Source organism: Saccopteryx leptura, chromosome 12 (genome assembly GCF_036850995.1).
Source record: "Saccopteryx leptura isolate mSacLep1 chromosome 12, mSacLep1_pri_phased_curated, whole genome shotgun sequence".
Taxonomy (NCBI): Eukaryota; Metazoa; Chordata; class Mammalia; order Chiroptera; family Emballonuridae; genus Saccopteryx; species Saccopteryx leptura.
The window spans coordinates 40925389-41069567 of record NC_089514.1 but is presented as its reverse complement, the minus strand read 5'-3'; the positions used below and the strand labels follow the sequence as shown (position 1 = coordinate 41069567).

General features: G+C 43.9%; 3 protein-coding genes and 1 pseudogene across 5 annotated transcripts in view; 1 reads left to right on the top strand and 3 right to left on the bottom strand.

The window, feature by feature from the left end:
* Positions 1-19071: 19071 nt before the first annotated feature.
* Positions 19072-19880, bottom strand: LOC136383989 (large ribosomal subunit protein P2-like). Its single transcript, XM_066353995.1, has 2 exons — positions 19642-19880; positions 19072-19296 (listed from the first exon to the last, which is right to left on the bottom strand). Exons 1-2 carry the CDS (start codon positions 19823-19825, stop codon positions 19109-19111), a joined length of 372 nt encoding a protein of 123 aa, XP_066210092.1. The 5' UTR covers positions 19826-19880; the 3' UTR covers positions 19072-19108.
* A 12798-nt stretch (positions 19881-32678) lies between these two features.
* PUS7 (pseudouridine synthase 7) lies at positions 32679-115639 on the bottom strand. Of its 2 annotated transcripts, XM_066354342.1 has the most exons (16): positions 115392-115638; positions 86892-87324; positions 82486-82570; positions 82250-82351; positions 77447-77591; positions 69566-69677; positions 67360-67437; positions 50896-51024; positions 50110-50235; positions 47783-47844; positions 46830-46990; positions 45420-45546; positions 39037-39138; positions 35190-35319; positions 34369-34460; positions 32679-33751 (listed from the first exon to the last, which is right to left on the bottom strand). In XM_066354342.1, the coding sequence occupies exons 1-16, from the start codon at positions 115516-115518 to the stop codon at positions 33615-33617; spliced, it is 2148 nt and encodes a 715-aa protein (XP_066210439.1). In that variant the 5' UTR covers positions 115519-115638; the 3' UTR covers positions 32679-33614. The 2 variants fall into 2 exon arrangements, with proteins under 2 accessions (XP_066210439.1, XP_066210440.1); XM_066354343.1 differs by lacking the exon at positions 39037-39138 and having other exon boundaries at positions 115392-115639.
* LOC136384160 (52 kDa repressor of the inhibitor of the protein kinase pseudogene) lies at positions 42010-44236 on the bottom strand (annotated as a pseudogene).
* A 6000-nt stretch (positions 115640-121639) lies between the features above and the next one.
* Positions 121640-144179, top strand: part of LOC136384201 (RAD50-interacting protein 1-like) — a 42169-nt gene continuing 19629 nt past the window's right edge. Inside the window, exons 1-9 of one of the 2 annotated variants that reach the window (XM_066354331.1) lie at positions 121640-121809; positions 123081-123129; positions 130197-130378; positions 134492-134733; positions 140146-140319; positions 140417-140566; positions 141742-141895; positions 143841-143951; positions 144040-144179. The exon at positions 144040-144179 is cut by the window's right edge and continues 86 nt beyond it. In XM_066354331.1, coding sequence (XP_066210428.1) covers positions 121768-121809; positions 123081-123129; positions 130197-130378; positions 134492-134733; positions 140146-140319; positions 140417-140566; positions 141742-141895; positions 143841-143951; positions 144040-144179 — 1244 coding nt within the window. In that variant the 5' untranslated portion in view covers positions 121640-121767. The remainder of the gene's footprint in view (positions 121810-123080; positions 123130-130196; positions 130379-134491; positions 134734-140145; positions 140320-140416; positions 140567-141741; positions 141896-143840; positions 143952-144039) is intronic. The other variant, XM_066354332.1, reaches the window with a different exon arrangement.

Sequence of the window (144179 nt, the reverse complement as noted above, 5' to 3'; positions counted from 1 at the left end):
AACCTACCAGGGGCTTAGTAGGTACTCTTTGCTGCTGAGTTTTTACCTTCTGGAGTCTGTGGACAGCGGTTTCAGCCCAAGTCTCCTCATCCTTAGAAGAGGAGCTGGAAATGCCTGCTCCTGCCCACTCAGAGCCACTCCACTGGCATGGCTCCATCTTAGGCTCCTGCAGCTGCCAGCTCCCATGAAGCTGAACCCACAGTTGTTCCTCCAACAATTGCTTCTGCCAAAGTTCAACTTCCAGGGAAAACTGCAACTCATGAACCCATGCGGCCTCCTTCTCCAGTGCTCGCTCCAGTTCCAGGATCTGCATCTCTTTCTCCCAAGGACATTCCAACTCCTTCCACTACTCAGTTTGCAGGCCTCAAGCAGTCTCTTCCATAGCCCTCTCAGTTTCCTCTTTCAGGGCTGTAAAAGTCAGCCAGCCCACGGTCCCCAAAAGGACAGCCATGGGAACCATAACAACAACCAATCCTCTACCCCACCCCTCAAGGGTGGTGGCAGCTTCATACCGATCCGATCCTAATCCTGCTGCAAACAACACCAGGTGTAAGGCCCGCAGTTACTGTTGTCGCTGCCATTCACATGCAGGTTCTCACTGGATTTGGGCAGACAGTAAAGAAATAGTAGAGCCAAAAAAAAGGTGGGCCATTCCTTTTTTAAAGTCTCACAACAGCCAATGAGCAAATACACAGGGCTCCCAAAGCAACTGACACATTCTCCAGTTCCACACCACGAGAATCTTCTCCAGTTTCTCCTAGAATCAAAGGCCCCACCAGTCTCAGTGGAGCTCACAAAAGTCCCTCAGTTCTGGTTCCCCATCTGTACACCTTCATTCTTCGTTCTCCCTGCAAAACATGGCTTCTCTCCTTGCCCCTTCACTTTCTTCTCTCTCTTTTTTAAAACTTTCTGGCGTGAAAACTTCTCCTCCAGCAAACATTAGCCAGACAATGGCTCTTCCCAAGCAGGAAGGTCATTTGCAATTTCACAGACATATACGAGCCTGGCGCTGCCCAAAGCCATTTTGTAACAATAAAAGTGAGCAAACTTAAAATCAAATTTTACAAACTCATTTGCCCAACATTGATCATTTTAGATTTATAGCATATTTTGGTTAATATATTAGATTCAACCTATTAAAGTGCCTTAATAGCCTGGAATGTGGTGGTGCAGTGGATAGATTGTTGACCTGGAACTCTGAGACCCCAGGTTCCAAACCCCGGACTTGACCAGTCAAGGCACATATGACAATGAACAACTAAAGTGAAGGAACTATGAGCTGATACTTTTTGTTCTTCCCCACCCCTCTCCTCTCTGTAAAATCAATAAAGAAAATCTTTAAAATAAATCTGTTATTTAAAATATAATGCCTTTATATTGGAGCAGTCAGACTGTGATTTATAAACTTGCGGGGCATTCAAACATTCCTTACCGTCAAGTCTTGCTCAATTTTCTACAGGGGGTTCTGTCAACTCAGAATTAAAATCATAAAAACTGAACTGAAGAAAATATTTTTATTTTAAAGTAATGTGCTTTTAAATTTAAATATTTCTTGCTTAAACAAAACTGAGCCATACTTAAACCTGAAATATCTGTATCTCGACACACATATTTTAATTAAAAAAAATCAGCATTGGGCTATTGATGTCCTTTAAGGGTTAAAATGAGATCTAAATTGGGTTTTGCATTATTATCGTGCTCATGTTCATACACGAAGGTTAAAAGAAAAGGGGCAACATCTAGGCATGACCAATAGGTAGTATGTGACATGACAGCTGACCAGTAACAGCTCTCCACAAGTCCTTCTCTGGGTTCAAAATCAATTCTGTGATACAACCTTAAGAAAATATCATCTCTATTCTGCATTACATTTTCCAGAAAAAGTTGTGGAAGATTCAAGAACAACTGAAGTCTTAAATACACAGACTCAAGAAAGCCAGAACTGCTGCATGGAAGGATCTCTGTTGCCACAGTATTACTAATAGGCAACTGGCTTCTTCTCATCTCCTATTGAGTCTTTTGATGTCTCAAATGGCTGTGATGTAGATGAATGTTCTAATCTTGAGAACAACCTTCCTCCAAATCTCTTTCCAATGCTAGAAGCCCCTAATGTGCTTGCTTTACCTATAGTTGTTATAGATTCTCCATTCTCCATAGCATCAGTGGGACAAGACTGGTGAGGTCATAGGGCTTGGTATTGTTGAAATACCTTCATTCTTTTCATGTGAAATAGGTCCTTTTGCTTGGTGGACAAAGCTTTATATGCGCATAAAATAGAGAACCAGTGGATCTGGACAGATGAAATATTGCTGGAGAGTTTCAGTATTAATGGTTCTAGCCCAGTGGTTCTCAGAGTGTGTGCCAGGGCGCACTGGTGTGCCATAGAAGATTTCCAGGTGCATCCTATGGTATTCCAGAGATATATGTGCCTGTTGGGGACCAAAAAACCAACAGGGTTTTTGGAGTTTAGATTTTTGGGGGACAGAAGTGTGGGGAATTGGCTGTAAGCTGACAGTCTGCCCAACCCCCCACCTCACTTGCCTGACTAGGTTGCAAAAGGCTGTTAAACTGTGGTGCTGGCTTGTTTACATTACCCCTCTCCACCCCACCGCCCCTGTATTCCCCGGAAAGACTGGAGGCAATTTTCTTCTATCCTTTGTTTGGTGTAAAGTTAAGATGATATGTATGATGGGGGTTTTGGATTGATGATTAAACATAAGGAATTGTCTCTTGAAGCCTTTTGGATTTCTATAAAAGAAGAATATATTGCAATATCTAAAAAAGCTTGAACATTCTACTACAATTTTCAAATGTGAATTAGAATTTTTCTACCCTCAACACAATTCAGAGTAAAAAGAGAGGAATTCTTCAATGTATTGATGAGGAAATGAGGTTTGCCTTTCAAATACATGTCCAAACATTGAAGAAATCACTAGGACACATCAGGCTCATGTTTCTCATAAACACAAGAATGAAAAAACTTAACACATTCGTGCCGGGACCTGCCGAATTTACTAAATTTTACTAAGAATGTATCTATATATATAAAAAGATAACTTTTTGTCATTTTTTAATTTTTTAACCCCTCTTCTTTATGAATTCTAAAAAGCATAACTCAAAAAATCTAACATAAAAATGTTTTTTAATGTCAGAATAAATTTAACTTTGTCGCATTTATTTCATTTAATTACCATAAAAGCACGCTTGACTTTATATTTTTATCTTTAATATTTGTCTTAATTATTATAACACATTTCTCAGAAATTTGTATATAGTGCACCTACAATTATTTGTGGGATTTTAAATGCACCTCAACTCCAAAAAGTTTGAGAACCACTGTTCTAACCTATAAGCCACTGGATATGTTGGGTGAAAAATACTTAGTAACCAGTTACAAATCTCTTTGGGCAAAATACTTTTTTTTCTTTTTTCTTTTTCTTTTTTCTTAAGTGAGAAGTGAGGAGGCAGAGGGACAGACTCCTGCATGTGCCCCAACCAGGATCCACCCGGCAAGCCCACTAGAGGGCAATGCTCCGCCTATCTGGGGTAATTGCTCCATTACTACACAACAGAGTTATTTTAGTTCCTGAGGTGGGGCGGTGTAGCCATCCTCAGCAACCAGGGCCAGCTTGCTCCAATCGAGCCATGGCTCCAGGAGGGGAAGAGAGAGAAAGAGAGAAGGGAAAGTGTGGGCGCACCGGGCACATGCCCTGGGCTCTGACTTCTGAAGGGCCCTGCAAAACCCCAACTTTACACTTTTTTTCTAATGACAGCAAGTTTGGTTTCATATGTGCAATTTTAATATTAATAGTACATAATACTTTTTATTTATTTAAAAATATGGTTAACATGTATTTTATTTTTCCTGTCTCTCTCTCTTTTTTTAAAGGGCCCAATATTTTCTTCTGCGCCAGGAGCCTCAACCAACCTTAATCCACCTCTGTCACTTCTCCTGTGTGCCCTGAATGGGAATCAAACCTGAGACATCCACATGCTGGGTTGATGCTCTACCACTGAGCCAACTGGCCAGTGCCAGTTTAAAAAAAAATGGTCCTGATTTCCAATGTTCCCTGGGCAAATGACATGCAATACCAAAAACAAAAACAAACCAAAAAAATCCCAAAACAAAACAAACTAAAACACCCCTACTAGTGGGGATCTCGTGCAGAAGAAATTCTCAACCTTAAATTTTAAGGCAGGTGTTTGTGTGATAGATGAAGCCTTCAATCCATGTAGCTGTCCTATTTCTCTCAGCCATCATTTTGTTATATAGAGTAGTTCATCAAGAAGATGTCATTCTTAATAGCTGTGGAGGAACAATACATATATGAATTTGAACTTAATTGAACATGAACAATAAGGGTTACAAGAATGGTTACAAGTATGACTGAGTCATTTACTCAGAGTGCAGTAAGATGTTCTGCTTTACCCAAGGTTCTGCCTTGACCAAGGCTGCTCAGGTGTGCAATTTTCCTGAAACCAGGGAGGTAGGGGCAAGATGTTCTTATTGCTTGACTGCTGGCCCAGTTAACTACTCATGGTGCCAGAATGTGGTGACATTTCTTTGTTCCTAGAGGCTATACATGAAGGCCCTCATGTAATGGCCTCCAGCCCAAATTTTCCCATAAAATGGGTAGGGTCCCAGACCGCTCTGGAATCTCTAGAACTCCTCGTCAATTTTGGAGCCACCCCTTTTTATTTTGCCTTGATTATTTTTATTATTGTCATTAATCATAACAAATTTCTCCCTAAAGTCCGTCTGTGAGTAATGGCATCTCTGTACTGCGTCTCCTGCACAGCACAGTAACTCATCCACCATTCTTCAGGCAACTCTTCTTTCTTCTGCAGCAACTGTTCCTCAAGTAGACGGGATTCCAGCCAGTCACTATGTCATAAGTGATTACACATCCCAGTGACTGTGACATTTACTGAGACTTTATCTCCTTTTCTCCCAAGTCTAGATTCCAAAAACAGAAAAGGGAATTTAACTGATTTAGCTCTTGCTGAAAGACTTCAGTTCATCTCTACAAACTGGGCTAGTATAAAATATTATGTCCACTGCACTACTGTTCAACATATCCCTTAAATCCATATTTTGTCAGGAGTACTGGAATCAACAGTGTCTCTATCAAGAATAAGTTTTGACTGCCACTTAACAGGCAGAAATTCAACGTGTTGATTGCATGGTAGGAAAAATGCCTTTCTTCTTTCTGGTATTCTAGCAGTCTCTCTCATCATGGTTGTATTTTTAATGATTCTTCCTTGGTTCATCTTCTGTCCAATGCCATGCACGACAAATACAATATGGATAGTATGTGACAGATTGTCTTCAATGTGCTGTCTTCTATATAAACTTTATGAAGTTTGGTTCCACTATTTGATGTTTTAGAAAATCCCAGTTTTTGAGTAACTGTTCTTGCAATTTTTTTTTTGAGAGAGAGACAGACAGGGACAAACAGGAAGGGAGAGAGGTGAGAAGCTTCAACTCCTAGTTGAGGCACTTTAGTTGTTCACTGATTTCTCATACATGACTTAAGGGTGGGGGGGGGCTCCAACCAACCCAGTGACCCCTTGCTCAAGCCAGCGACCTTCAGCTCAAGCCAGCAACCATGGGGTCATGTCTATGATCCCAAGCTCAAGCCATGACCTCGGGGGGTTTGGAACCTGGGTTCTCAGCATTCCAGGTCCATGCTGTATCTACTGCGCCACCACCTGGCCAAGCTGTTCTTGCAATTTTAGATGTTGCATTACTATAAAAATATACTTCAGCCCTGGCCGGTTGGCTCAGTGGTAGAGCATCAGCCTGGCGTGCGGGAGTCCCGGGTTCAGTTCTCAGCCAGGGCACACAGGAGACGTGCCCATCTGCTTCTCCACTACTCCCCCTCTCCTTCCTCTCTGTCTCTCTCTTCCCCTCCCGCAGCCAAGAGTCCATTGGAGCAAAGTTTGCCCAGGCACTGAGGATGGCTCTGTGGCCTCTGCCTCAGGTGCTAGAATGGCTCTGATTGCAGCAGAGCAACGCCCCAGATGGGCAAAGCATTGCCCCCTATTGGGCATGCCGGGTGGATCCCGGTCGGGCGCATGTGGGAGTCTGTCTGACTGCCTCCCCATTTCCAACCTCAGAAAAATTAAAAAAAAAAACAATATATATATATATATATATATATATATGCACTTCATCCACACTGTGCCAGTCCATAGTGGTTTCTGCTCAACTTGAAACTTTGAATAGCCTCTTTTCTTATTTTATTTTAGTGAGAGGAGAGGAGGCAGAGAAACAGACTCCTGTATGGCTCTGACAGGCATCCACCCTGCAAGCCCACTGGGGCCGTTGCTCCATTGAAACCGGAACCATTTCTTAGCGCCTGAGGTAGAGGCCATGGAGTCATCCTCAGCACCTAAGGCCAACTCACTGGAGCCAATCATGCCATGGCTGCGGGAGGGGAAGAGAGAAAGAGAGAGAAGGGAGAGGGGTAGAGAAGCAGATAGTCACTTCTCCTGTGTGCTCTGACCGGTAATCAAACCCAGGACATCCACATGCTGGGCCAACTGGCCACTGCTCTACCACTGAGCCAACTGGCCAGGGCTGAATAGTCTCTCTTCCATCAATGGATATTTTTTGTGTGTGTGTGTGACAGACACAGAGAGAGGGACAGATAGGAACAGACAGGCAGGGAGAGAGAGAGATGGGAAGCATCAATTCTTCATTGCGACACCTTATTTGTTCACTGATTGCAGCACCTTAGTTATTCACTGATTGCTTTCTCATTTGTGCCTTGACCAGGAGGCTACAGCAGACAGAGTGACCCCTTGCTCAAGCCAGCGACCTTGGGCTCAAGCTGGTGAGCCTTGCTCAAACCAGATGAGCCCGTGCTCCTGCTGGTGACCTTGAAGTTTTGAACCTGGGTCCCCCGCGTTCCAGTCCAATGCTCTATCCACTGTGCCACTGCCTGGTCAGGCCCAGCAATGGATTTTGACACTTCAATATCAAATTTTTCTTACATTTGCTAGCCTCTAAAACTGCTTAAGATGTTCTTGCTCAACTTAGTTGCTTTCTTCTTCTTCTAAGGCTGCCAAGTACCATCAATAAATCACATTTTACCAGTATTTTGTTGGCTTGGTTCCAGTACACCGAGTAGCATTCTCTTTAGGTCACATCTATCTCATAGATGCCGTCCTGCACACAGACACACACACACACACACACACACACACACACACACACACACACAGTACACCGAGTAGCATTCTCTTTAGGTCACATCTATCTCATAGATGCCGTCCTGCACACAGACACACCCACACACACCCACTAGATGCTCACCAGCTGCTTCATCTCGGGATCCAGCTTTGCTGGTGCTCAGACAAAGCGGCAGACCCAGACCTCTTCGTCCTGAAATTTGGAAGCTGGGCCATACACATGGTCACAGTCTGATCTGCGGCCTGGGCTAGGCCCTGTACTGCAGCAGAGTCCGGAAGGCGAGCTCCATGCACAGCGAGTATTAGCTGATGAAGGCCTTCCAGGTCTCCTTGGCCTCATTTCAGAACTAATGCATCTCCTCCAGACCCCGCTCCGTCACCACCTGGCAGAGGTACCGGGAACCCCGCTCCTCCACGCGTGCAGCTCCCAGAGATCGCAGCTGTCTGTGACATGAGCCGCCAGGATGTAGCTGGGGGCTGACGTCCGGTCCAGAGGTGGACCTGGCCCACCCGCCCCCTGGGACAGAGCCACGGCGAGCACCGCTGGGTTCCTGGCTGCAGCAATGCTCGGCGAGGCTGCGACTGCAACTTGGCGTGGTCGTCCCTAACGTAGCGCTCGGCATTCTTAGGACAGGGCACCCCCGATGCCTTAGGACAGGACCCCACTCGTTCGCCCCCCACTCCCGCCGTCATGCGCGGGCCCCGGGGGACGCGGGTACCCGGAGCCCCGTGCAGGCACCGAGAGGCACGCGGTCCCCGCCCGGGGGCAGTGGGTGCGGACGCGGTACCCGGAGCCCGGTGCAGGCACCGAGAGGCACGCGGTCCCCGCCCGGGGGCAGTGGGTGCGGACGCGGGTACCCGGAGCCCAGTGCAGGCACCGAGAGGCACGCGGTCCCCGCCCGTGGCCGCCTCTCCGGGGGCAGTGGGTGCGGACGCGGTACCCGGAGCCCGGTGCAGGCACTGAGAGGCACGCGGTCCCCGCCCGGGGGCAGTGGGTGCGGACGCGGGTACCCGGAGCCCAGTGCAGGCACCGAGAGGCACGCGGTCCCCGCCCGGGGGCAGTGGGTGCGGACGCGGGTACCCGGAGCCCGGTGCAGGCACTGAGAGGCACGCGGTCCCCGCCCGTGGCCGCCTCTCCGGGGGCAGTGGGTGCGGACGCGCGCTGACGACTCGCAGAGTCACCTATGTGAACCGCTTCGCCTTCGTGCCTCATGTCCATGTAGAGCTCCGCGGTCGTGCACTGGACACCGGAGGGCCGGGAGCCTGGACCCGAGGGCGCAGCCGCCAGGTTGCCCCGCCTCGAGGAGCGCCGCGCTGGCGAGGACCGCGTCTGGCTCTCGGTGGTGACTTGGGTCCTGGCGCGCCTCCACCAGCAAGACCGCCCCGCCCGGGCGGAGTGCAAAGGGGGAGCCGCGTCCTCGCGGCCCCGGTGCCTGCCTTTCTCAGTGGCAGAGGCGCCAGCTGCGCCCCTCAGCTCCGCCTAGAGCAAGCCCGAGGAGGGGTTGGAGCCTGAGCAGGAGCCAGGACGTCGGCGAGCCCGCCTTCTGACAAAGGGGCTGGCGGCAGGTGTCAGCTAGCCTGGAGTCCCCACAGAGAAAGCCCAAGTGCCACCACCCGGGCTGGGCCACAAGAAACTTTACGGGAAACCCTTGTTGTAAAGTAGCATACCTTAATTCCATGGGTTATGTAGGGACACCAAGGCAGGATACAGAATAATTTTTAGGAGGAGATTTATTAATAAGCTGGCTGCATATGACTTACATGGGGTATAGCTAACCCAAATCATGTAGCCTCGAATATAGCTCTGAGGCTAGTTATATACACTTGATCACATACAGGTTTGGGGGAGGGAAGGAAGGGGAAACATGACACAATAATCAATCATTAACAAGCTTATAACATTTGTCTATAGGATCTAAAAAACATTCCTACATATTAAAACTTAAAAGGTAACACAATAATGATGTTGTTTTACATATCAAAGACATCCACAAATCTTTTAGTGTCTACCTCCGTTCCTTTGTTTAGAGGTATGTGTTACTCTCAGGATTCCAGGAAGGGAGGAAGAGTTAAAATCAGTGTAGGATATGTAAATACTGTCTCTTATTGAAAGGGAAAGGAAGTTCTTCAGATTTATTCTTTCAATGCCTGACTTTTCCTCTTTAAAATGGCGTTGCCAATACTAAGTTTTACAGTTCTTTGGTACCTTACCACATTCCCCACTGGTGTTTTGTGGGGTTTTTTTGTTTGTTTGTTTGTTTGTTTGGGTTTTTTTTTTTTACAAGGACAGAGAGTCAGAAAGAGAGGGATAGATAAGGACAGACAGACAGGAACGGAGAGAGAGATGAGAAGCATCAATCATCAGTTTTTCATTGTGACACCTTAGTTGTTCATTGATTGCTTTCTCATATGTGCTTTGACTGCAGGCTTTTAGCAGACTGAGTAACCCCTTGCTCGAGTCAGCGACCTTGGATCCAAGCTGGTGAGCTTTTTGCTCAAGCCAGATGAGCCCGCACTCAAATTGGCGACCTCAGGGGTCTCAAACCTGGGTCCTCCCCATCCCAGTCCAACACACTATCCACTGTGTCACCACCTGGTCAGGCTCCCCACTGGTTTTATATCCTGAGTCAAATCCTTGACTCAATTTAATGAGGTGTATGAGGCTGTTGAGTAGGAATATCAGCCTATAACATGCAACAGATAAACTTTCTTAACTATTCAGAAATAACTGGCTTTTATAACAACTTACTTTCTTCCTTTCTCTTTCAAAAGTATTTCTATATCTACACCTTTAGTGACAACCAAGCTGGCTACTGGAGAACAGCAGGCTGGCAAAGGCATGCTGGGAGCAGAAGTCTTGGGTGCCCACGCACCCACTGGCGCTCCTGCGTAGTTCTTGGTGAGCAGTGTGCAGAGAAAGGGGTTGATGCAGCAGCTGTTGCCATAGGGGAGGCAAGTGGTCAGGTAGTTGACGATGCGTGAGCTGTGGGGTGTGAGCAGCTGGATGCCAAGATACTAGGCCAGCAGCTGCTATATCCAGAAGGGCATGAAGCATGCCCAGAAGAGCAGCACAATGCCCAGGATGAGGTGCAGCACTCTGGGGTTGGGCAGCTGCCAAGTCTGTGGGAAGGAGGCCTGCTGTGATAGCCAGTAGGCCCAGGCCAGGTGCATGTAGAGCAGCCCAATGACCACGCCATACCCCACAATTCTGGTCCCAAAGAGCAGTGTCAGGTAGGCACAGTAGGTGCTCTGGCCCTAGGCTGGCAGGCAGAGGCTCTTGTGTTCCCTGTGGACCAGCCGGATATCCAGCATCATGGGTAGCACCAGCTGCAGCGCCAGCAGCCACATACCAAGCACCAGGTTGACAACATAAACGTACATGGAAGCCGAGGTTCGCAGGAAGCGGCACAAGACTACCAGCGTGTCCACATTGCTCGCCACTCTCACCACGCCCGTGACCAAGAGCACTGTTCCAATGGCACCCGTGGCCACCAGGTCCTCCAGGGAGCTGGGTTCCATCAGGCTGGCCCACGAGCTGTTGAGGGATGTGTTGAGGTAGCTGGATGGTTTGGGCACAGAGCTGCCTGTCATAGCTAGCACGGGGAATCTGCTTGCAGGCTCTGGGCTCAGGGCCATCTCTGCTGTCTCATGCTGGACTTGAGGCTGGGGTATGCTGTGACAAGGGGCATCTGTGGGTGACAAACTTGTCCTCAGTCACTGTGCAGCAGGTCAAACTCCCGCAACTACACTTCTGCAAAAGCTTCGCCTTGCTCTGTACTGAGCAAACAAAAGATGGCTGAGCTCTGTATGACTGGGTCCTGGTCGTCACTGCCGCCCGCCCAGCTGCTGGTTAGGAATGCACTGAGAACCCGTGCCCACGCCGGATCGAAGGAAAGACAGTGCTGTCATTGCTGGAGGGGCAAGAGGGGGTGCACCTCACCCTAGGCAGGGCCACTTGCTCACTGGTTTCAAAACCAATTTGGTTCAAGTTTCCTTTACAATTCGATTCATATATTCTACCTGCCCTGAACTTTGGGGCCTGTAGGCAAAATGTAATTTCCAATTAATTTCCAATTAATATTGAGTGCCTTTCCTGCTAGCTGTGAGATCTTGGATACAAATTCAGGCCCATCATTAGAATGGGCAAGCTAAATCTGGAAAGAATTTCGTATAGCAATTTCTTAACAACTATTATTGAGTTTCATTTCTAGCAGGAAAAGCTTCTACCTAATTGTCAATTACTTTAGTAAAATCTATTTCTAAATTTTCACCTGGGAAAGTTCCTCTCTCTCTGTTTCTCTTTATAATTTCTTTCCTTTGCTTAGTATTTATTTGGGCACAGACTAAACACTCGGACATTATGCCTTCTGCAATTGATTCTAAGTCTGGCTTTTCTAGTTATTTCTTATTCTTAATTATTCCTTTCCTGCTAGCAAAATCATCAGCTGCTTGGTTTTTCTTGAGTTTCTAGGGAGTCCTCCTCTTTTGGTGCCCTGGACAGTGGATGAAGGCCACTATTTCAGGGGAGCAGGATCCCGCATTATTGGGGTGAGGGTTTGAGCCTTACCTTTGTTAGTTCTTAAACTTTCTTCTGATGGCCCCTCTTCAAATGTGCCTGTCTTAGATTGTTCCTGCCTTCAGGAATCTTACCCGTCTTTGGCTAACCAGCCATCTTAGGGGCCAAACAGAGTTATGTGATTGAGGGAGGAGCAATGTCCCTTCCAAAATGCTTAGTTTTACTTATTTATTTTTTTAGCCGCTGATGATGCCATCTTTTTAAAAACTTATAATACATTTTCTTTTTAATTTCTAGAGCTGAATGCTATGTAAAGGCAAAGTTGACTGCCTTAGTATCTTCTTGGATCCTGGTTAACAGAATCTGGTGGAAAGTGTCCAAAATTTATTCACTTTTTTGGGTGCTAGAATTCCACTTAAGCTAGGCAACCAGAAACATTTTCTTGAGGTGGTTTCAATTGTCTTAAGTGGAGCAGCGTATGTACAGTACAGATTCTAACAGTCCTGTTAGGGCTCGAGGCTTCCCTGTTAAAGGGAATTCTGAACTACCTTATGACCCAGCAATCCCTCTACTGGGTATATACCCCAAAACCTCAGAATCATTGATACGTAAAGACACATGTAGCCCCATGTTCATAGCAGCACTGTTCACAGTGGCCAAGACATGGAAACAACCAAAAAGCCCTTCAATAGAACATTGGATAAAGAAAATGTGGCACATATACATTATGGAATACTACTCAGCCATAAGAAATGATGACATTAGATCATTTATAGCAAAATGGTGGGATCTTGATAACATTATACGGAGTGAAATAAGTAAATCAGAAAAAAACAAGAACTACATGATTCCATACATTGGTGGAACATAAAAACGAGACTAAGAGACATGGACAAGAGTGTGGTGGTTACCAGGGGTGGGGGGAGGGAGGACGCAGGAGGGAGGGAGGGAGAGAGTTAGGTGGAGGGGGAGGGGCACAGAGAAAACTAGATAGAGGGTGACGGAGGACAATCTGACTCTGGGCGAGGGGTATGCAACATAATTTAATGACAAGATAACCTAGACATGTTTTCTTTGAATATATGTACCCTGAATTATTAATGTCATCCCATTAACATTAATAAAAATTTATAAAAAAAAAAAAAAAAAAAAAGGGAATTCTGAGCGTTCTAATTCTATAGGTCACTTGGGAAAAAAGGATTTAAACTATTTCCCATTACATCTATGTCTCAAATTCTAAAGATCTAGTTAAAAGCACCAAATGAAATGACCAATATTTCATAAAATAAACCTTATATTTTACTTAATCATAAATTCCTTTTACATTCCAAGAAAACATACCTTATTTATGTTGTAATTTTATGCACCCTAACAGATAATGTCTAAAAAGTTCAAGAGAAACAGATTTTTGTTCACATTCTTTAGCCTTTTAATCTGGGCTTAAAACTTAAATGTTTCCTACTACCACAAATAGTTATTTATTTTCTATTTTCTCCTTTCTACCTATTATGTTGAGAATTCTACTGTAAGCCAATCAATAGTACAATAATATTTGTCACTCTGAGTTCGGTGACCTAACATTGAACAATACTGCTTCAAAAATGATAATAAGCTAAACATTTATACACTACATAAAATATCATTAATAATTAGTACATTAATGATCATTACATATCCTCTAATATTTAAACCAAGATTTCAACATCACAGGGCTATGAAATATCAAATAAAAGAGAGAATTAACAAAAGACTCTTGAAATAACATATACATTTTTAACATAGAATATAATTTTTTTTTGCAAACATGGCTTCTTTCTCTACAAAACTGGCTTCTCCTTCAGCACTTTGCACTCTCTCTGCTCTCCCTGCAAAACATTAGCAAGACAATAGCCCTTCCCTCATAATCCCATCACTCATTCTCCTCCGTGGAGCTGTAATTCATTTCAAGAAACTGATAATCAACAAGGTCCACACCATGGTTTGTTATTTTCCAAACATTTCCATCTGGCCGTGTTCCCTTTTCTTTCTCTAAGATTCTTCTAAAGAAAACTTCTTATCTTTTTCTTTTTCTTGTGGGAGAGACAGAGAGAGTCAGAGAGAGGAACAGATAGGGACAGACAGACAGGAAGGGAAAGAGATGAGAAACATCAATTCTTCGTTGCAGTTCCTTAGTTGTTCATTGATTGATTTCTCATATGTGCCTTGACCCGGGGGCTACAGCAGACCAAGTGACCCCTTGCTCGAGCCAGCGATCCTAGGTTCAAGCTGGTGAGCCTTGCTCAAACCAGATGAGCTCGCACACAAGCTGGCAACCTCAGGGTGTCAAACCTGCGTCTTCCACACCCCAGTCCAATGCTTTATCCACTGCACCAGCACCTGGTCAGGCAGTTCTAATCTTTTTAATACTATTTCTACCCTGTATCTTCCAAATGTGTAAGACTTCTTTTGGTCAGTAGGTGGATATCTGAATATCTGAAACTACAGTGGTACCTTAAGATTCGAATTTAATTCATTCTGTAACCAAGCTGGTAAGTCAGTCAACTTGTATATCAAACTGCCGATAGTGGACCCATGCACCAACGTGCCAACTAGCAGCAGCTTCCCAAATCACGACTCATATCTCAGAATTTCACTCGGATCTTGAATAAAAATACGGACCAAGTCACAGCTCGTATCTTAAAAAGAAAAAAATTTGTATGTTGGTTTGTTTGTATCTCAAGGTACCACTGTAGTTTCTACTCTATACTTCCTCCAGTCACCCCAACTTTAGTCGTTCCCGCCACCTTACTCTAGCACCCTCCCCTGCCATTCGCACACAGCACGTCCTGACCTGGCCTCCCACTCTTCCCTCACCCAAACTGCTCACTTGCCAGCCCTTCATCCCCAGAGGCTGAAGAAACACTTCCCAGAGCGCATTCCTCAGTCCTCTCCTCTTTGCAATATGTGCACTGATTCTTTCCTAGCAGAGCCCTAGTCCTTTTTCTTGAATCTCCTTTTTGTCCTAGATGTAAATCTGGCCAGGCTAGGAGGATGTGGCACCCTCCTTATATCAAGTATGCTTTTAGCCATTGATCAATGTAGGGGAACTGGGCAGGGTAGCTGCCTGGATCCTCAGTCACAATATTCCAGACTGCCCCTACCACCTGGGGATTAAAAGTCCTGGTCCCTGGCCATCCAACCCTGAAGGTGGGCCATTCTGATTTACAGAGAATGCGAAATCTTCCTTTTGAATATTTAATTCTGTACCCACGGTTGTCTCCATAGGCTTCATGAAAGTGCTTTAGGAGACAACCTAAGGGGGTCTTCTGTGTACTGGGCCCTCCTCCCATATTTAATGTCTGGGGCACTGATCTACAAAATTGAAACTATCCAGGAGAATGCAGGAATTAGCACACCACTAAAAAGGCAAGAAAGATAAGACAGATAATAACTAGCACTCAGAATAAAGGATATTTGACTATTGAGATGTCAATCATCACACAAGAACAGAGGCAGGAGCCAGCCGAAGAGATAAATTTCTTCAGGGGAGAAGTCAGACAGAGTGCCCTGAAGCCAGAGGTCTTGGATTCAAGAAAACAGATTTTAGAGGGTCCTGGAAAGAGGCCCATACCACAAAATGTCACGAGAAATTTTTTGGATAAACAAAGAGAATCTACAGTACAGACAATTCACCATTGAAGAATTTTTAATACTTCTATGAATTTTGCTAGTTTTATAATTTGCGGGCTCTGGTGGACAGCCACTAACTCATATGAAGTTTAAAAATTTCCCTTTTCTTTTGTCCTCTGGGTTTTTTTTGTTTGTTTGTTTGTTTGTTTGTTTTGTATTTTTCTGAAGCTGGAAACGGAGAGAGACAGTCGACAGACTCCCGCATGCGCCCGACCGGGATCCACCCGGCACGCCCACCAGGGGCGACGCTCTGCCCACCAGGGGGCGATGCTCTGCCCCTCTGGGGCGTCGCTCTGCTGCGACCAGAGCCACTCTAGCGCCTGGGGCAGAGGCCAAGGAGCCATCCCCAGTGCCCGGGCCATCTTTGCTCCAATGGAGCCTTGGCTGCGGGAGGGGAAGAGAGAGACAGAGAGGAAGGAGGGGGGGTGGAGAAGCAAATGGGCGCTTCTCCTATGTGCCCTGGCCAGGAATCAAACCCGGGTCCCCCGCACGCCAGGCTGATGCTCTTACCACTGAGCCAACCGGCCAGGGCTTTTGTCCTCTGGTTTTAAGCCAGAAATTTCCAATTGAAATCACACCAGAGACTTTCCTGACAAAGAGAACTGACAAAACAATTTACTATTTACATTTACACTTGACTTTTAGGCACACAATTCAACAGACAAAAGAAGGGGTTCCTTATCAGGGTCCTCTCAGGTGCTTGCCTGGATGTGTTCCTTATGGGAGCGTAGGCTCAGGCACAGAAATCCCCACTCACACACCAATCACTCAGGGGTTTTAGACAGAAACATTAAAAGCAAAAAATGAAATCAGACAGCACAAAGGTTTAACTCAGTCCCCACTAATTGTCTTCCTAGAGCACCACCAAATGTCTCCACTAATGTCTTTTCCTGAGAGCACAAACAAATGTGTCCCAGAAAAGCCTAAGGCAGGACCAAAAACTCTCCACCGATGTCTCAGTCTTGGAGAGCCTATTGCGCAAGTTAGATCACCTCCGATCCACAAGCAATAGTTCCAAATTAACTAGTCACAAACAGAAAAGCTAGAATTCAGAACAAACAGAAAGCTAGAATTTAGTAAAGCACAAGATTTGCTTTACTTACCTCCAGAGGTCAGAATTCTACACTCCTTGATTTCTCTGCTGAATTGTCGAATTTGGGGACCAGGGGTGTCTGCCGAGGAGTTGTCCAAGCCCCACAGGAAAATGGGAGCCCTGAAATGTCTCAGGTGGCACCTCCCCTCAAGATCCAGCGGGGTCAGTCAAGCCTCTGGAGAGACCAGCTGGTCCAGGTGTTTCTACCTGGTGATGTGGAACACCGGCATCCCAGACGAGCCCCCAAATGTTGTAAAGTAGCGTACCTTAATTCCACTGGTTATGTAGAGACACCAAGGTAGGATACATAAGAATTTTTAGGAGGAGATTTATTTATTTATTTTACAGGGACAGAGAGAGAGTCAGAGAGAGGGACAGACAGACAGGAACGGAGAGAGATGAGAAACATCAATTATCAGCCTTTCATTGTGACATGTTAGCTGCTCATTGATTGCCCTCTCATGTGCCTCAAACGCGGGCCTTCAGTAGACCAAGCAACCCCTTGCTGGAGCCAGCAACTTTGGGTCCAAGCTGGTGAGCTTTTTTTATTTTGCTCAACCTGGCAACCTTGGGGTCTCGAACCTGGGTCCTCAGCATCCCAGTCCAACACTCCATCCACTGTGCCACCGCCTGGTCAGGCAGGAGGAGATTTATTAATAAGCCAGCTGCATATGACTTACATGGAGTATAGCTAACCCAAATCATGTAGCCTCGAATATAGCTCTGAGGCTAGTTATATACACTTACTCACATACAGGTTGGGGAGGGGGGGGGGAAGGAAGGGGAAACATGACACAATAATCAATCATTAACAAGCTTATAACATTTGTCTATAGGATCTAAAAAACATTCCTACATATTAAAACTTACAAGGTAACACAATAGTGATGTCGTTTTACATATCAACGACATTCACAAATCTTTTAGTGTCTACCTCCGTTCCTTTGTTTAGAGGTATGTGTTACTCTCAGGATTCCAGGAAGGGAGGAAGAGTTAAAATCAGTGTAGGATATGTAAAAATTATCTCTTATTGAAAGGGAAAGGAAATTCTTCAGATAACCTTTATTCTTTCAATGCCTGACTTTTCCTCTTTAAAATGGTGTTGCCAATACTAAGTTTTACAGTTCTTTGGTACCTTACCACACCCTCACACCTCAAGACACTCCTGAGAACTCACACAGGTCAGAGGGGCGGCCAGGGTCCCGAGCCCGAGGATGTGGGCCAGTGCCACCCTCCAGGGCATGCCCAGAGAGGCAAGAGAGACCTGGGGGCACTGGGGCCGGGAATGGTTGGGTTCTCGCTCCTTTCGTGGCTATTAGGTCCTACTGTGGGCCCCATGCGTGGCGCGAGGTGGGTTCCAGCGCTTCCAGCCAGCACCCACCAGGAGCTCTGGGACTCGGCCAGGGGGCGGATGAGAGATGAGACCAGGTTGCTTTTCCCCGGAGCTCTGAGACTGTGGCATGGTAAAGAGAACCTTGGGATACACTAAGCTGGTGGCAAAGGTAGATTCATAATAGAAGTTGGCAAAAGGGGGAAAGAGAGCTCTAAATTAGGAGTAGGTCCCAGCCTGAAATATGAGTGGGGCACTGAGGTAGGAGGGATAAAGGAAGCACTATATATTAAGCAAAGCAGCAGAAAATAGGACTATCAACACCCACAACAGAGATCTTTGAGGGAAGAATAAAAAACCTGACTATTCAGGCAAAACATAGTTAAGTGGCCCTTGTGCAAATGAGATCAGTTTACCTGCTTCTTGGAAGAAATACCCTAGGCTCGTCCACAGTGTCATAGATGGGGCCGACGGCCCTGGGCACCTTCAGCCTTCAGTGGCAAACCCCAGCTTTCTGGGCAAGGTTAGGTCATAGGTGGCTGGAGCAGGGCTGGAAGAGACTGAACCCTCCCTTAGAGGAGCGAGGGGGAAGCCTACCTTCCAGTGTCCCTGTTTCCTCACAGCAGAGGCATGTAAGCCTGGCAGGCTTTAGCTCAATGACCTTCCTTTCCACTATTGAAGCAGGACCCAGATGGCATCCTATGAGACCCCTTTGGGGTGTTGGAGCCTTTAAGGGTGTATCCTAAAAGCTGGTAGTTCCCCTGATCTCTATTGGGCTTTTTCTGCCTCTAGGTATCTTAAAAGCCATGCTCAGAAGATCTCGCTGAGGGGTTTGAGGATCCTCATCCGCCTATATAAATCTTTTCCATATATCTGGAGCTATTTGGAAAAAGACAAAACAGTGTTATTAGCTGGCAGTAGTTTGCAGGGGAAAAAGATTTGGTGTCTCCTGTTCATCAGCATTCAAAAGAAATGTAAATTTTTTTTTTAAAATAAAAAGTATGATATGGTAGACCTGTAGGAGTTCCAGGATATGACTACCCCTTTAAAATTTTTTTTTTTAACTGACCTTAAAATGTTTGCTGAGTACACTTTAATAATACCTTAACTTTAAAGATTGTAAGCATGACAAAATACAGTAAATGCTTTTGCTCCATATGCAGGAGCATTTTCAGTTTAGCCAGTTTAGGAAATCCAATAATAGAACAATGCATACAGACAATGAGCTATAACATGCTTTTTTTTTTTTTTTTTTTTTTTAAGAGATACATAAAAAGGGTTTTATTTGCAGGGGAACGGGACTCTAATCGAACAAGCCAAATCCCATGTCATCATCTGACTCCTCCTTCTTCTCATCTTTCTTCTCCTCTGCTGCAGCTGGGGCAGAGCCAGCAGCAGGTGCTGCAGACCCCGGGGCAGCGGAGACGGCCACAGCCCTGCCAGCAGGAACGCTGGCCAGCTTGCCAATACCCAGGGTCAGGGGTCCCCAAACTACAGCCCGCGGGCCACATGCAGCCCCCTGAGGCCATTTATCCGGCCCCCGCTGCACTTCCGGAAGGGGCACCTCTTTCATTGGTGGTCAATGAAAGGAGCACATTGACCATCTCATTAGCCAAAAGCAGGCCCATGGTTCCCATTGAAATACTGGTCAGTTTCTTGATTTAAATTTACTTGTTTTTTATTTTAAATATTGTATTTGTTCCCGTTTTGTTTTTTTACTTTAAAATAAGATGTGTGCAGTGTGCATAGGGATTTGTTCATAGTTGTTTTTATAGTCCAGCCCTCCAGCGGTCTGAGGGACAGTGAACTGGCCCCCTGTGTAAAAAGTTTGGGGACCCCTGCCCTGGGCGATAACATCTCCGATGTTTTTTCCGTTCAGCTCACTGATGACCTTGTTGAGCCGGTCGTCGTCCGCCTCGATGCCCACGCTGTCTAGGATCTTCTTGATGTCCTTGGCGCTGGGGGAGGCATTGCCCCTGAGGCTGAGGCCGGCCAGCACGTAGGAGGCGACGTAGCACATCTCGGCAGCGGCGGCGAGGAGGCCCGGCGCGTGCGACCTCGGTGGCGTCAGACAGGGAAAGCTTGTAGTATTTTATATTGTAATTATGTTTACATGCCTATTAATTTTTAATAATAGTTGTAAGAAAAAAGTACTCATTTAGATACAAATATGTTACATCACATGCGATGGATCAACTCTGCATCAATCAAATACAGACATTTACAGATTAGTCTTCCAATATCAAAAAGGAGGACATGTAGGAGGACACTTTTCAAGGGAGGACAGAACATACAAAAGAAGGACTGTCCTCCTTAAAGGAGGACAATTGGTCACCTTATTGGGGATGCAAAAGATAACAGATTAGCTCGATTAAGGTAAACATGGACCTTTGTTAGAGAAAAATACTGCCCTAGACCATGACTAACAACCATGAAAGGCTTTTAGTTAGAAAGTTTTAATTTCAGACCATCCTGTATTGTTACTTTAGGTCTCTGAGTTTGCAAGGCCACCATGCATGCCTCCTCCGAGCTTGTCAGGTTCAGCATGTGGCCCTTTTTTGTCTATAGTAGTAACAACAACGTGTACCCCATTGGGTTATCACAAGGGATAAACACATGTAAAGTCATCAGCACAGTGACTGGCAATTGTCAAATGTCACCACTGTTACTTAAGGTGCCCCATCTTAATTTTCTCCCTATGCTTTATTTAGCAGTATCTCCATTCAGCATCTTTCTTTCCCCTTCTTTTTACAAGGGAGAGGATGTGAGATAGACTACCACATGTGCCCCAAATCCACCTGGCAACCCTCATCTGGGGCCGGTGCTCTGCCCATCTGGGGCCATGCTCACAAGCCAGGTATTTTCAGGGCCTGAGGTGGAGGCTTCATGGAGCCATCCTCAGTGCCAGGGGCCAACATGCTTGAATCATGTCATGGCTTCAGAAGGGAAAAAGAGAGAGAGAGAGAAGAGGGAGATGGGGAGGGGGAGAAGCAGATGGTCACTTCTCTGTGTGCCCTTTGTGCCCTGACCGGAAACTGAACCCCGGACATCCACACGCCAAGCCAAAGCCCTCTACCACTGAGCCAACAGGCCAGGGCCAAATCAGCATCTTTGTCATCTTTGGGGTTCTACTCAAAATCCCACAGAATATAAGTTTCATGAGGAACTTTATTGGTCTTATTCAAAGCTCACTTCTATCATCACCTCCTAAGAAAGGCATGTAATACTGTTGAATACATGCAGAAATAAATCGTATCTAGCATTCCTTTAAAATAATGTCTTGATTCAAAGAATTAAGTTAAAAATAACATTGATTTAATCAGTCCTGTAGTTAGGCTGATCTCCTCTTGCTAATTAACTGCTCTGCAGATGAATCAGTTCTTTTAGGTGCTAGCTGGGATTTTTCCCTTCAAATCTTATCAAATAAATACAAGACACTGGAAGAAATTAACTGATTAATCTGTGGGAGTAAAAGTAATTTATTGCCTGACCTGTGGTGGCGCAGTGGATAAAGCATTGACCTGGAACACTGAGGTCACTGGTTAGAAACCCTGGGCTTGCCTGGTGAAGGCACATATAGGAGTTGATGCTTCCTGCTCCTCCCCCTACCTCTCACTCCCCTCTCTAAAAATGAATAAATTTAAAAAAAAAAAAAGTAATTTATTGTGGATATACTCTAATTCTTTATAAACATACCATAAATTTCAACTGCAGCACACTAAAAACATCTCTTGGCCATCAGAAAGTATATGAAATACATGTCAACTTACTTAACAAGCTGCTTTTTTACATGTATGCATATATATATATGGGACCTTGTTCGTGTCTTCAATGTTTCGGGTCCCTCCGGATTGGGCTTAACAGGACTACAAGGCTAGGCCTCCTCACTGACTCCTCCCCCACCATCCTCTTCTGTAGCACCCCAGCCACCTGGGAAATATATATATATATATATATGCACATGTGTGCATTATATATATATATATATATAATGCACACATGTTACTTACACACACACACACACACACAGCATTCCCCAAACCCAGGGCATACTTTTAAAACTCCTTTTCAGGTTTCTGAAGAAAATGGGCTATGGAGAAATAGAAATTGTGATTAAAACCCAGTACTAAGGATCCTAAACATTACAGTTCATACTTGGCTAAACTTTTCATCGTTCACCAAAGGAAATATTAAATGTGAGGTTTTGATTGACTTGAAGGCTAGCACTAATTTTTCTAAACCATATAAAACTACCAAATATTCCATTGTTTTATTCCCATACTGTGGGGGGTTTGTTTTTTGAGAGAGTCAGGGAGAGAGGGAGACAGGAACATTGAGCTGCTCCTGTATGTGCCCTGACCAGGGAATTGAACTCGCAACCTCCTTGCTCTGGAAGGACTCTCCAACCAACCTGGCTATCCGCCCGGGCCCCATACTATTGTTTTAAAGGAAGGCAGTACGTCAAAATCTACATTCTGTGATATCCTGGACGTACTTACAAATTATACTCCATTCTGAATGAACAAAATGCTGTCATGCTACACCACATTAGTAATAACTTCGGCAGTTTTCATAGATGCCACCAGTGGGTATGAAGTTCCCTAGACAGAGACCACGGTGAAGAGACGGAAGGCAGCCTGGAAACGCTGCCGGGTAGCCCCCAAAGGAAACAACGTGCTTTTATTTAAAGATGATCATGGACTGCCATTCCCCATAGCACCACAGTATTTCTTACTCAAAAGGAAGAGCAGAACCGTTAATCTGTGAGAAGGAGTAAAGGTGATGAATGCTGGCAGATTTTTAAAATTAAGAGAAAAAAAGGGAAAAGCGAGAGGTGGCGGCGCTCTGCGGTCTCCGAGCAGCTCTCCAGGCAAGGCTTCGTGGGCGCCCGCCGCTCCCACTCCGGTCCGTGACCAGCGAGGAGGTGGCCAGCAGATGGCACGTTTTAAGTATCACCCGTATTCACCAACTCTGGGCATAATGAGGGGCCGGGAAGCCGCACTGGGGACCCGCAACGCAAGAGGAGAAAGTTTCTTTCTTTTTTAATATTTTATTTATTTATTTTAGAGAGGAGAGCGAGAGAAAGGCGAGGGGTGGGCGGGAAGCTTCAACTGTAGTCGCTTCTTGTAGGTGCCTTGACCGGTCAAGCCTGGGGTTTTGAACCCGCAACCTCAGCCTTCCAGCCCAGGCTTTAGGCCCTAACGCAGGGTCTCGGCGCCGAACTCGCGCCAGGCACACGCCCCAGGCGACCCTCTAGACACGGGCTCTGTCTTCAGCAGAAAGGCCGAGAGGCAGGAGCCAGAGAGGATGGCGGGGCGACACGGACACGCGCAGACACTCGGCCCCTCACCCTCGGTCCCCGTGCCCAGGTGGGCGCGGCGAGGCAGCCTCACGCCACGCACGGAGTGCGGGCCCAGCGCCACGGTCCCTCCCGGGTGCGTTCGCGCCCCCAGAGCAGCTCTGCGTGCAGGCGGCCGTGCGCACACCCCGCGCCACCCGCGCCACCCGCACGCCCGCCCCCGCCCACCCCGCCGGCCACCGAGTCTGGGCCCGGGGCTGCGGGGCCCGGGGCTGCGGGGCCCGGGGCTGCTCCCCTGGCTCGCGCCTCCTGCGGTGCAGGCAGCAAGCTCTAAAGACACTTGGGATCCAGAAAACTTCCCCGACGTGGTCGCGGGCTGCCCGCGATCAGACAAAAGAACCAGGGTCGAGCGCCACGTGGATTCATTTTTTAGGGTGTTTCTTTTCAGCCTCCGCTTTCGGGCCTGAATGGCTAGGACTAGAGAAAGGAGACACAATTAACGGTCGGGGCCGCGCGGCAGGGAGGACGTATCGCTGCGGGCCACTCACCTTTTTGGGAGCTAATCCACATGCAGCAGAAGCGGGGTGAGGGTCTTAGTGAGGACGGCGGTGGCGACGCGGGGTTCGAGCTGGCTGCAGCCTCCACTCACTCCGTCATCCAGCGGGGAGAAGGGAATACCAGCTCCGTAGCAGCTCCCGCGGGGGTCCCAGCAAGACTCGCCTCCTGCCGGCCCCGTCCCCACCATCCCACCTATTGGGGTCCGGATCCGGCATCCGGGACACACACACCCGCCGCCCTCACCTGTGCAAAAACGACCCACCCACGACCACCGTGGTGCTTCGGCCCTCGGCCTCCACACCCTAGCCCGCGCGCCCCTTCCCTTCCTCCGAGCCACAGCCTGTCTTCTGCGCACCCCAGCAGTGGCTGTTGGCGACGACTGTCCTGCGGCGGGTGGGGGAGGAGTCGGCTCGCTGCCTCTCTGCTCGCGGGAGAGACTGAGGGGACCCTATCTCGGGTACTGCCACTAGGTCCATTAATAGCTAGTGGCTCGGGGTGTGGCGATGCACAGCCCCCAAGGTGCCCGCGAGATGGGAGTGTACGGCAAAGGGAGGAAAGCTCCTGGGCTCTCCGAGAAGCCAAAGGGGTGGAGCGAGAGGACAGCCACTGGCGGAGGTTAGCAAAAGGCAAGGGGCGGTTTAGGAAGCGCAGGGACAGCTCCTCGTAGTGTGGGGTGCGGGCGGCCGGAGGTATAAAGGAAGGGGAGGGGCAATTTTTTTTTAATAAAAAAATATTATGTAAAAAAAAAATGCCAGGAAGGTATGGCGCAGGGTGTGGCACCCGCTTTGGTCAGGGTTCCATATCTATTCCTCAAAAACCTTCACTCTGGGCTGGTGACGCTGATGGCCAGGGCAGCCATGGAGAAGGACGCCTGGCTCCAAGCCCCACAGAGAAGCTGGGGAGGTCTTGGAGGAGGTGGGCCACATCCAGGCAGGCTCTGTGTGGCTCCAGCACTGGGCTGTGGGCAGGCTCTAGCCCTTGGGACCCAGGGAAGCTGCCAACCCACGGGCCTGCAGAGCTGGTGTCCAGGCAGTATGGACCATGGCTGTTGGACCTCTGGGGTCATGAATAGTCCTCATATGGTGGCCCCTCTGGTGCCAAACACCTGCAACCCACCGTAGAAAGTCACAGGTGCTAAGATGTCCAGAAGGGGTGAGCTGGCCAGGAGGCCTCACCTTTGCTCCTTGATCCTTTGCCATTCTCTCTTCAGGAGCTTTGGACTGGGTGTATGTGTGTGTGTGTGTGTGGGGGGGGGTACAGGCCATTTCCCCCCCAACCCCGACACTACCCTACCCAACCCTTTCACACAGGACATGGGCCCAGCTCCCACTTATCTCTATGTCATCACAAAGTGCCTGTCTGGTTAGCTCATTGTGTCGTATTTTTTTTTTTTTAAGGGAAAGGAGGGGAGATAAGAGACAGACTCCCTCCTGTGCCCTAACAGGGATCTACCTCGCAACCCAACCACCCTCTCCCCCAACACTCCTCTTGGGCCATTGCTTGAATAGACCCAGCTCTCTTCAGCGCCTGGAGCCACTAGCAAGTGAGCAAGAGGGGGGAGTGGGAGGGGAAGAGAAGTAGATGGTTGCTTCTCCTCTGTGCCCTGACCCAGGGATTGAACCCCGGACTTCTGCATGCAGGGCTGACGCTCTACTCACAGAGCCAACCAGCCGGAGCCTTACTTGATCTTGAAAGGCAACAGAAGCGCCTGACCACGCGGTGGCGCAGTGGATAGAGCATCAGACTGGGATGCAGAGGACCCAGGTACGAAACCCCGAGGTCGCCAGCTTGAGCACGGGCTCATCTGGTTTGAGCAAAAGCTCACCAGCTTGGACCCAAGGTTGCTGGCTCCAACAAGGGGTTACTCGGTCTGCTGAAGGCCCGCGGTCACAATGCTCAACGAAAAACTAATGATTGATGCTTCTCATCTCTCTGTTCCTGTCTGTCTCTGTAAAAAAAAAGGGGGGGGGCAAAGGAAGCTAAGGGTAAACTCTTCTAGTTTCTAATATATTCTTAAATTCATTTATTGCACAACCGACTCCAGATGGGAAATTTCTCAGGTTCTTCTGTATTACCAACTCAGTCTCTTGCAGGTGGCTGTTGCCTGGTGAATTTACCTGTCTGCCTAAATAATAAACCACCCGGTCAAGACCATGCTGCTGCTCCAGGACTCCCAGTCTGCCATGGCCATCACTCAGTGGTTTCCTCTATACCTCACAAAGACGTTCTGCCTGACTGGGACCACCCCCACTGCTTCAGCACCTGTGGTCAACACTGGTCACTATGCGATGGTTTTCTGTTTACCCTGGCCTGAACCATGCCACGGCTCCAGCACCTGTGGTCAACCTCGGCCCTCACCCAGTGGTTTTATCTGTCTGCCGTGATGACGTTCTGCCTTGCCAAAACCACGCTGCTCCAGCACCCCAAGGCCCTGACAATTACCAGGTAGATTTCTGGTCTTACCTAATGATGCCCAACCTAATCAAGACCACACTGTTGCAGCACCCGCCGTGGGCCATGGCCGTCACCAGGTGGTTTCCCTGTCAATTGTGATGATGCCTGGCCTGGCTGGGACCATCCCTGCTTTGGCACCTGACCTCTGTTCTGGTCACACGCTGTTCCTCTGGGTTTCTATGTCTTTATCATCTGGCTTTGACGCGGTGCCAAGGAGTCGCTATCCTCATACAGGCTACGTGCTCTCCTCTGTGGTTCCTTCCCTTGGTGAACTGCTAAAATAGTAAATCATACGAGTTTAAATTGGGCCCCCGTTCTAGACTACCCCACAGTTCTGTAAGGTCTCCACTAGATATAAGAAATGCAAAATTCTTGACTTTGTACAGCCTACATTCTGGTTGAAGAGAAAAAAAGAAACAACAAACACATGTAAATTACTAGGTTAGCCAGTAACACAAGCTCTGGAGAACCAAGCAGTACACGGAGGACTGAGACTGTGGGGAGAGAACCGGTGCACAGGCTCAGAATCACTGGGAAGGGGGATTCAGACAGTTTACAGTGTTTTTCAACCTCAGGACCACAAATAAGTGCCAGTCCATCAGAAATTTGGAGCTGGTCTGCGAAAGTTAAACACCTTGATGTTGTTTGAAGATTAGAGACCCAATGATCTTGGTCAAATCTGCTTATTTGACTAAGCAATTTCTGCCTTTGTGGTCCCTGAAATCATTCTCCAATTTTCACCAGTTCCCAAGTGTAAAAAGGTTGAAAATCAATGGTTTAAAAAGAGGCTGTTGAGGCAGACATGTGAGGGGAAAGCATTCCGGGTAAAGGGAGGAATCACGGCAAAGGCCCCGAGGAAGAATGACTCCACTAAGGGATCAGTTAGTAAAGCAACGTGGCTGGAAGTCAGGTGGGAGGGAGGAGCGGACAGAGAAGTATAAAATCTAAGGGGGAAAAAGTTTCATTCTATAAACAACTATTTCATGAAATGTTGCCTTTCTTTTCCAATGATTAAAATATTGGGATTAACCATTTGAGAGTTGATTGAGAAAAAATGTACTTTAAACACACCTCCTAAATTTGGCCTTTACTCTGCCTGATGCATCTTTTGCTTGCTACAGATTCAACATTTCAAAGGTAAAATTGTTGAAACTGCTAAGGCATTATTTAATATAAAAGCACATGAACTAACATTTTTTGTCCAGTCTGCTAGTACTGTATATGACATAGTTATAGGTTTTCCCTATTGACATGCTTTGGTGTCTTTGTCAAAAATCAATTGACTATTCAAGTACGAATCTATTTCTAAATTTCTAAGGCTGTGTATTCTGCAGTTTTTGGGTAAAATGTTCTATAAGTGTCTATTAAGTCAATCTGGTCTAATATGACATCAGGCCATTATTTCATTACTAATTTTCTGTCTGGATGATCTACCCATTGGTGTGAGTGAGATAGTAATCCTCTACTATTATTGTATTACTGTAGATTTCTCCCGTTCTGTCCATTAACAATTGCTTTATACAGTTAAGTGCTCCTATTATGAGTGTGTAGATATTTATGATTGTTATATCCTTTTCTTGGATTGACCCCTTTATAATTGTTATTTTCTTGCCTTTTGACCTTCTTAGTAGCTTTTTACGTGTCTGATATGCTGTATTTATTTAATATTTGGCTTGAGTGCAAGAACACAATCTTGAGTGCGGGAACACAATCTTGAGTGCAGGGTGGCCGGCTTGAGCATAGGATCATTGACATAATTCCATGGTTGCTGGCTTGAAGCCCAAAGTTACTGGCTTGAGCCCAAGGTTGCTGGCTTAAGCAAGGGTTCACTGGCTCAGTGGGAGCCTCTGGGTCAAGGCAATCACTGAACAACTAAAGTGATGCAACTGTGAGTTGATGCTTTAAAGTCTATTCGTCTGATATGAGTATTCCTACCCCAGCTTTCATCTCTATTTACATGAAATATCTTTTTACATCCCTGCACTCTCATCCGCCTCCCTTCCTGTTTCTTTCTCTCTCTCTCTCTCTCTCTCTCTCACACACACACACACACACACAAAGCTACTTAAAATGTTAACCATCATTTCCAAGACATGTATCTTATCAGTAGGAACTATGTCTTCTACATGTTTTGTTAATTACCTAGCATATTTTAAGGCCTTAAAATCCATTTAACAATTTAAAATAACTAGACTATTTGTCACAATCTATATCTTCAAAATTCCCTACATAATAATGGTTATGTTTATATTATGCTAATTATAATGAGTATACTACTGACATCATTTCAGTGAGTTTTAATACTTGCCTGTTCTTCTAACTGCATTTTACTTTCTGTCATCTGTTCTATGAGTTTATCAAGTTTATTTAAAGACTGAAGGTCATTTCCAACTTCCTTCTCTATGAACGCAGACACATAGGAAGGAAGATCACCATGATCGGTGCCTTCACTGACTTGTTCGTCTCTAGCAAGAGCTGCAATAATGTCACCTAAAATCAAAGAAAAACAAGCAATACCAGAAAGTACTGCAGAGTTAAAGGAAACACAGAAGATATACAAGGCATAATACCTACCTTCAAAAGTCAGTAAAGTAAACATTATCTATGTATGGTAAATGGTATGTACACACAAAATATGTAAATGCACAAAATACTTAAATGAATATACGGTATGCATACATGTATATGCATATATTTATATATTATATATACTCACTTGGGTTTTTTGTGTGTATACATCTATATATATATTTTGTGTATGTATCACATACATACAAAAATACTCAAATGAATAGCTATAAAGCAATCTATGGATCAAGTATTGCCAAATGCTTAAGAGGAAAGGAAATTCCTCAGAGTGAGGGAGAAATTCCTAAAGTCCTAGTAACCTCACATTTCAATAGATGTTGGCATGACAACACAGTTATAGATATTAAACTTTTCCAGAAGACCTAACTTCTTCTTTTTTTCTTTACAGGGACAGAGAGATAGAGAGAGAGAGTCAGAGAGAGGGACAGAAAGGGACAGGAACGGAGAGAGATGAGAAGCATCAATCATCAGTTTTTCGTTGCAACACCTTAGTTGTTCATTGATTGCTTTCTCATATGTGCCTTGACCACGGGCCTTCAGCAGACTGAGTAACTCCTTGCTCAAGCCAGCGACCTTGGGTCCAAGCTAGTGAGCTTTTTTTTTTTTTTTTTTTTTGCTCAAGCCAGATGAGCTCGCGCTCAAGCTGGTGACCTCGGGGTCTCGAACCTGGGTCCTCCGCATCCCAGTCTGACACTCTATCCACTGCACCACCACCTGGTCAGGCGTAAGACCTAATTTCTTAAAAAACTATTTTATTATGGGGAGAAAAAGGCCAAATCTGATTTTATTGGGGGCATTTTATTAAATTAGTAATAATTTTCAAAATCTAAGAAATCAGATGGTATGGTCTAATACCAACGGAGGACTGGTTTCAAGAGATGTTAACAAAAGAAAAAAAATAGTATGGAAAGATTTCAAACACATGAAAAAATTTGAAAAGGTAACCAATGAGTAAAAACTTCTCCTTATGTAAGAAAAAAAAGTTTTAAAAACTTCAAATGTCATTGTATACAGATGTCCACATCAGAAACAGAAAATTCAATTTGGAAAGGAAATGAGGAAGAAAACACAAAATTATGAACACATTAAATGCCTGAACGAACTAGCAGGTATTAACAAGAGGTGTGCATATGAGATGAAGTTGGGGGAACAATACAGAGCCTCCTGGGGAACAGGCTTGGTTGAACTTCACCTCTTTCACCTCTGACCTTCCCAGGTGCTGCCCTCGCAGAACTTGGCTCTTCACCAAAAATGAAATTCTAAGAAAGCAGCAATGAGAGAAAGGCAAGAGGTTATAATCAGCCTCATTACAGAACAATTGTACGTCTGATAAAATGAAAACATAAACACAGCCGTGGCCTGATAGCTCTGTTGGCTAGAGCCTCCTCCTGAAATGCAGAGGGTGCCAGTTCAATCCCTGGGCAAAGCTCATGCAGGTGCAGGTCATCCTGTCTCTATCTCCCTTCCTCTCTCACTAAAATTAATAAATAAAAATTTAAAAAAAGAAGTACCTAAATTGAAAATGTAACTATCATTTATTTAATTATTTATGTTTTTAGGACTGGGTACGTTCCCCTCCTCAACCCCCCAGAATAAATTTTCCTTTGTTTCATTCAACTTACAAGAACTGAAAGCCTGTCTGGCCTATGGTGGCGCAGTGGGTGGTCGAACTGGAATGCTGAGGTCGCTGGTTTGAAACCCTGGGCTTGCTTGGTCAAGGCACACATAAGAAGCAACTTCTATAAGTTGATGCTTCCTATTCTTCCCACTTTTTTTCTCTCTCTATATCCGCAAGTCTATTTTAAAAAAAATGAAAGCCTGTTCATATGCTATGAGAACCAGTGGCCCACGAGTAGACAAAAGCAAAACTAGCATAAGTCTATGCCTCAACTCTCAATTATGAATTGTAACATCTTCCCAGCTTATATTTAAATGTTGTAAAGGGGACTAAAATCCATGTTTTTCTACTCTCAACCCAATATTCTTATTTTCTTTTCTTTCAAATATGAGAATTGCCTGACCAGGCAGTGGCGCAGTGGATAGAGCGTCGGACTGGGATGCGGAAAGACCCAGGTTCGAGACCCCGGGGTTGCCAGCTTGAGTGCGGGCTCATCTGGCTTGAGCAAAAAGCTCACTAGCATGGACCCAAGGTCACTGGCTCGAGCAGGGGGTTGCTCAGTCTGCTGAAGGCCCGCAGTCATGGCACATATGAGAAAGCAATCAATGAACAACTACGGTGTCGCAATGAAAAACTGATGATTGATGCTTCTCATCTCTCTCCATTCCTGTCTCTCTCCCTATCTATCCCTCTATCTGACTCTCTCTCTGTCCCTGTAAATAAATAAATAAATAAAAATAAAAAAAATAAAAAAAAATTCTTAAAAAAAAAATGAGAATTGACTGGTCCACATTATACTTTCTTAATACAGAAAGCCTTCTACTATAACGCCTACTCTTACACACAGGAGTCATAGTGCCTTCTTTTTCTTAAAACAACTGAATTGGGTGGTGTATCTGCAGACACAGGCAGAGCTATGCAGAAGGAATATTTGTGAATAATAAGGTTGCTGTAGCTTAGGGAGTAAATTCTATCTTCACTTTAAAAAAAAATTATACTTTTAACAATTTTAATGCAGCCAGGGCCACTTCACTGAAATAATCTCCCGATTGAAATCTGTGCCCACCCACTTAGCACCAGTGTCCCTCCCCAGGCCGCCATGGCCGTCACATGGAGGTTGCCGGCCCCTCACCGATCTGGCCAGCGGAGTGTGGCTCGGGCCAGACAGGAGACAGCAGCTCCCTCTTGGACACTGCAAGGCTGCAGCGTCACTGTGACTTCCTCCCCTCTCTCTGGTTTCCTCCTCTCCTCCCAGAGAGGCCCTGCCCACCCGACCGCTGGGTGGCCGCTAGCCATGCGTGCTTCCGACCCCTGCGGGCAGGATGCTCGGCTGCCTCAAGATCCCTCCCATCCTTTGTAAAGCCTCCTCCACCTACTGGGGGCCTTAATGATGGAACTTGAAAGCCTCCCTCCTCTACAACATAAATTCTATATGAATCATTTCAATTTGTATTTATATATTTACTTACTCATTTTGAGGGAAGAGACAGACAGGAAGAGATAGGAAGGGAGAGAGAAGAGAAGCAGTAATGCTTCCTTGAGGCACCTTAGTTGTTCATTGATTGCTTTCTCATATGTTCCTTGACCGGGGTGCGCCAGCCAAGCCAGTGACCTTGGGCTTAAGCCAGTGACCATGGGGTCATGTCTCTGATCCCACGCTCAAGCCAGTGACCCCACGTTCAAGCTGGTGAGCCTGCACTCAGGCTGCAAAAGCCTCAAGCCAGCGACCTTGGGGTTTCAAACCTGCCTCCTCCGCATTCTAGGCCAGTGTTCTTTGTACTGCACCAGACAGGCCTATATCATTCTTTTTTTTTAATTTTTATATTCAGTGAGAGGAAGGGAGGCAGAGTCAGATTCCCACATGCCCCCCCCCCCACCAGGATCCATCTGGAAAGCCCACTAGGGGTGATGCTCTACCCATCTGGGGCATTTCTCTGTTGCTAAGCAACCAACCTCTTCTTAGCACCTGAGGTAGAGGCCATAGAGCCATCCTCAGTGCCCAGGGCCAACTCGCTCCAATTGAGCTATGACTGTGGGAGGGGAAAAGAGACAGAGAGAGAAAGAAGTGATAAGAGGAGGAGTGGAGAAGCAGATGGGCACTTCTCCCATGTGCCTTGACCAGGAATTGAACCCAGGACATTCACATGCCAGGGCTGAAACTCTACCGCTGAGCCAACCTACCAGGGCCCTATAATATTATTCTAATGACATCTCCCGCCCAATCAGGACACACCTTTGTGTAAGCACCATTTCTGAGGATCCCTTATGAGTTCCTTGTCTTCAGTCAAGGTCAACATTCTCATTTGCACTCAGTTCTAGATATTTATTTGATTTATTAATATAACCAGTAGAAAGGAGTTTTAAAAAATATTTATTATATTTGGTTCTAGAAATAATAGAAAATAAAACTTGGTACAATCATATCAGACCTTGGGGAGGCATATTTATGCTTTCACACAGGAGAAGGGTTTTATGCAATGCCAGAAATGGAATACCTAAGCCTTTGGTGACAAAGGTTATGCTGCTAAAAGGAGCCCTTGTAAATTTTTAAAGTTTTCTTCTCTGCCATAGTTATTTTGGGCAAATACCAGTCCAGTGGAAAGAGTTCTATACATAAAAGGCACCTAGAGTAAAAAATAGACCTCAACTAATAAAAAAAGCTGCAAATGTTTACATCAAGAAAAAAGGCCCTATCAATGCAACTCTCCAGCAAGACAATATAATTGCAAAAGGCATTGCAACTAAAAAATTTATAAACAATTAACTGAAACTGATATATAAACTATATAATGACAATCACTTTTGTGTTCATAAATCCATAGATGTTTTATCATCATTTAAATAAGCATGAGTACTACATATATTCATAGGTCTGGGGTCATCTAATTATTTATCCATTTTCAAGATCTGTTTTGTTGCATTTTCTCTTAATGCATTATTGTGTACTCCTTTCACAGATGTTAAAACTTGTTCTTCAAGAATGTAGCAAAACCTAAAACAGCTACTTTAAATCAAAGTTCTTTTTAATTATAAAGCCAGTAAAGCTGACATTTTGATGATTTAAGCACCTAAAATATGTGACGAAATTTACATTCTCTGAACTAAAATTAGGATCCTCAGAATTTGTATATGGGTACAAATACTGCAAATTTAAGCTAATAAAAACTTGAAAAAATACAAATAATCTCTTACTACAAAGATCCAAAATCCACTATGGGTCTGTGCTAAGAGAAAGATGAACAGAAAGCCAGCAAACACTTGTCTGTATTTTTTAATCTGGGGACGAAGGGCTCAGCGCAGCCAGGTGGTATTCAGCTGGGTCTGGTTCTTGATGCTGGTGTCCATTTTTAGCACTTCGCGAATGGCCATGGTAGCATAGGTAGAAGGAGGAAGAGAAAAATCCATCTTCAGAGCTCTGTATTTGCCTTCTGCCAGGGAAGAAAGAAGGGAAGAGTCAGGGGAAAGGCAGCTGCAGACTGACTGGGGCAAGTCATACAATCTCAATACAAACAAAAGAACTGTGCTCTTTCCCCAGACTTCTTCCCAGGGGTCTCGGAGATGAGCCGTGACAGTAAGAGATCTGGGAGCGTCTGCCCCAGCTGACTGTCCATGTTAATTCTACCTGGAACCGTCATAAAAAGGAGAGATGACAGAATAGCACAGGAGAGAAATGTATGTAAAATTAAGAAGAAAAACAGAGCACAGGGTGAAGACAGACAAAGGAATAGCAGCAAGACTGAAAATAACAATGTAATTTTAATGTTTTAGATTCCTCTCCTATATTTTCGGTCATCTTTGTTAACTCTCTATGGGGGTGGGGAGGAAATATTCAATCACCTAAAATCAAAATCTTCTATAAATGTCATTCATTTCAGCAGGATTTACTGTTTTAATCACTATCCTTCTGTAATAATCATGAAACTGAGATCATAAAACAGAAATTACAAAGTGCATGGGAAGTGGTGGTGATTATGAGTTTTGTTTTGTTTTTTTGTATGAGAAATATTTCAAAGTTGACACGAATCTGATGGCTGAGTAAACTTACCAAAAGCAAAAACAGGGGGTGGTTTCCCTTCTAGGTTGTCTACATCTGTGTTTAAGAGCGGGATTTTAGGATCATCATATGCAACAACTTCCCTTTAAAACAGATTAAGAAAAAAAGTGTAAATGTGAACTTCCATAAAAGGTACTAAGTTGCTCATCACCATTTGTTTAGCAAGGAAAACACATAGGTCTGTTGTAGACAATAATAAATAATAGATCTATTCACTAACAGAATAGGACCAGACTTTATCTATAAATACTGTCTTTGTATTGTTATATATTAAGGTGACAGATGACAGCAGCCTATGTAAAACATAGAAGATGTTTCCCTAGGATAAATTTTTAAAAAATTATTTTTAGATTTTATTTATTCATTTTAGAGAGAGGACAGAGAGAGGAAGCATCAACTCCCATATGTGCCCTTGACCAGGCAAGCCTGGGGTTTCAAACTGGAGACTCAGTGTTCTAGGCTGATGCTTTATCCACTGTGCCACCACAGGTCTAAAATTCTTTCATAGGGAATAAGTTCTCTGAACATTTGTTCAGTAAGTTATTGTCAATAAAATATAAACTAAGCCACTCTCACTATATGTTTGCATTTATTTATTTTTGGCTTCACCTTTTAATTCTTTATCAAATTATAATAGCATCAATGTAAAATTTATAATAGGGAGAAAAATCAGACCAAAAGAAGCAGTAATAGTACTGGTATTAAGAACTATCACCACTTATACACCAGGTTGTAAGCATTGAAAAATATATATGTGGTGCTTAAAATCTCACGTAAGAATTCAGTTCTATTTATTCTGGACTATTACTCACCAGCTGACGTTCTGAGGACGAATAATGATCTTTCGGTAGGCCCCTGATAAGGAATAATCTCGAATTCTGTGTCTCATGTTGTCAATATCAAGACTGTCTGCTGTCAGCATTTTCCTGTAGGCTTCACTAACTAACATAAAATATAAAACATTAGTTGGAATGTAACATGTCAGCAAGCTACCATGAACTAGACTACAAAGAGAGTAAATTGGAGCACCCTAACAAAATTGGTCATGCTAACTTATAATCCAGTTTATTGTCTGGAATAAAAACTCAGTGACTTACTACCTAGGACTGGGTGTCTCCAGCTTAGGTTTAGGCCAACTTGTAAGTTATCTTTGCAACCAGCCACAGTATCTGGGGTGTAAAGTTCCCAATCTCATTACCAAAGGCCACTGCTTCAGAAGTTACCACACTACAATTTATATGTGCTCAGAGATGAAAGAGACTATATACAGAAGCCTCCAAATATTTCTGGCAGAAGGTAGTTATAAATAAATGTATAAATAAATAAGAGACCTGGAAAACAATCTGGTCCCTGGTGACTCTTTTCCTAACACCCAAGAGACAGTTCTCCAGCCTGTGCTTGCGCGGTGCCATTTACGGGATGCTACACAATTAGAAAGTCTTCCTGTTTCAGGTTGCAATCTGTCTTCCTGTAACTTTTTTTTTTTTTTTTAATATTTTATTTATTGATTTTTAGAGAGAGGGAAGAGAGAGAGAGAAGGGGGAGGAGCAGGAAGCATTAACTCCCATATGTGCCTTGACCAGGCAAGTCCAAGGTTTCGAACCGGCAACCTCAGTGTTCCAGGTCGACGCTTTATCCCACTGCACCACCACAGGTCAGGCTTCCTGTAACTTTTGTTGGCCACTTTGAACAGTAGGGAGAGCCATATCTTTTCTAGACCAGTGGTTCCCTCGACTGGCCCTCTTCTGACATTTCTGCCATTTCCCATCAAATCTTCCTATCTGCCTCAGGGTGACATGCTTATGTTCAGTAGATACTTTTTATATAGCTCCAGATACTATTTATGTAGACTACTATTAAACTGAGCTTTTTCTATCTATACATTTGATATTTGATCATAAATGTGAAAATTTACATTTAAACATATTAAATGACCTCTGTAGTTCTTTCTAAATACTTTCTTTTAAAACAATTGATTTAAACTATTTTGGGTTACATTATTTACAAATACGAATAAAGCAGATTTCTTTATTCAAGTTATTCATAAAAAATATTAGGTACTAGCCCTGTCCAGTTGGCCTAGTAGACAGAGCATTGGTCCGGAGTGCAGAAGTCCTGGGTTCAAACTGGCCACCTCAGCATTCCAGGTCAACGCTCTATCCACTGCGCCATCACAGGTCAGACCCTCTGTGACTTTCTAAATAAACTTCTGCTTGTATTGAATCTCAGCCCTGAATTCCTCCTTAGCCAAAACTCAAGTACTGAGGCTGTTAAACTGAGCTCCAGTTGCTGGTAGCATTCTGGTGCCATTTCGCTGCTCACACAAGTGTTATGTTATGAATCCTCAGGCCTAGACCACCACCTGTCCAGTCTGTGAGCCCATGGCTTGGCCACATGTTCATTAATGGCTCTGTCAGAGGCTGCGCTGAATTTATGTTTTATTTGCTACCAGTCCAAGTACCTGATCCCGAGAGGTACAAGAAAAAATAATTTTCTTTTTTCTTTCTTGAAAAGAAGGCAATCGTGGCTCTAAGCATCTTGCCGCCTTCCTTCATGTTGGGCCTTGGTACTGGTTTCCTCAGTTCCTCACTGTGCCACCAACCCTGGACCCCAAGCAGACCATGTCCCTCCCTAACCGACCTCTCCTATGCACTCTCCCTCTTCTTCTCTCCTTCCCCTCAGCAATGTCAACCTCACACAAGTATTTTTTTCTTTTTTGGAGAGAGAGGTGTGTGGGGGGGGGGCAAGAACATCAAGCTGCTCCTCTATGTGCCCTGACCAGGGAATCAAACCAGCAACCTTCATACTCTGGAACAACACCCCAACCAACTGAGCTATCTGGCCAGGCTAAACCTCACGTAAGTGTTATGTCAACCTCATATAAGTATCAGGAGCACAGAAACTCGATGAAGTTAATCAACTTGTAAGTGGCAGATTACCATTTACTTCTTTCACAAGTATTTACATTATTAGAGGTGTTAATCCTAATTATTTCATTATTCATATTTCAAGGAATGTAACATTGATAAGTAAAATAATTCTGACCTCTTTAGAGAAAAGATGTTTTAACAGGAAAACACCCCCCAAAGCCCAGCCTTGGCTAGGAGCCAACTTCCAGGGTCAGTTCCACAAAGTTGGTCCCATGCTCAGAACTCTTTTCTTTTTTAAAATCTCTTAATCCTTGAGAAAAATAAAAGTTCCAATCTCCCCCCAACCTTGAACCAATGGTAATCATGAAAGTAACAGAAGTCTTTCATTTAAAAAAATTCTTTTTAAATTTACCTGACCAGGCAGTGGAGAGAACATCAACCTGGAACCCTGAGGACCCAGGTTTGAAACCCCGAGGTCACCAGCTCACGCATGGGGTCGCTGGCTTGATCTTCAAATAACTGATTCCAACGTTGCTGGCTTGGACCCAAAGGTTGCTGGCTTGAGCAAGGGGTCACTGGCTCGGCTGAAGCCCCTCCTCTGCCCTGCGGTCAAGGCCCATATGAGAAGCAATCAAGGAACAACTAAGGCGCTGCAACTACGAGTTGATTCTTCTCATCTCTCTCCCTTCCTGTCTTTCTCTCTTGTGAAAAAAAAATCATCAATTTGAGAGTGAGAGAGAGAGAAAAGAAAAGGAAGGAGAGAGAGAGGAAAAGGGAGAGAGAGAAGTATCAACTCATTTCACTTGGTTGTTGCAGTTAGTTGTGCATTTGTTAGTTGCTTCTTGTATGTGCCCTGAACAGGGATCAAACCTGCGTCCTCAGCTTGGCAGGGGACGCTTTATCCATTGAGCCACATGGCCAGGGCACATAAGTAATTTTTAATAGGCTCTGGGCAATGGGAAATAATTCTAACTTTATACTTTATAAACTCTGTGCTTGTTGACTTTTAAAACACATGAGCAGATAGTACTTAGATGGTTAAAAAAAATAAAGGTTAAAAAAAAGTAGAGTTCAAGTAGAATTATCCATTCACTTTCTCAATGACTCTTTCTAAATTCCTTCTATCCTCAGAAAGAACTAGTGAATTTCAGTATTTAAATAATGCCAATAGTAACAACACTAATAACAACAATACCAATATCATGACCATCACTACCAACTTGTTTCTTAACTTAAATCATCCATCTGGCCTGACCAGGCAGTGGCGCAGTGGATAGAGTGTCGAACTGGGATGCAGAGGACCCAGGTTCGAGACCCCGAGGTTGCCAGTTTGAGCGTGGGCTCATCTGGTTTGAGCAAAGCTCACCAGCTTGGACTCAAGGTCGCTGGCTTGAGCAAGGGGTTACTCGGACTGCTGAAGGCCCACGGTCAAGGCACATATAAGAAAGCAATCAATGACAACTACGGTGTCGCAACGAAAAACTGATGATTGATGCTTCTCATTGATGCTTTGTTCCTGCCTGTCTGTCCCTACCTGTCCCTCTCTCTCTGTCTCTATAAAAAAAAAAAAAAAAAAAAATTATCCATCTGAATGTATCCCTTTCTGGGACACTTGAACAAATAAACAGTTTACATGTGTTTGAAACCTAAGTATTTTTCAAATTTGATGGATAGCAAACTTTTAAAATTATATTTAAAATACTGATCCCCTCCCCCCTTTCTTTATCTTTGGCTGTCAGTGGCTTCATTATGTTAGACTTTATTTTATTTCCCCATACAGGGAACTTACTTTTATGCTTTGGGTAGATAACATCAAAACCAGGCAAGGGCATTACCACATCATGGATGGAATAATTATTAACATCTTCTTCCTCAATATAGATGGCTGTGGCTACAAATTCAGAAATGAATAAATTAAGAAAACAGGCAATATTTTCATGAACTCCATCTTCTAAAATGACACACATCTAAGCAAAGAGTACAAGGTGGGCCAACCTGTGGCTGATGAAGCTGAAAGAAGTTCAGGTGGAATATGGAATACATACCGTTCTCTTTTCCACTCTACCCAAGACATAAAAATCATAGACTTAGAAAAACTAAAAGTTAAAACTTATTTCTCAGCCACATTCTCATTTAAAAAAAAAATTTTATTTCTTGATTTTAGAGAGAGAGAAGTGGGGAGATGGCAGAGAAAAACACTGATGTTGTTTCACTTTTTCATGCATTCATTGGTTAATTTTCATAGGTGCCATGACCAGGGTTGAACCTACGACCTTGTCACAGTGTGATGACGCTCCAAGCAACCAAGATACCTGGCCAGGGCCTGCACTAGGACCTATTTTTTTGAAAATCTTTGCTTTTAACAATCAGCTCCTTATCCTTATTAAACAACACTACAAAATATTTGAAAAGCTATCACAAATTAATTTTTGCTAGAAGACCAAAAATTTAAAAAACAAATTAATAAATTTTGCTAAAAGAACAAACAAACAAAAAGTCTGTGGAGGATAAAATATGGCGGCTCACAGGGCATTAAAATACATTGGATGTACTGGATCTGTGGTGGCGTAGCAGATCAAGCATTGACCTGGATCGCTGAGGTCGCCAGTTTGAAACCTTGGGCTCACCTGGTCAAGGCACATACGTGAAGAAACTACTACAAGTTGATGCTTCCCACTCTTCCCCTCTCCTTCTAGCTCTCTCTCCTCTCTCCAAAATCAATAAACAAAATCTTTTTTAAAAGTATATATATTATAAAAAAAAAAAAAAAAAAAAAAAAAAAAGCCTGACCAGGCAGTGGTGCAGTGAATAGAGGGTCAACCTGGATGCTGGGGACCCAGGTTTGAAACTTCAAGGTCGCTCATTCGAGCACAGGCTCACCAGCTTGAGGACAGGATCTTGCTGGCTGGAGCATGGGATCATAGACATGAGCCTGGGATCACAGACATGACCCTACAGTCGCTGGCTTGAGCCAGAAAAAAAAAGGTTGCTGGCTTGAGCAAGGGATCACTGGCTCAGCTGGAACCCCCCAGTCAAGGCACATAGGAGAAAGTAATCAAACAACTAAAGTGCTGCAACAAGTTGATGCTTCTCATCTCTCTCCCTTCCTGTTTCTTTCTCACTAATATAAACAAATAAACACACAAATAAATAAAGTAAAATACACTGGATATGATCAATGTTGGGCAAAGTAAACTATATTTTAGCCCTGGATGGGCAGCTCGGTTGGTAAGAGCACGTTCCTGAAGTGCAGAGGCTGCTGGTTTGATCCCTAGACAGGGCACACACAGAAACAGAATGATGTTCCTGTTTTTCTCTCCCTTCTTCTCTCTAAAATCAATAAAATTTTTAAAGAGGTTATTTTTTTTATTATTATTATTTTTACAGAGACAGTCAGAGAGAGGGATAGACAGGGACAGAGAGATGAGAAGCATCAATCATTAGTTTTTCATTGCCCGTTGCAACACTTTAGTTGTTCATTGATTGCTTTCTCATATGTGCCTTGACCGCAGGCCTTCAGCAGACCGAGTAACCCCTTGCTTGAGCCAGCAACCTTGGGCTCAAGCTGGTGAACCTTTGCTCAAACCAGATGAGCCCGTGCGCAAGCTAGCAACCTCAGGGTCTCGAATCTGGGTCCTTCCGCATCCCAGTCCGACGCTCTATCCACTGCGCCACCGCCTGGTCAGGCAATAAAATTTTTAAAAAGAAACAAATGACTGGTGTACCAGAGATCAGCATTTAAGAACCCTGAGGTGCTATTCTATATTCACATTTTGTTTATGTTGAAGTAAACTATACAAAATTGACTATTAAAAGATTTTATTTGTTGATTTTTAGAGAGGGGAGCAGGTGTGTGTGTGGGGGGAAGCACTGACCCGGCAAGCCCAGGGTTTCCAACCGGCGACCTCAGTGTTCCAGGTCGCCGCTCTATGCACTGTGCCACCACAGGTCAGGCCAAAACCAGAAAACACATTTTTGTAGGATTTCCAGGTTTTGCTTATAAATCAAGATGAGGAAGTAGATATGGTCACAGAAAAAAACAACGCATAAAACAGACAAGTCAGCAGTCAGTGTCCAAGGCCTCTGAGCCTGTCTTGACCATTTAAAGAAGTTCGACATATGTCTGCTGCTAAAAAGCTTACGCACATTACAGGCTCAACAAAGCAATGCAAACCACCACCACCAGATGTGGAACAACAATGGCAGGTTCTGCCAGTCAATCTTTAATGTGACTTGTCCCTTTAAGATCCCAGAATGAAGACAATATCTGCAGTAAAATCCTCCTTTGGCAAGCTCTCATGCTTCTTTCACTGTAATTCCCTTCACCGTCCATTATAGATTTTTATTTGCACACTTAAGACTCCTGCTACTCAAGGGTTAGTTGTGAGCTTCATTGTAAGATTTTATAAACTGCATGCCTTTCTCCCGTACCTTCTCAAAAGTTATTTCTTTGAAGAACTGGTAACTCAACACCTGACAGCTGGATCCTCAGACTAATCAATGTTATGTCCAAAACGACTTAACTAAAACAATTCCAAAGTGCCGTCGGCAGCCAGCACGCAGATGTGTGACGTGGCACTTGCTTTCCATGCTGTTTTCTGAGAGTAGCTGTTCTCCAAAGCATGAGCTTCAAACAGGGGCCATTTAAACAGGTAGGTCATCAATGGCTAATGTACTCAAGATATTCAGTGATTAAGTGGCCTGCAAACTCTGTCTAGCTTTTCTATAAGATGTTTTCAAATTTTTTAGATTTTTTTCAGTATCAAATATAAGAGAAAGCCTCTTTTAAAAAGTCTCTCAGGTATTTTTGATGGTTTCTGGGAATCTCTGACTTAGTTGTACAAAGTCTGATTTATGTATCCACCATTAAATCCAAATCATGTTTTATATTAAAATTTATGTTAAGCAAAGCTAAGCTTCTTGACCTCTGATCTGTCGAATGTTCCCCAGGTGTGCTCTGAGGGGCTCCAGCCCATTTTCACAGCGTGTATTCTTAACCTTCATCTCAGGAAGAATACCCAGGCCCTTCAGCAATGCATGAGCACTGGAAAAACTGCTGCCTGGCAGGTGGAGGGCTTCATAATGGTGGCCGGAAGCCCTGCCTCTTTCCCTCTGTGATTCCACTTGGTTCTCCCAACAATGCAGCTCAGCTGAGCGTGCATTAGGATCGGGTGAGTCACTTCTGTCCATGTCAGCATGCTGCTCCTCTGATGTGCTGAATTTGAGCTGTCCTGACAGGTGTACCAGAGATCAGCATTTAAGAACCCTGAGGTGCTATTCTGAGAATGTATCTTTGGCTGCTGGATAATGAGCTGCACTGCTGGAACACTCAGAGCTTCTTTGCAGTGACTCTCAGAGGCCAGCTGAGCGTCCAGGTGCCTTTGCTGAGCTCTGCTGCTTCCCAGGGAGCTTCATCGGAAATGCAAATTTAATTGCCAAATTGGTATCTTCCTCAAACCAAAACTCGGGATAAACTTCAATATTTCCCATCACTTTATTTAGTGAATGCAGCACTGCAGTCAAGCTAGTAGCTGCAAAGAAGATATCAGAGGTTTGTCCTCGGAGATGATCCCAAAGGCTCTTGTAAGATGGCACATTTTAAATAATGACAATGGTAATGGTGAAATCAAAGCCCGTTACTGCAGGTGGAGTACAAATGCTCAGTCCACTATACAGTTATTCCTTTCCATATTTGTGTCATCATACCATCTAAACATAAAACAAGTGCTTGTAGGAGGTCCACTAAGATTCTAAAGTATCATGCCTACCTGTCCACTAAGAAGTGCAAATTTCCTTCAGTTCATTACCTTTCTCACTGTTCTGAGGAGAGAAATTACATTGTTCAACTCTAAAAGCAGTTGTGGTGATCAATGGGAAAAAAACAAATGTCTTCGATTGTTCCTAATGTGACAGACACTCCTGTAATAGCACCTGATTTTGCCAACATCGTATTTAAGGCACAAGCAGAGCAGAGAGTGTAGACAGCTTGGGAATGTTTCTCTAAAAGCCTAGAAGCAACAAGTTTCTTTCTGGAAGAAAATCCACTGGACGCACGTAAGCCTGGCCGTGATGCTGCTCCGTGTTTAACCCCCACCTCTCAGGTATTGCAGTGTGCCGTTTCACAGCCAAAGTTTCAGCCTCAGTTTCATTGGGAAGGACGCCCGCAAATTCCGCGCAGGTTATGAGATTCAATAGCAAACCGCTCCAACGGGCAGGAGGCCTTTCACTGCTCTGTCCACTGCGTAGTCAGTGATAATCAGACAGAAGCGAGAGTCCCTCACTTCCCTGAGGGGTCTCTTCCTGAAAGCAGCTCTCATGAATCTCTGTATCTGTTTCTGCTGGGTTTTTAATGCAGCCATGTGCTGGCTGCTGCTGTCTCAAAGTGCTTTCTCAGCACCTCGTCACCAAAATTTATCTAGTACTCCAGCAGTGCCTGAAACTTACCAGGAGTGACACCTTCCTCTGGGATTTCATCAGCTTCATGTCCATCCAGAGGTATGTTTTATTTTTCCATAAGAACCAAAATTTTGAATAATGATTTTAAGTACTCTTTGTTTTCCTTCTCTTCTAGGGTTAAAGGTAAAATGTCTCCATCCTGATCCTCACTCCTTTCTTCTGCACTGGGATTCTGAGTATTGTTGTTGTTTGTTTATGTTTTTGTTCCTGTTCAGAAGTTTCATCAACAATTCTATTACTTGTTTTCTGTGTCTACAACATGTATTGTTCAAATAACTAATAAGATCAAATTTGTTGGTACTGCATTATTTCCAAGAACTGTCCTATACGGACTAGTGCTACAGATCATTGAGGTCTCAAAGTGTTTGGCACATAATCAACGTTTACTTAGTTGACCAGGTATTTTATATTCTAAGCTCTCCTACAATTTCCACCCACTTCTGGCATCTGGCCAGAATCTGTGGGAACCTGAAGAAGGCCAGGTCCAGCTGGGTGCCCTTCCGCATGCAGCTGGCAGGGCAGAAGTTCATCATCATCAGCTGCCCGCCACCCACCCAGTGCAGCCCACCCATCAGGGCCGGCGTGGCAGGGCAGGCACACAGGGGTAAAAAGTATTAAGTCAGGAAACAAATAACTTACTGGAGTCATCAGGCATGCCTGCAGGTGAGCAGGCTGTCTCAGATAGTAGAGGGCAGCCGGCTATGCCAGAACACGAACTTTGGGAAGAGATCGACTTGGTACCGAATGTCAACCTTTTCTTTTTTTAACAACCTGTGGCTCTCTATGAAAGTGATTGGACCTCACGTGGAAAATGGAGAGAACACTTGGCAGTGATACTGTGAGTTATAACCTAGAAGAGGCAGGAGAAGGGTTCAGCACAAGGAGGCTCAGCACAGGCACAGAGATGGCTCAACAGCAGATGGCATCATCTGGGTGTCTGAGCACCATTTGGGCTCCGAGTGTGTCCTAAATGTCCATCAGATCATGGCCCACATGTAAAGTGAACTTCAGTCTGGAGTTAAGAAACTGCTTAAGACTGACCAGGCGGTGGCGCAGTGGATAGAGCGTTGGACTGGATGTGGAAGGACCCAGGTTTGAGACCCCGAGGTCGCCAGCTTGAGTGCGGACTCATCTGGTTTGAGCAAAAGCTCACCAGCTTGGACCCAAGGTCGCTGGCTCGAGCAAGGGGTTACTTGGGCTGCTGAAGGCCCGCGGTCAAGGCACATATGAGAAAGCAATCAATGAACAGCTAAGGTGTTGCAACGAAAAACTGATGATTGGCTTCTCATCTCTCTCCATTCCTGTCTGTCTGTCCCTATCTATTCCTCTCTCTGTCCCTGTAAATCCCTGTAAAAAAAAAAAAAGAAAAAAGAAAAGAAATTGCTTAAATCTGGTCAACAATAGCCCAGAGGCTGAACTCCATCCAAAAATCCAGAGTATCTGCTAGACCAGATTAACTTGGAAAGGGATTTTAGGTAACATTTATAACAATTCTTATTCCAGCTGAGAAAAATGAGAAGTCAGGCACTTACTTCAAGCAGAGGTATATTTTTCATTAAAGATACAGATCCAAACTAGCCAGTCTGAGCTTACAATGCCCTTCCATTTCAAACTTCCTAGACATCTCCCTCTTAACTATATAGTAGTAGGCTGGATTTTAAGCTCTGGTATCAAATAACTGGACCCTCGTTGGAGTGAATGATACCACCCTTTTACCTCCTTTGAGAACCAGGTCCCCTGGAACAGGTTTCAGTCCGTACTCTTCTATTCTCTTGCTTACCATGTTATTCCACACATAGCTCTGATAGCTATGAATATACATCAAACGATTATTTCTAGGTATCTGAAGGAAAGAAAAAATATATACGTTCTAAATATTAAAAGAAGGTACTTTCCAAGGCATATCACTTGAGTGGTGACCCTAGTGTTAGACTCATATCTTAAATCTCCAATATGTAGCAACCAATGCTAGAGGCAGAACCCTCCTGCTGAGGGCATTCACAATGCGCTGCGGCCCCGGCTGTGCCCGAGTCTCCACAGCGCAAACATCATGCAGACAAAGCAAACAATACAGAACTTATACCCTCAAAGACACAGACCTCAAGTCCAAGGGATTTACACATCAATTACAGAGCTCACAGTGCTTTCTCTCCCATAACTTTATGTAAGGAAAAAACCTAGACAACTCAACTAACAACTAATTTCACGAAGAATTCCACTTTTCTGGGTACCTCCCAGGGAAGAGTAAGACTTTAAGAGTTAAACTTTATTTTTTTGCGAGTTAAACTTTACTCTATTCTGCATTATAGCTATCCAAATACTAGTATAGGCCACACAAGACTGGGTACCAATTTGTACATAAAGAAATTTAACCAAAATGCAGTCACTTAGACTGCTCACTGTGTAACCCTCTTTCTTACTAAGGCAGGTTACAGTTCTGATGCTGGAGAAGGACTAAGAAATGAACTCAATGATAGATTCTGAGTTTCTCAAACAGCAAGACAATTTAAATTAAATTTCCGGCCCTGGCTGGTTGGCTCAGTGATAGAGCATTGGCCCGGACTGTTGAAGTCCCAGGTTTGTATCAGCCAGGGCATACAGAAGTGCCCATCTGCTTCTCCACCCCTCCCCCTCTCCTTCCTCTCTGTCTCTCTCTTCCCCTCCTGCAGCCAAGGCTCCACTGGAGCAAAGTTGGCCTGGGCACTGCAAATGGCGCCATGGCCTCTGCCTCAGGTGCTAGAATGGCTCCAGTTGCAATAAAGCAATGTCCCAGATGGGCAGAGCATCACCCCCTGGTGGGCTGCCAGGTGGATCCCAGTTGGGCGCATGTGGGAGCCTGTCTCTCTGCCTTCCTGCTTCTCACTTCAAGAAAATACCAAAATAAATAAATTAAATTTCCCCATAGATAATATTTTCTATATCATTACTTTTCTCATGCCCTCAATGTTAATTATGATGCCGGCACCTGCCCCTGTGACCATTCAGGGTCTGAATAAGAAGCACTTGTCTGGAGGTAATACATCTCTCAGAGTTCACCAAAGGACTCTTATTTACCTTCTGCTCTTGCAAATTTACAAAGCACTAAGCCAACTTGAGTCATTTCCTGACTTTACAAATCACACTCACTATGCCAAATGCAGAGACTATATTCTTCATTCCATATTTTGAAAGTCCTCGAAGCAGCTGCCCTTCCACACACCTTTTGACAGGTAGTTTTCTGAGGGCAGCGGCTGGGTTTTTGGTCTTCGCCCATTCTTCCCTGCATTTAACCAAGTACCCTTTTTCAGCTGAAGGGGAAGAAAAGCTGTGATTAAACAATTGTCCAACAGGCAGATTTGCATAACTTAAAATGCTTCACAAAGAACACAAATTAGACTATGCTATTTGTTAAAGCTTCTGCAAACCTGAGAACAACCATCAGAAAGTAAAAGATGAGAAATGTAGGAAGTTTACAGAACTGGATGACTGTGTCATCCCCCCAGGACTTAAAGACAGTTGCTGTTCATTACACAGATGATTCAACACACCTCCTCCCTGGTGAGTCCTTTCCCCTTCTCTTTTTCTACCTTATTGTAGAACTTAATGGGTTACTTCCCTGAAAATTAGATAATTTTAAGTATTTTAAATTTGCAAATGAATAATTACTAAAAGTGTAGAGTAGTCCTTAAATCTCTTCTCATGTGGCACAATTTTAGAAATATTTTCCAGAAAATTTTAGTGAATTCTTCAAACTAAAGACCTTCAACATGTTTTTGCCAAGTTTTTATATTCTATTACACTATACTTTTAAAAGTTAGCCACAAGTGAGATATGTCTGGATTCCTATGTGCTCAGAGACTTAGTTGTGCACGGAGTGCATTCATTTATGAAATAATTAGATGAGCTCAAGAGCTAAAAATAGGATATAAATTAGACATCGCAAACATATACATATATAAACTTATGAAAAATAACTATACAATATATTTTACTGAAAAACAATTATAACAAATTCTGAAATAGCTACCTGAGTTTTCACACATACTTTTACTTATAGTAATTCCATGAATACCTAGCCATGACAAGAATTTTATTCTCACCTCCAGAACGGGGTTTCAATATTAAATCCATGACTTCGGCCCAGGAGTTTTGTAGTATAGCTCTAAAATTAAGCATTTAATTTAGTAAATTTCACATTAAGATGAATTCTGTATGTCCAAATCTGTGGAGTCAACAAATCATATTAACTTCATATATTTTGCTAAACTTGAAAGTAAGCTGAAAAATTAATATGTATAGATTTCAAATGGAAATGCCAAAGAAACTTAAAAAACCTAGAGAAGGTCCTGCTCCGCCCTGACTGAGCATCACGCTTTGTAGTGAAGCCAGCAGCTCAAGCCAAACAGCTTCAGCTCTTCCAGCAGAGCAGAGGTCCAGGCTGTTCCATGAGTGTGTATTTTGTTTTTTCAGTTAAAGCCTCCAGAGACACATAATAAATTTAAACCAGGGGATTTTTAGTTATCAAAAAAACCAGAGAGCCTGACCAGGCGGTGGTACAGTGGATAGAGCATTGGACTGGGATGTGGTGGACCCAGGTTTGAGACCCCGAGGTCGCCAGCTTGAGCGCGGGCTCATCTGGTTTGAGCAAAGCTCAACAGCTTGGACCCAAGGTCGCTGGCTCGAGCAAGGGGTTACTCGGTTTGCTGAAGGACCGCGGTCAAGGCACATATGAAAAAGCAATCAATGAACAACTAAGGTGTCGCAACAAAAAACTGATGATTGATGCTTCTCATCTGTCTCTGTTCCTGTCTGTCTGTCCCTATCTATCCCTCTCTGACTCTCTCTGAAAAAAATTAAAAAAAAAAAGAAAAAAACCTCAATGTTTATTCATAACATTAATCATTCCACATTTAATAAAATGTGCCTATACATTTTATTAAAAAAGTATAAAGGCCCTGGCCGGTTGGCTCAGTGGTAGAGCATCGGCCTGGCATGCAGGAGTCCTGGGTTCGATTCCCAGCCAGGGCACACAGGAGAAGCACCCATCTGCTTCTCCACCCCTCCCCTTCTCCTTCCTCTCTGTCTCTCTCTTCCCCTCCAGCAGCCAAGGCTCCATTGGAGCAAAGTTGGCCCGGGCGCTGAGAATGGCTCTATGACCTCTACCTCAGGCGCTGGAATGGCCCTGGTTGCAACAGAGCAACGTCCCAGATGGGCAGAGCATCGCCCCCTGGTGAGCATGCCAGGTGGATCCCGATCGGGCGCATGTGGGAGTCTGTCTGACTGCCTCCCCGTTTCCAACTTCAGAAAAATACACACACACAAAAAGTATAAAAACTATAGTGATGCTTTCAGTTGTTATACATGGTATTTATCTACATCAATAAAAGTTAAGTCTTCAGGTACCAAACTTATTTGAAGCTCCTCAAAAAATTTTCTCCCCATGTTTTTAAAAACTGTCCTGCTTAAGTCAAACAGAGAAAATAAATACAATTTATCCTTCTGTATTATTCTTCTGAAAATGTAAAACTCTATTTTTCTCAATTATAAAATATACATGCTTCTTAAATTTAAACACTACATAAGAAAGAAGGTAATCAGTTATCTAACCTCTAAGAAATTAAACAGTTAACACATTAGAGGATATTTTGCAAAACTTTTTTGATGCATCTATAAGTGCATGCAACTTTCCTTTAACTTTTATTATACTCTCTTTTGCCATAAAAGAGTTACATTTTGTGTATCATACCTGAAAAAAAAAATTTTTTTTTTAGCAGGAGACACAGAGATAGAGAGAGGGACAGACAGACAGACAGGAAGGGAGAGAGATGAGAAGCATCAGTTCTTCCTTGTGGCACCTTAGTTATTCATTGGCTGCTTTCTCATATGTGCCTTGATTGGGGGGGGGGGGCTCCAGCTGAGCCAGTGACCTTGGGCTCAAGCCAGCAACCACAGGGTAATGTCCATGATCCCATGCTCAAGCCAGTGACCCTGTGCTCAAGCTGATGAGCCCGCACTCAGGCTGCATAAGCCTGCACTCAAGCCGGTGACCTCGGGATTTTGAAACTGGGTCTTCCATGTGCCAGACCCACGCTCCATCCACTGCGCCACCACCTGGTCAGGCTGAAAATTTTTTTCAGGAAACATTTTTTGTTTTGGAGTCATGCTCCTTCTATTAATTTTTCTCTTTTTCCAGTTAATTTTTTCATTTTTCACATTTAAGTTCATCTATATGGGATATTTTATGTATTAAACTGTATGAAGTGCTGTTTAGTATCATTTTTTTTAATTGTATTTAATTTCAGCCATTCTTTTATTGACTGAATTTAGAGAGAAAGAGGAAGAAAGAGCGGAAGGGAAGGAGGGAGAAAAAGAGAGAGAGAGAACTCCTTTTTATGAGGACTCTTTTACATGAGAGTTAAATACAAACCTTCCAACTTGGTATGTGGGGACAGCTGTAGTTCCAAATCTTTGCATTCCGTAATAGTTAATAAATCCAGTCTCCTTGAGAGAGTTCATGGCTTGTTGTACTTGGTCATCAGTCCCTGTTATATTTCTATAGAGGCCCAAAGTATCCAAGGAAAAAATTCACAGTCAAACACATGCAGGGACGCACATCATTACTGTTTCCATGCCTCACCCTTGTTCCTTGCAGTTTTTTTCTACCTCTTGATCACTCTGACATCTCTCTCTCTCTTTTTTGTAATTGTGGTAAAATACACATAACATTAACCTGACCATTTGAGCCATTTTTAAGCATGCAATACAGTGGTATTGAGTATATCTGCAATCTTGTGTAACCTTCAACAGCATCCACTTCCAAACTTTTTCAGCTTGCTAAACTGAAGCTCCACACTCATTAAACACTAACTCTCCACCCCCTCCTATACCCCCATCTCAGGTAACATCTCTTCTACTTTCTGTCTATGATTTGCGTATCTAAGTATCGCACATAAGTGGAATGATGGGCTCTCTGTCACTTAACAGACAGAGACATTTAAGGAGACGGTGTCATTCCAAAGGCGGCTCAGAGTTTTAGAGGGCTGGGTGTGTCAGTACAGAAACTCCGGTAGTGCTTGCTCTCCAGCCCTGTGAGGCCCCACTCCGCCTTCCCCACTGCCATGCCCGCTAGCACCAGCTCACCCAATTAACTACTGTTCTGGACAGACTCAGGTGACCGAGCAAGACCCTCCCTGGTCTTCCCACAGTCCTTTACCTGAGAACAACAGTGAAGTGATTCCCTTGAAGCTCTCCCAATTTCAGAGGGCTTTTCTGATAGCTGAAATTCCCTAGCTTAAAGTTCATCAAGCATTTGTTCAAGTGGGCAAGTCTTTGCGCAGTTATTCTGAAAAAAATAATACAGAAGAGCAGAGAGGATCGCTCAATCTTGCTTGACTGAATCAGTCTTGGTAACCTCACTACAGAAAACAGTAGCTTCAACAAGGCTACGCCAAGCGGTAAGGGCGGGAGAGAAAGGCGCTGCAGCTGGGGGCGGGTGCCTCTTCATTCCCTGCAGGAGTGTTCCTTCAGCACGACGCCTGGTCCTCTGGGGAGCCTGGACCCTGGGCCATGCTCGTAAAGCTGCGTGTTGTTTAGATACTGACGAGTAATGGAGTAATATCTGTGGAATTTTCTACTTTTTTGTGAGGGGGAGGGGAGAGCAAGGGGAGAACAGCAGAGAGTAATCCCATGTAACTATTAAGATTATTATTTAAAAAAGAGTTTGTTATAATGTGACAGGGGTGGTGAACACAATGCAATATACAGATGATACATTGTAGAATTATGCACATGAAACCTGTATAATTTTGTTAACTGATGTAATCCCAATAAATTCAACAACAAAAAAAATTTTTTTTGACAGAGACTGAGAGAGAGTCAGAGAGAAGGATAAATAGGGACAGGCAGACAGGAAGAGAGAGAGATGAGAAGCATCAATTTTTTGTTTTGGCACTTTAGTTGTTCATTGATTGCTTTGTCTCATATGTGCCTTGACTGTGGGGCTACAGCAGACCGAGTAACCCCTTGCTCAAGCCAGCGACTTTGGGCCCAAGCTCGTGAGCCCTGCTCAAACCAGATGAGCCCGCACTCAAGCTGGCAACCTCGGGGTCTGGAACCTGTGACCTCTACGTCCTAGTCTGACGCTCTATCCACTGCGCCACCGCCTGGTCAGGCCAATACAATTTTTTTTAAATAGTTACATATTTTCGTCTATCAGAGAAATATCTCACTACAGAACTGTTGGAACAATATACAAAACTACAAAGAAAACAATTCATAGTTTTATCACCTACAATAAATCTGTTAACATCTAACTTTGAATTTCCTCATGTTTGTTTTTCTTAAACAGGTGTTTTATATATACAGTCAGAATCCTTCCACAAACGTGTACCTTGATGCTATCATTTAAAATGTATAACAGACTTCTGGTCAAGACAGCAGCAAAAGTAAACACAGTACTCGCCTCGCCTGATCAGGTGGTGGCGTACTGAACAGAGCATCAGACTGGGACTTGGAGGACACAGGTTCAAAACCTGGAGGTTGCCGGCTTGAATGTGGGCTCATTGGCTTGATTGCAGGCTCACCAGCTTGAGTGCTGGGTTGCTGGCTTGAGTGTGTGATCACAGACATGACCCCATGGTCGCTGGCTTGAGCAAGGGGTCACTCGCTCTGCTGTAGCCCCCTGGTCAAAGCACATATGAGAAAGCAATCACACATGTGCACAATGAACAACTAAGGGGCCACCACGAAGAACTGCAAGAACAGACGCTTCTCATCTCTCTCCTTTCCTGTCTGTCCCTGTCTGACTTTCTCTCTGTCTCTGTTAAAAAACAAAACAAAACGAAAACACACAGTACTTGTCTCCTCCAATGACCACATCAAAATAACAACTAAACTATAAAACAAAATCATTCAGAACCACCTGAAATCTGGCTGAATGGAAGTTCTATAACTAGGGAATTGAAGCTACATCAAGACTAGTAGGAGGGGTAGAGACGTGGAACTGGCTGGTCACACCCCTGTGTGGTGGATAAAAATCAAGAAGGATATCTATGTTGGGAGGTGTCCCCTAAAGAGGAGTCTGAGCCCCACATCAGGCCACCCAGCCAAGGGTTCCAATGCCAGGAAGAGAGGTCCCTGTAACTTCTTGCTGTAAAAACCAGAGGGCATTCAGGGAAAGGGAGATGGAGGGCTGCTGAAGTCCCAGGCAGTTCCTCTTAAAGGGGCCGTGCACTGATTTGCTTGGACTCACTAGCTCTGATCTCCAGTGCTGGGGCAGCAGCTTGAAAGGCACCAGAGCACATGGGGAGAAACTGAATTGTCTGGCATCAGGTGAAAGCTGGAGGAGCAGCTTTTTGCCAGACAGAATTGCTGACAGAGGCCACTGTTCCTATGATAAGCCTTCCTGCAACAGAGTCATTAGGCAGGTGCCATATCTGAGTCTTTATCAACCTGGGTCACATTGTTTTCCCTGCCCTGGTGATTCCCTGAAGCCCTGCCCCATGCAGCTTCCAGGCCTACCCATCCTGTTTCTAGTGGCTTTTCCATACAAATGGCCTGTCTTAGTTCATGCATTAGATTTAACTAAAATTTCTCAAATAAGCAGCATCTGATCTCAGCAGGCTCCATACCCCTCGCTAAGTGGCACCAGGCCCAGCAGCAGCAGCAGGTGGCCTTTGTCTGCAGCTTGGCCTTGCCTGGGCACCTCTACGCTCAGCACAAGTAGCAGCCGCCTGCAGATCACTTTGTAGCTCATGCCTGGTGGCCCTGGGCAGAACACAGGTGGTGGCTGATCTTAGCCTGCACCTCCTGGGAGGCCCCAGAGTCACTGCACTCAGGGGACAGCTTCAGACCATGTCAGAGTACCACCAGCTAATCAACTCCACAAGCAATATACTCAAGGGGTGGACTCAGCAGGTCCCAGAGCCCTGTTGATATAAGTCTTGCTTTGTGGAATGGCACCCTGCACAGCTGATCCTCCACGGTGGCCAGAGGTTGGTGGTCACAAGCAGTCCTTGTAGCTGATTTCCATGGGCATAAGTCCCTCCCAATGACGTGCCAACAGCAATCGAGGCTCAACTATAAGAGAAGGATGAACACAGACCACATGGGGAGGCACACCTTGAGTGCCTAGGTTGGACAATTGGCGAGGCTGTGTCATTGGACCCTACAGTACATCTACTACAGAAGGCCACTCTACCAAGCCTGGGAGACACAGCAGCTCTACTTAATACACAGAAACAAACACAGGAGGCTACCAAAAGTACGAGACAAAAAGACATGTCCCAAATGAAAGAACAGAATGAAACTCTAAAAAAAGAACTAAATAAAATGGAGGCAAGCAATCTACCAGACGCAGAGTTCAAAACAGTGGCTATAAGGATGCTCAGTGAACTTAGTGAGAACCTTAAGAGCATAATAAAGGGCCAGTAAGAAATGAAAGATACCCTAACTGAAATGAAGAATAGTAACGGAATCAACAGTAGAGTAAATGAAGCCAAGAATCAAATCAGTGATTTGGAACATCAGGAAGCAAAGAACACCCAGCAGAACAGAAAGAAAAAAAAAAATGAAGATAGTGTAAGGAGCCTCTGAGACAACTTAAAGCACATGAACATTTGCATCATGAGGGTTCCAGAAAGAGAAGAGAGCAAGAAACTGAAAACCTATTTGAAAAAAATGACAGAAAACTTCCCTAGACTGGAAAAAAAAATTAGATACACAAGTCCAGGAAGCATGGAGTCCCAAACAAGAAGAACCCAGTAAGGCCCACGGCAACACACATCATAATTAAAATACAAAAGGTTAAAGACAAAGAGAGAATCTTAAAAGCAGCAAGAGAAAAGCAGTTACCCACAAGGGAGCTCCAATAAGTTTGTCAGCTGGTTTCTCAACAGAAACTGCAGGCCAGAATGGACTGGCAAGAAATATTCAGTGTTAAAAAGCAAGGACCTACAACCAAGATTACTCTAGCCAGCAAACTATCATTTATACTCAAAGGACAGATAAAGAGCTTCCCAAATAAGAAAAGGCTAAAGGAGTTCACCATCACCAAACAGTAGTGTTAAAGGGTCTTTTTTAAGAAGAGGAGTGATGACAGAGGAAGGAATGGTGGAGTAAAGAGACCCTTTGCTCTCTCCTCTTGAAATTTCAACAATTTGAAAAGCTGTAACTCAGTGAAGTTGGGTGCACAGGCCCACCTGAATGATCCGCACACTGAAGCAACCAAAGGCGGGCAGGGAGTGACTGGTGGCATAAGGTGAGAATGCAGCCCCACAGCTGAACGTGCAGCTGGTTCCGTGGAAGGGAGAAACCCCATCTGTGTGACTGGCTTTCCTCCTGCCGGAAGGAGTGGAGAGATTGGGCGAGCTCTCTTAGGAGTGAAAAATTCAGAGTGGTGGCTGAGTTGGGGGACGGCAGGAGATGATGCACTGGGAGACTGATGGTTCTCTCACTGTCTACCCACAGGATGCACTGTGGACAGAGAAAGGGGAACAAACTGCAGCAACTCCCCGGCCTCCCAGACTTTGCCTCCCCACCCTTGGTGTCAGGGTGCATCAGTGGCATACCCTAGAAATAACTCTGCAGAACCGCTGTTTCCCCTGAAGAATAAGGATACTCTCTGTTTTATCCCCAGTGTGTCAGGGTGCAGGGGAGAACTGTGGAGGCCCAAGGTCAACATTGCCAAGAAAAAGAACAAAGAAGGTGACCAGACTCTCCGAGCCCAACCTACTCCCAAACATCACTGCTACACTGACAGCAGCAGCATTGCTGTATCAGCCCTGGGATTCAACAAAATTAAAACTTGTGATGCACTGCCACCTAGTGGAAAATAATAGAAAAACCTCTAGGAAGTAAACTATTAAGAAAGAGCTATTCACAAATGCTTAGGCAGAGGAGGCCACTGAATAGCATGAATAACCAAGAAAGAGATGCAATTCAGAAAGAAATGGAAAATCTTCAGAAAGCAAATATAACATGGTAACTTGAAATATAAACAACAGAGAATTCAAAATTTAAGTTCTGAAAATACTCAATGAGATGCAAGAAAACACTGATAGCCCTGGCCGGTTGGCTCAGTGGTAGAGCGTCAGCCTGGCGTGCGGGAGTCCCGGGTTCAATTCCCGGCCAGGGCACACAGGAAAAGCGCCCATCTGCTTCTCCACCCCTCCCCCTCTCCTTCCTCTCTCTCTCTTCCCCTCCCGCAGCCGAGGCTCTATTGGAGCAAAGATGGCCCGGGCACTGGGGATGGCTCCTTGGCCTCTGCCCCAGGCACTGGAGTGGCTCTGGTCACGACAGAGCGATGCCCTGGAGGGGCAGAGCATCGCCCCCTGGTGGGAAAGAGCGTCGCCCCTGGTGAGCGTGCCGGGTGGATCCGGTCGGGCACATGCAGGAGTCTGACTGTCTCTCCCTGTTTCCAGCTTCAGAAAAATACAAAAAAAAAAAAAAAAAGAAAGAAAGAAAACACTGACAGGTGGTTGAATACACTCTGAAACAAATTAATGAACAAAAAGTACTTTACCAAAAAGAATGAAACTTTAAAAAGAACCAAACAGAGCCTAACCAGGTGGTGGTGCAGTGAACAGAGTGTTGGCCTGAGATGCTGAGGACCCAGGTTCAAAACCTCAAGGTTGCTGGTTTGAGCACAGCCTCACCTGGCCTGAGCATGGGCTCACCAGCTTGAGTGTTGGATCATAGTCACGACCCTCTGGTCACTGGCTTGAGCAAGAGGTCACTGGCTCAGCTGGAGCCCCCTGGTCAAAGCACATGTGAGAAAGCAATCAATGAACAACTAAGGTGCTGCAACAAAAAATTGATGCTTCTCATCTCCCTCCCTTCCTGCCCCCCCCCCCACAAAAAAGAACCGAACAGAAATTCTGGATATGGAGAAATCAATTAATGAAATGAAGAATAAAATAACAAGCATAAGCTAATAGAACTGGCCACAGAGAGGAAAGAATTAGTGATATCAAGCTCTAAGAAAAATATATGAGTCCATCAGAAAGAGAAATGAGAATAATAGGAATACCAGAGGCCCTGGTATTCCAGTGGTAGAGCATCGGCCCAGAGTATGAAGTCCCAGGTTTGATTCCCAGCCATCGCACACAGGAGAAGTGCTCATCTGCTTCTCCACCCTTCCCCCTCTCCTTCCTCTCTATCTCTCGCTTCTCCTCCTGCAACAAAGGTTCCACTGGAGCAAAGTTGGCCCGGGCACTGAGGACAGCTCCATGGCCTCTGCCTCAGGCGCTAGAATGGCTCTGGCCTCAACGGAGCAACACCCCAGAGGCAGAGCATCACTCCCTAGTGGGCATGCCAGGTGGATCCTGGTCGAGCGCATGCAAGAGTCTGACTGCCTCCCCACTTCTAACTTCGGAAAAAAAATAAAAATAAAATAAAAATAAAAAGAACAATAGGAATATCAGAATAAGAAAGGGAGAAAGGAAAGGAGAGCCTACTAAAACTAATAATTGAAGAGAACTTCCCAAACCTTTGGAAAGAGCTAGATCCTCAAATCCAAGAAATAAATAGAACACTTCGTTATCTCAACCAAAAGAGTTCTTCAAGGCACATTGTATTAAAACTGTCAAAAACTGATGACAAAGAGCCTGACCAGGCAGTGGCACAGTGGATAGAGTGTTGGGCTGGGGTGCAGCAGACCCAGGTTTGAAACCCCAAGGTCGCTGGCTTGAGCATGGGCTCAACAGCTTGAGCGCAGGGTTGCTGGCTTGAGCATGGGATCATGGACATGGCCCCATGGTCATTGGCGTGAGCCCGAAGGTCACTGGCTTGAAGCCCAAGGTCGCTGGCTTGAGCAAGAGATCACTCGCTCCACTGTGGCCCCCCAGTCAAGGCACATATGAGAAAACAATCAATGAATAAATAAGGAAACTAAAGAGCTACAATGAAGAATTGATGCTTCTCATCTCTCTCCCTTCCCGCCTGTCCCTCCCCCCTCTGTCTCGGGGAAAAAAAAAATTAATGACAAAGAATCCCAAGGCAGCTAGGGAAAAGAAGAACATAATGTATAAAGAAGATCCATTAGGTTATCATTGGACTTCTCAGCAGAAACTCTACAAGCTAGAAGAGAGTGGACTTAAACATTCAAAGTACTAGAAGAGAGAAATTACCAGCCAAGAATATTATATCTATCAAAGCTACTGTTTAACTATGAAGGAGAAATAAAGACTTTTCCAGGCATACAGAAGCTGAGGGAATTTATCACCAGAAACACTCCCCCTTTCAGGAAACACTCAAGGGGGTTATTCTACCTGATAAAAAGAACAAAACATAACAAAACTATGAGTAAGATCTCCAACAAACTTACAAACAAAAAACATATAGACTGCTTAAAAAAAGAAGAAGAAGAAACAGGGGAAAGAAGTATGGAATACCACCAAACAAAAACTGACAGAAACACAAAGAAAAAGAATCAATGGAGGCACAGAGCTACCAGAAAACAAAAGATAAAATGTCTATATGGAAATCCCCATGTATGAATAATTACCCTAAGTGTAAATGGACTAAACTCACCAATAAAAAGGCACAGAGAAGCAGACTGGATCAAAAAATAAAACCCAACCATATGCTGCCTTCAGAAGACACATCTAAGCTGCAAGGACAAAAGTAGACTCAAAGTGAAAGGTTGGAAAATGATTCTCCAAGCAAATAACATCCAAAGAAAAGCAGGTATAGCTATGCTCATATCTAACAATGCTGACTACAAGACAGCAAACATAATCAGAGACAAGGATGGACATTTCATAATGATAAAGGGGATACTACAACAAGAAGACAAAAATACTTCTTTATATACACCAAAATATATAAAACTACTAACAGAACTAAAAAAAAAAACAACAGACAAAAACACAATCATAGTTGGCGATCTTAATATTCCACCGATAGCTATAGATAGAGCATCTAAACAGAAAATCAATAAAGAAACATCGGCCTTAAGTGAAACAGAGCAAATGGGCACAACTGACATTTACAGAACTTTTCATCCCAAATCATCGGTTTACACATTCTTCCCCAGTGCACATGGAACATTCTCAAGGATAAACCATATGTTGGGCCACAAAACTAGGCTCAACAAACTCAAGACTAAAATTATACCAACCATATTCTGACCACAATAATATGAAATTATAATTTAACTACAAAAAGAAAGTAAAGAAACCCATAAAAATGTGGAAATTAAGTAGTAGAGTACTAAAAAATAACTGGGTCAATGAAAAAATAAAAACAGGTCAAAAGAGATAATAGAGACAAATGAGTGACAAGACAATATATCAAAACTTCTGGGATGCAGCAAAAGCAATAATAAGAGGGAAGTTTCTATCACTACAGGCCTATCTCAAGAAACAAGAGAGATCCAAAGTAAACAACCCAATACATCTTAAAGAACTAGAAAAAGAAGAACAAAGGCAACTGCAAGTAAGCACAAGAAAGAATCAAAATTAGTGCAAAACTAAATGAAATAGAGAACAAAAAATATATAGAAAAAAATTACAACAAAGAACTGTTTTATTGAAAAGATGTTATTATTTATTTATTTTTATTAAGTGAGAGGTGGAGAGGCAGAAAGACTCCTGTATGTCCCCCGACTGGGATCCACTCAGCAAATTCCCTACCGTGGGATGCTCTGCCCATCTGAGGCCACTGCTCCATTGCTTGGAGCCATTATAACTATTATAGCATCTGAGGCGAGGCCATGGAGCCATCTTCAGCACCTGGGGCCAATTTGCTCCATCCAGTTGGGCCACTGCTGCAGGAGGGGGAGTGGGGGGGGAGGGAGGGAGAGAGAGAGAGAGAGAGAGAGAGAGAGAGAGAGAGAGAGAAGGAGGGTGGAAGATTGGAGAAGCAGATGGTTGCTTCTCTGGTGTGCCCTGACAGGAATCAAACCCAAGACTTCCACATGCTGGGTGAACCCTCTACTGCTGAGCCACCTGGTCAGGGTGAAAAGATTAATAAGATTGACAAACTCCTAGATAGACTCACTAAAAATAAAGAGAAATGACTCATAACAAAATTGGAAATGAAAGAGAAATAGCCACAGACGTAATAGTTACATAAAAAATCATACTAGAATACTCTTTGAAACACTATATGCCACCAAATTCAATAACCTAGAATGGGTAAGTTTCTAGAACTATACAATCTTCCTAGATTGAGTTATGAAGAGGTAGAAAACCCAAATAGGCTAATAAACAGTGAGGAAAGTGAAACATCTATGAAAAACCTCCCAAAAAATAAAAGCCCAGGACCAGATAGATGACTTCACTAGTCAATTCTATGAAATTTCAAAGAAGATTTGGTACCTGTCCTTTTCAAAGTCTTACAAAAAAGCAAAGAGGCAATACTTATTAGCACATTTTATGAGGACAACATAACCCTGATACCAAAACCTGTAAGGACAACATACACACACACACACACACACACACACACACACACACACACACACACACACACTACAGACCAATATGTCTGATGAATACAGATGCAAAAATCTTAAACAAAATAAGTTAAAACAATAATACATTAAAAAAAATAATACAGCTCTGGCCGGTTGGCTCAGAGGTAGATTGGCCTGGCGTGCAGGAGTCCCAGGTTCGATTCCGGACCAGGGCACACAGGAGAAGCGCCCATCTGCTTCTCCAACCCTCCCCCTCTCCTTCCTCTCTGTCTCTCTCTTCCCTCCCGCAGCCAAGGCTCAGATGGGCAGAGCATTGCCCCCTGGTGGGCATGCTGGGTAGATCCCGGTCGGGTGCATGCGGGAGTCTGTCTGACTGCCTCCTCGTTTCCAACTTCAGAAAAATACAAAAAAAAGGGGAAAAAATAATAATACAACACAATCAAATGGAGTGTATTCCAGGAGCACAAAGATGGTTCAACACATGCAAATTGATCAACCACATTAACAAAACAAAGGACAAAAAAAATACATTCCTATCAATGGATGTAGAAAAGGCATTCAATAAGATAGAACATCCATTTTTGATTAAAACACTGAAAACAATGGGTACAGAAGGAAATATCTCAATATAATAAAGGCCATATATGACAAACCCTCAGCCAATATCATACTAAATGGTGAAAAACTTGTTCCTCTAAAATCAGGAACAAGACAAAAATGCTAACTCTCTCTACTCTTATTCAACATAGTTCTAGAAGTCCTAGCCAGAGCAATCAGACAAGAGAAAGAACTAAAAGGCATCCATATTGGAGGAAAAAAGAAGTAAAGGTATCACTTGTTGCATATGACATGATTCTTTGTATAGCAAACCTCAGACTCCACCAAAAAACTACTAGAAACAATAAACAAATACAGTAAAGTCACAGGATACAAAAGCTATACAAAAGTTTACCACTTTTCTATACGCTAACAGTAAAACCTCAGAAATGAAATGAAAAAAAAAAACCAATTCTTTTTACAATTACAACAGAAAAATACAATACCTAGGAATAAACTTAACAAAGGATACAAAGGACCTATATACTGAAAACAACAAAACATTATTGAAAGAGATTGAAAAAGACACAATGAAATGGAAAGATAGTCTGTGTTCGTGGATTGGAAGAATTAACACAGTTAAATGGCCATATTACTGAAAGCAATATAAAAACTTAATGCAATCCCCATTAAAATCCCAATATCATTTTTAAAAGAAATAGAACAAAACATTATCAGATGTATATAAAACCACACACACAAAAAAAACCCTGAATTGGCTATGGCTAGTTATCTCAGTCAGTTAAGAAAGAGCATCATCCCAAAACAAGGTTTTGGGTTTGATCCCCGGTCAGGGCACACGTGGGAAGCAAACAAAGAATGCACAACTGAGTGGAACAACAAATGAATCCTTCTCTTCCCCTTTCTCTCCCCCCCTCTGTCTCTCTAAAAATCAATAAAAATAAAAAAAAAAAGACGCTGAGTAACCAAAGCAATCCTGGAAAAAAGAACAAAGTTGGAGGTATCACACTACCTGACTTCAAATTATACTACAGAGCCACTATAGTCAAAACCACATGGTATTGGAAGAAAAATAGACACACAAACCAATGGAAGAGAATCAAGAGCCCAAAAAGAAAATCACATTTTTTAAAAAGGAGACAAAAACATACAATGAAGAAGAGAAGATCTCTTCAATAAATGGTGCTGAGTAAATTGGAAAGCCAAATACAAAAAAAAATGAAATGACTAAGTTTGTCCCCATTCAGAAAAATCAATTCAAAATGGATCAAAGACTTAAAATATATCATATGATCTGAAACAATAAATTACATAGAAGAAAAACAAAGATACTAAACTTATGGACTGTGGCTGTAGAGAACATTTTATGAATTTGGCCCCAAAGGCAAGAGAAGTAAAGGCAAAAATAAATGACTAGGATTATTATTAAACTAAAAAGCTTCTGCACAGCAAAAGAAACCAACAAAACACAAAGGCAGCCAACCAAATGGGAGATGATATTTACAAACAACAGCTCCAAAAAGGGGTTAATATCCAAAATTTATAGAAGTCACAAATCTCAACAAACAAATAATCCAATTAAAAATGTGCAGAGGGCCTGACCAGGTGATGGCGCAGTGGATAGAGCATCTACCTGGGATGCTGAGGACCCAGGTTTGAAACCCTAAGCTCACCGGCTTGAGCAAGAGCTCATCAGGCTTGAGTGTGGGCTCACCAGCTTGGCCATGGGGTCACTGGCTTGAGTGTAGAATCATAGACATGATCCCTGGTCACTGGCTTAAGCCCAAAGGTCACCGCCTTGAAGCCCAAGTTTGCTGGTTTAAGCAAGGGGTCACTTGCTCTGTGGTAGCCCCCCAGGGTCAAGGGACATATGAGAAAGCAATCAATGAACAACTAAGGAGCCAAAATGAACTGATGCTTCTCATCTTTCTCCCTCGTGTCTGTCCCTATCTGTCCCTCTCTCTGTCACACACAAAAAAAGATTCATCCATGTTGTAGTATGTATAAGTGCTTCATTCTTTTGGCTGAATCATATTCTATTGTCTATTCCTGAATATACAACAGGCATTATTTCTGAATTCCCCTGGCAGAGCAGAAAGCAAGAGCTATACTCAGTTCTCATTGGTGTGGCTACCCCCACAGAACAGATGAAATGGAGTTGACAATGTCATCACAAAACTGTTCACAGTTTTAATTTTGATAACCCTGGATTGAGCTTTTTTGGTTGTAAATTCATTGCAAATTCTGTGAATAACTTGAGAATACCAAAACCTCACTGTTAACACCAGGAGCTGACTTGAGCAGCATGTTGCACAAAAAGCCTTTAATAACAAAGCCAGGGAAATACTGGCCCAGGCTCAGAAAGGAGATTGGCAAAGAGAGGCATGAAAAGAAACAAATCATTCTCAATGAGGCTGTTTCTGCTGGAGACCCTGTTAAAATTCCTAGATGACTTTGGAGAGTTGCATGAAGCCGAAAAGAACTGCAGCTTATCCCCAGGACTGACCAGTTCAGCAATAATGAAATCCTTGATTGACAGAGTGGGGTTATCCTGTTTGACAGTTCTCACGGGAAAGGTCAGTCTCCCCCACATCACATATTCATTAGGCAAACTAAAGCTGCGTCAGTGAGACAAGTGCCATGTACTTGCCAAAGGTCAGCATTTAGGTGTCTAATGTAGTTTCTTACAAAGTCAACAGGCAGACAGACAGAGGCGGCAAAGGTCTGAAGACAAATCAGGATCGTGATCAAGTGTGACACCTGGTGGCTGACCAAGAAGAGAAATAAATACCTTCACTTCAAAGAATTCAAAAACTTCACATCATATCATACAATATAAAAGGAAGTGCCTTTTTTTTTTACCTTCAAATTAGCAAATAATTAAAAAAAATGTCCTAACACATGCTTGGGAGAATTCTGGAAAAGCAGAATAAAGATGCTAAGTACCACCTTTCTACAGGACAATTAGGCTGTGCTATCAAAAACCTAAAACCTAGGATTTCACACTCCCTTTAAACCAATTAACTCCACTGCTAAGATGATCTTAAAGAGGTCATCACAGATGTGTGCCAACATTCAGCTACCAATACATCATAATGAAAGTGCGTATTAATAGCAAGAACTGGGAAACTGTAAACATTCAAAAATAGAGTAATACATAGTTCATAAATTAGGATATATCCATATATTTAAATATCTTTTGCCATGTAATAAAAGGATTTTATTAACAGGGAAGGAGATGCATTATTTCTTGTTCACAAAAAAAAAGGAACACACTTTATATAAATACTTTGGTTTACAAGGAAAAAAGACTCCCCACAAAAAGTATACCAAGCTATGAACTAGGCATGTCTGAGGAAGTATAATTATGGGAGAACTTTTATCTTCTACCTGGTTTCTTCTATGTTGAAGACCAACCTAATGAACTTAAATTTTAATTTAGGTGAAAAATTCACAGAGTCAGCCAGAAAGGACAGGAGTTGACCATAATAATATTTTAGATACCAAAGAGAAGGCAATAACTTAACAACCTTCTGTGCCCCACATTCTCAAGCCTGAGCCCTCAAGCCACTGTTGCTCCCCCACTCTTTAGAGCAGGGGTCCCCAAACTACGGCCCGCGGGCCGCATGAGGCCCCCTGAGGCCATTTATCCGCCCCCGCACTTCCAGAAGGGGCACCTCTTCCATTGGTGGTGAGAGGAGCACAGGATGCGGATGCCGCAAAGCGCGGCGTCGCTCAGGTACAGTACTACTTCTGGTGACGTGGAAGGCACGCCTCACAGCTCTGGAAACACGTCATATCACTTGTTACGGCTAGCAGTGACAAATATGAAACCGGACATCGACCATCTCATTAGCCAAAAGCAGGCCCATAGTTACCACTGAAATACTGGTCAGTTGATTTAAATTTACTTGTTCTTTATTTTAAATATTGTATTTGTTCCCGTTTTGTTTTTTTACTTTAAAATAAGATATGTGCGGTGTGCATAGAGATTTGTTCATCGTTTATTTTATAGTCCAGCCCTCCAATGGTCTGAGGGACAGTGAACTGGCCCCCTGTGTAAAAAGTTTGGGGACCCCTGCTTTAGAGTTTCTGGCCAGTCCTGGCCCATTTTCCACAGAGGTTGTTTCAAATTTTCACATTTTCAAGTTCCCTTCCCCACTCCTGCCCCCTTCACTCTCAACAGACAACTCCACCATCCATGAGTCACAGGAAGAAAAAGATCAGGCAGGAAGGTAGGCACACTGTTACCTTCAGGTGTTTCCTCCTGCTCGCTCTTTCTTTTGTTTTTATTTTTAATTTTTTAGTTTTTTTTATGTGAGAAGCAGGGAGGCAGAGAGACAGACTCCTGCATGCACCCGGACCAGATCCACCTGATAAGCCCCCTATGGGGCAAAGCTCTGCCCATCTGGGGCTGCTGTTCTGTTGCTCAGCAAGCGAGCTACCTTAGTGCCTGAGGTAAGGCCATTGAGCCATCCTCAGCACCCGAGGCCAATTTGCTCCAATCGAGACATGGCTACCGGAGGGGATGAGAGAGAGAGAGAGAGAGAGAGAGAGAGAGAGAGAGAGAGAGAAAAGGGGGAGGTTGGAGAAGCAGATGGTCACTTCTCTTGTGTGCCCTTACCGGGAATCGAACCCAGGACTTTCATACACTGGGTCAACGTTCTACTGCTGAGCTAACCAACCAGGGCCCCTCTTCCTCTTTCAAACACATCCATGTTCACACACACCACTAGTGAAGCCACGGAGGCAGCATACTCGCACTCTGCTTTACTACTGCATCATACTGCTGTCCCAAGGCCAAGGAAGAAAGCATGGGAAAACTCTGACAATGCAACCAGGGTTCAGTCCTGACATCAGTTCAGGTGAATCAGAAAAATGCTGAAAAAGAAGCCAGGTTGTAGGGGAGGGGTAAAAGGAGATGCCATCTCAAATCCATTATGAAAAGACAGGGGAATTACACGTCAATATATGGATTTATTTTCAGTGGGGATAGCAAGCTCAGATGACTTTATATTTAATTATAGTAAAATCAACACAAGGTAAACTGTACATACTAAAAATGTACAAGTGGTAACACGTTAATAAGCCCTGAAACCTAATGAACACGTGCATCAGCCCAAGTTTCCCTGCCCCTTTACCTCTTCCTCCCAGCCTTCCTCGCCCAGCGTGCGCCAGGATGAAGTCTGTCTCCACAGAGCTGGTGTCATCCTTTCCCTTTTACCTGCACTAGACTGACTGGGCTCAGAACCTTATTCTCCCTCTTCAGAACGTGCCAATATTCCCAAGATCTCCAGTTTCACCTGTATTGCTTTACCCACAACCCATAACCCTGCCTCTAAACACAACTCCCCCTGTTTAGGTCAAGGTCAAGTCCAACATCCTCAACATGACCTTCAGGGCCCTTTAGAACCTGGATCCTGCTTACCCCTCAGGCCTTTATTCCCTGCTCTGCTCCCTCACAGCAAAGTACTTGCCAGGTACCAAATGTGCTATGCTTCCCAATTCCTTTCTAGTGTCTTTGCACACGCTGTTTTCTTAGTTTGGAACAAACAACACTAGGCCCAACCCCGCCCCAGGAAACTTCCTACTCATCCTTCTAGACCAGTGGTTCTCAACCAGGAGCAATTTTGCCTTTCAAGGGAAAATGAAAATGTCTAGAGACATTTTTGGTTGTCACAACTAGACAGTGGGGTGGGGGTGGGGGATGCTACTGATACCTAGTGGGTAGAGAGTAGCTTGTCCTACAATGCACAGGATGACACCACAACAGAAGCATCTAGTGTAAAATGCCAACAGGAAAGGGACTAAGAAGCCCTGATCTAGATAAAACTCCAGCCTCTTCTTTCCTGACAGCCTCCCTGGCCGCTGTCCACACTCAGTCCCATGCTCTGCTGTCAGATCGGCTCTAACCACCCACATCCCTCTATTTCAGCACTAACTTCACTGTGGGAGTTCTGCTTTACTTGTCTGCTTGATTAACTAACTGCCAGAAGCAGAGACCACCTCTTTCATCTGTGTACTCCAGTGTATAACAAAGGAGCTCATTCACTTTTTGTAATCAAATTTCAAGTAACTTATATTTAATAATGAATGAACAAAAGAGAGAAAAAGAAAAAGATGTACTATTCTCTTGGCTTTACCACAAAAAAACCCTTAAAAATTACACAAACAGTACCTGTTTACTGTAAAAACATTAGGAAATGCAGATAAGCAAGAATAAAAAAACACAAACAAAAAGAAAAACAACTTGAATAGGCAGAAACACTGTCTAGAGCAGGGTTCCCCAAATTTTTTACACAGTTCACTGTCCCTCAGACTGTTGGAGGGCCGGACTATAAAAAAAACTATGAACAAATCCCTATGCACACCGCACATATCTTATTTTAAAGTAAAAAAGCAAAACGGGAACAAATACAATATTTAAAATAAAGAACAAGTAAATATAAATCAACAAACTGACCAGTATTTCAGTGGGAACTATGCTCCTCTCACTGACCACCAATGAAAGAGCTGCCCCTTCCGGAAGTGCAGCGGAGCCGGATAAATGGCCTCAGTGGGCCGCATGCGGCCCGCAGGCCGTAGTTTGGGGACCCCTAGTCTAGAGACTGAAGAGGTACACACACGAAGCAAATGTACAAACTCTGGAAGGTGGGGGTAAGACTTCTGCAATATGAACCCAAGTATGTACTCTCTACTTACTTGAGAACAGCAATCTCTTGAACAGTAATGGCCCTTTTATCTTTGGTTCCCATGTAGGAAAATATGTTTGGCTTGACTCTGGAAAGGCAAAAACAAAGTGATCTGAGTTACATGCCCTTAGGAAATCATATTTTTCATAATTTAAAATTCAAATATATTTAAAATCATAATAGATTAAGAGAATAAAGAGAGACAATATAAAAAAGTACCCAGGAAAATGTAATTAATATTCAAGATGAGAAAGTAAATGATGCCTGAACAAGGCCCTTCTCAGCAGAGGCTGACTGAGAACACTGTGGCTATAAGTCAATAACATGCTACTCAAAGATTTGGCTAGCTGGTAACAGAAAAATAACAGACTTCCTACTGATAACTGTGAAGGTAAAGAAAAACTCACTCTAGATATATAATGTACTACTTTGAAAATTTTACAGTGTATCTTTTTTTTAATGAAGTTGAGAGGCGGGAAGGCAGACAGACTCCCACATGCCCCCTGACTGGGATCCACCTGGCAAGCCCCTACAGGGCAATGCTCTGGCCATCTGCGGCTGCTGCTCCGTTGCTCGGCAACTGAAACTATTATATTTTAGCGCCTGAGGCGAGGTCATGGAGCCATCCTCAGTGCCCAGGGCCAACCTGCTCAAACCATTTGAGCAATGGCTGCAGGAAAGAAAGGGGGGGGGGGCGGTTGGGGGAAGGGGTAAAGAAGCAGATGGTCACTTCTCCTGTGTGCCCTGACTGGGAATTAAACCCAGGACTTCCACACGCCAGGCCAATGCTTTACCACTGAACCAACCGGCCAGGGCCAAAAATTTTATATCTTCAATGTAAGAAACATTAACAATGTTGTCAACTTTCTGTAAATACATGCCATTTCTTTGTATAAAAATGCCAAATGCTAAACCAGGGATCTGAATAGTATTGTTATGAAGATGTAAGTTACTAAGACACATTTTATAAAAACTGCTCCATACTAATGGAAAAATACAGGAAGGATTTCTTGAACTCTGAGCAACCCTCAACACGGATCTCAGGGAAACTCCCTCTACAAGTGTCTATCCTCCCATTAGGAACTGTCTCCTCTCCTGGGCTTTGGTGCAGACAAGGCACCAGACTCTCTCCCAGAGAGCTTGCAACCGGAGTGAAACAAGATGTTACCTAACAGCGTACTGCATCCTACGGGCTGAACTGCGTTTTCCCCAAATCTGTATGAAGCCCTGACTCCCAGTTCTTCTCTGCATTTGAAGACAGAACCTTTAAAGAGGTTTAAAGAGGTGATTAAGTTAAAATAAGGCCATAGGGTTGCCCTCATCCAACCTGACTGGTGTCCTAGTAAGAGAAAGTTTGAACACATTCAGAGACTCCAGGGACGATGGAAGAAAGGCCACTGAGGACACAGAAGAAAGGTGGCCATCTGCCAAGGAGAAAACCAAACCTACACTTGACCTTGAGACTTCTAGCCTCCAGAACTCTGAGAAAATTAGTTTGGTAAGTCATCTAGTCTGCGTATTTTGCTATGGCAACCCCAGCAAATTAATACACTGTGTGCCATGTTTAAACTGGGTTAAATAAATATTAGAAAGCAATCTGTACTGCATACAGATTTGCTGTGGAGCCTGCACCCATCTCTTCAGCCCTTGTCCTTCCTCAGAGACCCACTCTCTGCTGTACTTACACTCCTACAAGAAAAGCTCAGGTTTCCTCAAGTCAATCCCCTCACTGTCCAGGGAAGCAAACCTCTGCAACCACATCAAAGCGTAGGCTTTCATGGAAGATAGTTAATTTTAAAAAAAAAATTGATTTTAGCAAAAAGAAAGGAAGGGGAAGAGAGAGACAGGAACATTGATTCATTCCTGTATGTGCCCCAACCCAGGATTGAACCGGCAACCTCTCTCTGTGCTTCTGGACAATGCTCCAGCCAACCAAGTTATCTGGGCCAGGGCAAAAGTTCATTTTCATGTTTGGTTGAATACACTGGTTACTCTTTACTACATGTGAACTATTTACACACAGAATTTTCATCTTAAATCACTGGCAATATGCAAGAAGTTTAAAAAAATTAATTCACCTACTATCTAAGCAAACTATAATTGGAAGGCATATTTGCTATCAGTTTGCCTATTTTCCTGCTATTTCATTCCCAGGGCAAGAGGAAAATAAATTTCTGTGTTTTGATTTCGTATAGGAACAAGAACAATAAACTGACCTTAAATATTTGGACAGGACATTAATGGCATCCATGGTGTCTTTGTTTTCCTTGTACAGCACAAAGTGGCAGTAACTTCCCCTAGATTTTGGCCAACAATGTTTTCTTGGATCTTAAAAACAAAAAAATTAAATGTTATATATACTGCAAAACTGTTATCCGAGTTTTTTCTTAGGAAACTCCACAAGCTCATTTTTTGCTGAGAAACTTTGAGAAATCAGATCTAGCCTGACAAGAAATACAGGTTAAGCTGTTACAGCTGTGTGCACGATAGGTATTAAACTTCTTGTGATTGGAGACTTAACATCATCTGCCCATATTTAAAACCAAAAGCTGAATGCAGGTAGTGTGATGGATGACTAAGACTAACCAGCAATCTTCACAAAGAAACAGAGAGTCCACCAGTCCCTGGCAGAGCTACTTGACTGCGCATGTGTGACAGGTGGCCACCTGGCTCTCTGGAACACGAGCCATCCAGGGAAACCACGGCCGTGTTGGGTTCTGCAGTCTTGATTTGTATCCCGAATGGTCACACATACAGGATGGAAGCCTGAGGCAGGACGGGGATCAAACTTATATGGACCTGCCTCCATAATGCACTTAGGCTTCCCAAAGGCCCCTTCCATCACAAAATAGCTAATACTAGATAGTTTAGAGAGAGCAGCTGCCATTCAAGGCCTGTTATTCTTGGGGAAAAGGAAATGCTAAAAATTAAGCCAGGTTAAGTGTTAACTTTGCAGCTACTATTATTTCACTTGCTCAACTTTTTGAAAACTGACAAACATTTCAAAACTTTGGAGAACCTGATTTTTAAAATTGCTAAACAAGCATTTTAATTATTTTAATAAAGAAACATATTTAAACAATATTAAGATTTAAAATTAGGTAGCCCTTTCAAAAGGTGTTCTGAAAAAGCAACACTTTGGGAAAAACATGTATGTCACAACAGCACTTTCCAGATGTACTGGGGTCTCAGCCGACACATAGCTGCGCCCGTCCTTTGAACACATCTACTGCACTTGATTTCTACCACGCCATGGAAGAGAAGCTGTGAAAAGATATTTCACACAATCCCTAGAAGAGTCTTCTTTTAAAAATGTTCCTTTTTCTCCATCCCTAAAATAATTCTTTAGCATGAATTCATGCATCCATCTCCAGAGACATAAAGAACTCCTACACTGGGAAGAACAGATGACTTGATAGACAGCTGGAAACACGGCTGAGCAGAAGCTCGTGCGCTGCTCTCCTGACAAACAGGAACGCGAGTCTTTCCTGCCTCAAACAGGAAAAGTACTGCAAGTACTTCTTTGGCTCTTAGTAGTGAACTCCTCACAACTCACCCTCAGAAAGTTGTGAATGGGAGTATTATTTTTAGTTTTCCTTCCAGCTCACTATGGTTAAGCAAAGTTGTCTACACTTGGCACTTGAGAAAAAGATCATTGGCATTTCATTTTATCTACATGAAATGCCAACCGCTCTTACCTGCTGCAGTTCTGACCTCTGTCCAAATGCACAGCATAAAGAGCACAAGAGAGCAATGTTTAATTTATGGTAATATTAAAGTGCTTTAGAGGTGAACATGCAAATGATCGCATGAAAAGTTTCTACTAAGGAGTTCTACAGCACCTGGTAGAATGTGGTGGGTTAACAGCCATATAGACATTAACAACGGAATGTTGCAGAGGCAAACAGTGAACAAGTAAAAACTCACCTACAGGTACAAGCCTCCCTGTCTCAGTCCCCTCACAATGGCATGCTGGCTCATCCTCAAAGCTGCTCTGTCTCTATTCAGAGATAGCCAAAGACAGGCTGCAAAACGCTTCCCCATCTAAAGATTTGTGTTCTTAAATATGGGAGGATATGTACCAAAATGATCTTTGTAATTAACTTTTGGTGGCGAGATTATAAATAATTATTGTTTTGCTTCACATTTTATGAGTTCCCTGCACTGAGTTACAAAGATTTTTTATTTGCAAATATTTGAGGCCCTGGCCAGTTGGCTTAGTGGTAGAGCATAGGCCTGGCGTGTGGAAGTCCCAGGTTTGATTCCCGGCTAGGGCACACAGGAGACACGGTCATTTGATTCTCCACCTTTCTCCCTCTCCTTTCCCTCTCTCTCTCTCTTCCCCTCCCGCAGCCAAGGATTCATTGGAGCACAGTTGGCCCGGGCGCTGAGGATGGCTCCATGGCCTCTGCCTCAGGCGCTAGAATGGCTCCAGTTGCAAAGGAACAACATCCCAGATGGGCAGAGCATTGCCCCCTAGCGGGCTTGCCAGGTGAATCCCGGTCGGGCGCATGCGAGAGTCTGTCTCTCTGCCTCCCTGCTTCTCACTTCAGAAAACACACACACACACACACACACACACACACATACACACACAAACTGAAATTATGGAAAACAGTTTTGAACCAATAGATACAAAGAGATTTAGGAGATGACTTAAGAGATTTATCTGCCCTGGCCGGTTGGCTCAGCGGTAGAGCATCGGCCTAGCGTGCGGAGGACCCGGGTTCGATTCCCGGCCAGGGCACACAGGAGAAGCGCCCATTTGCTTCTCCACCCCTCCGCCACGCTTTCCTCTCTGTCTCTCTCTTCCCCTCCCGCAGCCAATGCTCCATTGGAGCAAAGATGGCCCGGGCGCTGGGGATGGCTCTGTGGCCTCTGCCTCAGGCACTAGAGTGGCTCTGGTCGCAACATGGCGACGCCCAGGATGGGCAGAGCATCGCCCCCTGGTGGGCAGAGCGTCGCCCCTGGTGGGCGTGCCGGGTGGATCCCGGTTGGGCGCATGCGGGAGTCTGTCTGACTGTCTCTCCCTGTTTCCAGCTTCAGAAAAATGAAAAAAAAAAAAGAGATTTATCCATTGATGCAATGTTCTTACTTTGTTTATATCATTATTTGAACAAGTCATCTGTATGTAAAAGACACTTTTGAGACAATCAGGGAAAAATTGAATATGCACTGGGTATTAGATATTAAGAACTTACTTAATTTTGTTGGATGTGAGAATGGTTTATAGTTTTAGTTCTTATCCGTTAGATACATACTGAAGTAAAATGAAGTAGTATAAAGAATTTTCTTTAAAACACTCCAACAAGAAAAAAAGAGTAGGAAGAATAGATCAAACAAAAACAACAGACTGTTAATAATCTTGAAGAGGGTTGATGGGTACAATGGGGTTAATATACTACCATCTGAAAATGTCCACAATAAAAAGTTAAAAAAATACTTGTGGTAAAAGTTGATGATGTGTAGCTACATTTTCCCAAAACTACTCCTTCAGTATATTCAAAATAAACTATAATGGAAAAAAATAAATGAAGTCAGAAGACTAAGAAACTAAAAGTTATTATACCTTAAGAGAAACCATGACAACTGAGTATGAGTTTTGGCTCACAAGCATGCATCTTTTATTAGCAAATCCAAGCTCTGAGCATGCATACAATTACCTCCTCTGCAAATAACAGATACAAAGATTCTTTTACTAAATGTACTCAGTATACAAAATAGTAAGCATGTGCACTAATTAACAGAAAATCTATGAGTCTCAACTTATTTTTGGTAGTTTAACTTTATAAAACTCCAAATCCTTATAATGCTAAATACCATTTGTGTAGCTTTACAATTTAAGTGAATTTAAAATAAATTTAAAAAATAATAATGTTCAGACATTTTTGAGACACTCATTTAAAATGCTAATGCAAAGACTTCTCAGGCTGAGATAACAGAAAGCAGCCTTCTGATGTTGGATATGGCAGCCCAGGTCTAGCAGAAACGGAAATCAAATAAAACCACTCAGGAAGATCCATGTACTGTGGACAAAGACCAATGAATGAGGAAGGATAAATGTTTTTAGCTTAAGAAAGATGACGGGATGGGGTAGCATGCAGAACATTCTTTCCTCCTTATTCAAGGTCATTTCCACTGCTGCACCCCTGCACACCAACCTTTCAGCTTCCTCAGGGATCCTGCTCCATCCATTATCAATCTCCTCCCAGAATTTTCACCCTCCCTCTGCACTGGCTCTTTCCCTTAGTATATCAACACGCTCAGAGCTCTTTCACTTTAAAAGTCAAACCTATGTCTCCCTCTCCTTGATCATGTTCCTTTCCTTTCTCCTCTTTATAGCTTATTTGAAAAAGCAGTCTGTATTGCCTGACCAGGTGGTGGCGCAGTGGATAGAGCGTTGGACTGGGACATGGAGGACCCAGGTTTGAAGCCCCAAGGTCTCCGGCTTGAGCAAGGGCTCATCCACTTTAGCACAGGCTTACCAGCTTGAGAGTGGGGTGGCTGACTTGAGCGTGGGATCATAGACATGACCCTATGGTCACTGGCTTGAAGCACAAGGTCTCTGGCTTGAGCAAGGGGTCACTTGCTCTGCTGTAGGCTCCAGTCAAGGCACATATGAGAAAGCAATCAATGAAATAAGATGCCGCAAGGAAAAACTGATGCTTCTCATCTCTCTCCCTTCCTGTCTGTCCCTATCTGTCGCCCACCCTGTCAAAAAAAAAATTAAATAAATAAATAAAGCAGTCTGTATTTACTGTCTTCCACCTCAACCTACTGAGTAAACCGGTTTCCAATCTTATTCCTTTGAAACTGCTCTGGCAGAGACAACGATTTCCATGTTGCTAAAAATGGATGGACAGGTTTCAGAGTTCTATTTTGCTGGATGTATCTAAAACATGTTCCACTGCTAACCACTCTGGTTACTCCCAGAGAATTTCCTTTCTATCCGTCTGCCTCTCTTTCCTGAGTGTCTGGATTCCCAGCTTCAGATGTCCCTGTTGGGAACCTTTTGTTTCAGAAAATATGAAATACCTCTATATATCGCATGGCAGAATTGGTGGGGGGTTTTCATATAAGTCTTTAAAAAGAATTCTCAGAGTTATTTGTAATGCACATTATCTGTCACAAACAAATCAATTTACCCAATTACATGATTTATTAATATGATAGTTCCAGAAAAATACTATATGTATACTTTGGTAGGTAAAACCAATGTGCCTTGTCTATTAGACTGGATTAACACACAAAATAACGTCTAAATTAAAATAGTAATTTGTGATGTGTGGGCACCATGATTCAGACAGAATCTACTGTGCCTGTGTTTTAGGATGCATAGCTCTATTTGAGAAAAATAATAATTTATATCAAGGTTTGGTAGTAAAGAGATTCTAAAAACATTATAAATGTAGATTTGCAATGAAGATTTTAAAAATTAATGTAAATGCCAGGCAAGGTGGCCCTGGAGGAGCAGCTGTCACTGGTATCAGGTTCTACTGGCAGGGGCACAAACAAACGACTTTGGATACCAGCTCCCCCACTCCTGCAGTGGGTTACTGTAGGCCACTCCTGGTTCATGGGCGGGAACCAGATCTACAAAGATGAATGCAGGCTCTCAAGTGCCTGCCTGGGTCCCGAGGCAGAAGAAGAGCTCAGATGGCAAAGTTGTAATCCATCCTTCACTAAATAGCACAACATCTCAAGCCTAAGGAGCTGAGATCCCTGTACAAGCCCTGATTCCACCTGCCCTGCCCCTGTGCTGCTTTTTCAAGTGAGAAATCCATATTTTACTGAAGACGCCCACAGGGAAATGGGGAGGGCTGGTGTATGTCCCACAGAGCTCAGTATCTCATTTGGAAAGTCTTAAGGGAATTTATTTGAAAAGAAAGAATGGTGGGTGTGGCATAGCACAGAAAATGTAGATAAATACAAAACAAGAGAGCTCTGGCACCACTCGCTTGAGAAGAAAGGGTGAGAAAACTGTAGTGGCCACTTTGGCCTATGAATGCCCTAACTATCCTCCCTGATGGTCACAAAACCTGGCATCCTTTAAGAAATAATGATCAATTCCAAGAGGTACCCAACCAAGAAAACACAGGTTTTGCCTTTTCCAATTGGCCTCCTTATAGCCACATTCAGCAGAACAAAATCCTGCCTTCTCTTCTTGCCTTGGCCAGAGCGTGGCTGACCAGCATGGACTGCCTCTCTACGAGGCACATCTCCGTAGCTGCCCTCTCAACCGGGTTCCAGGACGTTTATTGTATGAAGCAGGGCACCGTCTCTCCTCTACAACTCCAAGCTATATGCCAATCTTGGGAGAATGGAAAAACAGTCACTGAGATCATTTTCCACCAGGCTTAATTCTCTTGAACAACTCTGGCTGAAAAAAAGACTGTTATGGTAATATTCTACACTACAACTCAGACATCACGGAAACACAGAATAACCAAGCCATTAGTTTGTGGATTTGGAAGTAATTAACATCACATACCCACAAGTAGTTCCAGAACATTTCATCGCATTTTTTTTTTTTTTTTTTGCTATCCACTGAGAAGTGGCCTCTAATCTCTACCTTCTTCTTCCCAACTGCTCAAGTTTCTCATTACTATACTATCATACTTACTGATTTCACTATATTATTTTCTCTGGCATGGTTAAACTTTATTTCTGCCCATTTTTCTTATACCCTCTCATTTCACTAAAACCATTGTTGAAAACAGTAAAGGTTTTGTCCATTCACAGCATTAACCTAAGGGAGTATAACAAAGCATTAATGCTTTTTAAAAAAAGTTTCTATTGCCTGACCAAGCAGTGGCGCAGTGGATAGAGCGCCAGACTAGGATGTGGAGGACCCAGGTTTGAGACCCCGAGGTCACCAGCTTGAGCGCGAGCTCATCTGGTTTGAGCAAGGCTCACCAGCTTGAGCCCAAGGTCGCTGAATCGAGCAAGGGGTCACTCGGTCTGCTGTAGCCCCCTCCGATCAAAGCACATATGAGAAATCAATCAATGAATAATTAAGGAACCACAATGAAGAATTAATGCTTCTCATCTCTCTCCCTTCCTGTCTGTCTGTCCCTCTCTCTGACTCTCTCTGTCTCTACCACAAGAAAAAAAAATGTTTCTATTTATTAATTTCAGTGACAGAGGAAGGGAGAAAAAGACAGGAACATCGATCTATTCCTGTATGTGCCCTGACTAGGGATCAAACCAGCAACCTTTGTGCTTCGGAACGATGCTCTAACCAACTGAGCTATATGGCCAGAGCACATTAATACAGCCTTTCAAAAATAGTCTTGCCATTTTGCTCTAACAAATATATCTAGAAATATCTCTTCACTAATAGGGGTCAATTCTAGTAGGAGAGGAGGGTGAAGATATAACTTTTTCCTATTGTGATTTTCATTAAATTTTTATCTGCTGATTTGACAAGTAGAAGAAGAAAAATTGTCTAATATTTCTTAAGGTTATATACAAGTAAAAACTTTCATGGCTGTAGAAAACATATTAGAACATAAACATCAGAGATTCACTGACAGCACAACCATTTCAAATGAATGATACACAACAGCTCGGGTGAAGGGGCATTTTCTATAGATTAGTCCATGTCTTCTATGCATGAGCGAAAAAGATACTCACAGTTGAAAAGCAGCAGCTTTTTCAGTATCAGGACTTTGCCAAAAATATACTACTGGGATAGGTGGCAAGCATATTCTGTTCATCTGAAAGCTTTCTCTCCTCCATTAAGAACACAGAATGAGAGATATCCTTGCAATTTCCTCTTGAACTGCCTCAACCCACTGTGCTTGCTCTCAGGGAACATATTAAATTACTAAGACACTCTCTCAGGCACTACTAAATTTCAGCAAATCTTTTACTAACATAAAAAAACATAATGGCCCTTATCAGACAGACATTCCATAGGATTGCTCCAGCATATGGAATGATATTATTCACCTTCTTCAGAGGAGTGACATGATAAATATCCTTCTATGAACAGCAGCAAAGTGGCCCCTGAGTATGAGCAAGCTAGAAGAAGGCAGGATCTGCCTTTCACGACTGCTGACAGGAGAAGAATGCCAGGTCATCAGCACACTTACTTGCCAGAGCCTTTTTCCCAGCTGCATGGTAGGCCACAATGTATTTCTTTCCCTCTCTATCCTCTGTTTTTGTCTCTAATCCTGGAAACAAAGATTTAATTGCTTGATGGATGATAGTTCTTTTCTCTTTGGTGTCCTCGACAACCTATTAAAAACATAAATAATGATATTACTCATTTAACAAACATTAAATAAGAAAATCATGCCAATGAGAAAGTAAAAACACTTTTCATCTTATTAACTTTGTGAAATAACAAAAGTACATGGCTATGATTTCAGATCTTCTAGAGCTTCTCAATATGCAAATCCAAAGAGCCTGTTCACCGAGCATGTTCACATGCCAGGTACGGCACCACGCACTTCACAGACAAGCCCTGCAGGGCGTCTGCTGGGCAACATGTCCGGGCGCACAGGTGGACACGGAGGCAAGCTGACCTGCTGGGAAGGCAGACATTCAACTCTCTTGAATATTCCAATCTACAACTGCCTCATAATTAATTCTATATTTAATTTTATAATGACGTTCTAGCTCATTTGTTCATAATAAGAAAAATCAACACCATGAAAATATAAACTCGTTAGTTACATAACTATTTTTCAATTTTTGAATGTCTTATATTAAGAAATATATTTCATATCTGGATTCAACAGCCAAATGTATATTTATGTATACACCTTATTAATCTAAAAACAATTATTTTTACAATCAAAAAAATTTTAAGAGCCTGACCAGGCAGTGGTGCAGTGGATAGAGCGTCGGACTGGGACACAGAAAACCCAGTTTTGAAACCCCGAGGTAGCTGACTTGAGCACAGGCTCATCTAGCTTGAGCACGGGGTTGCTGGCTTGAGCATGGGATCATAGACATAACCTCATGGTCACTGGCTTGAAGCCCAAGGTCACTGGTTTGAGCAAGGGGTCACTCACTCTGCTGCAGCCCCCCGGTCAAGGCACATATGAGAAAGCAATCAATGAATAACTAACTAAGGACACTAAGGAGTCGCAAGGAAGAATTGATGCTTCTCATCTCTCTCCCTTCCTGTCTGTCCCTATCTGTCCCTCTCTGTCTCTCTCTCTCTCTGTCTCTGTCACACACACAAAAATTTTTCCTTGACAGTTTGTCTGTAAGTAAATTTAGTAACTGAAGATCTCTAAAGTTTTTATAATATCACATACTTTTGGAAGAAATTGGATGAGAGGGGAACAGAAAAAGATAAGGGTTGGAGGCAGACAGTGATTTCTGAAAAGTTAAAAACTGTTGTTGCTAACTGGGGTGATGGAAGGGGGAATTTTTGACACCCTCAAATCCAGGAGGTTGTTAAAATATGCAATAAAGTGAATTTAACATAAATTTAAAATTCTAAATATCTCGTAACACATAACCCTGCATAAATATCACCTGGAGCTGTTCTGTCCCATATGGTAGCCACCAGCCACACATGGCAACTGAGTACTTAAAATGTGCCTAGTCTAGTCTGACCTGTGGTGGCGCAGTGGATAAAGCATGGACCTGGAATGCCGAGGTCGCCGGTTCGAGACCCTGGGCTTGCCTGGTCAAGGCACATATGAGAGTTGATGCTTCCTGCTCCTCCCCCTTCTCTCTCTGTCTCTTCTCTCTAAAATGAATAAATAAAATCTTAAAAAAAAAATGTGCCTAGTCTAAACTTGGATGTTCTATCAGTTTAACAAAGGATTTTAAGGACTTAGTAAGAAAAACAATGTAAAATATCTCATTAGTACTTTTTAAAATGTTGACTATATATTGAAATAATATTCTGAATGTATTAGATAAAATAAAATATATTAAAATTAGTTTCACTTCTTTTCACTTCTAAATTTTTAGTTTTAAAATTAAAAACATAATTCTACTGGACAGTACTAATTGGGCAGAATGAAATTTTTGTAACTAAAACTTTCAATGAGAAACTTTCTATTCTATTTAGTAGCTGAGCTCTCCTTTTCTTAGATAGAAGTAGACTTAGGCTGAAAAAGAATGCTCCCTTACTTCTTTCCCTTGATTCCTTTTCTTCCCAGAGCCCGTTTGAGACCAAGAGGCTGCTGGCACTGGAGCGAGGGCCAGCGCATCCACCTCAGGCCACAGCTCTGACTGCCAGGCTGAGATAGCCGCGTCCACACCAGGCCACAGCTCTGACTGCCAGGCTGTGGTGGCCGCGTCCACACCAGGCCACAGCTCTGACTGCCAGGCTGAGGTGGCCGCGTCCACACCAGGCCACAGCTCTGACTGCCAGGCTGAGATAGCCGCGTCCACACCAGGCCACAGCTCTGACTGCCAGGCTGAGGTGGCCGCGTCCACACCAGGCCACAGCTCTGACTGCCAGGCTGAGGTAGCCGCGTCCGCATCAGGCCACAGCTCTGACTGCCAGGCTGAGGTGGCCGCGTCCGCATCAGGCCACAGCTCTGACTGCCAGGCTGAGGTGGCCGCGTCCACACCAGGCCACAGCTCTGACTGCCAGGCTGAGGTGGCCGCGTCCACACCAGGCCACAGCTCTGACTGCCAGGCTGAGGTGGCCGCGTCCACCTCAGGCCACAGCTCTGACTGCCAGGCTGAGGTGGCCGCGTCCACACCAGGCCACAGCTCTGACTGCCAGGCTGAGGTGGCCGCGTCCACCTCAGGCCACAGCTCTGACTGCCAGGCTGTGGTGGCCGCGTCCACACCAGGCCACAGCTCTGACTGCCAGGCTGAGGTAGCCGCGTCCGCATCAGGCCACAGCTCTGACTGCCAGGTTGAGGTGGCCGCGTCCACACCAGGCCACAGCTCTGACTGCCAGGCTGAGGTGGCCGCGTCCACCTCAGGCCACAGCTCTGACTGCCAGGCTGAGGTAGCCGCGTCCGCATCAGGCCACAGCTCTGACTGCCAGGCTGAGGTAGCCGCGTCCGCATCAGGCCACAGCTCTGACTGCCAGGCTGAGGTGGCCGCGTCCACACCAGGCCACAGCTCTGACTGCCAGGCTGAGGTGGCCGCGTCCACACCAGGCCACAGCTCTGACTGCCAGGCTGAGGTGGCCGCGTCCACCTCAGGCCACAGCTCTGACTGCCAGGCTGAGGTGGCCGCGTCCACACCAGGCCACAGCTCTGACTGCCAGGCTGAGGTGGCCGCGTCCACCTCAGGCCACAGCTCTGACTGCCAGGCTGTGGTGGCCGCGTCCACACCAGGCCACAGCTCTGACTGCCAGGCTGAGGTAGCCGCGTCCACCTCAGGCCACAGCTCTGACTGCCAGGCTGAGGTGGCCGCGTCCACCTCAGGCCACAGCTCTGACTGCCAGGCTGTGGTGGCCGCGTCCACCTCAGGCCACAGCTCTGACTGCCAGGCTGAGGTGGCCGCGTCCACACCAGGCCACAGCTCTGACTGCCAGGCTGAGGTGGCCGCGTCCACACCAGGCCACAGCTCTGACTGCCAGGCTGAGGTGGCCGCGTCCACACCAGGCCACAGCTCTGACTGCCAGGCTGTGGTGGCCGCGTCCACACCAGGCCACAGCTCTGACTGCCAGGCTGTGGTGGCCGCGTCCGCATCAGGCCACAGCTCTGACTGCCAGGTTGAGATAGCCGCGTCCACCTCAGGCCACAGCTCTGACTGCCAGGCTGTGGTGGCCGCGTCCACACCAGGCCACAGCTCTGACTGCCAGGCTGAGGTGGCCGCGTCCACACCAGGCCACAGCTCTGACTGCCAGGCTGTGGTGGCCGCGTCCACACCAGGCCACAGCTCTGACTGCCAGGCTGAGGTGGCCGCGTCCACACCAGGCCACAGCTCTGACTGCCAGGCTGTGGTGGCCGCGTCCACACCAGGCCACAGCTCTGACTGCCAGGCTGTGGTGGCCGCGTCCGCATCAGGCCACAGCTCTGACTGCCAGGTTGAGATAGCCGCGTCCACCTCAGGCCACAGCTCTGACTGCCAGGCTGTGGTGGCCGCGTCCACACCAGGCCACAGCTCTGACTGCCAGGCTGAGGTGGCCGCGTCCACCTCAGGCCACAGCTCTGACTGCCAGGCTGAGGTAGCCGCGTCCACACCAGGCCACAGCTCTGACTGCCAGGTTGAGATAGCCGCGTCCACCTCAGGCCACAGCTCTGACTGCCAGGTTGAGGTGGCCGCGTCCACCTCAGGCCACAGCTCTGACTGCCAGGTTGAGATAGCCGCGTCCACCTCAGGCCACAGCTCTGACTGCCAGGCTGTGGTGGCCGCGTCCACACCAGGCCACAGCTCTGACTGCCAGGTTGAGGTGGCCGCGTCCACACCAGGCCACAGCTCTGACTGCCAGGTTGAGGTGGCCGTGTTCCCATAGACACTATCTGATATAACAGTCACTGTGAGGTTCAAATAAATATATTTCTTTGTTGATTTTTGGTCATGTGAAACAGCGTTTAAAAATTACTTTTCTTTCTTTGGCCTTGGCTGATCAGCTCAGTTGGTTATAGCATCGTCCCAAAAACACCAAGGTTCTGAGTTTGATCCCCGGTCAGGGAAGAAAGCTACCAGTGAGTACACAACTAAGTGGAACAACAAGATGAATGCTTCTCTCTCTCTCCCTCCCTCTTCATCTCTCTAAAATCAATCAATCAATAAAAAATAAATAAATAAAACACTTCTTTTGGCCATAGTTTTATGTGGATACTGGTTATCTATCACTGATATAAAAACATGTTTTAGTGAAATACCCCTTTAGATCAAATAGAACATCATCGTTTTGTTAACTACTATAATTTTTCCAATAGACACTTATTAACATCTACCCAAAATGAAGCAATCAAAACCATTTAAAATCTTTTCATAATTTCTGTACTATTTACCTCAATGGCAACACTGGTTTCCTTATTTTTAAAAAGTTGAAGCTCTTCTAAATGCTGCTTTTCTTCGGCTGTCAAAACTGTAAATACATCTTCTGAAGGATCCTTTAAAGTAACCATAAAAATTCCCAGTGAGTCACACACAGAATTCAAGGCTGTTAAAGCTCTATATTTCTATGATCTCTAAAAAATGCTATTTTTATACAGAAGGTGACTTTTGTTGGAGAGCTGGCTCCTACCTCCTCATCCACTGGGATGGATAAGTCATCCAGATGAATGATGCGCCCATCTTTTCCTATTTCATGAACAACAAAGTCGGAGTATCTGAGGAAAACAAAACACAAACTTTTAGAACATTAATATTTTGTTTACTGTTAATTTTAGGAAGAGGTTTATCAACAGTAAGCCTTACTTTTGTGCAAAACAAAAATTTTGTTAAAAAAGTTTTCAGTGCAAAGTAATAGTTAACTGTTTCTGGTTTCTTAATGAATTTGGAGACACAGCTTGGCTTTATATCAGAATTTAAAGACCCTCTGATACTTTAACATCCACTTACAGTAGACCAAAAGATAGATCATCCAAATGGAAAGTCAACAAGAAAATATTACCCTTAAATTACCCATTAGAAATGATGGACTTAATTATTTACAGAACATTCCATCTCAGAACAGGCAGTATACACATTCTTTTCAAGGGCACAGCTCAAAAAAAAAAAAAAATTTCTCAAGGACAGACCATATAGACTATATACTGGAACAAAAAACAAATTTAAGACAAATCATATCAAGCAACTTTTCAGTAAACTGTATGCAACTAGAAATCAACAAGAAGATGGGAAAATCCAAAATATTTGTAACAATACACAAATGAAATGTAAACAACATGTTATTGAATGACTGCAGGGTGAATAAAGAAGTAAAAGAAGAAATCAATACATAGAGATAAATAAAAATGAAGACACAAAATTCCAAAAAATCTTTGTGATGCAGCAAAAGTGGTACTGAGGTCCTGGCCGGTTGGCTCAGCTGTAGAGTGTCAGCCCAGCGTGTGGAAGTCCCAGGTTTGATTCCCGGTCAGGGCACGTAGGAGACGTGCCCATCTGCTTCTCCACCCTTCCCCCTCTCTATCTCTCTCTTCCCCTCCCCACAGCCAAGGCTCCACTGGAGCAAAAGTTGGCCCGGGTGCTGAGGATGGCTCCATGGTGTCCACCTCAGGCACTAGAATAGCTCCAGTTGCAGGGGAGCAATGCCCCAGATGGGCAGAGCATCGCCCCCTGGTGGGCATGCCGGGTGGATCTGGTCAGGTGCATGTGGGAATCTGTCTGACTGCCTCCCTGCTTCTAACTTTGGGGGAAAGATAAGTAGTACTGAAAGCCTGACCTAGCGGTGGTGCAGTGAATAGAGCGGTGGACTGGGACACAGAGGACCCAGGTTCGAAACCCCGAGGTTGCCAGCTTGAATGCGAGCTCATCTGGTTTGAGCAAGGGGTCACTCGGTCTGCTGTGCCCCCCTGGGTCAAGGCACATATGAGAAACCAATCAATGAACAACTAAAGTGCCCAACAAAGAATTAATGCTTCTCATCGCTCTACCTTCCTGTCTTTCTCTCTTCCTTCCTGTCTCTCTCACTAAAAACAAACAAAAAAAACAACAAAACAATATGACCAATTTTTAGCTACTCACTAAGGAAAAAAAGAAAGATTCATATAAATAAGGAAATAGAGAAAAGACTCAAATAAATAAAATCAGATATGAAAGTGGAGAAATTACAATGGATACCACAGAAGTACAAAGGACCATACAAAAATACTACGAAAGGTATATGCCACCAAACTGGACAACCTACAAGAAATGGAAAAATTCTTAGAATCATACAACCTTCCTAGATCAAATTATAAAGAAATAGAAAGCTGAATAGACCAAGCCTGTAGTAAGAAAACTGAAACAGCAATCAAAAACAAAAGTCCAGGACTTTACTGGGCAATTGTGCTAAACATTCAAAGAAAATTTACTACCTATCCTTCTTAAACTCTTGCAAAAAATTGAAAAGAAAGGAATACTTCCTAACTCATTTTATGAGACTAATATTACCCTGACACCAAAGCCAGGCAAGAATAACAAATGAAAAAGAAAATTACAGAGCAATATCTCTGATAAACATAAAGACGCAAACAAGATTCTAAGTCCTCAACAAGATACTAGGAAATCAAATACAACAATAAATTAAAAGGATCACTGGCTACTACCAAGTGAAATTTATTCTAGCGTTCAATGATGTTTCAATATTTGTAAACTAATAAACATGATGTACCACATTAACAAAATAAAGGGTAAAATCAAATGATCATCTCAAAAGTAGAAAAAGCCATTTGATACAATAAAATTTCTATTTACGATAAACATTTGCAATAAAACCGACACCGAAGGAAAGCACCTCAACATTATAAAGGCCATATGTGACAAACCCTCAGCTATCATAATACCCAGTGGGGAAAAACTAAAAGCTTTTCCTCTAAGATCAGAAACAGGACAAGGATGCCCACTCACTCACTCTTGCCACTTTCATTCCACGCAGTACTGGAATACCTAGCTAGAGCAATTAGCCAAAAAAACGAAATAAAAGACATCCAAATTGGAAATTAAAAAGTAAAACTGTCACTATTTGCAGATGACATGAATTTCTATATAGAAAACCATAGATACTCCACCCAAATCAGAAAGAATAAACAAATAAAGTAATGTTGCAGGATACAAACTCAACATGAAAAAATCTGCTGTTTTTATATACTAACAACAAACTATCAGAAAGAAAAATGAAAAAAAATCCATTTACAATTGCAACAACAAATAATACCTGAGAATAAACTTACCAAAGGGGTCAAAGACCTGTGCACAGAAACTACAAGACATTGTTGAAAGAAATCAAAGACGCAAATAAATGGAAAGATATTCCATGTTCATTGATTGGAAGAATTAATATTGTTAAAATGTCCGTACTACCTAAAGCTATCTATAAATCAATGAAATCCCCATCAAAACCCCAATGACATTATTCACAGAAATAGAACAAAAAATTCTAAAATTTGTGAGGAACCACAAAAAACCCTAAACAGTCAAACTAATCCTGAGAAAAAATAACAAATTCAGAGGTATCACACTCTCTGATTTCAAACTATACTATTGTACAAAGCTACAGTAATAAAAACAGTATAGTATTGGCATAAAAACAGATAAATAGACCGGTGGAACAGAACTGAGAACCCAGGAATAAACCCACACTTTGTAGGCAACTAATTTATGATAAAGAAACCAAGAATAAATGGTGCTGGGAAAACTGGACAGCAATATGCAAGGGAATAAAACTAGACTATCTTATACTCAAAAATAAACTCAGAATGGATTCAAGACTAGAATACATAACCTAAACCAATAAAATATATAGAAGAAAACATAGGCATTAAGTTTCTAGACTTTGGTCTCAGTGGTGTTTTTGTGAATTTGATTCCAAAGGCACGGGAAACAAAACAAAAAATAAACAAATAAGACATCAAACTAAAAAGCTCTGCATAGCAGAGGAAACCATAAAAAAAATGCAACCGACCAAATGGGGATGGATATTTGCAAATAATATTTTCAGTAAGGTGTTAATATCCAAAATATATGAAGAACTCATACAACTTAACAAAAAAAAACCACCAAACAACTCAATTAAGAACTGGGCAGCCTGACCTGTGGTGGTGCAGTGGGTAAAGCCTGACCTGAAATGATGAGGTCACCAGTTCAAAACCTGAGCTTGCCCAGTCAAGTCACACACAAAAAGCAACAACTACAAGTTGATGCTCCCTGCTCCTCCCCCCTTTCTCTCTGTCCTTCTCCTCTCTCTAAAAATCAATAACTAAAATCTTAAAATAATAATAGAAATAGGCAGCAGGTCTGAATAGACTTTTTCCAAGGAAGACATAAAGATGGCCGACAAACATGTAAAAGGACGTTCAACTTCATTAAGTATTAGGAAAATGCAAATCAAAACCACAATGAAATATCATCTCACATCTGTCAGAATAGTTATTAACAAAAATACAAGAAATAAAAGTGCTGGAAAGGACATGGAGAAAAGAAAACGTGTGCACTGTGGTGGGGCTATAAATTGGTAGAGCCCTTATGGAAATCAGTATGCCAGTTCCTCAAAAAATTAAGAATAGTACTACCTCTGATTCTCTTCTAGGTATTTAACTGAAGAATAAGAAACACAAACTTGAAAGATATATGTATCGCATGTTCATTGCAGTATTATTTACAGCAGTCAATACATGGAAACAACCTAAGTACCCATCAACGGATGACTGCATAAAGAAAATGTAGTGTGCACACATGCGCACACACACAATGGTGTACTACTCAGCTATAAAAAAAGATGAAATGCTGCCATTTGCAACAACATGGACACATCTTAAGGGTATTATGCTAAGTGAAGTAAGTCAGACAGAAAAGGACAGAAACTATGGTTCCACTCATTTTATCTTTAAATGGTTTCATTTACTCATTTAGGCAGCTTTCCGTATCCTTTCTGATCATCTGTGAAATTAATCCTTAAGGACAGAAAGAACTAATATAACTAAAATAATTTCATACATAAACTAAACATACCTTTCTTTTAAGATTCCTGAGAATCCTTGATGGGAACTTACAAATTTGGTGATGCCCACATCAAGTTCAGTGAGTCCATGCTTCATCATGTCTGCAAAACTCTCCGCTTCCTCCTCCTCATCCTCCTCTGAAAGGCCATCTTCCTCCTCCTCCTCCTCTTCTTCCAACTGGGCATCAGAATTTTCTGTACTCTTCCCAGCACTTAGAGAGTCGTCAGGTAGCCGAGGCACATTCTCACAGCTGGGTAGGGAGTTATTTTCCAGCCCATCCTGACCTTTGATCAGACAGCATTTTGAGACCTTCAGCCTTTTTGCCTCCTCAGCTGGGACCAGACTGTCATTATCTTCAACAGCAAGGGACCCACGTTTCAGTGACACACCAGTTACTTCTGTCATCTCCATGTTTAAGGCTCCAAGAAAACATTTAAGAGAACCTTTTATGAAGACAGAGTAGGAAAGTAACAATTACTTCTATAAATAAGTGGGTTTCAGCAAACAGAAGCACAGTTAACTTTGTTCCTAGGGTCCTAAAACTCATTTATAAAAATGATTCTTCCCAATATTGGCGTATGTCTTTGGTGGCATAGGAAAATGGCAGAATACTTCTGCAAAAAATTTGAAAGTGTGCATCAAAAGCCTTAAAAATATGTATGCCCGTTGCCCCCAAAATACTACTTTTTGTATCTTAAGAAAATAAGAAGAAAGTGGTTAATGTTCTAGCAGTAAGGATACTTGTCTCAGCGCTTTTATTTATTTATTTATTTATTTTGTATTTTTCTGAAGTTGGAAACGGGGAGGCAGTCAGACAGAATCCCGCATACGCCCGACTGGGATCCACCCAGCATGCCCACCAGGGGGCGATGTTCTGCCCATCTGAGGCGTTGCATCCAGAGCCATTCTAGCGCCTGAGGCAGAGGCCATACAGCCATCCTCAGCGCCTTGGCTGCAGGAGGGGAAGAGAGAGACAGAGAGGAAGGAGAGGGGGAGGGGTGGAGAAGCAGATGGGCACTTCTCTTGTGTGCCCTGGCCGGGAATTGAACCTGGGACTCCTGCACACCAGGCTGACGCTCTACCACTGAGCCAACCGGTCAGGGTCTCAGTGCTTTTATATTAGTAAAAAATCAAGAACAACAATGCCTGGGGGGTACATAAATCGACCAATATGTGGAAACAATGTGAGCACTAAGTAGGAACTGAGAAAGGATAGGGTACGAGCGGTGGGGACAGCATGGAGACTTGCTGACTTACTGAATACTATAGTTGTATCATCTAAATTTTATTTCATGCATATTAACATACTTTCAAACACTGATAAAATTAAACTAGTATGTAAATACCATTATGGACATGAAATCATACTATACTGTGTTTTAAAAAATAAAAAGAGCAAGGGGAATACAGAGCTGGTTAACGGATATAGAGCTTCAGTTTTGCAAAACGAAAGAGTTCTGCATACTGGTCTCACAACAATGTGAATGTACTTAACACTCCTGAACTGTACACTTAAAAATGGTTAAGATGAACCCTGGACAGATAACTCAGTTACAGCATTGTCCTGAAGCACAGAGCTTGCAGGTTTGATCCCAGTCAGGGCACGTACAGAAACAGATCAATGTTTTTGTCTCTTGCTCATTCTCTCCCTTTCTCTTTCTCTAAAATCAATAAACAAATAAAATAAAAAATTTTAAATGGATAAGATGATACTATACTGAGAGGGGAGAAACCAGAAGAATGCAGGAGAGGGAGTCTGCAATGTCTGTGATCTTATGCTCAAGCCTGTGACCTCAGGGTTTCAGACTAAGGAGGAAGGGCTGACTGAGAAAGTGTGAAAAGTAACAAACCATAGCTGTGAACCCCTTTATCAGTTCCCTGAAATAAACGTGCAGCACCAGTAAGAAAAATGGGATATGTGAATAGTCGAGGACAGACAGTCCAAAACTCACCTCCTATCCCCTCCCCTCCCAGAGACACAAAAGTCCTGTAGGTCTGCAGACAAAGAAGTCAAAGAAATCAGGCACTTGTCACGTGAAAACTAAAGCTGTAAAGGTATATAAGATTTTTTTTAAAAAACTAGTTTTGCCTGACCTGTGGTGGCTCAGTGGATAAAGTGTCTACCTGGACTGCTGAGGTCGGTCGCCGGTTCGAAACCCTGGGCTTGCCCGGTCAAGGCACATATGGGAGTTGATGCTTTCTGCTCCTCCCCCACTTTTCTCTCTCTCTCTCTCCCTCCCTCTCTCTCTCTCTCTCTCCCCCCCTAAAATGAATGAATGAATGAATGAATAAATAAATAAAATTTAAAAAAAGACAGAGAACTTGACTGGCTCTGTGACCTTGGACAGGTTAACTACATTTTAATTTTTTTTTTATTCATTTTAGAGAGGAGAGAGAGAGAGAGAGAGGAGAGAGAGACAGGGGGGGGAGGAGCTGGAAGCATCAACTCCCATATGTCCCTTGACCAGGCAAGCCCAGGGTTTTGAACCAGCGACCTCAGCATTTCCAGGTCGATGCTTTATCCACTGCGCCACCACAGGTCAGGCCAGGTTAACTACATTTTAAAGAAAAACACTAGCTTTGAGGAGCTTGTGCTTTGGTGCTACTAGCCCCATGTGCTCTGCCGGCTACTAATAAATTCTTCTTCCTCCATCAAGTTGTCTGGATGTCTATTATCCTCCATTTGCAGGCCATTTCCTGCTGCAGATTGTTGGTGCGCTGGCCGGGAAGCATGGAGGAAGGACACTGGTGTCTGGCGGACTTCGGGTACCCCACTGAAGAGGCCCTGGGCTGCCCTGCTGAGTGCACACCAGGGATTTCCCTGTGTGGACACCTCACAGGGCAGAAGAGGAATCCCCAAGGGCCAGTCTCAGCAAGGATCAAACAACGGAGGAATGAGAAAGGGGGGTGCATCAGAGCGTGGTAAGGAAAACCAGACAAGGGTAGCTAGCTGAGGACCTGCCCCAATGGGCAGAAGAAAGGCCTGATCACCCTCCAGAGGTCAGGAGTGGTGACTTGTCGCCCTCCACAGGTGTGGCAGGCTGTGTGAAAGAGTGAATGAGACGGACAGTGGGTAGGAGTTCCAACTCCTTCACAGCGCCGAAGTGAGTGTTGGGTCCCCAACCATGGTTCCGTAAGGTGCCTTGTACAGCTAAGAGGCAGAGTTGTGTGCTGATGGTTTGTATCAGCCTGCCATAAGCCAAAAGGGCCTGCCATCTCTGTGAGGGGAGTGGCCGGTGACTGACTGAAGTGAGTGGCATCCCCTCCACGTTTCTCTTACCCTCCCCCAATTTCTTCTTGTGGCGTGACTGGTATTTGTCATGGGAGACAGGGAGGTTCACAGGGAAAACCTACTATCCTAGCACAATGATCAAGAACTTTAAGAAAGGGTTCTCAAGGGATTACGGAGTTACTCTGTCCCCAGGGAAATTGAGGACCTTGTATGAACTAGAATGGCCCGCTTTCGGGGTGGGTGGCCAGAAGGAAGCTTGGACAGGTCTGTTGTGCAGAGGGTGTGGCAGGTAGTCACTAGAGATCCAGGCGGGGGAGAGACAAGATGGCGATGGAGTAGGCAGACGTACCAACTTCCACCTCCCAGAACCAAAGTGGGTTACAAACTAATTTTAAGAACCATCACCTGGAAAAAACAACTTTGGACTGAACTAAGAGGACTCTTCAACCACGGAACACTGAAGAAGCCACACCGAGACTGGTAGGAAAAGCGGAAATGCGGAGAGGGCTGCCCAGCTCCCCGGAGCAAACAGCAGCTGGGAGAGACTCGCATGGCGGGAAGTGAGTTTAGCAGAGAGGGGAGGGTCCTGAATCCCAGGAACAAAGCCCCAGCCTGCAGCCCCAGAGCCTAGAAGAGGCGTATGGACAGTTTTTAGCTGGAAACAAGACAGGATACTATTTGTGAGAAAGAGACTGATTTCTCTGACCCAAGATTCTTCTTAAAGGGACCATGCAGAACACTTCTCTCACAACCACTCTCCCGGGGCTCTGGGGGACGGGGAGAGAGGAGAGGACTGGAGTAGCAGGAAGAGAGTATAATCTAGGCCTGACCTGTGGTGGCGCAGTGGGTAAAAGTGTTGACCTGGAAATGCTGAGGTCGCCGGTTTGAAACCCTGGGCTTGCCTGGTCAAGGCACACATGGGAGTTGATGCTTCCAGCTCCTCCCCCCATCTCTCTCTCCTCTGTTTCTCTCTCCCTCTCTCTCTCTCCTCTCTAAAAAAAATGAATAAAAAAAAAAAAAAAACACTTTAAAAAAAAAAAAAAAAAAAGAGAGTATAATCTAGGAGGCACAGGGAGAAACATTTTGAGAGACAGCCACCCTAACCTGTGGGACGAGTCACTCCCCAAATCTGAAGTGAATATTTCCCCTGGAAACAGCAATACCAGCAAAGGGAAGCAGGACACCAGCCAAACAAGCTCTCCCGCAGCACTCAGAGCAGTCACTTAGAAGGAGGGAGCTTTCGGGACTACAGTAGTGAGTGTTAGGGTCTGAGCTGCAGTGCCCGCACCCACACGGCTGAGGATTCGCCGGAAGGTGGGCAGCAGTGGGACACGGAAGCACGGTTCTGTCAGCAAGGGTGGAAGCTGGATGGCCACTGAGGCCCAGGTGAGAGCTTGGTCTTGCCCGGCTAGCGAGGAGGGGGCGTGCAAAAGTGGTCAAGCCCAGCTGCAGGCCGTCTGCATTCCAGTCTGTGGGGGGAGGGCAGGAGCCCCAGAAAGGGTGGAGACCAGCCCTTGAGCAAGGGCACAGGAACACAGCCTTGCCCCGCCTGTGGAACCTAGGTTTGTGGCCTGAGCAAGCTCCTCCCGCAGGGGTGGAGCCAAAAGCCCAGAACAGGCAGAGTCCCGCTACTGAGTGTGGGCACGCAGTCCCGCCCAGCCTGTGGAGCCAAGGCTTGCAGCCCTCCCAAGAGTGGGCTCCTCCTGCAAGGGCGGGGCGAAAGCCTGGAATCAGGGGGAGACCTGCAGCTGAGCAAAGGTGCTCACCCCTGCCCTCAGGGCTGAGCATAACGCCACCCATGGGGGCGGGGCGAAGGCCAAGGCTGCCCAGGCTTGTACACCTGAGCACGTGATCACAGCCACTCCCGTGAAGGAGAGGCGGAAATCACAGCAACAGTCCCAGAGGGTCGGCACTGGCAACACCCATACCTGAACACCCTAGGCAGCAGCAGCAGAGGGAATGGCGGGCCTGCAGACAGACCACACCTAGGGAACACAGAGGCCACACCCAGTGGACTCCAGTGGCCAAAACCTTCTTTTACACAGACAGAATGAGAAGGCAAAGAAATGCAACACAAATGAATCAAGAGAAATCCCCAGAAAAGGACCTGAATGAGTCAGATATAACCAAACTACCACATGCAGAGTTTAAAATAATGATTGTTAGGATGCTCAAAGATATTAGAACAACAATAGATGGTCATTACGAACACCTAAATAAAGATAGCAAATATAAAAAAGGACATTGAAATAATAAAAAAAGAATCAGTCAGAAATGACAAATACAATATCAGAAATGAAGAACACAATGGAAGGAATTAAAAGCAGAATGGATGAAGCTGAGAATCGAATCAGCGAGTTAAAGGACAAAATAAATGAAGGCACGGAAGCAGAGCAGAAAAAAGAAAAGACTCAAAAAGTCTGAGGAAACTCTAAGAGAGTTCTGTGACAACATGAAAAGAAATAACATCCACATCATAGGGGTTCCTTAAGAAGAAGAGAAAGAACAAGGGATACAGACTTTGTTCAATCATATCATAGCTGAAAACTTCCCTAAATTAAGGCAGGAAAACATCTCACAAGTTCAAGAAGCACAGAGAACTCCATTAAAAAGAAACCCAAAGAAATCTACACCAAGACACATCATAATTAAAATACCAAAGCTAAGTGATAAAGAGAAAATATTAAAAGCTGCTAGAGGAAAAAAAGACTATCACCTACAAAGGAGCCCCCATAAGGATGATTTCCGACTTCTCAACAGAAACACTTGAGGCCAGAAGGGAATGGCAAGAAATATTCAAAGTAATGCAGAACAAGAGCCTACGACCAAGACTACTTTATCCAGCAAGGCTATCGTTTAAAATTGAAGGAGAAATAAAAAGCTTTCCAGACAAAAACAAACAAACAAACAAAAAAACTCAAGAAATTCACTACAACCAAACCAAGGCTGCAAGAAATGCTGAGGGGCCTGTTGTAAACAGATCAAAGGAGAAAAAGAATATAGCAAAAGAGGAATACAGTTTTAAAGAATAAAATGGCAATAAACAATTACATATCAATAATAACCTTAAATGTAAATGGATTAAATGATCTGATCAAAAGACATGGGGTAGCTGCGTGGATAAGAAAATAAGACCCATACATATGCTGTCTACAAGAGACACACCTTAAAACAAAAGATGCACATAGACTGAAGATAAAAGGATGGAAAAAAAATATTTCATACAAATGGAAATAGAAAATAAGCTGAGGTAGCAATACTTATATCAGACAAAATGGACTTTAAAACAAAGGCTATAGTAAGAGATAAAGAAGGTCACTACATAATGACAAAGGGAGCAATCCAACAGGAAGATATAACCATTATTAATATCTACACACCTAATATAGGAAGGAGCACCTAAATATATAAAGCAGCCTTTGATGAATATAAAGGGTGAGACAACAGCAATACTATAATAGTAGGGGCTTTCAATACCCCACTAACATCACTAGATAGATCCTCAAGAAAGAAAATTAACAAAGAAACAGCAGACTTAAAGGACATACAAGAACAACTCAATTTAATAGATATCTTCAGAACCTTTCACCCTAAAGCAGCAGAATATACATTCTTTTCAAGTGCTCATGGTACATTCTCTAGGATAGACCACATGTAGGGCACAAGAGCGGTCTCAACAAATTTAAGAAGATTGAAATCATATCGAGCACTTTCTCTGATCACAATGGCATGAAACTAGAAATCAAACACAACAGAAAAACTGAAAAATACTCTAACACTTGGAAACTAAATAGCATGATATTAAATAACGAATGGGTTAACAAAGAGATCAAAGAAGAAATTTAAAAATTCCTAGAAACAAACGATACCGAGTATACAGCGACTCAAAATTTATGGGACACAGCAAAAGCAGTCCTGAGAAGGAAGTTCATAGCATTACAGGCATACCTCAAGAAGCTAGAAAAAGCTCAAATAAACAACTTGACCCTGCATCTAAAAGAACTAGAAAAAGAACAGCAAGTAAAGCCCAGAGCTAGAAGAAGGAAGGAAATAATAAAGATCAGAGCAGAAATACATGACATAGAGGCTAAGGAAACAATACAGAGGATCAATGACACCAGGAGCTGGTTCTTTGAAGAGGTAAACAAGATTGATGAACCTTTAACTAGAGATCCAGGCATTTACTGGACCAGGACCAGTAGTTTCTCTACATAGACACGTGGCTCATAGCTGGTATTGTACCCTCCCCCTTGGCTTAGAAGTCAGGCTTCCACTGTGTTAGTAGCAAGAGCAGGGGAGCATTCCACCAATTCAGTGCCAGAAATTTTAACCCCTAGTGAGTCAGAAGAAACAGAAACTTTGGCTCCCCCACCATGCATACTGGCAAGGCTTCACCCTTCCACATCTGGCTCCCCATCCATGCCAGAGACTGCTACTGACTTAGGCCTATCATCGCCAGGCCTATCAAGTCCCACCATAAGCTCGCCTGAGTGAGAGACACCTTTCACTGCCTTACTGGAACCAGGTCCAGGCTCTCCTTCCCTAGCTGGGAGGCTGCGCTCAAAGGCAGTACCCGGTGTGCAGATGCATTTGAGAGAAGTGAGGAACACAGTGATGAATGAAGAGGGGCTCATGGTAGAAAAGCAGGTGCTGGTATACCAACCTTTCATCACCACCGACCTCCTCAATTGGAAGCACCACACTCCCTTTTATACAGAAAAGCCTCAGGCCTTAATAGATCTCATGCAATCCATATTCCAGACCCACTATCCTACTTGGGCAGATTGCCATCAATTGCTCTTCTCCCTGTTCAACATGGAAGAAAGACGCCGAATAATACAGGTGGCGACTAAATAGCTGGAGGAGAATAACCCTGAGGGACACCAGAACCCCCAGGAATATGTGAGGGTCCAGATGCCAGGAGAGTATCCTAAGTGGGACCTGAATGTAGAGGAAGGCCTGAGACAGCTTAGGAGACACAAAGAGGCTCTCCTCCAAGGCCCCTAGAAAGGAAACCAAAAGGCCACTAATATCAACGAAGTGGCAGAGGCATTGCAAAGAAAGGACGAAAGTCCGGGTGACTTTTATGAGGGGTTATGTGAGGCCCACAGGATCCATACTCCTTTTGATCCAGAAAGTCCAGATAACCAACGGTTAATATGGCCTTTGCCAGCCAGAGTGCAGGAGATATATAAAGGAAGCTCCAGAAATTAAAAGGCTTCACAGTGATGAACATTTGTAGCCAACAAGGACTACATCAACAGAGAGGTTGCAAGCATGCAGGAGGATGAGCACCGAATGAAGAAGGCTGAGCTCACAGCTGCTGCCCTTCAGCACAGGGGCAAAGGACAGCCTCCCCAGTTTGAAAATGGGAAGACAGGCAAGGGAAAGAAAGGACAGTCATGCAGGGCCCCGTGCGGCATGTTCAGTGTGCTATCTGCCGGGGAACTGGTCACTGGAAAAATAACTGTCCCAGGCAGGACAAGGGGAGGCATGCTTGCCAGCCACCTCCAGAGGGGAAGACACACTGTTCAGTGTAGCTGGGGAATCCCTCTCAGACAAGGGCGACCGAACTCAGGGGCCCCTGGTGACTCTATGGTCCATATGATGGTAGGGGGCCAACAGATGGACTTCCTGATTGATACAGAGGCTACACACTCAGTGGTGACTCGGCCAATAATGCCCACATTGTAGGAACCACAGGAACACAGGCAGACCAGGCATTCTGCCTGCCCCGTAAATGTCCTATATGATGTCATGAGGTTATGCATCAGTTCTGTACATACCTGACTGTCCAGTGCCCCTGCTGGGACGTGATCTGCTGAGCCAGTGGTCGGCAAACTTATTAGTCAGCAGAGCCAAGTATCAACAGTACAATGATTGAAATTTCTTTTGAGAGCCGAATTTTTTAAACTTAAACTATATAGGTAGGTACATTCCTTATCGAGGTAGCGCTTGCAAGTGGTATTTTGTGGAAGAGCCACACTCAAGGTGCACAAGAGCTGCGTGTGACTCGCAAACCGCGAATGGTCGGCTAGAGTTCAGGTGCCAAAGCCTAGGTTAGTTCTCACACTAACCATCCCTAGAGAGGAGGAATAGAGAATTTTTACTACCAAGCCTGGAAAGCCACCCAGTCAGAGGCTAACCCAGAAATGGCCTGACGTGCATGTAGGCAGAGGATAATCCTTCTGGGCTAGCAATAAATCAAGTGCCAGTATGGATCAAGTTAAAGCCTAGGACACTGCCTGTGAGTCAAGAACAATACCTGATTCCTAGAGAAGCCTTGGAAGGAATCCAGGTGCATTTACAGAGGCTCAAGGAGCATGGCATTATTATCCCATGCCAGTCACCCTGGAATACTCCTTTGCTCCCTGTCAGAAAACCGGGAACCAATGATTATCGACCAGTAAAGGACTTGAGAGTTGTAAATGTGGCAGCAGTGACTCTGCACCCGACAGTACCAAACCCCTACACTCTCCTAAGCCTCTTCCCTGCCCACAACTTCTGGTTTACTTGCTTGGACTTGCAAGATGCCTTCTTTAGAGCAGGGGTCCCCAAACTTTTTACACAGGGGGCCAGTTCACTGTCCCTCAGACCGTTGGAGGGCCAGACTATAAAAAAAACTATGAACAAATCCCTATGCACACTGCACATATCTTATTTTAAAGTAAAAAAAACAAAACGGGAACAAATACAATATTTAAAATAAAGGACAAGTAAATTTAAATCAACAAACTGACCAGTATTTCAATGGGAACTATGCTCCTCTCACTGACCACCAATGAAAGAGGTGCCTCTTCTGGAAGTGTGGTGGGGGCCGGATAAATGGCCTCAGGGGGCCGCATGCGGCCTGCGGGCCAGGCCGTAGTTTGGGGACCCCTGCTGTAGAGTAAGACTGGCTCCTGAAAGCCAGTAGTGATTTGCCTTCCAATGGGAGGACCCGGCTAAGGGGCTAAGGTGCAGTACACCTGGACTAGGTTACCACAAGGGTTCAAGAACTCCCCTACCACCTTTGGGGAGGCCCTTGCTCGTGACCTCCAGACGTTTCCTGCACAGGACATTGAATGTGTCCTCCAGTTCGTAGATGACCTGTTGCTGGGTCACGAGACTCTCCAAGGATGTGCTCAAGGAACATACAAATTTCTATGCCATCTAGAGAAGAATGGATACAAGGTCTTTAAAAAGAAGGGTCAGATCTGCCAAAGGCAAGTAAAATACAGTGTGTCCGTATGTCATGGTGCACTTTTGACCGGTCACAGGAAAGCAACAAAAGACGATAGAAATGTGAAATCTGCACCAAATAAAAGGAAAACTCTCCCAGTTTCATACCTATTCAGTGCAGTTCCATGTGGGCTCACGCACAGATGTTTTAGGGCTCCTTAGGTAGCTATCCCGTATAGCCTCTACAGACTCGTCACTGACTGATGGCTACCAGAACGGAGTTTCTCCACCAAACTGCCAGTTTCCTTCAACTGCTTATCCCACCGAGTAATGTTATTCCTATGTAGTGGCACTTCGTTATAAAAGTGCCGATATTCACGTTGCACTTTGGTCACGAATTCTAATTTAGCGAGCCACAGAACACACTGAACTTTCCTCTGTACCGTCCACATCTCGACTGGCCATGGCCGTGGGCTGCTCCGCTGTATACACGGTGTTACGTCATCATCTGCGCATGCGCACATGCTGCCACATCATCCTACAGAAACTGGGAGGGTTTTCCTTTTATTTGGTGCAGATTTCACATTTCTATTGTCTTTTGTTGCTTTCCTGTGACCGGTCAAAAGTGCACCATGACTTTACAGACACACTACTTGGGATTCATTCTCCAGCAGGGGGAGAGGAGGCTAGGAGTAGAACGGAAACAGGTTATTCAGAACATTCCGGTCACCAACACGAGGAGACAAGTCATAGAGTTCCTGGGTGCAGTAGGATTCTGTCATTTGTGGATCCCCAATTTTGCAGTCTAGTCAAACCCCCTCTATGTAGGGGCCAGAACAGGACTGTGCTTTTCAGACTCTTAAAAAGGAGTTACAAGGTGCCCCAGTGCAAGGTCTTCCTAATCTAGCAAAACCTTTTGTGCTGTATGTCTCGGAGAGGAGCACAGCAGTAGGTGTATTAACCTAGGACTTGGGGTCATAGCCTAGATGGGTAGCTTACCTCTTCAAACAACTGAAAGGAGTTGCTAAGGGCTGGCCACTCTGCCTGAGAGTCTTAACAGCCACAGCAATGTTGGTACAAGAGGTAGACAAACTGGCTTTCGGACAAAACTTGAAGGTGCGGGTATCTCATGCAGTAGTAACTCTGATGAATGCAAAAGGGCATCATTGGCTAACAAATGCCTGTCTCACCAAATACCAGAGTGAAAACCCAAGGCTCGCAATAGAGGTGTGTACCACTTTAGACCCAGCGATGCTGCTCCCAGTGAACGAGGGAAAGCATCAGCACAACTGCTTAGAAGTGCTGAACTCCATGTACTCCAGCCAGCCAGACCTGTTAGACCAGCCCACAAGAGACCCAGATTGGGAGCTGTATGTAGATGGAAGCAGCTCTGTCATCTCACAAGGGCAAAGGCAAGCAGAGTATGCAGGGGTGACTCTAACAGAGACTGTGGAGGCGTGGCCTCAGCCCCAAGGCACCTCTGCTCAGTGGGCAGAACTGACTGCCCTAGAGCTCAATGAAGGAAAACAGCAAACATTTTTACCAATTTCTGCTTTGCCTTTCTTACCCTGCAAGTCCAGGGGCCATATATAAGGAAAGAGGGCTCCTGAGAGCTGGGGGCAAGGACCTTAAATATCCAGGAGAAATTCTATAGCTGCTGGAAGCAGTCTGGAAGCCAAAACAAACAGCAGTAATCCACTGCTGAGGACCCCAGAAGGAGGCAAGGTAGAAGCCCAGGGAAATGCCAGAGCAGATGCAGAGGCAAAGAGGGCTCTACTCTGTCCTCCCACAAGGCTACTATAACCCCTCTCATCCTGCGGATCCCGGATCTTGCACCCAAATACTGAGGGAGAGACAAGGTGGTAGAAAAGAAAGGGGCAAAAGAATTAAAGGACGGCTGGATGCAACTGCCAGATGGTAGAGTTGTCATCCCCATCTATTGGGACCGGCAGTGGCCCAAGCTTTACACACTGCCACCCACACGGGACAAGAAAAAACAGAAAAACCTCTAGGAAGGTATTTTTACATTCCTCTCCTAACAACTTTAGCCAAAGGAGTCAGCTTGCACTGCCCAACCTGCTGCTAGAATAATGCCAAATAAGGCCCCTTGATGCCTCCAGGTGTCCAGTCCTATGGGGCAGCCCCCATTGAGGATATACAAGTAGACTCACCAAAATGCCTCAAAGCCAAGGCTGCTGGTACTCGTTAGTAGTAGTGTACACCTACTCAGGACAGGTGTACACTTACCCCACCTGGACTGAAAAGGCCAGAGAAGTAACAAAGGCACTACTAAGAGAAGTCATTCCAAGGGTCAGACTGCCACTTCAGATAAGCTCTACAACAGCCCTGCTTTTGTGGCTAAGTTGTTACAATAAACAGCACAAGCATTAGGCATCACCGGGAAGCTTCATGCAGCAAACAGACCTCAGAGTTCCGGGAAGGTGGAACACATGAATAGGACTCTAAAGTCAGGGCTTAGCAAGTTACCCTATTTCCCCATGTATAAGATACACCTTAATTTTGGGGCTCAAAATTTGAAAAAAAATGTATTAAATAAAGTTACTGAACTCAAGTTTTATTCATCATAAAATTCACTCAACTCCTCATCCGTGCAAAAAAGCAGGAAATGCACGTGAAAAAAATCTACAACCACTGTATAAGACACACCCAGTTTTTAGACCTCAAATTTTTCCCAAAAAGAGGGGTGTGTCTTATACATGGGGAAATAAAGTATGTCAGGAGACCAATCTTAAATAAATGCAAGCTTTACCTTTAATTCTGTTTAAAATTTGGTGTACCCCATCCAAGAACACCAGGTACTCACTTTATGAGATATTACACAGTTTGCCAGGGACCCCCGAGAACTAGGAGAAACAGAACTACATAGCCACTAGAGGCTTCAGGCAAGGTGGCCTGTACCATATCCCAGTGGGTGTGATATAGGACTCTGATCAATCTGTTTGCTCCTGTTCATTCTTTTTCCCAGGTAAGCAGGTGTGGGCCAAAGACTGGAATCCAGCACCCCTCCATCCCAAGTAGAGAGGACCTACACAGTGATCCTCACAACTCCAACAGCTGCCAAAGTAGACGGAATACCTGCTTGGGTTCACCACAGTCGATTGAAGTGGGCGGCTCTCCCAGAGACGCCCCTCATGGACAGTGCAGATGGATCCCACCAACCCCGGCAAGCCGACCCTGAGAAAGAACATGCCCTGCTCCTGCCACAAACCGGAAGCTGGCTGGTCCACACACAACTGACCTGAGGAACCGTGCCATGGGGGTCCTTATAATAGGACTCTGGGGAGGAAAGGGAACTAGGAAGGAGGACTGTGAACTATGTATCCATATCACCAAGGAAGGTCCAAAAGTCTACCACCTTGCTTTTGCTCTAGTTTCTATGAATGCCAAGGAACCCAGAAGAAAGGGACTTGTACATACAATCAGACTCAGTATTCAGTATGTGACCCAGGAAATGATCAACCTTATATCTGTTATACCCCACAGTGTTCAAGGTAAAAGTAGCGAAGGGAGGAGGAGTTTAGGGATGAAATGATGAGCCAACCATGGCACAAACTAGGGTCAAAGGAAAGCCAGACAAGTCATCTTAAGGTTTGATGCATGTGCTGCTATGGTCATGCAGAAAGGGGATGTGGGTCCCTTGGTTGGGAGAGAAGCCACAGGGTAAGTGAAAAGTATATATATGCTCATAGCTACCCCTGTGGAATAACCTGTGATATTGGTCATATGTCCGATGGGCTACTTGGAAAAAGGACATCTCTAAAAAGAAATATACATATTTTTTAATTTTTTTTTTTTACAGAGACAGAGAGAGAATCAGAGAGAGGGATAGATAGGGACAGACAGACAGGAATGAAGAGATGAGAAGCATCAATCATCAGTTTTTCATTGCGACACCTTAGTTGTTCATTGATTGCTTTCTCTTATGTGCCTTGACCGCGGGCCTTCAGCAGACCGAGTAACCCCCTTGCTCGAGCCAGCGACCTTGGGTCCAAGCTGGTGAGCTTTGCTCAAACCAGATGAGCCCGCACTCAAGCTGGCAACCTTGGGGTCTCGAACCCGGGTCCTCCATATCCCAGTCCGACGCTCTATCCACTGTGCTACCGCCTGGTCAGGCTAAAAAGAAATATATTTTAAGAGAGGGGTAGCTCTTTCAAACTGCACCACCCATGGGTGCAATCCCTTAGAGCTAATCATAACCAATTCACTAAACCCCTGCTGGAAGGCTGGAGAAGTGCTACCACTTGGCCTTGATGGGAAGGGGCTAGATCCCATTGTTCCAATCCTTATCAGAGGTCAGGTACTGGACCACCCCACTCAAGCCTTCCAAGTATATAAGCCATTTTATGAGGAAGCAACTGAACCCCTACCCCCACCAACTAAGAATTTATTCCTTAGGATGGCTGAAGGAATAGCTCATTCCCTGAATGTCACTTCCTGCTATGTATGTAGGGGGACTCTAATAGGGGATAGATGGCCACAGGAAGCCAAAGTATTGTTTCCCACCGGGGCTATGCCAAATATATCGGCTCCCCACACTTCTAATGACAGCCAATGAATTTTTAAACATATACTGCTCACAAAACTTAGGGGATCGAAACGTGCAGATACTCCAGTACTTTTAGCCTTTTGTACAGTGCATTTTCACCAATGAAAGAAAAGTTGGGTTTGCATCTCATTTGCATAATCAAACAACTTTCTTTGACTTGTTTGCTTTTCTGATGTTCTTGTTTAATAAAAAAAAAACATGCTTTTGTTTATTCCTTCATACTCGTTTTGAAATACTCCCTAATTTTTGTGAGCAGTGTACTACTATAGGACAACACTGCTTGGCCAGACATGGAGGAAATTTCACTGAATCAGTCGAGAATTTAACTTGCCTTGGCCAAGGGTATCATAATGTCACCTCCAAACAAAACATGTGATGGAGAAATCAGACAGAGAAAAATCTTCGGCCAGGTTCCCAGAGTTAGCTGGAGCCTGGGAAGACCCCAGCAAGGCCCGAGACTGGACAGCACTGCGTGGACCATACTGGATCTGCGGAAATAGGGCCTACGTCCACCTTCCCAGGACTTGAGAAGGGAACTGTGTAATTGGAATGATAAAGCCATCTTTCCTCTTGCCTCTGAAAACGGGAACTGCTTAGCTACCCATCCCCACAGCCCTCACAACGGGCAAAGAGAATTCCAGATAAAAGACTAGACAGATAATGAGTGGCCCCGAGAAAGGATAATCCAATACTATGGACCTGCCACCTGGGCAGAGAATGGATCTTGGGGATACCGTACCCTCATTTACATGTTAAACCAGATTATCCGACTGCAGATAGTCTTAGAAATCATCACTAATGAGACTGGGAGACCCATAACCCTCCTTGCACATCAACAGACTCAGATGAGAAATGCCATCTACCAAAACAGGTTGGTGCTAGACTACCTGTTAGCAGCAGAAGGAGGAGTGTGTGGGAAATTCAATCTCACCAATTAATGCCTGCAGATCAATGACCAGGGCCAGGCAGTTGAGGATCTTGTCGAAAAGAAGACAAGACTGGCACATGTGCCTGTGCGAGTCTGGCACGGAAGGGACCTGATAGCCTTTTGGAGGGATGGTTCTTAGCCTTCGGCAAGTTTAAAACTTTAATAGGAATAGTTTTACTACTCCTAGAAGTCTGCCTGTTAGGACTGTGTTTGCTGTCTCTGGTAAAGAACAACTTAAAAAGCAAAGCCACCGTACAGCAATGAACCACGGCCCAGGTGTACTTTACCCACCACTATCGGGAAATCCTCTGGAGTTAAGACGAAGAATGTGAGACTCCAGCATAAAAAGAAAAAAAAAGAAAAAAGAAATTTCTAGAGTCTCAAAGGGGGGAATAAAAGGGGAGAAATCAGAAGAATACAGGAGAGGGAGTCTGCAATGTCTGTGATCTTATGACCACAGCTGTACCCCTTTATCAGTTCCCTGAAATAAACTTGCAGCACCAGCAAGAAAAATGGGATATGTGAATAGTCAAGGACAGACAGTCCAAAACTCCCCTCCTATTCCCACCCTTCCCAGAGACACAAAAGTCCCATAGGTCTGCAGACAGAGAAGTCAAAGGACTCAGGCACTTGTCATGTGAAAGCTAAAGCTGTAAAGGTATATAAGATTAAAAACACTAGCTTTGAGGAGGAGCTCGTGCTTTGGTGCTGCTAACCCCACGTGCTCTGCGGCTACTAATAAATTCTTCCTCCATCAAGTTGTCTGGACGTCTATTATCCTCCATTTGCAGGCCACTTCCTGCTGTAATATGTGTTATGTTTATTTTTTCACAATTAAAAAACAGATTATGCCTGACCTCTGGTGGTGCAGTAGATAAAGTGTCGACCTGGAATGTGAGGTCGCTGGTTCAAAACCCTGGGCTTGCCTGGTCAAGGCACATACAAGAAGAAACTACTATGAGTTGATGCTTCCCACTTCTCCAGCCTTTCTCTCTCTCTCTCTCACTCTCCCTCTCTCTAAAAATCAATAAATAAAATCTAAAAAAAAACCCAACAAAACACATTACCATTTAACTGGACTGTACACAATATACTGAGAAAAGTGTAAGCAGCCACTCATCTTCCCAGCACAGACGAGTGTGAGGGGTTACCTGTGGCGATCAAAGCCAGTTCATTTCCCTAAGACCATGAGTGTCTGCCTAACTTGATCTTATTTGATGCTCTTGGTAAAATAATAAGGGTTCTTCTTATGTTAATTATATAGGAAGATACTAAAATTAACATAATAATGACCTTAGTGAACATATTTATAAATAATGTAAATAAACAGAAAATATTCTAGTTCTCCAAGGCTCAGTTAACATGAAATCCACCTACAACAGAATAATAATGATCACAAACTAAACTTTAAGAATTCATATTTAATCTTACATTTTTAAAATTGTGTCAAAAATCAAGAATGAAAAAAAGTAGAACGAAAGACAAATACTACATGCAAAAACTAAACGAAAAAAGTTCTCATACCCAAAACCAGCCGAAGAAAGGAAATAATAAAAATCAGAGCAGAAATAAATGAAATAGAGAACAGAAAAACTATAGAAAAAAATTAATAAAACAAGGAGCTGGTTCTTTGAAAAGATCAACAAAATTGACAAACCCTTGGCAAGACTTACCAAGGAAAAAAGAGAAAGAACTCATATAAACAAAATCCAAAATGAAAGAGGAGAAATCACCACAGATATCATAGATATACAAATAATTATTGTAGAATACTACAAAAAACTATATGCCACCAAATTCAACAATCTAGAAGAAATGGATAAATTCCTAGAACAATAAAACCTTCCTAGACTGAGTCATGAAGAAGCAGAAAGCTTAAACAGACCAATCAGCAGGGAGGAAATAGAAAAAACTATTAAAAACCTCCCCCAAAATAAAAGTCTAGGCCCAGATGGTTATACTAGTGAATTCTATCAAACATTCAAAGAAGACTTGGTTCCTATTCTACTCAAAGTCTTCCAAAAAACTGAAGAAGAAGCAATACTTCCAAACACATTTTATGAGGCCAACATAACCCTTATACCGAAACCTGGCAAGGACGGCACAAAAAACCCCCACTACAGACCAATATCTCTAATGAATACAGATGCTAAAATACTAAACAAAATACTGGCAAATCGAATACAACAACATATTAAAAAAATAATACATCATGATCAAGTGGGATTCATCCCAGAATCTCAAGGATGGTTCAACATACGTAAAACAGTTAACATAATACACCATATCAACAAAACAAAGAACAAAAACCACATGATCTTTTCAATAGATGTGGAAAAGGCATTCAATAAAATACAATACAACTTTATGTTTAAGACACTCAACAAAATGAGTATAGAAGGAAAATATCTCAACATGATAAAGGCCATATATGATAAACCATCAGCCAACATCATATTAAATGGCATAAAACTGAGGACTTTACCCCTTAAATCAGGAACAAGACAGGGTTGTCCACTCTCTCCACTCTTATTTAACATGGTGCTAGAAGTTCTGGCCAGAGCAATCAGACAAGAGGAAGAAATAAAAGGCATCCATATCGGAAAAGAAGAAGTAAAGGTATCACTTTTTGCAGATGATATGATCCTATACATCAAAAACCCCAAAGACTCCACAAAAAGATTAGTAGAAACAATTAACAAATACAGTAAGGTCGCAGGATACAAAATTAATATACAAAAGTCCATAGCCTTTCTATATGCCAACAATGAAATATTAGAAAACAAACTCAAAAATATAATCCCCTTCATGATTGCAACAAAAAAAGTAAAATACCTAGGAATAAACATAACAAAGAATGTAAAGGACCTATGTAATTAAAACTACAAAGCATTGTTAAGGGAAATCGAAAAAGATACAATGAGATGGAAAAATATTTCTTGTTCTTGGATAGGAAGAATAAATATAATCAAAATGGCCATATTACCCAAAGCAGTTTATAAATTTAATGCAATTTCCACAAAGTTCAGATGACATTTTTTAAAGAAATGGAACAAAAAATCATCAGATATATATGGAACTATAAAAACCCCCAAATAGCCAAAGCAATCCTAAGGAAAAAGAATGAAGCTGGAGGCATTACAATACCTGACTTCAAACTATATTATAGAGCCATGACAATCAAAACAGCATGGTATTGGCAGAAAAATAGACACTCAGACCAATGGAACAGAATAGAAAACCCAGAAATAAAACCATATGTATATGGTCAAATAATTTTCGATAAAGGGGCCAACAACACACAATGGAGAAAAGAAAGCCTCTTCAACAAATGGTGCTGGGAAAACTGGAAAGCCACATGCAAAAGAATGAAACTCGACTTGAAACTTGTCCCCCTGTACTAAAATTAATTCAAAATGGATCAAAGACCTAAATATAAGACCTGAAACAATTAAGTACAGAGAACAAAACATAGGTTCTAAACTCATGAACCTTAGTTTTAAAGAGCATTTTATGAATTTGACTTCAAAGGCAAGGGAAGTGAAGGCAAAGATAAATGAATGGGACCACATCAGACTAAGAAGTTTTTGCTCAGCAAGAGAAACCGACAACAACATAAACAGACAGCCAACTAAATGGGAAATGATATTTTCAAACAACAGCTCAGATAAGGGCCTAATATCCAAAATATACAAAGAACTCATAAAACTCAACAACAAAGAAACAAACAATCCAATAAAAAAAAGGGAAGAGGACATGAACAGACACTTCTCCCAGGAAGAAATACAAATGGCCAACAGATATATGAAAAGATGTTCATCTTCATTAGTTATTAGAGAAATGCAAATCAAAACTGCAATGAGATACCACCTCACACCTGTTAGATTAGCTATTATCAACAAGACAAGTAATAGCAAATGTTGGAGAGGCTGTGGAGAAAAAGGAACCCTCATACACTGTTGGTGGGAATGTAAAGTAGTACAACCATTATGGAAGAAAGTATGGTGGTTCCTCAAAAAACTGAAAATAGAACTACCTTATGACTCAGCAATCCCTCTACTGGGTATATACCCCCAAAACTCAGAAACATTGATACATAAAGACAAATGCAGCCCCATGTTCATTGCAGCATTGTTCACAGTGGCCAAGACATAGAAACAACCAAAAAGCCCTTCAACAGATGACTGGATAAAGAAGATGTGGCACATATACACTATGGAATACTACTCAGCCATAAGAAATGATGACATCGGATCATTTACAACAAAATGGTGGGATCTTGATAACATTATACAGAGTGAAATAAGTAAATCAGAAGAAACCAAGAACTACATGACTCCATATGTTGGTGGGGCATAAAAACAAGACTAAGAGACATGGACAAGAGTGTGGTGGTTAGGGGGGGGGGAGAGGAGAGAAAGAGGGAGACGGGAAGGGGGAGGGGGAGGGGCACAAAGAAAACTAGATAGAAGGTGACGGAGGACAATCTGACTTTGGGTGATTGGGTATGCAACATAATTGAATGACAAGATAACCTGGACATGTTTTCTTTGAATATATGTACCCTGATTTATTAATGTCACCCCATTAACAGTAATAAAAATTTATTTATATAAAAAAAGTTATCATGATGGCTACAAAACACAGGAAAAAGATACAAAGAAATGTTAATAAACATAATTTCCTGTCAAAGGTAAAAAATTAAATAGACTACAACTAGTAGACACAATGAGTTATACAAAATCGCCTCTAATTCAAATAAGAAACATTTATTCTTTATTTGTTCTAAGCAAGGTATGGTAAAAAAGGATGATGTTTTATGAAATGATGCTATTTCACTCTCGCTTTGCCCTACACAGCAGCAAGGGAAAGGGGCTTGCTCGGCTGGGGACTATGGGTGCACACAGAAAACCTCAGGAGGCACTGGAGGTGAGTGTCAGAGAAGACACATTTCTAACGGAAGTCAGGAAATGAACACCTGAGCCAAGTTGTAAGGAATGAGGAAGGCCATGGAAAAGTGGGAGGAGGCTGGGGAAAGAGGGTACTGGCTAGACCAAGACATGCCGGAAGGGGAGAGCATGGAGCGCTGCAAGAACCCCAGGAGCTCATCACGCATTGTGAAAGGTACAACACACAGGAGAGTCTGTAGTTAAAGCAAGAGAGTGAGTGGAAGCCACGCCAGACTGAACGGAGGAAATGACGTCCTGAAAATCAAATGACCATGACATTTGTGAATTAGAAGGATTTCATGGTAGCCTCTGAAGAGAAATTAGGTTAAGCAGGCAGACTACTTAATAGGGTACAGCTGTAACTGAGGCAAGAAATTTACAACCTGATCTATGGCGGAGGCAAGGGCCACAGAAAGGAGTGGGGGATTCAGGGACAACTGGGGGGTGCTAAGGAACAGGACTAGGTGACAAATGTGGAAAGAAAGAGGAAATACCCAGGGTAACTTGCAGGATAACCCCCAGGTGGTAGAAAAAGAGAAGCCCACTTACAGCCCTGTGGTGCTGCAGCTATGTGGGGGGCATCCAAGAGATGTCCCATAGCCATCTGTTCCATTGTGTCACACTTACTCTTACCCAAAAGCCTCCTATGGCCCCTAGCAATGATATAAGGTCTGCAGCTGGCATGACAAGAGCTACCAGATCTTGATATCCATCCAATGGCCTGAACGCTCAGCAAGGAGGAAAGTACGGCAGTAACAGCCACATCGGCACTTGGATCAGGGACTTTCTAGTCAGTTGGACGTCTGCCTTCTCTCCAGTATGCAAGAACTTCTTGCTCGTCAGGCTCCTTCTCAACAACCCAATGGCTATAAGCCTTGGCGGAAACACCAACTATTTCCTCTGCAGAAAAAGTGCTCCACCCTTCGGCTTCCGTGCTGTCCATCCCCCAGTGCATGTACCAGGATCTTCACACACCTCCAACGATGCAGGCCCAGCCCCAACAGGTGCCCCTTCCCAGTCTAACTGCTCACATGCTCTCGCCAATGAAAGGTCCTCTGTGCTCATCTCAGACCACCCTGGTCTCTCACCTGTCCTTTCAGATTCATCTGAAGGCCCCTGGCCCCAGCTCCTGTGTCTTCCTCTCCATTAACTCCATGTCTTCCCATTTTACCCCTCTTCATTCACACTACCCATGCAGGCACCTAAGTACTGTGTTTTACCCTCACCATTTTCCAGCTGTGTAACTTATCCAAGTAAATTACAAACTTCTCCAAAATCTGGTTCTTCAGGTATAAAACTGGAATGATGGTATGTATTTCACAGGACTGTCATGAAGATTAAATGAGATTATAAACATAGAGTGTCTAAATCAGTAGGAACTAAATAAATGCCACTCCCCTTTCCTCCCTCACGTCGTCTACAGATTCTCTGAGGACATTATTTCTTTTGTACATGCCAGAGAAGCCAGCATGGTGTAACAAGCATCAATAGGTATTTTTGCAGAATTCTTGAAATGGGTGCCGAAACGCTTCCCCATCTGTACAGATCAAAGACACATTACGTAGCAAATCCTTAATGAACTAGTGGACCGGGGCAATAATCGTCATGTCTATTAACAAAAGAGTGACAACTGGACATTTTGTACCCTTTAAAGTACACACTACAATTTATGAAATATTACTGATTGAAACTCTAAGTCTAACTACTAGTTCGGACGGCATACAAGGACAGAGGATGTTAAATACCACCCTGGGAAGCAATCAGCAAATGCTGAACGTGGGAAAGAACAAGGACAAAGACACAGTTCCTTCCACTAATAAAAAATAGCAAAGGGAAAAAGAAGGGGAACCTACATATAAATCTAAAAAGAAATGCAATAGATGGATTCTTCTTTGGATCTTCACTTAAGTAAACCAACTGTTTAAAAAGCATTTATGAGGCCCTAGCCAAGTAGCTCAGTTAGAGTGTCATCCAGATACACCAAATGTGCAGGTTTAATATCCAGTCAGGGCACATGCAAGAAGCTACCAATAAATACATAAAATAAGTGTAATAAAAAATCAATGTTTTTTACTGTCTCCAAAAAATCAATAATATAAAATAAAAATTAAAAAGCCCTGCCTGACCTGTGATGGCGCAGTGGATAAAGTGTGACCTGGAAATGCTGAGGTCGCCGGTTCGAAACCCTGGGCTTGCCTGGTCAAGGCACATATGGGAGTTGATGCTTTCAGCTCCTCCCCCTTCTCTCTCTCTCTGTCTCTCTCTCCTCTCTCTCCCTCTCTGTCTCTCTCTCTCCCTCTCTCTGTCCTCTCTAAAAAAAAAAAATGAATAAATAGAACTTTATATAGAAATTAAAATCATCAATTTAAAAAAAATAATAAATAAATAAATAATTAAAAAAAAATAAAAAAGCCCTTAGACAATCAGGGACACTGAAGCACTGGGAATATTTGATGACATTAATAATACTGTCAGCTTCTTAAGGTGAAATAACATTATTCTGGTTGTATTTTAAAAACAGATTCATGTTTCAAAGATAGAAATTGAGCTGGCCCTGGCCGGTTGGCTCAGTGGTAGAGCATCGGCCTGGCGTGCAGAAGTCCCGGCTTCGATTCCCAGCCAGGGCACACAGGAGAAGCGCCCATCTGCTTCTCCACCCCTCCCCCTCTTCTTCCTCTCTGTCTCTCTCTTCCCCTCCCTCAGCCAAGGCTCCATTGGAGCAAAGATGGCCCGGGAGCTGGGGATGGCTCTATGACCTCTGCCTCAGGCGCTAGAGTGGCTCTGGTTGCAACAGAGCGACGCCTCAGATGGGCAGAGCATCACCCCCTGGTGGGCGTGCCAGGTGGATCCTGGCCAGGCGCATGCGGGAGTCTGTCTGACTGCCTCCCCGTTTCCAACTTCAGAAAAATACCAAAAAAAAAAAAAAAAAGATAGAAACTGAGCTATTTATTGTTGGAAAGGTATGAAATCTGGAATTTGCTTCAAAATAATTTACCAGTGGTGAATGGAAGCAGAGTAGGGATAGATTTGAAACAAGACTGGCCATGAGTTGCTAACTGTTGAAACTGAATGATGGGAACACAGGGAGGTCATTACATCATTCTAAGTTTTGCGCCTTATATTTTTTATAACAAAAAGTAAAAGTGCAGTGTTGGCCCAGCATGTGGAAGTCTCAGGTTCAATTCCCAGCCAGGGTAACAGGAGAAGCGTCCATCTGCTTCTCCACCCTTTGCCCTCTACTTTCTCTCTTCCCCACCTGCAGCCAAGGTTCCATTGGAGCAAAGTTGGCCTGGGAGCTGAGGATGCCTCCATGGCCCCCACCTCAAGCACTAGAATGGCTCAGGTTGCAACGGAGCAACACCCCAGATAAGCAGAGCATCGCCCCCTAGTGGGCTTGCTGGGTGGATCCCTGTCAGGCGCATGCGGGAGTCTGTCTCTCTGCTTCCCCACTTCTGACTTCAGAAAAATACAAAAAAAAGTAAAAGTGCAAAGTATAAAAAGATATGCAAACTATTCTACTATGATCAAACCACCAATCTTTTCAGTTCTACTGCTCCCTCTCTCCCATCCCCAGTTCTTCAAACATATCGAGATATCCAGTTCCGAAATACTGCCTCTTCCACCTTTATTTATTAAAATATATCAAGTGCCTCAAACCTACATAACTCTTAGTCACTACTCAATACTCTTTTTTTTTTTAATTTTTTTTAAATTTTATTTTATTTATTCATTTCAGAGAGGAGAGAGAAAGGAAGAGGGAAAGAGGAGAGAGAGAGACAGAGAGAGAAGGTGGGGAGGAGCTGGAAGCATCAACTCCCATATGTGCCTTGACCAGGCAAGCCCAGGGTTTCAAACCGGCGACCTCAGCATTTCCAGGTCGATGCTTTATCCACTGCACCACCACAGGTCAGGCCCTACTCAATACTCTTGCTCACCAGTCCTTCGCTCCATGATCCTTGCTGAACCTCAACCTAGGGCCAATCAGACTGCCTGTGTCTATGTGCTCCTGGCCACTGCTGCAGAAAAGATCCCAGGTCTGGGGAGCTCCTCTCTTATGCTGCTCCCAGGCCACCTTGCCCTCCCTAATCAGCAAGGTCTTCTCCCAGTCCTGTTCACATTTACAAAGTAAATAGAGATCTTCTAGTGGACACACCTCCCTCCAACGTGTTTACAATGAGGCAAGATAGCAGGAAGCCAGAATTCCTTGACTAGTGGGATGGGGAAACAGAGACAGACAGTTAAGTGGCTGAGCAATTTACAACCAGGTAAGAAATCCCAAGGTCTTATTTTCCTTAACCAAGGACACTTAGGAGCAGCCAGTTTACATATTCCAGAGCTTGCAGGGGGGAGACAAGCCTTGGTCTAGTCCAGGGGTAGTCAGCCTTTTCATACCTACCGCTCACTTTTGTATCTCTGTTAGTAACTTTACTTTATAAAATTTATAAAGCAGAGTTACAGCAAGTTAAAGCATATAATAATAATTACTTACCAAGTACTTTATGTCGGATTTTCACTGTTTGGCAGAATAAATCTTTATAAAAAACCTTACTATAGTTAAATCTATCTTTTTATTTATACTTTGGTTGCTCCGCTACCGCCCACCATGAAAGCTGGAGCACCCCCTAGTGGGCGGTAGGGACGAGGTTGACTACTACTGGTCTAGTCCTCTTTAGTGGCTTTCTTTCTTTTTTTTTTTTAATTTTTTATTTATTTATTCATTTTTAGAGAGAGAGGAGAGAGAGAAGGGGGAAGGAGTAGGAAGCATCAACTCCCATATGTGCCTTGACCGGGCAAGCCTGGGGTTTTGAACCGGCGACCTCAGCGTTCCAGGTCGACGCTTTACCCACTGCGCCATCACAGGTCGGGCGGTGGCTTTCTTTGAAGGTGAAATGACCAGGCAATGATCCTATCCCTCTATTAGCTTATTTTGATGAACCAGCATATCAAAGGACACACCTGGAAGGCTGGTGACTATTCCATTGAGATCTTCTGTTGAAGCCTCCCCTAAACTTCCCACCTTTAGGAAACAGGTAAGAACCCTTAAGTCAAAGGACCCAGTGTGTGCTCTCTTTGGAGCAGGCCTATGACTCCCCCCTACACCCCACACCCACCCCTTCTTTCCTCAGGGGTATATCTTTGCCTTCTTTCTCCTAAGCTCTAAAGGTCCCCAGGAAACTCACAACCAGGAGAGCAGCAGGCATGTCCCAGCCTAACTCCCTGAACCTGTCTCCCAGGGCCCTCCTTTTGCCTTTATAACTTGTTTCCTGAGTCCACACAACCCAGCTGGCTCACTTTTTCTGCCTTTGCGACTTTCTTTCTAAAGGGTCAAGGCAGCCTCACCAAGGCTCCACTCTTCTCATGTTTCCAAAGGCCCAAGGCAGCTCTTCCAAGCCTTGCTAATGTTGCTATGACCTTGCCTCTTCTTTCTTAAGCCCTTCCTTTGTTTCACTGTCCCCAGCCTTAATAAATGTACTCTCACAATCACCTGGGCTTGTGTCGTGAAATCCTTCCTGCATGAAATCAAGAACCACACGTTCCGAACTGTACTGGGGCAGACCCGTCTCAACCCTAGTCCCTTACCAGTGAGAGCAAGACCACTCATTATAACCATTTCCGTTAATATGGTAACTCTTTTAAGGGAAGTTCACACTTTAACAGCCACTCCTCAGCCTGTCCCTGTTCATTATGTTTGTTATCCACTATGCTACCACAGGTCAGGCAAGTAGGTGCCTTTACAGGACCTGAAGTTGGATCAACTTAATTAACACAGCTGGGTTGCAATTTGTCCTACTTGGAAGAAAAAGCTATGTTTATTAATACATGTATTGGCCCAGCCTGCATCAAAAATTATGTTCAGGCCCTGGCTGGTTGGCTCAGCGGTAGAGCTTCGGCCTGGCGTGCGGGGGACCCGGGTTCGATTCCCGGCCAGGGCACATAGGAGAAGCACCCATTTGCTTCTCCACCCCCCCTCCTTCCTCTCTGTCTCTCTCTTCCCCTCCCGCAGCCAAGGCTCCATTGAAGCAAAGATGGCCGGGGCGCTGGGGATGGCTCCTTGGCCTCTGCCCCAGGCACTAGAGTGGCTCTGGTCGCAACAGAGCAACGCCCCAGAGGGGCAGAGCATCGCCCCCTGGTGGGCAGAGCATCGCCCCTGGTGGGCGTGCCGGGTGGATCCCGGTTGGGCGCATGCGGGAGTCTGTCTGACTGTCTCTCCCCGTTTCCAGCTTCAGAAAAATACAAAAAAAAAAAAAATTATGTTCAGAACCCTGGTTGAACAGCTAATTGGCTAGAGCATCCTTGGAAGCAGAGGTGGCCCGTTCTGTCCCAGTCAGTGCGCATACAGGAACAGATCCATGTTCCAATCTCTCCTTTCCTTTCTTGCTAAAATCAATCAATAAAATTTTTTTTAAATGTTCAAAGGAATTTATTAAGTTAATAAATACTGAGCCTGACCAGGCGGTGGCGCAGTGGATGGAGCACCAGACAGGGATGCAGAGGACCCAGGTTTGAGACCCCGAGGTCGCCAGCTTGAGCGGGGGCTCATCTGGTTTGAGCAAAGCTCACCAGCTTGGACTCAAGGTCGCTGGCTCGAGCAAGGGGTTACTCCGTCTGCTGAAGGCCCACGGTCAAGGCACATTTGAGAAAGCAATCAATGAAAGCAATCAATGAACAACTAAGGTGTCACAACGAAAAACTGATGATTGATGCTTCTCATCCCTCTCTGTTCCTGTCTGTCTGTCCCTATCTATCCCTCTCTCTGACTCTGTAAATAAATAAATACATACTGAGTGTTGGCTACTTGCCTAAATGATGAACCCATTCCCATTACCAACCCATTCCCTTTTCAGTATGGGTGTACTGTAGGATATTTGACAGATCCCTCCATTGTCAAGGTGTGCCTGACTCAGATGATGAGACCTAAAAGCCTTTAGTAATCCTATATATGTTTTCGAAATGAAAAAAAAAAAAAAAAAAAGGTAGTCTGACAACAGAACCGAATATCTAACTAAACACCAAGCCCTACCTCTTGGCCGGCGCTAAAACCAGACAATAAGGAAGTAGTTTTAAACCTCTCAGTGCAGGGATGGCGGTAAGGACTCAGTACGGATGAGTTTCAACATGCACAGCAGCAAGTCCTTCATCCGCTTAGGAAACACTCCTCGTTTCCAACCTGTTCGCTCTGACCCTGGGAAACGTACACAAACAAGCCTTGCACATAAGTAGCGATGGATGAGGAGTACGAGAAGGAGCCACGTGGGCTGGACCCTGTAGCCGACTGGCCCAGCGATGTCAGGGAGCTGTTACAAGGTTTCGGGATAAAGGCCAGTTTTCTCTTCCGGGAGGGAGAAGAGTTTGGGGAGCGTCCGGGGGAAAGAAAGGAGTGCGAACCGGGTCCTCCGCCTGACAGCGCCGCGGGGAGGAGGGAGGGCGCAGCGTCCCCAGTGGACCTGCCCGGCGGTGGGGGCGGGGCTGGCAGCACCGAGGAGCAGGTCCCGCCGCGTCTGCAGCCGCGCTCCCGCGGCTACGGTCCCTAGTGGAGGCTCTGCGGGCGCGCCGCGGGCTCAGGCCACGCGGGGACACAGTTCTCGTCTGCATTACCCCTGCGGGCTGGACCTGGGGGCCGGGTCAGGACCTGCGGCGGAGCCCGGACGGCTACCGGGAGGCCGCGCACTTACCCTGGGCCGGAGAGCACGGGCGCGGCGCGGGCCGCGCGGAGAGGGGACGCGCGCGCTGCTCCGGGCTCAGGAGATCGGCGGCGGCGAGGGTCACTCGGAAGAGCCAGCTGCGGGTGCGGCCAGACATACGAAGCGACGTCCGCGTCCGGGGCCCGCAGCGTCCCGGCGGAGCAGCCGGCGGCCGGGCTCGCACACGTGCGGCGTAGGAACAGGCGGGCCTCGCCCGGCCCCGCCCCCAAGGCGTAGCCCGCCCACCGCGCCAGCCCCGCCCACGTGCCCCTGGGCGCTTGGAGCCGCCTCTCTCCAGGCTGTACGCGGCTGCATCCCTTGGCTTTTCTAGCTGCTAGGTGGGGAGGCCACGGTGGCCCTTTCCACTCCCAGAGCTTCCCAGGCGGTGGATCTGGGCTTTGGTGAGGGCAAGAAGTGATTTTACAGGCACCAAAGAGTCCTTTAATGTCTTCGTATGCAGCGGATCCAAGAGCACCATTTTCCAACTTCGATTTACTTGCATGCGTGACGGCACCGGAGTAGGACCCCCTTCAAACATCGTTATCATAGCAAGTTTGTGGTTTGTATAAAGAAAAATAAAATTCATTACTCTACCCATGCTCTTCAAGTAGCAAACATTTCCAGACCAAATCCTTAAATAGCTTTTGAACATTTAATATTTTGCCACACTTCAATCCTGAGTGAAAAACCAGTTATTTCAAGTCCTTATGTTTTTGCTAAAATTTTTTTATTGTGGTAAAATACACACATAATATTTTACAATTTAACCATTTTTAAGTATACAGTATAGTGGTATTGAGCACATTTACATTGTTGTGCAACCATCACCACCATCCATCTCCAGAGCTCTTCATCTTGAAAACTGAAACTTTTTTTTTTTTTTTTTTCTGAAGCTGGAAAAGGGGAGAGACAGTCAGACAGACTCCCGCATGCGCCCAACCGGGATCCACCCGGCACGCCCACCAGGGGCGATGCTCTGCCCCTCCGGGGCGTCACTCTGCCGTGACCAGAGCCACTCTAGCGCCTGGGGCAGAGGCCAACGAGCCATCCCCAGCGCCCGGGCCATCTTTTTCTCCAATGGAGCCTTGGTTGCGGGAGGGGAAGAGAGAGACAGAGAGGAAGGGGGGGGGGGGGTGGAGAAGCAAACGGGCGCTTCTCCTATGTGCCCTGGCCGGGAATCGAACCCAGGTCCCCCGCACGCCAGACCGACGCTCTACCGCTGAGCCAACCGGCCAGGGCCAAAAACTGAAACTTTATACATTAATGCCCTAGTCCTCCTCCCCACCCCCCAACCTCCTGGCAACCACCCTTCTACTTTTGGTCTCTATGAATTTTACAATTCTAGGTAACTCATTTAGGTGGACTCATACAGTATATGTTCCTTTGTGACTGGCTTTACTTAGCATAATGTTTTTAAGATTCATCTATGTTGTAGCATGTGTCAGAATCTCCTTTTTAAGGCTGAATAATATGTATACACCACATTTAGTATGCCCATTATCACTAGAGTTGCTTCCATCTTTTGGCTATCGTGAGTAATGCTTCATGTTCATAGGATGTACTAATATCTCTTTGAGATCTTGCTTTCAATTTTTATGTCTATATACCCAGAAGTGCAATTGCTGTACAGTATCATATAGTAACTCTATTTTTAATTTTTAACCTTTTTTTATTTTTTATTTGTATATTTCCAACGTTAGAAGCGGAAAGGCAGTCAGACAGACTCCCTCATGCGCCCGACCGGGATCCACCGGCATGCCCACCAGGGGGCGATGCTCTGCCCATCTGGGGTGCTGCTCTGCTGCAACCAGAGCCATTCTAGCACCTGAGGCAGAGGCCATGGAGCCATCCTCAGCGCCTGGGCCAACTTTTCTCTAATGGAGCCGTTACTGTGGAAAGGAAAGAGAGAGACAAAGAGAAAGGAGAGGGGGAAGGGTGGAGAAGCAAATGGGGGCTTCTCCTGTGTGCCCTGACCGGGAATTGAACCTGGGACTTTCACTCTCTGGCCCGACGCTCTACCGCTGAGCCAACTGGCCAGGGCCTATTTCTAATTTTTAGAGCAACCCCTCTTCTGTTGTGCATAGCAGCTCCAGACTTGTTTTTAAAATCTGGATTTACATGTGAGGATCTGGCTAATTGAATAGAGATAAATTACTCAGACCTAGATTATCCACCTCCATTAAATACCTCGGACAGTTTTCTGGTCGTACTGCATGGACAATCACATGTATTTGGGCTATGGTAAATTCACAGGTTAATGTCTCAATGACAGCAAATGCAAATATTTTTATCACAACCATGCAGTAAAAACTGAATTCTAATCTTTTAATTTTTGTGTACTTTAAAAAGTGTCTTGCTTGGCTTTTGGTGGTGCAGTGGTGCACCTGGAATACTGAGGTCTCAGGTCTAAAACCCTGGCTTGCCCTATTATGACAAGCAATCAATAAATAACTAAAGTGAAGCCACTATAAGTTGATACTTTTCATCCTCCCCATCTCCTCTCTCTGTAAAATCAATAAATAAAATCTGTTTTTGGCCATGGCTGGTTTGCTCAGTGGTAGAGCGTCGGCCTGGCGTGCAGGAGTCCTGGGTTCGATTCCCAGCCAGGGCACACAGGAGAAGCACTCATCTGCTTCTCCACCCCTTCCCCTCTCCTTCTTCTCTGTCTCTCTCTTCCCCTCCCACAGCCAAGGCTCCATTGGAGCAAAGTTGGCCCGGGCGCTGAGGATGGCTCCATGGCCTCTGCCTCAGGTGCTAGAATGGCTCTGGTTGCAGCAGAGCAACACCCCAGATGGGCAGAGCATTGCCCCCTGGTGGGCATGCCGGTGGATCCCGGTTGGGTGCATGTGGGAGTCTGTCTGACTGCCTCCCCATTTCCAGCTTCAGAAAAATACAAAATAAATAAATAAATAAATAAATAAATAAATAAATAAATAAATCTGTTTTTAAAAATGTATCTTCTTTTAGATTTTGTCCCAATTCTTCATCAAGAGCATGGCCAATTGTTAGGTCCATGTTAAGAATGACCCTTTTGGCATTTCAGCCTAACCTTCCTTAGACAAGGTCCAAGTGAAACATGCATTATTATAAGTTTTCTGTTTTTCGAAATGGCAGCTCTTTATTGGCTTTTATAGTTAAAACAATACAGAGGTATTCAAAGCCTCTTCCCAATTCCAACTCCCTTTAATAAACATTTACTAGTTCAATGTTCTTCATGACGTTAAGATTATAGGACAATATGTATATTATGTATGATATTGTGAATCCTGCTTTTGTTCCCACATAAGACTACAAGACGCTAAGTGCCCAGCACACACAGTTTATGTCCTGTTTCATTCTTCTTATTGCCTGGTATTCTGTCCATTTCAGGTGGCTCTCCCCACTTCCTAGAATGTAGTTAAGTTTTCCAAGCTCTCTCAATCATTGCAAACATTTCTCTTGTTAAACCTACTGCACCCTACTTTAAATTATTTATTTTCATGGCTGTTTTTTTTTTTTTTTACCAGAAAGTGTATTCTTCAGAAGCAAAAATTAGAATTTAGAGCAAGGGTTTTTCTTCCTTATTTTTATTTTTTATCAGAGTTTTACATGTTTGTGATTTAGAATCAAATAATTACATAGAAACCCTGTAAGGTTTGCAGTGGAACAGCAGAGACTGTCTCCCTCCTCCTCCCCGTCCCTGCCCCCCCCATCAATGGCACTCACACTTCCTCTTTCAACTGTTATTTTGATATTTACCGTCATTACTCTATATAAAATATTTGAGTTGCTCTTTTTTGGTTTTTCACTTTTATGTATTATCAATGAATAATAAGGATTTAGCTATTCTTCCTTTCCCCATCCCTACCATACTTCCTTTTCCTTTATCTGCCTAATATGGTTATACTATATATTTTTTAAAAAATAGATTTGTTTTTACTACATTATAACTACTCACATCTTGGGCAAAAACTATAGTACTATATAAGATTATTTTTCACCCTGGCCGGTTTGCTCAATGGTAGAGCTTCGGCCTAGCATGTGGTAGTCCCAGGTTCAATTCCCAGTTAAGGCACACAAGAAAAGCAATCTGTTTCTCTACCCCTCCCCCCCTTGTCTGTCTCAATCTCTCTTTTTTCTTCTCCCACAGCCATGGCTCAGTGGAGCAAGTTTGGCCCAGGCTCTGAGGATGGCTCCATGGCCTCACCTCAAGCACTAAAGTAGCTTGGTTGCTGAGCAATGGAGCAACGGCCCCAGATAGGCAGAGTATCGCCCCACAGGGGGCTTGCTGGGTGGATGCCGGTCAGAGCACATGTAGGAGTCTGTCTCTCTGCCTCCTTGCTTCTCGCTTAAGGGGAAAAAAAAGATTATTTCTTCTGATCAGCTTTTTGTTTTTCCTGCAGTTAGTAAATTATCTTATTTTGGTTTACTATTCATCACTAAGCCAAACCCCAACTTCTTAATATTTGTTTGAGTCTCTCCCTGCAGAGACTGAGATAGATGGGACATTCTATCAGTTTCCATTCTGACCGAGTCTCTCTGGGAGCCTTCTGACCTGCTTCTGTCTGTGTCTAGTGCACAAGTGTCAGGGCGTCACTTCATTTTCTCCTGTGTTGTATCCTGTTTCTTATAGCCTTTGTCTTCTTTTTCTTTGTTTGCTCCTTCATTTTAGTGGAGTGCAACTAGTAGCTTCCTGAAAAAGAAGTAAATGAAAGGGACATTTTTTGAGATGTTGAATGTCTGAACATATCTTTATTCTTCAGCCACTTTTGATTGTCAGTTTACTAATCAAGCAAAATATTCCAGTTTGAAATAAAATTCTTTATGAAGTTTGATAGAATTATTTCCATGTCTTCTAGCTTTCTTTGTGACTGTTGAGAAATTGAAGGATATACTGAGTTTTGATCCTTTGCTTTTATCTCTGAAAGCTTAGGGTTGTCTTTTCCCCGGGTGTTCTGCAATTTCACAATGATGAACTTTGGGGTTAGTCACCTACTTTTCATTTTGCTGGACACTCCATGGGCTTAGTCTGAAAACTCATGACTTTTAGTTTGGAAATTTTTTCTTGAATTATTTTGTTAAACATCACTTCTTTCCTAACCCTTATTGGTTTTTACTTTGGAACTTTTTTATTTTTCAGATTTTGGACCCCTGAAGTGGTCCTCTTACTTATTTTTTTTTCTTTCTTATTTTCACTTCTTTGTCTTTTTTCCCCTAAGATATTTTCCATCTTCCAACTCTTTTATTGAACTTCTCAATTTCTGCTCTTTCTTTGTCTCTAAATGCTTCTTTGAAAAATAGTAATCTGTTACAGTTTTATGGTTGCAATGATATCTCTTATCTCAGGGTATAGATTATACATAAAATTTTTAAAAATCTTTTTCCTCACTGAATGGTTTCTGTTTCCTGTGAGGGTGGTTGACCCTCAGCCCTGCCCCTTGTGTATGTCTCTATGATACCACCTTCCATATTGTTTCTGAAGTTGTCAAATCGCTGGGTCCTCCAGTGCCTCTTGCTGCCAGGTAGCCTGTTCCATCTCCCTGACAAAGGGCAGGTTTGGGGGGTCTCGGCAATGGGTAAAGTGAGTATTTGATGCTGATCCCTTTTCCTCTTAGTTCCTAGGATATTTACAACAAGATCTTCACCTTCCAGGCAGGAAATTGGAGTGTCGGCCTTAAAAGAAAGAGCAGTCTTAAAAGATAATGATTGGCAATGACCTGAATAAACAGCCCAAATAAATTACATTAAAGCTAGTCAACAAATCCCCTCACACACTCCCAGAACATCTGAAATATCATTTCAAATATAAATCAAAATGATTCATATTAAATTTTTAGTGTGGTGCCTGACCTGTGGTGGCGCAGTGGATACCAATGAGATCAGGGTTCGAAACCTCAGGCTTCCCTGGTCAAGGCACATACGGGAGTGGATGCTTCCTGCTCCCTACCTTCTCTCCCTCTCTCTCCCTTCTCTCTCTCTCTCTCTCTCTCTCTTTCCTCTCTAAAATGAATACATAAAATCTTTAAAAACATTTATAGTGAGGAGGAGAGGATACTTTCAAGCTCCATCATTAAGGCCCCAGTGAGGGTGAGGTTTTTACAGAGGTTGGAAAGGACCTTCTCGCTTTCTCCTGAGAGCCCCGGGGGCGGGGCTCGCTTCCTTAGCGGCCGACTGGACATCCCGCCGGCAGGGGGCGCCGCAGCATGACGGCCGGCGGCGCGGACAGGCCTCTCTGGGAGGAGAGGAAGAAACCAGAGACACGGGAGGAAGTCGCCGTGGCGCTCAGCCCTTCATACCCGAAGGCTGACCTGCTGTCCTGGGTGGCGCGGGCGACACTCCGCTGGCCGCTCTGGCTGCACTAGGAGCTGAGGACTCGCGCGAAGGCGGGATGCTCCTTGCCGGCCAGATCGGCGAGGGGCCGGCAACCCCGGTGAGGCGGCCCTGGTGGCCAGTGAAGTGGCACAGATCTCGGTCAGGGGAGATGATTTCAGTGAGGTGGCCCTGGCTGCCGGCTTGAGGACGTGGCTCCTGTGGCCTGGGGGAGAGAGACCCTTGCTGTTTGGGGAGGGGGCACAGGCTCTCAGGGCAGGCAGTCCCAGTGCGGTGGCTGTGGCTGTCCGGGAGGTGACAAGTCCCTTTGAGGAGAGAGCCCTGTTGGCTGGGTAAGGTATTCCCACCCCCGGTCCTGGGGAGGTGACAGGGTGGCCTCAAGGAGGTGGCTCGTTTTGGAGCCGGTATCACAGGGCCCGGGCCACTCAGGAAGGCCCAAGGGAAGGAGTTTGGGACTCCGCTGTATTTCTGTGCGTGTCCTCTGGGAACCTTATATAAGTTTCACTTATCATTTCAGTCTTTTTAAAAAAACTTTTATTGAGTTCATTAGGGCGACATTGGTTAATAAAATTATACAGGTTTCGACATACAATTCTAAAGCACATCGTTTGTATATTGCATTGTGTGTTCACCAGCCCAGGCCCAGCCTCCTTCCTTCACCGTGTGTTCCTCTCTTCTCTCATCCACCTCCCCACCCCCATTGTCCTGCCGTCCTCGCACTGTTGTCTGTGTCTGTGAGTTTATTTTCTTTCCTTAGTCCCTTCACCTTTTTCACCAGTCCCCCAACCCCATCCCTTCTGGTACTTGTCTTTCTCCAACTGGTTTATTTCATTTAGCGTAATTATCTCAAGGTCCATCCATGCTGTTACAAAGGGTAACATTTCCTTCTTTATTTATAGTGGGGTAGTATTCCACTGTGTAAATGTACCACAGCTTTTTGTCCACTCATTTATTGATAGGTACTTGGGCTGCTTCCAAATCTTGGCTATTGTAAATAACTCTACAGTGAACATAAGGGTGCATATATTCTTTTGAATTAGTGTTTGGGTTTCTTTGGATATATTATATTACCAGAAGTGGAATCACTGGGTCATAAGGCAGTTCCATCTTTAATTCTTTGAGGAACCTCCGTACTGCTTTCCACAGTGGCTGCACCAGTCTGCATTCCCACCAACAGTGCAGGAGGGTTCCCTTTTCTCTACCTGTTTAGAAACATTTGCTATTTGTTGATTTATTGATGATAGAAGTTCTGATAGGTGTGAGGTGCTATCTCATTGTGGTTTTAATTTGTATTTCTCTGATAATTAGTGACTTTGAGCATCTCTTCATATGTTTTTTAGTCTTAATGTGTTTGTTACACCTGTTTTCTAGTGCTGCTCTGAAACTGCTGATGGTGAAAGGAAGAATGTGGAGGAGAAAAGTAAGCAGACTCCATACACCTTATCCTGTCAGCCAAGCCATCTCTCCCAACTCAGCCCTCCCGGGTCTGCATCCGAGAAGAGTCTTTTAGATGAAGTGGTTTTTTTTTTTCCTTTGTACAATATGCTTTCATAGTATTACATACTGACTATCATTATACACGAATGTATGTCTTTCTAAAATCGTAAAACATGGTGTGATTTGGAGAAGAGCACTTCCTGGCCCCAACCTAGTGTAGGGCCTTTCACTGGGGTTCTGCCCATTACAATGGATTCATAATTGGGGCCTTCCTTTTATTTTAGTGAAGCACCAACTTATTTTTTTTAAAGATTGTATTTATTGATTTTACAGAGGGAGGGGGGAGCAAGAAGTATCAACTCATAGTTGTTTTACTTTGGCTGTTCATTGATTGCCTATTGTATGTACCCTGACCAGGCAAGCCCAGGGTTTCTAACTGGAGACTTCGGCCCTCCAGGTGGATGCTCTAACCACTGCGTCACCCCAGGCCAGGCAAGAAGCACCAACTTATTAAGCATCAGGACTTTGGATAGGCTAATGATCTAGGAGAGATGACCAACACCTTAATTGGATTCAGAGGAATCAAATGATCATTGTTTAGTTGTACTTGACCAGTGAATTTACGCTTAAAATTGATCTAAGAAGAACACAATAGATAACATGGTTTCTGGATCTTGGACTGGACAAGGCTGAAGGAAAAGGGTAATATCCATTTCCTACTAAGGACAGGAGCATATGTCAGGGATGGGAACATTTGGCAGGCTTTTGGAAACCAGGGAATCTCTGCAGGCTTTTGAAGTGAAATTTATTGGGGGAGGAAGGGAAAAGCATGTAACAGCCAGTCTGTCAGAGGGATTCTGGTTCTGATCACGGCGTAGTCGGAGCGGAGCGGGGTAAGAGAAAGGGAGCCTGCAGTGCTGTGTGAGCTCCAGGAGCCAGCCTTGCTCCTTACAGTGCCTGCTGATCTGATCTGCATCAGAAAGAAAGCTCTAAGTCAGGGGTCCCCAAACTTTTTACACAGGGGGCCAGTTCACTGTCCCTCAGACCGTTGGAGGGCCAGACTATAAAAAAAACTATGAACAAATCCCTATGCACACTGCACATATCTTATTTTAAAATAAAAAACAAAATGGGAACAAATACAATATTTAAAATAAAGAACAAGTAAATTTAAATCAACAAACTGACCAGTATTTTAATGGGAACTATGCTCCTCTCACTGACCACCAATGAAAGAGGTGCCCCTTCTGGAAGTGCTGCAAGGGCCGGATAAATGGCCTCAGGTGGCCCGCGGGCCGTAGTTTGGGGACCCCTGCTCTAAGTAGTCCTCAGTACTTAACAGATCAACTGCTACAACTGAGCTCCTTTTCCTTAAGGGATTTGAGAGTACTCAGTATCTTTCAGTTAAACCCTCCCCTTGTTCAACTTTGCCCCATTCAGATGCCAGGGGGTGGCTGTTGGGCTGTCAAGTCAGTAAAACAATAGACACAGACTGTGGACTTTGTCCTTGTCCCTCGTTTGGCTTGGGCAACTTTGTATTTAGGAGTGCTCTTTATAAAAAGTGGAGAAAAAGGAAGAGATTAAAATCTCCAAATCACTAGTGTGTTATTTTGAAGAATGTTATTTTTCTAAGAATGTGCTATGCTGCATTTCATGGTTATATCAAAAAAGTATAATTTTTTTAAAAAGTGAAGATAAAATTTACTCCCTAAGCTACAGCAACCTTAGCATTCACAAATATTCCCTCTGCATAGCTCTGCCTGTGTCTGCAGATATACCACACAATTCAGTTGTTTTAAGATAAATGAAAAAGAAGACATTGTGGCTTACAGGTGGTGGCATAGTGGATAAAGTGTCAACCTGAGGACGCTGGTTCCGAGCCCTTAGGTGGCTGGTTGTGAGTGTGGGTTCATCAGTGCGGGGTCACTAGCTTGACCAGGAGAATCTTTCACACATCCAAAGGCTTGCCAGCTTGAGCCCAAAGATTGCTGACTTGAACAAGGGGACACTGTCTCAGCCCTGGTCAAGGGACGTACAAAAAGCAGTCGATGCACAACTAAAGTGAAAACAACTGTGAGTTGATGCATCTCACCCTCTCTCCACTTCTGTCTCACTTGCTCTCTCAAAAAATTTTTAAATTTAAAAAAGGAAGACATTGTGACTCCTATGTGTAAGAATAGCAGTAGAAGGTTTTCTGTATTAATAAAGTTTGATGGCCAGCCAGTTCTGCTTATATATGAAGGAGAAGAAAAGAATATCTGGTTGAGAATCAAAAAACATGGATTTTAATCCCATTTACAATCTTTAAGGTTAAGCGGGAAGAGGATGTAATTCACAGTTGAGAAGTTGAGGCATGGACTTATGCTAGTTTTGCTTTTATCTTCTCATGGGCTTCTGGTTCTCATAGCATATGAATAGGCTTTCAGTTCTTATAAGTTGAATAAAACAAAGGTAATTTTATTTTGGGGGATTGAGAGGAACATAATCCTAAACACATGGATATACATTCAGTTAATCTTTACATAAATAATTGATTATATGTGATAGTTACGTTTCAATTTAGGTACATCAGTATTTATATTTTTATTTTATCAGAAGTTACAGTTGTTTTGTAATGAGGCTGATTATAACCTCTTGCCTTTCTCTCATTGCTGCTTTCTTTAAACTTTGTTTTCGGTGAAGAACCAAGTTCTGCGAGGGCAGCACCTGGGAAGGTCAGAGGTGAAAGAGGTGAAGTTCAACCAAGCCTGTTCCCCAGGAGGCTCTGTATTGTTCCCCCCACTTTATCTCATGCGCACACCCCTTGTTAATACCTGCTAGTTGAATTAAGCTTTTAATGTGTTCATAAACTCACCATCAATGTTTTTTTTCGAGAGGACCAAGTCCTTTAGGCAAACATGAAGTAGAGCATTGCACTGTGAAAGGCAAAACCATGCGCTGAACCAAAAACACGAGGCTAGTGTGTTCCAAAGGGAAACTTGATTTTAAAAGCACCTGAGTCCAGGCAGGCTGAGACCAACAAAGGGTGTCAGCCCTGAGCTGCTGTGGGAGGGAGCGGTAGATATAGGGGCTAAGGGCGGATTAGCATATCTTGGTTTATGGCCTTGGTCACTGACTTGACAACAAGCAGAAGGGGATTCAGCTTCAGAAACACCTCTTCTGCAAGTTCTTCTGATGTAGCACAGGCCTAATCAGTGCGGTCCTGTCTGGTGTCCTTGGTACATCTTGAAGACAGCCAAGACAGGTGTCATCCAGAAACAGCTGGGACCTGGCACCTCTGGGCCTGTGGCTAGGCTTTTACAAACAACTGCTATGATTTAAAGTCCCCTAATTGTCAGGTCCCTCCTCAGTGTGAGCTTTCCCTGACATTCCTGCAAAGGTAAACTCTGCTCCATTTCAAAGTAAAGGCTAGGAAACCATTAACAGAGAACAGCAAGCACAGTGACTACAACCTCACAGGGGGTGAGAATGTTCTGTTAGGAGCCCTTCCTCCTCCTCTGGGCCTGCACTGTTTTCTGGATGGCAGCTGCGTAGTCATTTTATCTATCACACTGTATGCTCATGCTTATTCTAATGTTTGGTTTCTATAAAGTCCACTCTTTCTCTGAGGCCTATTTTATAGCATATATTATTTGGAAATCAGTCTAAGTTTTTATATTATCTTGTTTTTGTTTTCATTTTTAATTCCTAGATACTACTCAAATCTAGGGAGATTAAGCCCTGCATTCTGAATAATTCGAGTTGTAGACTGAGTAAGGATGTTTTGGTTTTTATTGATTGATTGATTGATTGATTTTGGAGAGAGAGAAGGAGAGGGAGAGTGAGAATGAGAATGATGGGGGAGAAGTAGGAAGCATCTACTTGTAGCAACTACTTCCTGTATATTCCTTGAAGGGACAAGCCCAGGGATTCGAACCGGCTACCTCAGCATTCCAGGTCGATGCTTTATCCACTGCGCCACCACAGGTCACTCAGAGCATGTTTGATATCAGGGAACTTAGCAACTGCACAGTGAAATGGAGTTACCATTATACCAACTTTTACCCAAACTTCTGGTTTTCTCAACTTCTCTAGGAAGAAGCAAACCATGAGTAACCAGATGGAGCTGGCTTATACAGGGAAACAGCTACTTCAAAGGGAAATCGTTTATCTTGGCACACTGGGGTGGCAGGGAAGGAGAACAGTCTGGCAGCCAGCTGTGGCCACGTCTCTTGTACCTTCTTTGTTAAGAAGCTGCTGGGAGCGGACAGGTTTCTCTGGGACTCCAGGCATGTTCAGAAAGCCACCGGCCCAGCGAGTCAGCAGAGGGATAGCTAGAGATTCCCTGAAACAGAGGAGCAGTGCTCTTAGTCCACAAATTGAGGACAGTGGGAAATAATTTCATTTCTTTGCAATAGATTATATGTTTACTAGAAATCTGTTTTCGTGTTTTGTTTAAATAAAAATGGCAAATTATTATAAGGAGTGGATTCCTGGGAAATATCACATATTAAATAGGATGAGAGCAGAGCTAGTAAATGTTACCTCTACTACCACTCTTCTCCAAGAAGTGGCTTCCATATCACCTGTTTTTGTCCCATGTGGTAAGTCCAGGGTGAAATAGTCCAAGTCTAGTTTATTTGCCATGGAAGACTCTCCCTTTAGACTGTACAATTTAGTGACTGCATCAGCGATTTTGAGTTTTTCCTTATAATTTGTTTTCTCTCAAATTTCCTTTTTAAATTCATTTTTTCTGTTTCTGACATGGACATCTTTGTACAATGGCATTTGAAGTTTTTAAAACTTTTCTAACAGAGAAATTTTTACTCATTGGTCACCCTTTCAAACTTTTTTTTTTTAATTCATTTTAGAGAGGAGAGGGAGAGAGAGAGAGAGAGAGGAGAGACAGAGAGAGAGAAGGGGGGAGGAGCTGGAAGCATCAACTCCCATATGTACCTTGACCAGGCAAGCCCAGGGTTTTAAACTGGCAACCTCAGCATTTCCAGGTCGACGCTTTATCCACTGCGCCACCACAGGTCAGGCCCTTTCAAACTTTTTTCATGTGTTTGAAATCTTTCAATGCTACTTTTTTTTTTTTTTTTTTTTACAGAGACAGAGAGAGAATCAGAGAGAGGGGTAGACAGGAACAGACAGACAGGAACGGAGAGAGATGAGAAGCATCAATCATCAGTTTTTCGTTGTGACACCTTAGTTGTTCATTGATTGCTGTCTCATATGTGCCTTGACCGTGGGACTACAGTAGACCGAGTAACCCCTTGCTCGAGCCAGCGACCTTGGGTCCAAGCCGGTGAGCTTTTGCTCAAACCAGATGAGCTTGCGCTCAAGCTGGCAACCTCGGGGTCTTGAACCTGGGTCTTCCACATCCCGGTCCGATGCTCTATCCACTGCGCCACTGCCTGGTCAGGCTTTTTTTCTTTTTTTAACATCTTGAAAACAGTCCTCTTTTGGTATTATTTACCAGGCGTCCCCAAACTACTGCCCGCGGGCCGGAATGCGGCCCCCTGAGGCCATTTATCCAGCCCCTACTGCACTTCTGGAAGGGGCACCTCTTTCATTGGTGGTCAGTGAGAGGACCACTGTATTTAGCAGCCCTCCAATGGTCTGAGGGACAGTGAACTGGCCCCCTGTGTAAAAAGTTTGGAGACCCCTGAAGACCATACTGTTTGGTTTCTTACAGATTTTGAAAATACATTTCTAATTTAATAAAAACACCAATAAAATAAGATTTGACCTTTTTTCCCAGTAATAAGATTTTTTTATTCTATTTTTCTTTTTTTTTTTTTCATTTTTCTGAAGCTGGAAACAAGGAGAGACAGTCAGACAGACTCCCGCATGCGCCCGACCGGGATCCACTTGGCACGCCCACCAGGGGCGATGCTCTGCCCACCAGGGGGCGATGCTCTGCCCATCCTGGGCGTCGCCATGTTGCAACCAGAGCCACTCTAGCGCCTGAGGCAGAGGCCACAGAGCCATCCCCAGCGCCCGGGCCATCTTTGCTCCAATGGAGCCTTGGCTGCGGGAGGGGAAGAGAGAGACAGAGAGGAAAGCGCGGTGGAGGGGTGGAGAAGCAAATGGGCGCTTCTCCTGTGTGCCCTGGCCGGGAATCGAACCCGGGTCCTCCGCACGCTAGGCCGACGCTCTACCACTGAGCCAACCGGCCAGGGGTATTCTATTTTTCTTAAGTGAGAAGTTGGGAAGCAGAGAGAAAGACCCCTTCATGCACCCAACCAGGATCCAACTGGCAAGCCCACTAGGGGGCAATGCTCTGCCCCATCTGGAGCTGTTGCTATGTTGCAACCAGAGTCATTTTAGCACCCGAGGAGAGGCCATGGTGCCATCCTCTGTGCCGGGACCAACTTGCCCCAGTAGAACCTTGGCTGTGGGAGGAGAAGAGAGAGGTAGAAAGAAGGGAGAAGGGGAGGAGTAGAGAAGCAGATGGGCGCTTCTCCTGTGTGCCCTGACCGGGAATTGAACCTGGGACATCCACATACGGGGCTGATGATGCTCTACCATTAAGCCAGCCGGCCAGGGCCCCCAGTGTTAAGATTTTTAAGAAATTAGGTCTTCTGGAAAATTTATTATCTGTAACTGCCTTGTCATGCTAATGTCTATTGATAAACCTGAGGTTACTAGGACTTTAGGAATTTCTCCTTCACTCTGAGGAATTTTCTTTGCTCTTAAGCATTTGGCAATACTTGATCCATAGATTGCTTTATAGCTATATTCATTTGGGTATTTTTTTGTGTATGCACACAAAAAAAACCCCCAAGTGAGTGTGTGTGTGTGTGTGTGTGTGTGTGTGTGTGTATTATGTGTATATATATATATATAATATATAAATATATGCATATACATGTATACATACTGTATATTCATTTAAGTATTTTGTACATTTACATATTTTGTGTGTACATACCATTTACCATACATAGATAATGTTTTCTTTAAATTACTGACTTTTTGAAGGTAGGTATTGTGCCTTGTATATCTTCTGTGTTTCCTTTAACTCTGCAGTACTTTCTGGTATTGCTTGTTTTTCTTTGATTTTAGGTGACAGTATTGCAGCTCTTGCTGGAGACGAACAAGTCAGTGAAGGTACCGATCATGGTGATCTTCGTTCCTATGTGTCTGCGTTCATAGAGAAGGAAGTTGGAAATGACCTTCAGTCTTTAAAGAAACTTGATAAACTCGTAGAACAGATGACAGAAAGTAAAATGCAGTTAGAAGAACAGGCAAGTATTAAAACTCACTGAAATGATATCATTATAATATAATATAAACCTAACCATTATTATGTAGGGAATTTTGAAGATATAAATTGTGGCAAATAAACTTAATTATTTTTTTAATCTTAATTATTTTAAACTATTTACTGGATTTTAAGGACTTATAATATGGTAGGTAATTTATAAAATATGACATAGTTTCTACTGATATAATTTATGTCTTGGAAATAGTGATTGTTAGCATTTTAAGTAGCTTTTTTTTTTTTTTGAGAGAGAGAGAGAGAAAGAGGAAGGGAGAGAGATGAGCATCAATTCATAGTTGCATCACTTTAGTTGTTCATTGACTGCTTCTAATGTGGGCCTTGACTCAGGGGCTCAAGCTGAGACAGTGACCCCTTGCTCAAGCCAATGGGCTTAGGCTTCAAGCCAGTGACCTTGGAAGCATGTCAGTGATCTCATGCTCAAGCCAGTGACCCCATGCTCAAGCTGATAAGTCTGCACTCAAGCCAGTAACCTCAGAGTTTTGAACCTGAGACCTCAGCATCCTAGATTGACACTCTTATCTACTGTACCATCACTGGTCAGGCTTAAGTAGCTTTTTTACGATAACTTTTAATGTGCTTTTACAAATAAATAATTTTATGGTATACAAAAATGTTTTTAACATCATTCCAAAATTTTTATATATGCCCTAATAGGGAGAAAACATGAAAATAAGTATAACATTATAATGATGGTTGTGAGTGGGTTTTTTTTTTGTTGTTTTTTTTTTATTTTTCTGAAGCTGGAAACGGGGAGAGACAGTCCGACAGGCTCCCGCATGCGCCCGACGGGGATCCACCCGGCACGCCCACCAGGGGGCGACGCTCTGCCCCTCCCGGGCGTCGCTCTGCCGCGACCAGAGCCACTCTAGCACCTGGGGCAGCAGCCAAGGAGCCATCCCCAGTGCCCGGGCCATCTTTGCTCCAATGGTGCCTTGGCTGCGGGAGGGGAAGAGAGAGACAGAGAGGAAGGAGGGGGGGGTTGGAGAAGCAGATGGGTGCTTCTCCTGTGTGCCCTGGCCGGGAATTGAACCCGGGACTTCTGCATGCCAGGCCGACGCTCTACCACTGAGCCAACTGGCCAGGGCCTTTGTGAGTGGTTTTAACAAATGATTTATTTTCTTTATATCTTTCTTTCTGTAAATTCAAGATTTTTTTTTTACACTGAACATATTAAAATAATTTTAAAATTTTTTCGTGATTATAATCTTAAAAAAATAAATGTCCTTTTACTCGTAACAGTGTGTCTGTCCAAGAAGAGGTTTATATTGTGTAACCACTAAGTTGGGTTAAGTAAGCTTTTGTTGGGTGTGTTGGTGTGTCAGCTCCAAGTTGACAGAGGTCTTGTGTTCATTGTCTCATTGCCTCAGGCTCTCTATCTGTCTTTTCACCACGTCTGTTGTAAGCTCTGTGTTGAGGCCGGCGCTGTCCTCCTGGGTGAGTTGCTATGGGCTCTCCTGGAGGAAGTCTCACAGCTGAATGGACAGATAGCAGCCACAAGTGTGGTCTTCCGTTCCACCTTGTTCTTTCAGGAAAGTTGGCTACTCCCCTCAGCCGTCCTTCCAGATTCTCCCCGAGACACCTGTCCCACCTGGCCATTCTGTCCTTTTGTTACCCAGGAAAATTGAGGACTTCCAGCATGAATCTGTTGAACAGTCTGCTCCAAATTCCACAAACTGGCTGGTCACCATTCCTACTCTTAATTCAACAGAGAATCAATGAAAGGTGTTCCGGGGCCCAGATCCTACCTGCCAACTCTCTGCACTTGCTTCACTCGTGTAATTTACGCTTAGTTTCTTAGCCGGTCTGGTCTCCTCAGCACATGGACATACCCTGATCTTTTCCTTAAGACCTAAACAAACAGAACACACTCCCCTCATCTTTAGTAAGTGTTAGTCCTTTCCTTTTACTTTTAGACTTCTTCAAAATGTCATCTCACTTTATATGTCTGCACTTCCTAATTTTACATTTGCTCTGTGACCCACTGCAATCAGGCTTGTTTCCCTAATGACCATGGAAGCTTTTGCTGAAGTTCTTCATTGAATGTTAGATTAAACATGTCCAACACTGTACTGATCCATCTCTTAAAATGCTTCCCTGTCTTGAAAAATGGTACCACCACTCAGGCTGAAACCTAGGAATTTCCCTAGATCACTCCTCCTCATCTCTACTCTTCCCCCATCACCCAGACATCTTGAGTTTTACGTCCTACTGTCTCCAGTGTCTGTGCCCTGGTTCCGCCCCAGCTCCCAGCCCTCAGTGTAGGGCTGCATTCTCTCATGCATTCGATGGTAGTTTTCCCATCTCATGTGTTCTTCATACTGCTGCAGTAACTTACTTTTTATTCCTTACAGAAATCTTTTTATATGGAAATAAAGCAAATACTATAATATATAGTTAGTTAAAATCTTTTGTGTGTGTATATATATATATATATAAGCATATATACTTGAAATATACATAGCTTAACTTTTTATGATTAATATATGATAATATAGGACTTATTTTCCTATCAATATATATCTACTTGCCCTGCCCGGATAGCTCATTTGGTTAGAGTGTCATGAGTGTTGGCCCGAGTACAAAGGTTGCTGGTTCTATCCCCAGTCAGGGCACATACAGGAATAGATGGATGTTCCTGTCATGTGCTCTCTCTCTCTCTCTCTCTCTCTCTATCCCCCTTCCTCTCTCTTGAAAATAAATAAAAATAAGTAATTAATAAAATATTAATATCTACTTAAGTCATTTTATGATATTTAAATATGGCTATGCATACATGATTTATTTAACCAGGCCTTTATTGATTGGTATTTTGCTGTTTTCAGTTTTTATTGTTAGAAATAGCATGAGAATAAACATAATTCATCACTTTACCTTTCTGAATCATAAATCTAACTGAATCGATCCCTTATTAAAAACTCTTAATGGAAGAAGCCCCCATTCTTCTGAGGCACAAGTTGCTGCCTGTGATCTGGTTTCTCCCCACCTGTTTAGGCTCCTTTGTTCTCTCTGTGTTTCTTTGAACTGGATTCTGTGCTGTAGTCAGACCTTTACTGTTCTTTGATCATGTCTGAGCTGTTCCTCTGTCTGGAATGCCCTTTCCTTCCATAGTTCCCTAAAAAATTCCTACCCATCCTACAAAGGTCTGTGCATGAGCCATGTGAGCACAGCTGCATTGTACTTCAACACCTTGCTACTAATTTAAAGCTTGTTAAATTGCAAAATCTCAGTTCCTATTCCAGACCTACTGCATCTGAATTGGCGTTGTAAGATCTCTAGGTGATTCTATACATTCAGATTTTGGACGCACCATCTTACTGCACCATTGCGCCTAGTGTCTCTTTTACTACATCAATCCACTGTTGAAGTATTTGCTTACACCTTTCTTCCATACCAGCTGAGCTCAAGGGCAGATGCTGTGTCTTTTTTGTGTCTATCCCTACCTAGCACAGTGTCTCATTGGTGTTGATTAAATTGAAATTCTTCTATAATATTTTTTATATTGTACTGATGCCTAATACTGTTCTTCCATGTGGCTGGACTCTGGAAAGCACTGAGCTTCATGAAGGCAGATCCATAGAAGCTAATGGCAACAGTGTGATACACCTCTCCCTACATAGGCTTAGTTGGTACAGGATACGGAAAAATCCATCTTTCTTTTGAAGCTTTTAATTGACAATTTTCAATTCTGTTAAAACAAACATGTATTTTGAAGGTAGTGGACTTTTTAAAAAGGTCATGGGGTTTTTTTTTCTCGAGTTTAAATGCATTTTATTTTTAGACAACCTACATCACATGTTTTTTCTTAAAAACAATGCTTCTGCTCCAAATCAATCGAGGTCAAAATAAATGAAGAGCTCAAGATAACATCAGTCCCATTTATCCTAGTCCTGGTGTGATGAAAAGCAGCAGCCAGTTATGATGACAGGTGATAGATCCAAATTGCCAAATTTGTTAACAAACATATGTACCCTGATTTATCAATGTCACTGCATTAAAATTAATAAAAATAAGATTTAAAAAAAATGTCATGGAAATTTCATTTGATGCTGCTGTTTTTTGTTTTTGGTATGGTCAGGTACTTACAATTTCATCAGAAATCCCTAAAAGAATTCAGAATGCCTTAAAAAATGCAGAAGAGTCAAAGCAATTTCTTAATAAATTTCTGGAGCAAGAGACACATCTCCTCAGTTCCATTGATAGACATTTGCTGACCGCACAGCCCTGGATGGAAGATCTTGGGGCCATGATTAACCAAATTGAAGAGATTGAACGGCACCTAGCTTACCTTAAATGGATTTCACAAATTGAAGAACTAAGGTAAAATGGGTCTCTTTGTTCTCATAATTATTATTTTCCTTTGAGGCTCTGCCTTAGAGAATACATGCATGCCATTAATTGAGTTAATTAAAGATTATAATAATGTAATTTCACCAGTTATGAAAACAGCATTATGATAATGATTCTTTTATTTTTATTATTATTATTATTATTGTGAATGAACATAAACTTTTCAGGGAGCTTAATTTGCAATTTTTTTCTTTTCCAAGCGAAAGGAGGGGAGATAGACAGACTTCAGCATGTGCGCCCCAACTGGGATCCACCCGGCAGCCCCCATCTGGGGCTATGCTTGCAACCAGGCTAATTTTAGCACCTGAGATGGAGGCTCCACAGAGCCATCCTTAGTGCCCAGGGCTGATGTGCTCAAACTAATCAAGCCATGGCTGTGGGAGGAGAAGAGATAGAGAGAGACAGAGAGAGACCATGGAGGGGGAGGGGCGGAGAAACAGAAGGTTGCTTCTCCTGTGTGCCCTGACTGGGAATTGAACCCAGGACATCCACATGCCAGGCAGATGCTCTACCAATGAGCAAATCTGCCAGGGCCTTAATTTGCATTTTAAAGAAAGTAATCTTAAGTAAAAATTTTAAGTCCTATAGTCATATTGTGAAGACATGATAAAAACTATTTTTTTTTTTTTTTTTTTTTTTTTTTTTTTTTTTTCATTTTTCTGAAGCTGGAAACAGGGAGAGACAGTCAGACAGACTCCCGCATGCGCCCGACCGGGATCCACCCGGCACGCCCACCATGGGGCGGCGCTCTGCCCACCAGGGGGCGATGCTCTGCCCATCCTGGGCGTCGCCATATTGCGACCAGAGCCACTCTAGCGCCTGGGGCAGAGGCCGAGGAGCCATCCCCAGCGCCCGGGCCATCTTTGCTCCAATGGAGCCTTGGCTGCGGGAGGGGAAGAGAGAGACAGAGAGGAAAGCGCGGCGGAGGGGTGGAGAAGCAAATGGGTGCTTCTCCTGTGTGCCCTGGCCGGGAATCGAACCCGGGTCCTCCGCACGCTAGGCCGACGCTCTACCGCTGAGCCAACCGGCCAGGGCAAAAACTATTTTTTATAGTGCCTGATTAATAAACTGCCACATCATTGTGGTATATTCCTCTTCATGTTTATTTTTTAGAGATGTTCACTTAATGAAATGGATTGCTTTCACTATAGTTAGAATTTCTTTTCAGTGGCAATTATCTAATAAGCACAAGTGTTCTTAGATGACTAATAGAGTTCTACTGTGGGTAGGGAAAAAAGTACTTCTTTTTTGAATTGAATATATATCTCTGGTTGTTGATTGTGTCAGTATTACCTTTCAAATAAATTAAATTAATATTTCTCCCTACACTAGCAGATTATTTGGTTTCAGGATAAGTCCTCCAGCCCCTCTAAACTGTACTGTTTTACCCTTGCTTTGTATTCACTGCTTTCTTTCAAAGCTGTCAGCAGCCATTAATGTCTGGAAGACTTCAGTGAGAAAAGTCATCAAAGGGTCTTGATGTGTATTTATTTATTTATTTAATTTCAGAGAGAGAGAGAGAGAGGGAGAGAGAGAGAGAGAGAGAGGAAGGCAGAGAATGAGAAGCACCAGCTGTAGTTGTATCACTTTAGTTATTTATTGATTGCTTATCATACCTGCTTTGATGGGGAGGAGGGATGCAGCTCAAGCTGAGCCAGTGGCCCCTTGCTCAAGCCAGCGACCTTTGGGTTCAAGCCAGTGACCCCATGCTCAAGCTGGTGAGACTGCATGCAAGCCAGTGACCTCGGGGTTTCAAACCTGGGTCCTGAGTTACCCAGGTCAATGCTCTATCCACTGCGCCACCACCTAGTCCGGCAGAGCCTCTCCTTGTTTAGATAAATTATTTGCAGTGAAGAAATTTTAAACTTTGATTTAGTTTACATCTTTTTTTCCTTGCCTCTGAAAGAAAATATCAATAAGGAGTAATTTAATAACCTTATCAGTTATTATAAAACTTTATTAAGTAAAGCCTCAGTCTTGTAAAAGCTAAAAACAATAGGTTAATTAAAATAGGACCGTGGTTATGGGTATCCTTTTCCTGGTATGAAACTGTTTAAAGGAGATTATATGCCCAAGCAGTTATATTAGAAATAGGAATCAAGTTCATAATCAAATAGAGCACAGTTATTTATCTTTGTAAAACATGTTCTTTCCCTGTAGGTCATTTGTGATGTGTCTCTATTTCTGGCTTTCTTTGGGGCTCCTGAGACTTTCCTTATCTCCTCATTTCCCTTTAATGGCTTGTTTTTTATTATATTGCATTCTCTCTTTTTAAAAAGTAGTTTCTTCTTTCTAGAATTAACATCGTTATATTAACTGTTTCTTAAACACTACAGTTGAACAGTATCACTGTGAATTATCCCTATGACCCTGGCTTTCACTGAGCTCTGAGTGTCACTCATGCTTCAGGGTTGTGTGGAGATCCATTTCATTGGATCTTAGAAAGTGGTACTCCTGTATTCTGTGGTGACTTGTACATTTAAAAGTTTTTTGTGACATTTGTACACTTTTTTGCATTGATTTTGAAGAAGGGAGGGGGAGAGGAAAGTATCAATTTCCTTAGTTGCTCCATTTAGTTGTGCACTCATTGATCACTTCGACAATGAAAGTGGCCTGACTGCGGATGGACCCACCACCTCAGTGCACGGAAAGACACTTGACCCACTGAGCCACCCAGCCGGGGCCTGTATGTTCGTTTCAACATAATAACAACAGTTTATTTGCATTTATATGTCTTTGTAGTGGAAATAGTGAGATTGGCCATAATGCACAGAGCAGAACCTTACGTAAGAGCAGTCACTAGTGTTTGCCAACCAGCAGAACAAGCCCCCAAGAGGAAATGCCGGTGCCTTAATTGTAGAAATGGTGGACTGGTTGATTCCAATGGGAAAAAAGAGTGTTTTAATTCTGAGAAAAACTGTAAAAGACAAAATCTATTTGAAATCTTAATAAAAATTATTAGTAAGGGAGAAGAAAGAAAATGAGAGAATGAGTGTGATGGCCAAAAGGGCTGACAGAATAACACAAACGTGAGCTTAGTGTTCTTGTTGAGGCCCGAAGCAGTGACAGCGAGAGGCAGACGGTATTTGTGGAGAGAGGAGAGGAAATCCAGGAGCGCAGAGTGGGGCTGGCAGGGGCTACACGTCCCTGTCTGTCAGGAGGGCGCTGGGTCCACCCCAGGAGCATAAATGAAGCAGCGCAGCACACCAGCGAGTAGGGTCCACACATCCGCCCTGTTCCAGCGCAGTGAACAAGCGCCCAGGTAGAAGGCGCGTGGGCAGCCGGGAGGTGGAGGTCTTACTTCAGGTTTCCCGCAGTGGTGACCTGAACTGAGATTCATTACTGAAAAGGGTACGTTTTGTTGTTTATTCTTAGATGGCTTAAGATATACAGTGTGTCCTTAAAGTCATGGTGCACTTTTGACCGGTGACAGGAAAGCAACAAAAGACGATAGAAATGTGAAATCTGCATCAAATAAAAGGAAAACTCTCCCAGTTTCATACCTATTCAGTGCAGTTCGATGTGGGCTCACGCACAAATTTTTTAGGGCTCCTTAGGTAGCTATCCCGTATAGCCTCTACAGACTTGTCACTGACTGATGGCCTACCAGAACGGGGTTTCTCCACCAAACTGCCAGTTTCCTTCAACTGCTTATACCACCGAGTAATGTTATTCCTATGTGGTGGTGCTTCATTATAAACGTGCCGATATTCACGTTGCACTTTGGTCACGGATTCGAATTTAGTGAGCCACAGAACACTGAACTTTTCTCTGTACCGTCCACATCTTGACTGGCATGGCCGTTGGCTGCTCCGCTGTATTCACGGTGTTACGTCATCATCTGTGCATGCACACATGCTGCCACATCATCCTACAGAAACTGGGAGGGTTTTCCTTTTATTTGGTGTAGATTTCACATTTCTGTCGTCTTTTGTTGCTTTCCTGTGACTAGTCAAAAGTGCACCATGACTTTACAGACACGCTGTAGAATATGTTACTTTTATCAAAACAAACATTTCATTTAAAATGTTTGTTGTGTGTGTGTGTGTGTGTGTGTGTGTGTGGCAGAGACAGAGTCAGAGAGAGGGACAGATAGGGACAGACAGGAAGGGACAGATGAGAAACATCAATTCTTTGTTGCGGCTCCTTAATTGTTCATTGATTGATTTCTCCTATGTGCCTTGACATGGGGGCTACAGCAGACCGAGTGACCCCTTGCTTGGGGCAGCGACCTTGGGCTCAAGCTGGTGAGTCTTGCTCAAACCAGATGAGCCTACACTCAAGCTGGCAACCTCGAGGTCTCAAACCTGGGTCCTCCACGTCCCAGTCCGACGCTTTATCCACTGCGCCACCGCCTGGTCAGGCCATTTTAAAATGTTTTGCTTTATAGAGCCCAAGTGGTAGCTCATGGGCTGAATTTGTCCTAAAGATAGATTGAACTTGGCTTGTTTTAAAGAACTTGAATAATTGGTTTGACTTTCACATGAAAATCTTGATTTCCTTCTGCTCTAGAATATTTTTAAGTTTTGGCCAAATTAGACACACACTCTAGTGTGGCCTCAGGTGGCTGGAGCCGTAGGATGCGCTGCTTCCACCCACTTTGCTATTTATTCTTTTGTTTGTTTTATTTATTATTTATTGAAAACTTCCGTTACTTTGAGAAAGAGAGGAAGTAGGTGTATGTTAACTCTTGTTTCACTTAGTTGTTCTATTTAGTTGTGTTCTCCTTGATTGCATTACACACGCCCTGAAGAGGATTGAACCCACAACCTCTGATGCTCCAGGTCGATGCCTTATCCACTGAGCCAGCTGGCCAGGGTCCCCACTTTGCATTTTAAATATACTTTCCCTATTAGGCCTTTGTAGGCCTTTGAGTTTGCAACCCTTGCTATAGAGCTTGCCTTAAATTTTATCTGGAACTTTGGTAACAGTAACTTGAAAGGCTTGGGCTCTGAAGTGCTTCCTCCTTCAGTTTCCTATAATCAAATTCAGCTGAGCAAAGTAGGTAAAAATTGAAGATTACCATGTTTGGCCCTACCAGATGCCACCCACATTATTCCCTTGGATGGAGACACTAAAGACTCTGTAAAGGGCAGATTTATGAGAAATGAGTGGTGCCTGAGGGAAGGTGACCCAGGCGAGTCTGTTCTACTGGAGGAGTGGGAAGGGAATGGCGCAGGGAGGGTCCTGAACATGGGCCACTGTGCTTGGGAGGGGGCTGAATTTGGCGACACAGGGCTCCAGGAGACAGGGGTGTCAGGAAAAAAGCCACTTTAGTGTGGTGCTTCTCATATAATTTGGTATAACCAGGAGGGAGACGCAGTTTTTCTGCATTTGGAGTTACTCTGAACTGTCTTGAGTTTGCTTTGCCTTGTTTTACAGTGACAGCATTCAGCAGTATCTGATGACCAGTAATGTCCCCGAGGCAGCCTCCACCCTGGTGTCTATGGCAGAACTTGACATCCAGCTTCAGGAATCATCTTGTACTCATCTTCTTGGTTTTGTGAGAGCCACTGTGAAATTCTGGCATAAAATTCTCAAAGACAGGCTTACAAGGTGAGGAAATTACTCCTAGTTTATGGCAATTGCTTCTAAGTGGATATTTGGTGATCATTGTACTCACTGATGCATGTGTGTTACTTTTCTGTTACAGTGATTTTGAGGAAGTTTTAGCACAGCTTCACTGGCCATTCATCACACCCTCTCAGTCTCAAACCACTGGCTTAAGTCGACCAGCCAGCGCTCCGGAGACACATGCTAACCTGGAGACAGTATTTTGTCAGCTTCTGAAACTACAAACTTCGTATCTTTGTTTGCATTAAAACTTACTGAAATTTATTTTTCTATGGTAGATTTGTGGCTAGAGGGGAAAACTTTGTGAAAGTGGACAACAAGCTAAGTGGGAGTCCCAGGCTTGGCCTTGATCTGTATATGCTCAGGGAATGTTGGAGACTTTTCTTTCTCAGTGAATTGTATAGGGGTGGGGGGCGTGGCTCAGCCTGAAGTACGTGACTGACCCAAGTGTGCCTGACATGGTCTCTGGGACAACAGAAAAAATGTGCAATTGATAGAAAACCTATTAACTTTGTGTTAATTTAATCAAATGATTACTTGAATGTGTTTTCTTACTACTGTTTTTTATTTAATAACAAAGAGATTAATTCTAATAACATTTTCGTGCATTTTTTACTTAAACCATATAGAATGTATAGGTAGATTACATAGTGCCTGTATTATAATTGTTACACACACTGCTCACAAAAATTAAAGGGTCAGGGAACGTGCAGATACTCCAGTACTTTCAGCCTTTTTTATGGTGCATTTTCACCAAAGAAATAAAAGTTGGTTTTGCATCTCGTTTGCATAATCAAACAACTTTCTTTGACTTGTCGTTTGCTTTTTTTTTTTTTGCTTTTTTTTCTTTTTCTTTTTTCTGAAGCTGGAAACGGGGAGAGACAGTCAGACAGACTCCTGCATGCGCACAACCGGGATCCACCCGGCACGCCCACCAGGGGCAATGCTCTGCCCCTCCAGGGTGTCGCTCTGCCGCTACCAGAGCCACTCTAGCGCCTGAGGCAGAGGCCAAGGAGCCATCCCCAGCGCCCGGGCCATCTTTGCTCCAATGGAGCCTCGGCTGCGGGAGGGGAAGAGAGAGACAGAGAGGAAGGAGGGGGGGGTGGAGAAGCAAATGGGTGCTTCTCCTATGTGCCCTGGCCAGGAATCGAACCCAGGTCCCCTGCACGCCAGGCCGACGCTCTACCGCTGAGCCAACCGGCCAGGGCCATCGTTTGCTTGTTTAATGTTCTTGTTTAATTTACAAAAATCAAATGCTTTTTTTTATCATTTCATGTTCATTTTGAAATATCCCCTAATTTTTGTGAGCAGTATAGTATTTTACGTCTTTGTTGGAAAACTGGATTGTGTGCGTATACATACATGTGTGCTTTTGATTCTTTTCCCTTGACTCGACTATGCCAGAGACGAATTACTTACAGAGCCAAAACAGCCTCCAGAAACGTGCTCTCCTGCATCCACTTCTGTCCTTCTGCCCATCCAGGTTATGCTGACTCCCCTTCAGAAGAGGTTCAGGTATCACTTCAGAGGGAACCAACAGACTAACGTTCTAAGCAAGGTGTGCTCTGCCAGCTCTGACTCTTGATTTTTATAACAGCAAATGTTAATTAAGGGTGTCTGTACTTTTCTTTGTTTAAGTTAGAATTTGATTCTAGCCTGCCCTGGTTGTGGCACAGTGGATAGAGTGTTGGCCTGGGATGCTGAGGTCCCTCGTTCGAAACCCTGAGGTTGCCAGCGTGAGCACAGGCTCATCGGCTTGAGTGCAGGTTTGCGGACATGATTCCAAGCTTGCCCTCTAGAAGCCCAGGGTCACTGGCTTGAGCCAGGGGTCACTGGCTCTGTTTGAGGCCCCTCCCTCCTCCTCAAGGCAGGTATCAATGAACAACTAAAGGCCTGACCTGTGGTGGCGCAGTGGATAAAGCGTCCACCTGGAAATGCTGAGGTCGCCGGTTGGAAACCCTGGGCTTGCCTGGTCAAGGCATGTATGGGAGTTGATGCTTCCAGCTCCTCCCCCTTCTCTCTCTCTGTCTCTCCTCTCTCTCTCTCCCTCTGTCTCTCTCTCTCCTCTCTAAAATGAATAAAAAAAAAATTAAAAAAAAAAGAATAACTAAAGTGATGTAATTACTAGTTGATGCTTCTCATCTTTCCTCCCTCTTTCTCCCTTCCTGTCATTCTCGATCTCATCAAGAAAAACAAATACAAGTTAAAAAATATTTGATTCTATTCACATTTCTGGTTTTTCTCTAAAGAGGTAAATTTCTGCTTTGTCACTGCCCCTTGTAGATATATTTTGGGACTTGTATTGATACATTGTAGGAATCAGCTCACTCATGGTCACCTCATCTGACCAGTTTCTCAGGTTTCCCCTGGGCTGTGGATGGCACTTTTTACAACTGGATTCACATGTAAATTGTTCCTTCAAGTTTATAAAGACTTTTTAGAATTTATTTTATTTTTCTTGATTTTAGAGAGAGGAAGGGAGAGAGAAAGAGAGAAACATTGTTATTATGTGTTCATTGGTTGATTCTTGTATGGGGATTGAACCTGCAACCTTGGTATATCAGGAGGATACTCTAACCAACTGAGCTCCCAGCCAGGGCATAGAATTTTTAAGGAATTCAGAGGTAGGAAGTTATGTTTGCATAGGTAGAGTGGGCTGGCAGTGGGTTTCTGGTTCTTAAGATCAGCTTGCTCTTTTGTACTTTATGGGTTTCCTCCTCTTTTCGATGGTGTTGGTGCAAAGAAGAGTACAAGCAATTAGTAAGTAGTGAGCAAAGCAATAAACCTAAAGCTGTAGAGAGGTAGTAATAATTTGAGGTAAGGAAATTGTGAGTTATGCAGCTGCTTTTTAAAGTGTGGTCCTAGTCCTCTGACATCAAGCCTAAACTATGCAGCTCCTGAGATTAGAGATAGTCACGTACTCATTTTTGTATTCCTGACATCTAGCGCACAACAGGGATTTACCATTCAGTAAATGGTTTTGAATCCTTGTCTAGCAAAACTTGGAAGATTTATAGAATTACCTCTAGAGACAATTCAAAATTTTCTTTTCTCTAATTGCACCTGTGAAAGCATGCATAATTTTTGTAATGCAGACCAGTCAAGTTTTTTCCTTAATTCACATTTTGAAAAGAAAAAGCAGAAGAAAGTAATGTAATGATGTTTAAAAATTATTTTGTAATGTTATTTAAAAAAAAACAATTTATAGGTCATCCGATTTTTTTAATACTCATCATTTTATATATTTGTAATTGCTAGGTTTTAAATATATATGGCATTGTGAAGTTTATGAGTTTATTGATGTAAGCCACGTTATTAGAATTTGTTGCGAGTATATTAGGAGACATTTGATGAGTAAGCTTTGCATGAGTTTAAAGTTCAGAGTAGAAATTGTGCTCTTACATATAGGAATTGCTGTGTGTATACAATGAAATAGAGCCATTTGATTGTAACTTTCTAGTCGAAATGACTAAAGAAGTCAGACTCTTTTGCCTCCTTCCTAGCCTGAATGGTACTTGGCTCAGGTGCTTCTATGGATTGGGAACCACACGCAGTTTCTGGATGAGAAGGTTCAGCCGATATTAGACAAAGTTGGCTGTGCAGTAAATGCCAGGGTAAGAGCTCAGTCCTAAGTGTTTCTTTTAGAGTGTCCATGACCTTGTCGTTTATGTCACCTTATGCTTCCTTATGTATTTCTTTTAGCTTGAATTTTCTCGGGGCCTTATGGCACTGGTTCTGGAGAAGTTAGCTGCTGATATTCCTTGTCTGCTCTATGATGACAACCTCTTCTGTCATTTGGTGGATGAGGTGCTGTTGTTTGAAAGGGAGCTCCACAGTGTTCA

Excerpts from the sequence above, each read along its gene's own strand:
- LOC136383989 (XM_066353995.1), bottom strand. The coding sequence starts at position 19,825 with ATGTGCTACGTCGCCTCCTACGTGCTGGCCGGCCTCAGCCTCAGGGGC. Across the intron at positions 19,297-19,641 it reads TGTTATCGCCCAGGGCAGGG|TTTGGGGACCCCTGACCCTG; the intron begins GTCCCCAAACTT and ends CGCGGGCTGTAG.
- PUS7 (XM_066354342.1), bottom strand. The coding sequence starts at position 115,518 with ATGTCTGGCCGCACCCGCAGCTGGCTCTTCCGAGTGACCCTCGCCGCC. Across the intron at positions 39,139-45,419 it reads GGACCTGGTTCTCAAAGGAG|CCACAGCCATCTATATTGAG; the intron begins GTAAAAGGGTGG and ends CTGAATTTGTAG. Across the intron at positions 34,461-35,189 it reads CGTCCTCAGAACGTCAGCTG|GGAAGTTGTTGCATATGATG; the intron begins GTGAGTAATAGT and ends TCTGTTTTAAAG.